This window comes from Papio anubis, chromosome 13, assembly GCF_008728515.1.
Source record: "Papio anubis isolate 15944 chromosome 13, Panubis1.0, whole genome shotgun sequence".
Lineage (NCBI taxonomy): Eukaryota > Metazoa > Chordata > Mammalia > Primates > Cercopithecidae > Papio > Papio anubis.
This window is the reverse complement of record NC_044988.1, coordinates 91,024,288-91,168,466: the sequence shown is the minus strand read 5'-3', so window position 1 is coordinate 91,168,466 and position 144,179 is coordinate 91,024,288. Positions and strand designations below refer to the sequence as shown.

At 42.2% G+C, this 144,179-nt stretch overlaps 2 protein-coding genes, 1 long non-coding RNA gene and 1 pseudogene across 3 annotated transcripts in view; 2 read left to right on the top strand and 2 right to left on the bottom strand.

Moving 5' to 3' along the window:
• LOC101001960 (cysteine and histidine-rich domain-containing protein 1) overlaps positions 1-3,493 on the bottom strand; it is a 5,620-nt gene extending 2,127 nt beyond the window's left edge. The window contains exon 1 of the mRNA XM_021927200.2: positions 3,314-3,493. Within this exon, the coding sequence (XP_021782892.2) occupies positions 3,314-3,493 (180 nt within the window). The remainder of the gene's footprint in view (positions 1-3,313) is intronic.
• A 21,568-nt stretch (positions 3,494-25,061) lies between these two features.
• LOC101002310 lies at positions 25,062-48,271 on the top strand (annotated as a pseudogene).
• Positions 46,431-107,767, bottom strand: LOC110741363. Its single transcript, XR_002517435.2, has 3 exons — positions 107,028-107,767; positions 84,459-84,576; positions 46,431-46,502 (listed from the first exon to the last, which is right to left on the bottom strand). It is a non-coding gene; the product is annotated as an uncharacterized LOC110741363 (long non-coding RNA).
• Positions 107,768-111,683: 3,916 nt separating this feature from the next.
• Positions 111,684-143,455, top strand: STOM (stomatin). The gene is made up of 7 exons (XM_003911290.4): positions 111,684-111,856; positions 125,870-125,973; positions 127,369-127,441; positions 128,732-128,814; positions 132,981-133,184; positions 134,134-134,268; positions 141,134-143,455. The coding sequence occupies exons 1-7, from the start codon at positions 111,796-111,798 to the stop codon at positions 141,338-141,340; spliced, it is 867 nt and encodes a 288-aa protein (XP_003911339.1). The 5' UTR covers positions 111,684-111,795; the 3' UTR covers positions 141,341-143,455.
• The last annotated feature ends 724 nt before the right edge of the window (positions 143,456-144,179 follow it).

Genomic DNA, 144,179 nt, shown 5'->3' with positions numbered 1-144,179 from the left:
GTCAGTGCCCAGGCCTGTCACTCTAATGCAGGTTCTAGATCCTGCCCCATGCAGAGGTGGAAAAAATGCTTGTTTCTTAGGCATCAGTAATAATACAAGTTCCCCTTTCCCAAGTACCTACTAGGTACCAGAAACTATAGATGTTATGGTTGATCCTTTTGACTACTCAAGAAGTACCAGATTATTATATCTTTTTTTTTTTTTTTTTTTGAGATGGAGTCTCACTTTGTCACCCAGGCTGGAGTACAGTGGTGTGCTCTCGGCTCACTGTAACCTCTGCCTACTGGGTTCAAGCGAGTCTCCTGCCTCAGCCTGCAGATTAGCTGGGATTACAGGTGTGTGCCACCATACCCAGCTAATTTTTTATATTTTCAGAAGAGACGAGGTTTCACCATGTTGGCCAGGCTGGTCTCGAACTCCTAATCTCCACCCACCTTGGCCTCTCAAAGTGCTGGGATTACAGGAGTTAGCCACCGCGCCCAGCCTATTACATCTATTTTATAGATGAGTAACTGAGGCTCAGAGAGGGTGAAGTGATTTAACCTAGTGTCACACAGCAAGAAATTAGGTTGGAGAGTTGGGACTTGAATCCAGGGCTGTCTCATTCCAAGAATAAGTGAAGAAAAAGCCATCTCCACAGTGCCTGAATTAAGAGGGTATTTTGTTTATTTGTTTTAACTTCCTGCTAGAGTTTCTGGTATCTCATCTTTAGAAATTAGTTCTTGGGAGGCCTTTTATGTTCAAGTCAGTTTATTACAAGAGACCCAGGAAAATCTAATGGAGGAAAAAAAAAAAAAAGACAAAACCACCACATAGTTTTCCAGTAAATTCTCAGACTTTGAATACCCCCAGCCATGCAACAGCTTGCTTTGAGTTTATCACTCTTTCTGAGCAATGAATCAGGCAGAAAGCCAATTTAGAGAGGTTGCAACCTGGACAAGCAAGAGATGAGCAAGAAACCCTCACAGAGCTGCTTAGGGGTGGGTGGGAGCCGCAGGATGGATCCTGCAGGGGAGGTTAGGAGGGCTGAGCTCCCAGCCACAGGGACCATGGTGAAGTAAGGGCAGGAGGGCTTAAGTAGGAACTGGGCTGACGCCATCTCTGAGCAGTCACAGGGACTTTGGGTTCTGGAGACGGGTAACCTAAAGGAAAAGGAGAATAAAAATAAGGGGTCCTAGAAGGCCCCAGCTGGGAAGGTTCTTCAAGAGAGCCGGGCGTGGTGGCTCAAGCCTGTAATCCCAGCACTTTGGGAGGCCGAGACGGTCGGATCACGAGGTCAGGAGATCGAGACCATCCTGGCTAACCCGATGAAACCCCGTCTCTACTAAAAAAATACAAAAAACTAGCCAGGCGAGGTGGCGGGCACCTGTAGACCCAGCTACTCGGGAGGCTGAGGCAGGAGAATGGCATAAACCCAGGAGGCAGAGCTTGCAGTGAGCCGAGATCTGGCCACTGCACTCCAGCCTGGGCGACAGAACAAGACTCCGTCTCAAAAAAAAAAGAGGATTTCATTGAACTCGATTTCATTGACCATTTTTATGTAGGGTGACCCTTTCCTCCAGATGAGTGCACTTTTGAGAGTAAAGGGGGCAGCTACAAGAATTCACCTGTTAACTGATCCACAGCAGGGGTAAACTACAGAACTGTCCTAGGGAAAGCAGTTCATAGGGTCACCCTGATTTCACAGGAGTTTCCCTGAGGCCCACTTTCCAGGTAGAGTTGGAGAAGAAACTACGGCCATCAGAGGTGGAAGAGAAAAAGTACAAAAAGCAAAAATAGGAGAATGGTGAAAAAACCACAAGAGATGGGATCCAGAGGCAGGGAGGTGTGGTGACTTCCTTCAGTGGCATCTATGGAGGGCCGCCTTGTACCAAGCCAGCCTGGGTGCCCGTCGGCAGGCACTGAGGGATGCAGATGCATCTGTCGTCTGTGAGCACATGTGTCCCTGGCACCAGACTGGACTGGCAAGGCACGGGAGTGAGCCTGACTCATTTCTGTACCTGTCCCATTCCCAGGCACAGGCCTAGGTAATGAGTGAATGCCCTCCAGATGTTCACTGATGGAGTCAACGCCGGTGAGCAGCTTTCCCAAAGTGTTACAAGGATGATGCTTTGCCTGTAGAGGAGACAGTCAGGGAGCCCTATTTCCAAAGAGCTGTGATATTCAATGGGAAAGGCAATGTGAATACAGACAGAGCTTATTGACTCTCTGATATTGTCTGTGTTACTGAAGCTCTAAGCCTTGGTTTCCCCATCTGGGAAGTGGGGAGGGTGTTCATTGACTGCAGAAAGGATTAAATTAGACCTTGTATAGAGATTTGTGGTAAACTTTATTATTATTGATAATGTTCTGGGAGGCTGAGCTCAGTTCCACACTGAAAAGATGTGTTTTACAATCTCAATAGTCCAGAGATGAAACAGGCTGCCTGGGAAGGTGGTGAGTTCCCTGTCACTAGACGGCTCCAAGCAGAGGCTGTCTGGCATGGATACTGTAAATGGGGTGAGCACCTTTGGGAGGGAGGCTGGGCTGGCTAGACACTGGGAGAATTGACGGTTCCCACTGGTGCAACAGACTGAAGGACTTGGACCCGCATGAATGGCAGTGACTTTATTTATTCCTTCGATCACCTGGAAGATGGTGCCGGTGCCCAGCCAGGAGAAGCATACGGGAACAACAAGGCTGAGACTGAGAGTTGGCCCCTTGAGAGATGGTATCTGCCTCTGGGAGGGAGAACAGGAAACAGGCAGAGGCCACTTCTTCCCATGCAAAACGCCCCTTTGCTGCTGCTGGGGCCTCCCAGTTTGACAGAGGGAGGGAGAAGCCTTCTTTAGAACGCAGCAGTTCTGATGGTGGCCAGATAAAGCAGAGGATCAGGCACACCTGCTGGTGTCTGCCTCCCCAGCGCGGCATGTGTCTCCTCCACCCAAAGACCCAGAGGCTGCGGACCTGCCCTCCCGATGGTCTCTGGAGCTGTATCACGTGCCCGCAGCTCTGAAAGCACCAACCACACCAATGCAAGGGATCTTCACCTGGAATCCAACTAGGCATCAGGGGTGCCATGAACCCCTGAAGCTGGGATGCAAGTGCAGAGTGAGACAAACTAGGCCACTCTTTCGCAGAGAGTGGGTGGAATGAGCCAGGCGCATGCAAGGAGCTGCCTGGAGCTGGAGGCAGGGCTGAAAACAGTTGGAGTTCCTGGTTCCCAGACCTGCCTGGGCCCTTGCCTGCGTGGCACAGGATTTATTCTGCACCCCCGTTTGCCTGGCACCCGTTGGGATTTGCAGACAGCTGTGTGGCTCCCTGTCATCCCCACCTCAGGCATTCTTGTGTGGCTTTCTTCCCCTTTCCAGAGGTAAATGGGGCCAGAGGTGGCCAGGGGAGAGCACTGAGAGGAAAGCTGGGGCTCCAAACTAGTCTTCACATGCGGCTTTCGCTGCAGCTTCCCCTGCTCTAACTCGATGCCTTGCAGCACTTGGCAACTTCTGGCATCCATGGCGCCTTTGCTCCTGATTCTCCTCCCGCCTCTTTGGTTGTGTCCCTCAGGTTTCAGGGTGGTGCCCGTGAAGGATGCCCCACTCTGTCTTCCATTCTTCTCCGCCACACATCACACCTGCTGGCTCCCGCCCACCTTGGTTTCCCCTTTGCCTGTATGCTGGTACCTCCCAAATCGGACTCCAGCTGGGCTCTCTCTCCTGGGTCCCACTGCCAAGGTGTCTGCAGCAGGTTCCTCAAATACAACACATCGAGAACCAAACTCACCAACTGACCGTGGAACAGGGGGAGCAAAGCGGAGCTTTGCAAACTTCAGTGGTCTTCCAGATCATCTGGAGAACTGGTTCATGCAGAGATTCCCGGGTCCCACCAGGGACTTTCTGACTCCATCAGGCTGCAGCCGTGGCCTGGTGGTCTGCATTTCTATTAGCTCCAGGTGATGCTAACCCTGCTGGCTGCTTGCCGCCCATATTTTGAGGAGCGGACTAGATTCACTTGGCTGACCTCTGTATCCCATTGCTTACTATTATTGTTATTCTTACCATCCATTTTTATTTTTATTTTACTTTTTGAGACAGGGTCTCACTCTGTCACCTAGACTGAAGTGCAGTGGTGTGATCACAGCTCACTGCAGTCTCAACCTTCCAGGCTAAAGCAATCTTCCTGCCTCAGGCTCCCAAACAGCTGGGATTACAGGCACATACCACCATGCCTGGCTAATTTTTATGTTTTTGTTTGTTTGTTTTTGTGGAGACGGGGTCTCACTATGTTGCCCAGGCTGGTCTTGAACTCCTGGACTTAAGCGATCCTCCAACCTGGGCCTCCCAAAGTGCTAGGGCTTACAGGCAGGAACCACCTTGCCTGGCCACCATCCATTTTTAAAGTAGTTAGCATTTATTGAACGTTTAGGTGCCAAGCCCTGCAAAAGGCATGCTTTTTAATTTACAAATATGTAATGAGTGCAAGATGTTTTTTCATTGGTGCAAAACATACAAAAGTGTCTGTCCCCAAGTCTGACACTCCGGTAGAGGAAGAAAGAAATCTAAAAGATCAATAAGTAAACTACAAAAGGTTAGAAAGTAATTTTAAGTGAGGGAAGGTATTGCCAGGAAGGTGACATTAAAGCAAAGTTTGAAAGAGAATTTGTTTCATGTAACCTGAGGTCACAAGATGGTACTTCCTTCATTTTTCTCAAACCACTGCTGTTTTTCTAAAACCAAACAAACAAAAAAGCAGAGTCTTGCTCTCCAGGCTGGCATGCAGTGGTGCACTCATGGCTCACTGAAGCCTCGATGCTCTGGGCTCAAGCCATCCTCCCACCTCAGCCTCCCTAGTAGCTGAGACTACAGGCATATGCCACTGTGCCTTGCTAATTTTTGTATTTTTTGTAGAGATGGGGTTTCACCATGTTGCCCAGCCTGGTCTCGAATTCCTGGGCTCAAGGTATCCATCTGCCTCCCTCTCCCAAAGTGCTGAGATTACAGGAATGAGCCACCACACCTGGCCCACTGCTGCTCTCTTATCTTCCAGCACATTCCACTGGTTTAGGTGTTTACTCTTTCACTTGGACATCAGCTGGTAGCTCCCTGGCCGCTCTCCCTGGGTGGAGAATTTCCTTCTTCCCTCCACCCTCACCCGGCAGCCAAGTGAGCCTTCTGAAAAGAAAATCAGGTAACGCCCTTTGCTGATGTCACTCAAGGACTCCCCAGGACCTTCAGACTGAGAGGCAGATTCCTGCTAAGCTTCCGGGTGACCTTGCCCCCCACTGTGCTCTCCACCCTTCAACTGCTCTGGATGAGAATTTCTCAATTTCCTGTCCTCACCAAACCACCCATCCTTGGCTCCTTCCCTTTTGTGCAAGTGGGGTAAGCACCTTCTGCCTGTCACAGGGGCACCCCACTCTGGCCCCCACGGGGACGCTCTTCAACTCTTCAACAACTGTCCTCTCCTCTGAATCTTCACACTTTCTCCTTGGCTTGGCCTCATCCAGGGTCCCCCATAGCCTGTGGCACACCCGGGAGCATTTCCCTTTCTCTAGCTGACAGCCTGTCCCCAGTCCTTCCCAGACAAGCTTCTTGAAAGCAGCTCTGATGTGGACTGACGTCACTTCCTCACCTGACATTCCCTCCTCCACCCACTGCAATCTCGGCTCTGTACTTCCATGAGTCCCCCTGTTGCCAGCTATCCCGGGGGCCCGCCCTCTCTCCACACCCTACCCCATGTAGAATGCTGTCTTCCACTCCCTCTTGGTAATTCCCAGAGCTGAGTCTCAACAGAGTGGCAGCCTCTCTCCTGGACAGCCCACAGGCTCCCTAAACCCAGCAGGTGCCTGGTGCAGAGCCTGTCCCAGGGAGGCATTTCTCCCCTTCCCTTCCTATGTGCACTCTCCCCTCCTCTTTAATCCCTCTCTAGAAAATCCTGGTCAAATTCAGATGCTGTAAGGAGCCTATCCACTTTCCTCTTTCTCAGGAACAACCTCTTTCCTTCTTTTTTTTTTTTTTTTTTGTGACGGAGTCTCACTCTGTTGCCCAGGTTGGAGTGCAGTGGCACCATCTCGGCTCACTGCAACCTCCACCTCCTGGACTCAAGTGATTCTCCCGCCTCAGCCTCCTGAGTAGCTGGGATTACAGGCCTCTGCCACCACGCCCAGCTAATTTTTTTTTTTTTAATATATTTTTAATAGAGACGGGGTTTTACCGTGTTGGCCAGGCTGGTCTCGAACTCCTGACCTCAAGTGATCCACCTGCCTTGGCCTCCCAGAGTGCTGGGATTACAGGCATGAGCCACTGTGCCTAGTCTGCTTTTAACTCTATAATTGAATGTACTCAGTTTGGGGCAATTTGTCAAGGCAGCGTTAGGAAACTAATCCACTATCCATCTGTCCGTCCACCCTCCTGTCCATTCCTCAGCTCCCCCTCCACACCATGCTCCGTGTGAGGATCCCCGGGCACCCCACTGCTGCCCTTGAGAACTTCCATGGGGAGGGCATGCTGGGTCCTGGCATCCTGAGACAAGCGCCGCACAGGGGCTGTGGGACTTTAAGGGGAGAACTAGTTCCAGCTAGGAAGGGGATCTCTGAGGAGCTGGTGTTTGGATTTTGAAGGCTGCGCATTCACCAGGCAGGTTTGCTGAGCAAGAGATAACAGGCTCTCCACAGCCACCAAGCCCTGCGGGTCCCCACCAAGTCCTCGCCACCCTGAAAACAACAAATCAAAGAGCCACAAGGAGTCCTGGGGATGCTGGGAATGAATGTCAGCTTCAACCTCCTTCATGCCGGGATGGGAGCTGTGAGGCTCAGACAGGGAAAAGCCCTTGCCTGAGGCCACATGGCCCATGGAACTGTGTCATTGGACTTAGAAAGCATTTTGAAGACCTTTTTTTTTGAGACAGAGTCTCGATTTGTCACCCAGGCTGGAGTGCAGTGGTGCAATCTCAGCTCACTGCAACCTCTGCCTCCCAGGTTCAAGCAATTCTCCCACCTCAGCCTCCCAAGTACCTGGGATTACAGGCGTCTGCCACCACGACTGGCTCATTTTTGTATTTTTAGTAGAGATGGGGTTTCACCATGTGGGCCAGGCTGGTATTGAACTCCTGATCTCAGATGATCCACCCGTCTCAGTCTCTCAAATGCTGGGATTACAAGTGTGAGCCACTGCGCCTGGCCCAGACAATTATCTTAATTTAAGGCTGTAAAAAAATTTGACTTCAATCTGATTTTGGCAGAAGTTCCCCAGTTTACCACAGACCCCACCACTCCTGATTGCCTTACATCTGGTCAAATTCACACACTCCTACTGCCTGCCTGGCCCCTGAAGCCTTTCACTCAGTATTCATTCAACAACTATCTGTTGAGGCTAGCGCAGTGGCTCACGCCTGTAATCTCAATACTTTGGGAGGCTGAGGCAGGTGGATCACTTGAGGTCAGGAGTTCAAGACCAGTCTGGCCAACATGGCAAAACCTCGTCTCTACTAAAAATACAAAAATTAGCCAAGTGTGATGGCGCAGGCCTGTAATGTCAGCTACTCAGGAGGCTGAGGCAGGAGAATTGTTTGAACCCGGAAGGCGGAGGTTGCAGTGAGCCAAGATTGCGCTACTACACTCCAGCCTGGGCAATGGAGAAACTCAATCTCAAAATGAGGAGAAAAAAAAAAAAAAGAGCAAAAACACACGTATCTATTGAGCATCTAATGGGTGTCAGGTACTGTTCTAGGTACTGGGAAAACCCAGCAGTGAATGAGAAGGTAAGACTGCATTTCTAGTGACAAGCCCCTGCCTTGTACCACATCCATTAGCATCCCAGTTTGGTCTGGCTTCACCACCAGGGGTAGAAGAGGTTAAGGTGAGATAGAATCGTGGAAAAATCCCGCCTTTGTCTTCCACTGGATTTGTGGCTGAAAACATACAACTCTGCAAGGTTCTTGCCTGATCTTCAATTTCTTTCTTGTAACTTGGAACTATAATATTTGCCCTATTTACCTTCTAGGGTTATATGAAAGTCAGGTAGGGTTTTGTAGACGGCAATAGTCAGGGCCTGACTGTGACATTGAGGGAAATGAGATCTTACCTGTTTAAGACACAGCTCTGCCCTGAGGCAGGGGGCTGTCTTGTGTGGCTTCTGGAGACTCTCTCAACCCAGGGGAGTGGTGAGGTCTCCCAGAAGGGCGAGAGCAGCCTTCTGGATCAGATTGTGATCAGAGAAACCAGGTGCCTCTTTCTCACCTCCATCTGGGGCCATCAGCTCAGGAGGTGGTAGGAGGAACTCAGGGCAGGAGGAGAGCAGAGGTTCCTTGGTTCGGAAATCCTCCACCCAGCTGTGTCTGGTGCTCAAGCGCAGGCTGCTATCGGTGCCTGGAACCTTGCCCCTCGTGTGGGAGCTCCTCATACCTCTTAGAAGGTAAGACTTACAGTACAAACCCTTCTGACTGCAGTTGTTTATTTGATAGGCCTTCACCAAGATCATGGCAGCTGAGACTCATGGGTCTGTGGCAACCCTCAACAATCATGGATACCTGTTAGAAACCTCCCCTTTCTCCCTTCCCCCTCGTCCAGGACCGATATGGTCAAAAGGTATATTTGATACACAAATGTAAAACTGAGTGAATGACAACATTGGATTAATTGAACACCAGACACTAACAATTAGTTATTGAACAACTTGAGACACTGCTGATACTTTTGAAGGACTATCCCCTTTAATTCTTGCAGTAATCAGTTTCATGTAATAGCATTTACCATGTGCTAGCTGCCCTCCAAGTGCTATGACTGTCATTTTACAGATGTAGAAATGGAGGCACAGAGAAGTCAGTTGCCCAGAACTGCACAGCATAAGGGGCAGAACCAAGACTCACATCCAGGCAGCCAGGCCCAAGTCTATGCTTATAACCACTACGTTCTGCAGCCCCTCAACCGCCCTGAGACGTGGGGATTATGATTATCCCCTTTACACAGATCAGGAAATCAACAAATTGCTCTCTTACTTGCAAGCATCATCAAGCACGACTTTTTCGACCGCTCTAAACATGTTTAGGATTAAATGAATAGTGACAACTTGCAACCTTTGTGTCTGTAGCATTCTTTGCAGCATTCTTTGCCAAGAACACTTAATCCTCACACCTCCACAGAGGTAAGCAGGGTGGAGATCGTGACCTTCAAGTTTCCCAGCAGGAAGTGACCTGGGACATGAAGCCAGGGCTCTTTACATTTGGGCTGTAGCTGCCTCTACAACACTGAGGCCGTACAATTCTCTGACTCAGGATGTGGGAGATGGACAGATATTGAATGCTGGCTGCTATCTGATAGATCTATGGGCTGTTTGGGCTGTAATGATGAGATTAGTCAACTCAGGGCTAGGCATGGTGCCAAGCTCTTACCTGGGCAGCCTCTGGACAGCTTGGATCAGCAAGACTCCAGCCCGAGGCTTGTTTGCTACAGTTCTCTGCCTTTCAATTAAGGAATGACCCTAAATGTGTGCTCCTTTGTTTTGAGAGTTTGAGGATGAAAGTGTATCAGGGAAGGCGGAGGGCTGTGTTTGAATTTTCTAGAAGCTGAATTGCCTGCCTTCCAGGTTTGCACACTCTCTGCCGAGCTGCGGCTGACCACCCACAAGCCTTATTCATCTGATCAGTAGTGTTCCCTGGAGGCACCTGGGTAGGAAGAACAGCACTGGCTGCAAGGAAAAGAGGTCCGAGCTGGTGACCTCGAATGAGTCACTGAGACTCTCAGAGCCTCTGTTGACCTTTGAAAATAGTGAAGGGCCCTGTTCTACCACTTCATGGGTCATTTTGCAGATCTATTGAGATAAAAGAAAGAGGCTGTTCTGTAAATTGCAAAGTGGGAGGCACATGAGACCTGGGATCAGCGCTTCCTCATGGAGAGGACCAGTTTATCTCATCCTAGCGCTTTAGGTTTCATAATCAAGTTTTCTTTCCTTCCCCACTGACCATAGGTCCATGAATGGCTTTTAAAATTATTTTTATTTTCTTTCTTTTTTTTTTTTTTTTTGAGATGGAGTCTCGCTCTGTCACCCAGGCTGGAGTGCAGTTGCGTGATCTTGGCTCACTGCAACCTCCACTCCCCCTCCGTGGGTTCAAATGATTCTCCTGCCTCAGCCTCCCGAATAACTGGGACTACAGGCACGTGCCACCACACCCAGCTAATCTGGTAAATTTTTCAAATTTGTTTTTTTGAGATGGAGTTTTGCTCTGTTGCCCAGGCTGGAGTGCAGTGGCACAATCTCGCCTCACTGCATCCTCCACCTCCCAGGTTTAAGCAATTCTCTTGTCTTTGCCTCCCGAGTAGCTAGGATTACAGGCACACACTACCATGCCCGGCTGATTTTTGTATTTTTGTAGAGACGAAGTTTCACCATGTTGGCCAGGCTGGTCTTGAACTCCCAACCTCAGGAGATCCACCCGCCTAAACCTCTCAAAGTGCTGGAATTACAGGCATGAGCCACCATGCCCAGTGATTTTTTAATTATTTTTTTGAGACGGGGTCTCATTCTGTCTCCCAAGCTGGAATGCAGTGGTGCAATTTGGTTCCCTGCAACCTCCGCCTCCTAGGCTCAAGCGATCCTCTCACCTCAGTGTCCTGAGTACCTGGGACTACAGGCACATGCCACCATGCCCAGCTCATTTTTACAATTTTTGTGGAGATGGGCTGTCACTGTATTGCCTAGGCTGGTCTCCATCTCCTGGGTTCAATTGATCCTACCACCTCAGCCTCCCAAAGTCCTGGGATTACAGGCCTGAGCCACCGTGCCCAGCCTTCTAGATGGTTTTAACACAACAGATTGTCCCTGAGCCCCTCCTGAGGTATTTGTGGTGCCTAGGATTGGGGATGCAGGGCCCACCCATGGTCCTGTGGCCCTAGCAGGGAAAGACAGTGCCCAAGAGAGCTCAGCTCCCAGAAGGAAGATTTCTGTTACTTTTTATTCTTTTTTTTGTTTTGTTTTGTTTTGAGACAGAGTTTCACTCTTGTTGTCCAGGCTGGAGTGCAATGGTGCGATCTCAGTTCTCCGCAACCTCTGCCTCGTGGGTTCAAGCGATTCTCCTGCCTCAGCCTCCCGAGTAGCTGGGATTACAGGCATGTGCCACCATGCCCGGCTAATTTTGTATTTTTAGTAGAGACGGGGTTTCTCCATGTTGATCACGCTGGTCTCAAACTCCCGACCTCAGGTGATCCACCCACCTTGGCCTCCCACAGTGCTGGGATTACAGGCGTGAGCCACTGTGCCCAACCACTTTTTATTCTTTTTTTTTTTTTTTTTTTTTTTTTTTTGAGATGGAGTCTTGCTCTGTCACCAGGCTGGAGTGCAGTGGTGCAATCTCGGCTCACTGTAACCTCCGCTTCCCAGGTTCAAGTGATTCTCCTGCCTCAGCCTCCCGAGCAGCTGGGACTATAGGCATGTGCCATCACACCTGGCTGATTTTTTTGTATTTTTAATAGAGATGGGGTTTCACCATGTTGGCCAGAATGGTCTCGATCTCTTGAACTCATGATCCACCTGCCTCAGCCTCCCAAAGTGCTGGGATTACAGGCCTGAGCCACCGCGCTCGGCCCATTTTTTATTCTTAACGTTCATACAAAACGGGCACATTTGTGATGCATTTTCACAAAGTGGACACATGTGTGTAACCACTACCTGAAACAGCACATGACCAGCCCCCCCAGAACTTCCCTGGGCTGGCCCCAGTCAGCACCGCCCCTAAGGAAGCCGTCTTGACTTCTACTACCACAAGTTAGTTTTGCCTTTTTGTTTGTTTGTTTTTCATTTGTTTGTTTTCAGACAGAGTCTCGCTCTGTAGCTCAGGCTGGAGTGCAGTGGCGCAATCTCGGCTCACTGCAACCTCCGCCTCCGGGTTCAAGCGATTCTCCTGTCTTAGCCTCCTGAGTAGCTGGGATTACAGGCACACGCCACCACACTCAGCTAATTTTTGTATTTTTAGTAGAGACGGGGTTTCACCATGTTGGTCAGGCTGGTCTCAAACTGCTGACCTCAGGTGATCCACCCGCCTCAGCCTCCCAAAGTGCTGGGATTACAGGCATGAGCCGCCACCACCGCCTGCCAGTTTTGCCTATTTTTGAACTTTAAATAAATGGAATCATCCAGTGTGTACCTTTGATGCCAGGTTTCTTTCACTCAGCGCTGTGCGTATGAGATTTTCCTTGTTGCCGTGAGTAGCTGTCGCTCGCTCATTCTCTTTGCTCTAGATAGAATCCCACTGTGGGACTAGGTGACAATTTACCTGTTCTGATGATAGGCCTTGGGGGAGCATCCAGTTTGGGGTGTGCTGTGAGTATTCTAATGCATGTGTCTTGGTGAACATCCACACACTTTCTTTTGAGTGTGGAACTGGGAGCAGAACGACAGGATAGGAAAGTGTGCATCTGTCTGGCTTAAACAGATATCCACAGGAAGGATTTAAGCAAGGTATTAGGAAGAACTTCTGGACCCTAAAGGTTGTAGCCAACTAACTCATGCCCTTAAGAGGTGGAAGCTGTAAAATTTCCTTCTGGGGAATGGGAAGAGGCTGGATTAGGCACTACTGAGCGACCAGGGGGCCAGTCCTTGACTCCTTCCTGTCCGGCTTTGGTCCCCTGTCTTTCATCTGGGGTTTCCAGACTGTGCTCCCTGGAGGTGTCTCAGCCATGTGGGAGGATGAAGAAGGGGCTTTGAGTGTCATTTCCCTGCTTTAGCCAAAGGGTTCCATGTGTTCTTTTTCAGGTCATGGGGGTTCTGAGAATGACTTTATTTACTTGTTGAAAAAGTTTAAGCTGTTTCGACGCTGGAAAATCTACTGCCCGTAGCTCCCTTCCAGCTGCAAGATTCTATTTTGGGAGCAGGAGGAGGGTATGGGAAGGGTTAAGCATTATTCAGCCGAAGAGCAGAGTTGAGCCTCGGTGACCTTTCACAGTTCTTGTAGTGTGCTTTGCGATGTGGGAGATTCCGTAACATTCTATAAAAATGTAGTGTTCAAACCAAACAGCGACTTCCGAAGCCTAAAAGATGAAGAGGAAGGACTTAACTTTGAGGAACATTTAGGTAGAATTTCCACGAGTCTTGAGGACTCTCAAGATAGCCCTTTATCCACTCCCCTCTGGTGTGTGTGTGTTTGCATGTGTGTTTTAATGTCTCCATTGGCTGTTCCTAGCAGTCACTTGAGGTTGTTTGGGTTCAGAATGGTTCCCATTTTAACCCAGGAGTGTGTGATGTGGGCCCCCTGGCTGCCCCTCTCAAGGGTGGGTGGTGGCCTTTCCTCCTCCCATACTAGGCCCAGTTTGGACCATGGTTTTGCTTGGCAAGGAGGCTGGGCCGCTCATGGATCCAGAGAGGGACATTGCTGCCTTGGTACACAGCTCTGAGTCAACAGGCATGATAAACAGCCCATTTCCCAAGGCCTGCAAGGAACAAAGGCCCTGGCCACTGAGGGCTCTGTCTACCCCCTATCTGCTGAGGCAGCTGTTTATTCTTTCAACAGGTGTTGAAACCAGCATCTTCCCTTCATCTGAGTCCTGCCTCCTTCTGCAGAAGGGAGCTCAAAAGAACTTTGTTGTTTTGCCTTTTACTCTGGGGTGAAAGCAGCAGACAATAAGGTATGTGAGATGGTGAAATGATTTACTTCTGCCACGCTGGGGTCACCGGTGAATCCCCCTAACTCTCTCGGTGGCCCCCTCAGTAGTTTTGGAAGAGGACCAAGTCCTTGTCTCTCCAGCAGTGGATCTGGAAGCAGGATGCTGGCTCAGGGACTTCACTGTAAGTTTAGCTTTATTTTGCTCTCCCGGCAGGACCTCACAGGGCTGCAGCTGCAGCCTGGAGTTTTTCCTGAAGGATTTGAGGTGTTAATGCAGGAGCAGGGGACACGTCTTGGGGCCCAGGGGTGAAGTTATGGATGGAGGCAGAGCCCTCTCAGGATTGTGTAGCATCTTTCATTTATCTTACTTTGGTTCTCTGGGAAAAACCCTTGCAGTGATTTCTAGACCAGGATCCAGCCTTTAGATTTCCCAAAGGGGATTCGAGAGAAAGCACTGTAAGATATACTTCAGAGAACAGGTCATTCCATTTGAGATGGCTGGAGCGACAGTGGGCCGTGTATTTAGTCTGAGACCTGTTTCTTATTTTCCTATGTCTGTTTCCTCTGACCCTTATAATGAAAACATAACCAGAGACAACCTTCCATGCACCTCCCCTGCTTCCCCGTGAGTTGTACCATAGAAGCATTTCCTTGTAAGACCCACCAGCTCACTGAGGTTTTAGGAAAATACAGCACTCTTCCTCCTTACACCCAGCACCATCCGTATGCCAAGGGCTGGGCCTGGGAGGCAGGCATTTTAAATCTGGCACCAAGACTTCTGGGCATGCCCAGTGATCTCCGGCAAGCTATGCCCCTTTGCTAAAGCTCAGTTTCCTCAGCTAAAAAACCACACTAAGGCCACCGCACTGACCATCATGAGGAATAAACAAGATGCTGTGTGTGAGGACACCCCACACCAGGCATACAGAAGGTGCCTGGAAATGCTAGGAGAGTTGAGCCGATGCTCACCAGCTTGTCCAAGGAAGAGCTGGCCCCACAGCGATTAACCCATGCAGAAGTCTTCATGTTTCCTAGAGCCACAGAGTGGTTAAAAGAGAGGGCACTGGGGCCTGGCTCCCTGGATTTGAACCCCAACTCCACCACTTTGTGCTATGTGACAACGGGGCAAGTTACTTCACTTTTCTGAGCCTCTGTTTTTATGTCTGTAAAATGGGGATAATAATAGAGTAACTTCACTGGGTTGTCATGGGGCTTAACTAAGAGACTCCTGAAAAGGGGTTTAGCCCAGGGCCTGACCTGGCCTGGCTCGATCGGGGAAAATCCAGGTGTTGCAGGACTTGAAGCTGATTCCATCTGGGGAGACCTCTTTAAGGAAAAGAATGGGCCGGGCGCGGTGGCTCACACCTGTAATCCCAGCACTTTGGGAGGCTGAGGCAGGCAGATCACGAGGTGAGGAAATTGAGACCATCCTGGCTAACACGGTGAAACCCCGTCTCTACTAAAAATACAAAAAAAAAAAAAAATCGCTTCTCGGCCTTTTGGCTAAGATCAAGTGTAAAAATACAAAAAAAAATTTGCCGGGCATGGTGGCGGGCACCTGTAATCCCAGTTACTCGGGAGGCTGAGGCATGAGAACGGCATGAAGCCAGGAGGCAGAGCTTGCAGTGAGCCAAGATCGCACCACTGCACTCCAGCCTGGGCAACAGAGCCAGACTCCAACTCAAAAAAGAAAAGAAAAGAAAAGAATGCAAAGTTGCAAATACAATGTTAGGTGTGGAAGTTAATGTCTGAAATATGAGAAGCAATATCACAACAAATAACAAAAACTGACAAACATTCCAAATGTAACAAAATCCAGAAAACAATGACATAAAACGATGTAAAAGTAATACAAAAATGATTAGTATTACTTAACTGCCTGTTGCATCTGTCATGTTTGGGCTACATACTCTTTGCCACATTATCTGACAACAGTTTTCTAGAATCATTTCCAATAAAAGAGAAAAGACAGATAAATCGGTTTCGCCTGTGGCATGGTTAATCAATGGGTGCTTTTTATTACTGAGAGTTTAGAGTTTCTTTTAGCTTCCCAACTTGTTATTGGCGATGCCACATCTGTAAAGTCTTTTGACAGTTTCTCAGGTGGCTCCAGCCAGATCATGAGAAAACTCAACCCTGGATCCTTGCTGGGCACAGTGAGGCAGCTGAACCTGGGTAGAGCATGAGGTGGCTGTGAGACCTGGATCATAGTGACTCCTGAGCAGGGAGCAGAGAGAGCAGTGTGTAGTTCATCTCCTTCTCCTTGAGGCCAAAGGAGGAGGGGCCCAGGTGCTCAACAAAGTCCACCTGGGACAGGTTGTTCCTGGGACCTAGGTGGGTGTACAGGTAATGGGTCAGCATCCCAGCTCAGCCTGCAGCCCCTGGACAGGCACTGAGGCTAGAGAGTGACTCTTCCAGGCAGGGCAGCACTCTTTCCTTCTGGGAAGCATTTGGGGCTTTCTCATGCTCACCCTAATGGGAAAACAGGCCCAGTCTTGCAAGGGGTCCTGCGCACGTGAGGACCTGACACCTAAGCTTCGTTCGCTCCTGGTAAGTCAGCCTCTGCACTCAGTGCATGTTGGTTGGTGGTTCCTATGCATGATCTGAGCCAAAAGGCTGAGAAGTGATAGTTGATGAATCCTATCATTTGCTCATCACACCAAGGAGCCAGTGTAGGTCACTGCAGCAGGGTGAGCTCTATGTGGCTAAAAGAATAACCCTCTTAAAAAATGCAGTTTCCAGCCCTGAGGTTGATTTCTCACGCATGTCCTGGGTCCATCAGAGAAGCCTAATGGGGCATCTTAGCTCCAAAGGACTTGTTTCAGGGACAAGGAGTCTGAGGCCAGAGAAACTCATGACCCCAGTTTAGAAAGCTGGCCTTGTGTTGGCGCTGGGGCTGTCCTGCAGGACTATGACAAGGCTGGGGACAGGGGGCAGGCAGGGGTGGAGCAGGGAGGTGGGGTGGGGTGCGAATGGAGGAGCAGCCGGTCTGGTCAAAGCTGTGTTCCCGGGATAGAGCGGGGCGTGGAGCTGACTTTATCACAACATGCAGTTGGCGTGTGGACTTGCCCCGACTGTTCTGAGAGGTGCTGCCCATCGAGATTCCTCTCTCAGATGAACTCACAGCTCTGCTTTCACATCAAGCTCTGAGCCATGCATTTCTGAATCTCTCCCATTAAAAAAGCATCATCGTTATTATAGGTACTGTGTGTGGAGCATTAACAGATCATGGGCACAGTATGCTTTCAAGAACCGTTTGAGGAGGGTGTTAGAATCTCCATCTTGTATATGTAAATAGAGGCCCAGAGCATTAAAGGAACTTGCCCAACATGTACATCTAGGACTCTGCTGATTTAAAAGTCTTTGCACTTAGCCTAATTTTCACCTGGAATGCTGGAGCTGAAACATTCTCCTTTATAATCAAGGATATGGAGGACTAAAGACTAGAGTCTTGTCCAAGGTCATCAACACCCAGTTAATTACTGCACCCTTCCCCATCCCCTTATCTGTTTTCCTTCTCTTTGAAACACTGTCACTACCTGACATTATATATCCTGTTGAGTCTCTTGTCTCCCATTGGAACAGAAGCTCTATGATAATCTTGTTCACTAAAGCATCTCTAGTTCCAAAAACCGTCTGGTGCACAGTAGCCTAGTTCCATGTTTGTTGATGAGTCCATGGCAGAGCAGAACTGAAGTGCCTCAGAACTCTCCTTACTCATTTCTTTACCCCAAACACTTGTGTTACAGGAAGGGGTTCTGGATCCAGACCCCAAGAGAGGGTTCTTGGATCTCACTCAAGAAAGAATTGAGGGCGAATCTGTAAAGTGAAAGCAAGTTTATTAGGGAAGTAGAGGAATAAAAGAATGGCTACTCCATAGGCAGAGCAGCCCTAAGGGTTGCTGGTTACCCATTTTTGTGGTTATTTCTTGATTATATGCTAAATAAGGGATGGATTATTCTTTTTTTTTTTTTTTTTTTTTTTTTTGAGACGGAGTCTCGCTCTGCCACCCAGGCTGGAGTGCAGTGGCCGGATCTCAGCTCACTGCAAGCTCCGCCTCCCGGGTTCACGCCATTCTCCTGCCTCAGCCTCCCGAGTAGCTGGGACTACAGGCGCCCGCCACCTCGCCCGGCTAGTTTTTTGTATTTTTTAGTAGAGACAGGGTTTCACCGTGTCAGCCAGGATGGTCTCGATCTCCTGACCTCGTGATCCGCCCGTCTCGGCCTCCCAAAGTGCTGGGATTACAGGCTTGAGCCACCGCGCCTGGCCTGGGATGGATTATTCTTGCCTCCCCTTTTTAGACATATAGGGTAACTTCCTGACATTGCCGTGTCAGGAAGGTATTTGTAAACTGTCATGATGCTGATGGGAGTGTAGCAGTGAGGATGACCGAGGTTACTCTCATCGCCATCTTGGTTTTGGTGGGTTTTAGCCGGCTTCTTTACTGCAGCCTATTTTACCAGCAAGGTCTCTATGACATTCATCTGGTGCTGATTTCCTGTCTCATCCTGTGACTTACAATGCCTTAACCATCTGGGAATGCAGCTCAGTGGGTTTCAGCCTTATTTTACCCAGCTCCCATTCAAGATGGAGTTGCTGTGGTTCAAAGGGCTCTGACACTTGTGGGAGCCAGGGCCCGTGCCAGTCTGGACCCATCACAATAGCCTGAAAGTGATTAGGGCTCAAGCAGAGGAGGGGTGAGCTCTAGGGGCCTGATGTAGGAATCTCAGGCTGGGAGGAGAATTCTTTAGCCTGCAGAGAGGTGGAGCCTGCGGAGAAGACTTGGTTTCTCCTGCCACCACTTTCACCCTGCCGGATTCCTGCTCTCCGTGATAATGGCTTTTCCATGGCCTCTGAGTGCATGGCATTCAGCTGAGAGGTTCACCTTTTCCTCTGACGTGAGATGGAGAAGATAGGATCTGCTATAATTCCTTTCAGAGTGGAATTCTGTTTGGAAGGAATACCTTGGCTTCGCCCAGTTGGGGTGGAACTGTGAGATTCTCAGAGGGTGTGTGTGTTGTTCTGTGTGAGAAGGATTGCAGGTGGGTGGTAGGGAAGAATTCATTTATGGGCCATATGGAAAAGTCTGTCTGACACTCCAGGGAAAGAGAAGCGGAAAAGGAGGAGGGTAAGGGTAGAGTGAAGAAGGTGGAGAAATGACAGGCTGAACAACGTGACCCTGCCTTGCAAAATGCCTCTACATTTTTAGCATAATCTGCACACGTTCCAGGAATGGGGGTGAGAGTGGTTGCATTTGGGAAGCTGTGCAGGCACTGAGTTCTGCTTAACTGAGTTCTACAAATGGTCTGGGGTCATAGAATGGATTCAAAGAGAAAGTACAAGAGTATTAATGCAGAGGGTCTGAGAGATGGCAGGAGGGCTCTGGACCATTGCAGGCTGTGCAACTGGGGCTGGCCAAGTTCACCCAGTTCTCTGAGGGGTGAGACCCAGGGGACATCAGGGTTCCACTCTCCCACTTAAGACAGGGTGTTAATACTTGACAGGTCCAAATTCTGTGCTCCACCCCTTGAAAGGAGAATTTTAAAACTTTTCTTTTTCACTCCTCTCCTCTCCACTCTTCTCCTCTCCTCTCCTCTCCTCTCTTCTCCTCTCTTCTCTCTCTCTCTCTCTCTCTCCCCTTCTCTCTTTCTCTCTTTCTTTCTTGCAGGATCTCACTCTGTCGCCCAGGCTGGAGTGCAGTGGCTTAATCACGGCTCACTGTAGCCTGGACCTTCCCAGGCTCTGGTGATCTTCCTACCTCAGCTTCCCCAGTAGCTGGACTACAGGTATGCACCTTCATACCCAGTTACTTTTTGTATTTTTTGTAGAGAGGGAGTTTCCCCACGTTGACCAGGCTGGTGTTGAACTCCTGGGCTCAAGCAATCCGCCCATCTTGGCCTCCCAAAATGCTAGGATTACAAGCATGAGCTACTGTGCCTGGCCCAAACCCATGTTTCTTACTGGTGGATAGGACAGTGAACCACCAATCTTCAGAATTACACAGTTGAAAATTCAGAGAGACAAACACACAAGGGAAGAAATTTTAGACCACGTTGGCTGCCAAATGCCTCATATTTTGGCCAGAGAGAAAAAAATGTTTTAAAGACCCACACAATTCCTGCCAACCCTCTTCCTCCTGAGGTTTGATTCCAGATTCCAGGAAGCATGTCACCGCTCTATTTTGTAATGTTTCTTGTTGGAAGGATGCAAATGGGCTCATCCTATCTGGACAGCTTCCATTTGTGTCTTTTTGAGATGGAGTCTTGCTCTGTCACTCAGGGCTGGAGTACAGTGGTGCGATCTCGGCTCACTGCAGCCTCTGCCTCCCAGGTTCAAGTGATTCTCCTGCCTCAGCCTCCCAAGCAGCTGGGATTACAGGCACGTGCCACAACACCCAGCTAATTTTTGTATTTTTAGTACAGAAGGGGTTTTGCCATGTTGGCCAGGCTGGTCTCGAACTCCTAACCTCAAGTGATTCGCCCACCTCAGCCTCCCAAAATGCTGAGATTTCAGGCGTGAGCCACTGCACCCGGCCATCCAATTGTAAGTCTTCAACAAGAGTGACGATTGACCACAGCAAAAAAGGAGGCAGATTCAAGCCATATATGAGCTCCAGAAAGAAGTGGGCTTCGAGAGTTGCTTCTGATGCTAATTTTTGGAATTAAAAAGAATCATAAACACTTGTGTATTTGGAGATGGGATTTGGAGGTATGTCTGATTTGGGCTATCCCTGATGTAAGTGCCAATGTTTCCAACCGTGAGAGTTTTCACCTTTCTCTGCCTAACATTCCTTACAACTTGCATTTGATCCTCAGCAGGTGGGGTCGGCAAGACTAGGGACACACACAGCCAGCCTCTGTTGCCTCCTCAGCACACATGGGGGGTTGTAGCAGTGCCTGGGGCTTGATCAAACAAAGAGAATCAAAGTCACGTCCCACTTCTGAGGCATCCTTAATCAGGCTGAGACACAGAACAGATGGGTAAATCTTTAGAGTTCCTCATTTGCATTTATTTGCACTTCATTGTATAACAGGTTCTTATTCCAAATTCCTCCTTTCTTTCCTTCAAATCTGTTTTGAGCATTTGCTAAGTACCAGGCACATTGCTATCTCATTGGATCCTCCGAACAGCCTGTTTTATGGATATCAGTAATAAGAACTAGTGTGCTTTTTGTGTGTGTGTGTGTGTGTGTGTGCATTTATACTATGCCAGGCACAGTGCTAAGTATTTTATGGACAACATTATCTCTTGTAATCATCACTATTAATTTAATGTGATCCAGTAGAGGTCCACAATCTCTTATCTGAAACCCAGGGGCCAAATGTGTTGGATTTCAGAATTTTTTGGACATGGATTATGTATCATATATAACATTCCTAGTGCAGCAGCACCACATAATAAAATACATCAGTATTTATGCAAAGAAATGTTTAAACAGTCTCACCCAGTGGGATAAAGATTATAAATGGCCTCATGTCAGTTATGGCCTTGATGCCAACTGAATTACAACAAAGGTGTTTGGTTTTCAGAGCTTTCTGGAGTTGTGGATGAGGGCCACTGCTCAGGGTTACCCAGCTTCATTTGTCAAAGTTGAGACTCACATCCCCACATCACTCCAAAGCCTGTGGCTACTACCATCCACACTTCTCTGGAAGTGAGGGCATCGGCACAGAGAGGTGGCCACAGCCTTAGGTTTTTGCACCCCAAACCAAGATTTTTCCAGCACTCAGTGCTAGTGCTTTGGATGCAGACTCTAGTGGCTTTTTTTTCAGCAGTGGGGATGAGTTTCCCGCAGCCATCTGCCTTTTCTGACTTTGCCATGGGCCCGGGGCTGTACGTGCTGGCTCACATGGTACTTAGGGGGAAGAGGCCTGAGACTGAACTTTATCCAGCAAACTCACCATCTCCGGTCTCTGGAACCCTGCCCATCATAGTTGTATGAAAAGCTGGAATTTGGGTTATAACATTGAATTCAGCCCGGCTTTTTTGTTTCCAAACAGAGCTCACTTTCTGAAGATCCCATTCTTTCTCTTCTTTAACTGGATTTGATAATAAAGGGTTTGTAAGATATGAGATCTGAGTCTGGAATCATCTAAGAAATCTATTTGAAAAGAGTTGGAAAATGACCTGTGTCCAGAGGGGACAAATCTAAATATCATTCTTACTTGATTTCATTCACTCAGCAAACATTAATGGAGTGACTCATGTGCTCTATGTGAGGCACTGGGGATTCAAGGTTGAATAAAACACACCTCCTGCCCTCAGGAAGCTCACAGACTAACTGATACCAGCGGCAGAGCCACCTCCAAAAACAGCAAGTACAGTAATGTGAACAGAGACGGGGGAGCCTAAGAAGAGAAGGAAGACTCAGCCGCTGGTTGGGCGGGGGTGGGAGGTGGCTTCACGAAGCAATGACATTTGGTGTGTGGCTGGCCTCTTAGCTTCCAGAGGTCCACAGTCTTGGTTTTCTTCCTCCCTCCTGGGCTTCTTCTCAATCCTACTTCAAAATGTTGACATTTTCAGGCTTCAGCCCAGGGCCAGCTTCTTTCCTTTTCCTCTCTCTACATTCTCTCACAAGGTAATCTTGTAACCGCTCAAGGGGTTCACCTTGCCCGCTGCCTAGATGGAGCTGATTTATCAAGACAAGGGAATTTCAAAAGAGAAAGAGTAATTCACACAGAGCCAGCTGTGCGGGAGACCAAAGTTTTATTATTACTCAAATCAGTCTCCCCGAAAATCTTATGACCTCTGGAATAATAGCTGGTAATATTTAGAATTCCAGCCCCTCTCATTCTAACTTGGTGGCTGGTGGCCTTTCATTCATTTTACAAGAAGAGTTTAGCTTTTAGGAAGGGCTATTATTTAAACTATAAACTAAATTCCTTCCCAAGGCTAGTTAAGCCTATGCCCAGGAATGGATGACAGGTTAGAGGTTAGGGGCAAGATGGAATTGGTTAGGTCTGATGTCTTTCACTGTCATAATTTATTTAGTTATAATTTTGCAAAGACAGTTATAGCCTCATTCATTTCTTTCACATTAACTACCTTCCATATGTGAACAACTCTTCCAGTTGCATGTCTAGCCCACATCTCTGTTGAACTTCAGACCCGAATGTCCATTTGCCTCTTGTCATCTCCATTTAGGAGTGTGTAGACACCTCAAAATTAACATGTCCAAGTGGGAACTCATTATTCTTATCCCTCAAACCGATTCCTCTTCCATCCAACCCATCTCAGAAAATGCTACAATTATCCAGCGGACAGAAACCTTGCTCCTTTCCTCTCCCTTGGTCACCTACATGACCAGCCAAATCCTATCAATTCTCTTGCCGAGTTATATTTTGAATAATCTACCACTTTCCATCTCTCCGCCTCCTTTTTAACACAGGCCACTGTTCTGTATTCTTTTATGTGATGGTCAGTCCAGTGTGATCACCAGAGGAGACACAGGAAAAGCTCAGGAAAAAACAATGTTTATTATGCTCACCGGTCCTAAAGGCAGGAGGCACAGCACACCACATGGGACCACATGGGAAAGACACGAGGGTGGTCAAGAGACAGAAGACAGGGAGCAAGGGGAAGACTGAGGCCAGAGCCCTTATTGGGGTTTCCATGGGAAAGACAGGGCAGGGTGAACAGTTTAGGATGGACTAGTTTGAGTAATTTCAGAGGGCTTTAAGCTCTAAGGATGGCCCCTAGTTGTCTGGTACCTGCCCCTGATGGGCTGATTAAGGCCAAGTCATATTGCCTCCTGGGGTGTGCAGGGCGGGTGAAGATCTACAGCTCAGCATTGGTTCGTTTGTATATCAAAGGCAAGCTTCTAGCTGAGCCCTGGCTATCTCTAAGAACCGGCTAGTTGTAGAAGAGGACATTATCCCGCCAGTCAGAGAGGTTTTCGAAGATGTGAAAGCATCATAACATATAGCCAAGAAAAAAACATGTATGCAATACAGCCACCCCTTCGTTTTGGCCATCAGAGTAGTCTGCCACCTCACTCTCCATGCTGCTGTCAGCTCTGATCCACCCTCCACACCCCAGCACACAGGCAGGCATCTCTGCATGAAGTTAAATCTGGTTATTCTCTGGCTTCTGAGGTGCTTGTGACTCCCTTCCCTCCCTCCCATGCCTTTCATGGTGTATTTGCCCTGTCCACCATCCTGTTGCCAACTAGCACCCCTCCTTGGATCCAGCCATGCTGAGGTGCGAGTATTTTTCTTCTTTAATGCTGTCTGTTTAAATACAAGAAGTTTTTCCTCCTGTCAGCCTGTTACAGATGTTGCTCCCAAAATAGTCTCATTCCTTCTTTTGGTGCTTTTCATCCTTTTCCAACCCTCTTTATCCCTTGGGACTCAACTTAACTTTTACCTACACAGTGAACCTTCCCTGATCACCCACATTAAAGTACTTCCTGGCCTGTTATTCTTTACACAGCACTCCTGCTTTTTTAGACAATTTCACACAGTGATCAGGAAATATCTATGCACCTGCTGTGCACCAATTTTTTGCTTGCCTGTGAGTGTGATGGGGCTACACTAGGGGTAGCTGGGAAGTGAATGAGGCCTAGCTTGTCAACCCAGGGTCATTTTCCCCTCTGAGCAGGGGAATGTGTTATCAGTATATCAAGAGCATGGAGCTTGGGGTTGGGGTGGCTCCTCACAGTCACGAGATGAAAGGTGGGGCGATCAGACTTGGAAGGCAACCAGAGTCCCTGGGAACCATGTACAGCTACTTCCATTGTCTCCTACATCCATGGCAGATAGGGATACCTCCTCTCTGACCCCCAGTATGGCCTTAGCACCCTTGCCAATGTAGGCAGCCTCCTCTATTAACCAAACTGACCTGATCTGCCACTGCAGGTCTATGCAATTTAAGGTAGAACAGACTCCTCGGCTCTAGTTAGACTATCCTAAATGTATTCTTTTGGAAAGAATTAGGTGGGCGTATAAATTAGTTCAACCATTGTGGAAGACAGTGTGGCGATTCCTCAAGGATCTAGAACCAGAAATACCAGTTAACTCAGCAATCCTATTACTGGGTATATACCCAAAGGATTATAAATCATTCTACTATAAAGATACATGCACATGTATGTTTATTACAGTACTATTCACAATAGCAAAGACTTGGAACCAAACCACATGCCCATCAATGATAGACTGGATAAAGAAAATGTGGCATATATACGCCATAGAATACTATGCAGCCATAAAAAAGGATGAGTTCATGTCCTTTTGCTGGGATGAACGATGGATGAAGCTGGAAACCATCATTCTCAGCAAACTAACACAGGAACAGAACACCAAGTACCACATGTTCTCACTCATAAGTGGGAGTTGAACAATGAGAACACATAGACACAGGGAGGGGAACATCACACACTGGGGCCTGTCAGGGGATGGGGGGCTAAGGGAGGGATAGCATTAGGAGAAATACCTAATGTAGATGATGGGGTTGATAGGTGCAGCAAACCACCATGGCACATGCATACCCATGTAACAAACCTGCACATTCTGCACATGTATCCCAGAACTTAAAGTATAATAATAATTTTAAAAAAGAATTAGGTAAAAGCATTTTTTGAAAACCACATCTCACTCTGAAGTTCATTGATTTAATCTGTTCTCTTTTTTCCTCCCTCTTCTTTTTTCCTAGGAGAAAATAATGAATGTCAAAGGAAAAGTAATTCTGTCAATGCTGGTTGTCTCAACTGTGATCATTGTGTTTTGGGAATATATCAATAGGTAATTATGAAACATGATGAAGTGATGTGGATGAAAATACTGCTTTCATTCTATCCTACTATTATCATCCAAGTCGCCAGGTAGAATTGAAATTAGGATTAACTAAAACCATAAATAAGGGATTCCACCCTTCCTGAATCCCTAAGCCCTGGACTGTCTTTAAAATCATTAGCTCTCCCAAGGGACTTCTGGCTAACTACTTATCTTCCTTCCTGCCTTGTTCCTAATATCATAATTTTTGTAATAGTAGGCTAGATCCAGAGAAAGAGATCAAATTAAGCCCAATGTAATTTTAAATAACTCATATAATCAAATATGGAAATTACCTTAAGAAATTTCAGACAGGAATTCCTTGAGAAATCCACCCTGAATTTTGAAATCCTAAAATATTGGCAGAGTTTAAAGGAGCAATTTAAGTTGTTGACTTTTGCTGCAAAATACGTACTGAGTTGCTGGTGATTCGTTTGTGCCTGGCTAAAATCTTTGAGTATGTGTGCCTCTGTGTGTGTGTGTGTGTGTGTGTGTGTGTGTGTGTTGTGTTTAACTTTGAAAATCAAAATGAATTAAGCATTTCTAAGTTTTCAAATTCGTCTTTGGATTCACCCCAAATATATGAGCTGCCTCTGTGCCTTTTGAAACTACAATGCCTTGGAGATTCCAGCTGGAGAGGCTTCTGACAGAAGTCTTCACAAGCAGCCACAGAAATGCCTGACGCCTTTGACTCAAAAGACTGGAAAAGCTCAGCCTTAAGGTTCAAAAAGTCTACTGTACAATTGAGTTGTACAGAGCTATTTTGGTACCATTAATATTTTCATAGCAGAGTGTTTCAGTGGCCACCAAGTTCAAGATGGTAGCCTGGATTAACATTCGAATATCTCTTTTGATTTTTTTTTTTTTTTTTTTTTTTTTTTTTTTTTTGAGACAGAGTCTCTCTCTGTCTCCTAGGCTGGAATACAGTGGCGCGATCTCGGCTCACTGCAACCTCTGCCTTCCAGGTTCAAGCAATTCTCCTGCCTCAGCCTCCCAAGTAGCTGTGATTACAGGCGTGTACCACCACACACAGCTAATTTTTGTATTTTTAGTGGAGACAGGGTTTCACCATGTTGGCCAGGCTGGTCTTGAACTCCTGACCTCAAATAATCCACCCCCCTCGGCCTCCCAAAGTGCTGAGATTACAGGTGTGAGCCACCATGCCCAGCCTCTTTTGATTCTTAAATTCTAAGATTTGATGAGCTAGGAGGACTGTCTTGGTTACTAAAAATGGAACTGTGCCTTTAGGTGCATGAGTGTCAGAGCCATTAGTCCCTGTGGTGCCGCACGGATGTAACCACTTCTGGAATGTTGCTTTGTTTCGTTCTGCACAACTCATTTTAAGAAAAACATGACAAACTAGCATATGACCAAAGTTAAAAGGGTCTGGAAACTAGGTCTTTTGAATTGAGAAAACTGAGGGGATTTAGTTCAAAGAAGAGATGACTCAGAGTTTGGTGTGGGGACCCTGGAACTCTCTTAGGCAACTGAGGGCTGAGGACATTTCCCACTCAGACTCTAGAACTAGAATGCCCCTTGGGCAAGTTACTCAGCCACTCTGTTCTTGTTTAGTTTCCCTATCTTTAAAAATTGGAGATAACAGGCTGGGCATGGTGGCTCACACCTGTAATCCCCAACACTTTGGGAGGCCAAGGAGGACAGATTGCTTGAAGCCAGGAGTTCAAGACCAGCCCTGGCAAAATAGGAAGACCCTGTCTCTACAAAAATAAAATTAAAAAATTAGCCAGGCATGGTGGCGCGCACCTGTAGTCTCAGCTACTCAGGAGGCTGAGGTGGGAGGATCACTTGAACCTGGGAGGTTGAGGCTGCAGTGAGCTGTGGTCCTGCCACTACACTCCAGCCTGGATGACAGAGTGAGGCGCTGTCTCAAAAAAAAGTTGGGGAAGGGATTATAATAGTCCCGGCCTCATAGGGTTGTTGGCAGAATTAAGTAAGTTGTTGTGTGTAAAGCACTGGGAAGCAATGCCTAGGGCTTAATAAACACTCAGTAAATGCTAGCTGTCATCCTCCTCCTCCTCTTCCTCATCATCGTTTCATTCAGGCCACTATAACAAAGTACCACAGGGTGGTTTAAGCAACAGGAATTTAATTCTCTCAGTTCTAGAGGCTGGGGAGTCCAAGATCCCCAGTGAGGGCTCTTCCTGGCTAGCAGATGGTCACCTCCTCCCTGTATCCACACATGATGGAGAGCAAGTAAACTACTGCCTCCTCCTCTTCTTGTAAGGACACTAATTCCTTCATGGGAGTCCTACTCTCATAACCTCATCTAATTACATCCCAGAAGCCCCACCTCCAAATATCATCACACTAAGGGCAGGGCCTCCACATATGAATTTTGAAGAGATACAACATTCACTTCATAACAGTCATCATCATCATGATCTGTTCCAGAGGGCAGAACAAAAAAGGGGATTTTGGCAAACAGAAGAGCTCTAGCAGCTGGGAGAGTCCAACAGAAGAACAAGTGCCCTTTGGGGTTCCTGGCTGGAGTCAGAATGTCTGCTTGGATAACCTTCAAGCTCTGAGTTTGAACACTTGATTAGATAACTTTGGTGTTTGGAATTGTAGCCAGAGTTGTACGTGCATTACTGAGCCAAAGGCTCAAACGTGCGTGTATTACACCGGCCTCTGAGAAAGAGGGTTACTTTCAGTTCTGGGCACACTTTCTCTGCACAGTGGCCACAGCAGGTTCTAGCTGCTCTTCAGGCCAATCATCTGGCACCCGGACTCTGGCCACAACATCCTCTGATGTGCAGAATCCACTTGAACATCTGCAAGAAACTTCAAGGGGAGGAGTTGTTTTTTTGTTGTTGTTTTGTTTTGTTTTGTTTTTTGCCACTTTACGAATTGGCCACACGATAGCTTGAGGTGAGCTGAGGGCACTAACCTTACACAGGTAGGCAGCACTAAACTAAAATGGATTGAAAATAACTAACTGAAACATGTCAACCAATTAGTAAATAGAAGAATTGTCAGTAAAGCGTATTGAAAGAATATCATCTAGGATAGCATTTGATTTCAGGCTGGAGGAAAAAATAATCTTTGAATTTTAGAGAATTAGAGGAAGCCTTCAAAATTATGATGAAATATCATGATGGTGGTGATCATGATAGGAGCTCCTAGTTATTGAGTGCTTGCATGTGCCAGGACCCTTGCTATGCATTACTGCCGATTCTTTTTTTTTTTTTTTTGAGATGGAGTCTCGGTACTTTGGAAGGCCAAGGCAGGCGCATCACTTGAGGTCAGGAGTTCGAGACCAGCCTGACCAACATTTAGAAACCCCGTCTCTACTAAAAATACAAAAATTAGCCAGGCATGGTGGTGTATGCCTGTAGCCCCAGCTACTCAGGAGGCTGAGGCAGGAAAATCCCTTGAACCCGGGAGGCAGAGGTTGCAGTGAGCTGAGATCGTGCCACTGCACTCCAGCCTGGGCAACAGAACGAGACTCCATCTAAAAAAATAAATAAATAAATAAATAAAAAAGCTCAAGGAGGCAAAAATTTTGTTGGAGAAGGATCCGTTGTTTTGCATCCATTCACAGATAATAATTTATTGAGTACCCACTACGTACCTGGCACTGTGCTAGGATCATATCAAGCAAGGCATTGAAAAGGTGGCATTTGAGTGGAGGCTTAAAGCATGAATACATGTTTAAAAGCCACTGCAATGTGGATATTGCTGTGACCATTGTGCTGTTGAAGGATTCTGGAGAGGAGGGTAAGGAGAGGGCTGTTGAAGAGATATGAAAAGTTGGTGAGCCTGAATCTATAAATCCATGGCCTGAGTGCTAGGTAGGGTTCTGAGTGCCAGGATGCAGCACTTGTAGGGGCTTTAAGAGTCTCACTGCCTTCACTAGTTAAAGAAATGCTTTTTGGGGCTGTTCTATTGAAGGCTCTGAGTTGGCCATGGCATTAGGCTCTGTAGTTGATGCTTTGTTTTCTGGAGGAAGATAAATCCTGGGGGAAGGATGTCTGGGCCACGGCATTTCCATCCTTTCAGGGCCTTCGTCATCACCAGATACCTGAGTAGGTGGCAGGAGAGGACCCATCTCTGCAATGGAGAGCTGTCTTCTTAAAAAACAAACAAACAAACAAACAAAAACAAAACAGAATTTGAGGCCAGGCGTGGTGACTCACACCTGTAATCTCAGCACTTTGGGAGACCAATGGGGGTGGATCTCTTGAGCTCAGGAGTCTGAGACAAGCCTGGGCAACATGACAAAACCCCGTCTCTACAATACACACATACAAACGCACAATTTGAGATTTTGCAGAAAACTGTTTCCCCTTGAGATCCTGAAGTGAAAATTTCCAGCCTCCTGATGTCATTGGTTATGTCTCAAAGGAAGGTAGAAACTGGGAAGCAGCTAAAACTCAGGCTCTCAGCTCAGCCCCGGGCTCAGTGATAATGGTTACAAACTCGCCTTTCTCAGAATTAAAAGTAACATGATATGTTTTTGTTTCTCTTTCACTTTTAGCCCAGGAGGCTCTTTCTTGTGGATATATCGCTCAAAGTAAGTGCTTTGAATTCTAGATTTCTAGCGGATGTTTTCCCCAGTCACTCTGGCACCCCCTACAGTCCATTCTTCACATGGCAGCCAGCCATGGTGCTCGGCCAAAGTGGGAGGAGTGGGTGGATTCCTGGGGTCTGGAACGTTATTTCTGCAGTCTCCCTAAACTTATCTGTATAGAACCATGGCTTCTATCTTGCCCTCAGTTCTCCTCAAAGTTCTCTTAAGTGGTGTCATTTGGGGAACATTCCTGTCTTTCTGATAAAAAGCATCTGGGGAGATATTGTCTATTACTCTCTCTTTAAACGTTATATAAAGACCCATGCAAGAAATTGCTCTAAGAATAAGAATCAGGAAAAAAAAAATTGAGCCTCTTGAGAAACTAGTGTGTATCACTAAAATTGTCTTATTTTTTGAAAAGAAAATGAGAGCCATGTAAACCTTTATATTTCCCATGGTTGGGTTGGTTGTCAGAAAGCTCAGAGCAAAGTATTGCACTTAACTGCTTGCACTTGCCCCAGCCTTCATTTCTGATATAATTTATCCCCTGGTGTGAAATCCTGGCTTTTATGCCCACATGCATGTGACCTTGGAAATTTGCTGAAATCCACCCAGCCAGTATCTCAGCTCTGAAATGAAGGTAAAGGTGAAACTTTTCTTTGGAATGACTAAGGTCAGGTGAAAATACATACCTGGGTGACTAAATCAATGTATCTCTTTCTGTTCTCTCTTGTGTTTTTTTATTCTGGCGTTGTTTTTCTGTTTATTGTACCTACGTATTGGAAGTCATCTCAAACACTTCCAAGAGTTAATGGGCTTTAAAACAGGTTTCATAATATTATGCCTGGCCGGGCGCTGTGGCTCAAGCCTGTAATCCCAGCACTTTGGGAGGCCGAGACGGCCGGATCACGAGGTCAGGAGATCGAGACCATCCTGGCTAACACGGTGAAACCCCGTCTCTACTAAAAATACGAAAAAAAACTAGCCGGGCTCGGTGGCGGGCGCCTGTAGTTCCAGCTACTCGGGAGGCTGAGGCAGGAGAATGGCGTAAACCCGGGAGGCGGAGCTTGCAGTGAGCTGAGATCCGGCCACTGCACTCCAGCCTGGGCGACAGAGCGAGACTCCGTCTCAAAAACAAAAACAAAAACATAATATTATGCCTGTTCATGAGTTACCTCACCACTGTATTTGTCCATTGGAAGGGCATTGTATCCACTGGCTTTCCTCTTTCCCCATCCTCCAGGAGGCCCCCACCTTTTCTTTCCTTTCTTTTCTTTTATTTTTTTTTTAATTTTCTGAGACGGAGTCTTGCTCTGTCACCCAGGCTGGAGTGCAGTGGTGCCATCTTGGCTCACAGCAACCTCCTTCTCCTGGGTTCAAGCAATCCTCCCGCCTCAGCCTCCCAAGTAGCTGAGATTACAGGCGCCTGCCGCCACGCCAGGCTAATTTTTTGTATTTTTAGTAGAGACGGGGTTTCACTGTGTTGGCCAGGCTGGTCTTGAATGCCTGACCCCGGGTGATCTGCTGGCCTTAGCCTCCCAAAGTGCTGGGATTACAGGCGTGAGCCACCGTGCCTACCCCCGACCTTGAAGAGACTTTCACAACGAATGAGGGTGTGGAAACTTTCTCAAATGGGTGGCTACAGTGGCTTCTAAGTAGTTTCCTGAACTTCTTGTTCAGCGACCCTCAGATTTCCTGAGGCTGTTACTGCTAACCTTTGGGCAACCTGAATTTTTCTCTAGACTTTTACAGCAAGCTGAATTCTGCTGGTTTCCGCTAAAGAAACATGGAAACATACATTGGGTTTTCATGAAGCCTGTAACTTGTTACAGTCATTTTCAACTCATAAAGCTCTCTTATGTATGCTATTTCATTCAGTCTTCAAAATTACCTTTATGGTAGGTCTATTATTAGTATTATTAACTATACTTTTTGGAGGAGAAAGTCAAAATTCAGAGAGGGAAAATGTCCTATCACAGTGACACAGCTAGTAAGTGGCAGATCTAGAACCCAGGTTAATGCATTAATACCACCACCACTCCAGCCCCCTTTTCCCTCCTCTTCCTCTAGGGCCCCCAGGATGAGCTGAGAACTGGGGGCTGCCCAAGGGAGAAGAGACTGAGGGAGCTTCAGGTCTATTCTCTCTCATTTAGCTAGAGTGTCTCATTTCTGTCTGTTTTATAAATTGGCGTTTTAAGTTTTTTTGTTTTTTTAGAGTAATTTTGGCTATGAAAAGAATTTGGAAACCCTAAGTTTGAGGACTCCACATTTTCTAAAAACATTTGTAACGTTTTTCATTTCTTAGAAGCCCAGAAGTTGGCCGGGCGCGGTGGCTCAAGCCTGTAATCCCAGCACTTTGGGAGGCCGAGACGGGCGGATCACGAGGTCAGGAGATCGAGACCATCCTGGCTAACACAGTGAAACCCCGTCTCTACTAAAAATACAAAAACTTAGCCGGGCGAGGTGGCAGGCGCCTGTAGTCCCAGCTACTCAGGAGGCTGAGGCAGGAGAATGGCGTAAACCCGGGAGGTGGAGCTTGCCGTGAGCTGAGATCCGGCCACTGCACTCCAGCCTGGGTGACAGAGCAAGACTCTGTCTCAAAAAAAAAAAAAAAAAAGAAGCCCAGAAGTTGATGACAGCAGTGCCCAGAAGAGCTGGTGGTTTCCGAGCTGGTTTAACAATGGGTAAGGTGATCAGACAGCAGTCGGTGTTTGCCCACCCACCTGGTGCTTGCAGAGGGTCCACACACAATGGTTTCATGTTCATGACCTTCTCAGTCACTCATCTTTCTTGCTTATTGAAATTATATGAAGAATATTTTGTGAGTGGGACTAGGACATTTAAGGGTTGGTTTTGTTTTTGAGACAGGGTCTCGCTGTCACTCAGGCTGGAGTGCAGTGGTGCAAACATAGCTCACTGCAGCTTCAAACTCCTGGGCTCAAGTGATTCTCCTGCCTCAGCCTCCCGAGTAGCTAGACTATAGGCATGCAGTACCACACCCAGATAAATACGTTTTTTGTTTTGTTTTGTTTTGTTTTGTTTTGTTTCAGTTAACTTGGGGGCTGAGGCTTGGGCTGAAGTTTATTTTTTTATTTATTTTTTTGAGATGGAGTTTCTCTCTTGTTGCCCAGGCTGGAGTGCAATGGCGTGGTCTCGGCTCCCTGCAACCTCCACCTCCTGGCTTCAAGTGATCCTCCTGCCTCAGCCTCCCAAGTAGCTGGGATTACAGGTGCCCACCACCACACCTGGCTAACTTTTGTATTTTTAGTAGAGACGGGGTTTCACCATGTTGGCCATGCTGGTCTCGAACTCCTGACAGGTGCTCCGTCCACCTTGGCCTCCCAAATTGCTGAGATTATAAGTGTGAGCCACCATGCCTGGCCTGGGCTGAAGTTTAGATTGCAGAAAAGACAATCATAAATGTTCTTAGAGGAATTGTCTTATCAAGTTTCCCTCACCCCACTGAAATAACCTGATGGTTGCTGGGTCATTACGTTGCTAACTGCACTGACTTGGAAGGGTAATGAGGTGAGTACTGCATCTTTTCGTCAAAAATATGTCTTTGTGAATAAACGCTTAGTGCCTAGAGCCTTCTTCTGGTCAGTTCACTTAATGCATGCATAATCTGCCTTGGACCATATTTCCACAAGATATTCACCAGTTCTCTGACCACCGCAGTCACCTTCCCTGCCTTACCTGGTTTACTTTCCCTTTGTACTTAGGATCCACAATCATCAACAAGAGGAAGAAGACATAGACAAAAAAGAGGAAGAGAGGAGACCAAAGAAAGGAAGATGACACAACAGAGCTTCGGCTATGGGACTGATTTAATCCAAAGTAAGAAAAGCGGTGTCACTCCCTGTGCAGCAAATCCATGGCCCTGCAGGAGGTGGTGTGGCAGTGGAGGCAACAGTGCCATTGAGAACATTCCTGATTTGAGAGAAAGACCCTTAGCACATTAGACCTTTAACAGTAGACATATGTGTATGTGCATCTCTTTGATTGTGATGTAAAGTATATTTCTCACTGTGAGTTATGGTCAAAAACACTGTGCTAGGCATTGTGTTAGGGAAAGGAGACAGGAGAAATCAATCAACATGGTTATATTTGAGAAGTTCATGGTTTTATAGGGGTTGTTACTGTAAAACTAGTATTTGCCTAGATTGGTAGGAGGCAGGATCAACTGGAAGGATGGGTCCTGGGAGTGAGGAGATGGGAGCTGTCCAGGGTGACTTTGAGACCTGAGAGACTGGTGGGTGGTGGTACCATTGGCCAGAAAGGGGACTGGAGGAGGAGACACAGGCCTCAGAGCTGGGGGATGTGGGGACCTCCATTAGGAACACATGTGGATGCAGGTGCTTATGGGACATCTGGACAGAGTCACAGGGTGCTCCTGAGCTTGGCAGATGGTATGTGCTGGAGATGTGCAGTGAGGTATCATCAGAGTAATCAGGAGAGAATGGCATCATTTTTTTAAAAAATTTAAATTTTTAATTTTTATTCATTTTGAGACAGGGTCTTGCTCCGTTACCCAGGCTGTAGCCCAGTGGTGCAATCATGGCTCACTGCAGCCTTGACCTTCCAGGCTTAGCCTCCTGAGTAAGGAGGCTTGGTGTGTGCCACCACGGCTAGCTCATTTTTAATTCTTTTGTAGAGACAGGGTCTTACTATGTTGTCCAGGCTGCTCTTGAACTCCTGGGCTTAAGTGATCCTCCCGCCTTGGCCTCCTAAAGTGCTGGGATTACAGGTGTGAGCCACCATGCCCAGCCTGAAAATAGCACCTATCCCATTGTGAAGGATCTTGGGCTCTGGAAAGACTGAATGTGTTCTGGCAAATTCTCTCATTGTTTGGGGATAGAGGATCCATGCCAGTGGGGAGGGATGGGACTTTTAGCTTCCCATATGTCATTTGATGATCTGCACAACAGGGTAGGCATCTCTGAAATGCTAAACCACTCATAGAAACGTGAGAAGATGGAAGCATTGTTGCTTTGATAAAGCCCCTTAGATGGGGGATTGAGACTCCCCCAGGGGCAGGCTAGATGGGCCAGAGATGGTCCCTAAAGGCCCTTCTAAGGAGAATAGGGCAATTTTACTGTGGCACTTGTGCTTTGCTGAGCAGAACTTGGGAGGTGGGGCTGGGGCTGAATGACTGGGGGCAGAGAGGAGGGACAGACCACAGTCACCAGCTTTCACCCTCTCCACTCTTCCCCTTGCATGGCTTTGTCTCCAAATGAGTAGGGAGCAGATATTTGTTTTTAATTTGTCATTTATTTATTTATTTATTTATTTATTTATTTATTTATTTGAGACAGGGTCTCACTCTGCCACCAGGCTGGAGTGCAGTGGCACAATCATGGTTCACTGTAGCCTCCACCTCCTAGGCTCAAGCAATCCTCCCGCCTCAGCCTTCCAAGCTGCTGGGACTACAGGCATGCACCACCATGCCTGGCTAATTTTTGTATTTTTTGTAGAGACGGGGTCTTGCCATGTTGCCCAGGCTGGTCTTGAACTCCTGGTCTCAAGCGATCCCCTGCCTCAGCCTCCCAAAGTGCTAGGATTACAGGCATGAGCCTCCGCTCCTGGACACAAGCAGATTATTGAAAGAATGTTGGTTTGAAGTGGCACCAAATGTAAGTCTTCTCAGGGCACCTGAGTCTATTTCTTGTGTAAATGAATGATTGGATGAAGGAATGCATGAACAAATAAATATACTTTGTATAAATGTATCCTTTTCGGCTCACGCCTGTAATCCTAGCACTTGAGAGGCCGAGACAGGTGGATTGCCTGAGCTCAGGAGTTCAAGACCAGCCTGCACAACATGGTGAAAATCTCTACTGCAAAACAAAAAATCAGCCGGGAGTGGTTGCGGGCGTCTGTAATCTCAGCTACTCTGGAGGCTGAGGCACGAGAATTGCTTGAACCCAGGAGGCAGAGGTTGCAGTGAGTCAAGATCATGCCACTGTACTCCAACCTGGGCAACAAAGCGAAACTCTGTCTCAAAAAAAAAAAAAAAAAAAGAAGTATCCTTTTCTGTAAACTACCTAAAACCACAGTATATCGTGCATATTTCCATATAAAGGTCACTTTGCTTCGATGACACCACATCCTCATTTGTAACTGTCTCCCAAGAGGGGCAGCTCCCTCTTCCCAACTGTCAGAGATTAGAGTTTGTGGGAGCTAAGTCCAGCATCCTCTTCTCTGTTCTTTAGACACCATTTTCCAATGTGCTCTCATAATTTTCATGGCATTAGGTGCCACTAGCGAGATTAGATACCATCCTATATTTAAACGTTTAGCCCAGATGTTGCCTTCGAGCTGTGACTTGTGTCTACCTGCTTGCCTGACATCTCTGCATGTCTCACATGGCCAGAACGGATTTCTCAATTCCACCCCACCCTTGCTCTCCTCACTTCCCATCCCAGTAAATGGCTCAAGACACATAGTCTGGGAGACCTTTTCCTCTGTCTACCTCACCGTTTAATTCATTAGCATGTTCTGTCAATTCCTTCTCCAAAATCCTTTCCACTTCATTCCCTTCTCTCCACTCCACAGCCGCCATGCCCTCCCTGTTCATGTTGCCATCAGCTTTTCTCTGCATCCTTGTCTAGCCAGCCTGCTGTTGCTTAGAGGGAATTCAGTCAATAATGAGTTGTGTTGGACACAGTGGCTCGTGCCTGTAATTCCAGCACTTTGGGAGGCTGAGGCAGGAGGATCGCTTGTGTCCGGAAGTTCAAGACTAGCCTGGGCAACTTAGTGAAACCCTGTCTCTACAACAAAATAAAAAATTAGCTAGACGCAGTGGCGCATGCCTCTAGTCCCAGCCACTCAGGAGGCTAAGGTGGGAGGATCACCTGTATTCCACATCTTTTTTTAACCTACTCCATGATTCATAGATTTTTAACACTTCCAGCTGGGCATGGTGGCTCATGCCTGTAATCCCAGCACTTTGGGAGGCCGAGGTGGGTGGATCACCTGAGGTCGGGAGTTCGAGACCAGCCTGACCAACATGCAAAACCCAGTCTCTACTAAAAATACAAAATTAGCCAGGTGTGGTGACCCATACCTGTGATCCCAGCTACTCAGGAGGCTGAGGCAGGAGAATCACTTGAACCCGTGAGGCAGAGGTTGCAGTGAGCTGAGATCACGCTATTGCATTCCAGCCTGGGCAACAAGAGTGAAACTCCATCTGAAAAAAAAATAGAATTTTAACTCTTCCTCTACCCACTCCTTGGGTACCAAAATGTACCATAAATAAATACATAAAATTTAAAAGCTGCCAATAACCTAGGGAGGTGTGTGCTTTGGTTAGGGGGCCTTTTATTTTGGGGGAAGCTTTTGTGGAACTCCACACACTGGCATCACACCGTTGCATGCCCTATGTGGAAGGAAAGCATCTGAGCAGCTCTTTCCTGGCACTTTTTTCTCTTTTTAGTGCCTCATCTTTGTGATCTTGGACTTCTCTGACAGTTGACATTGTCAAAGACTAGCTTTTCACATGTGTGAGCTGCCCTCCATCACTTCTTTTTTGGGGGGTTTTGTGGATTTTGATGACTAAGACTCCTTGATGCAGCGGTTCATCCAGGAAGCTGATCTTGATCTCATTCTCCCTCCTCCCCCTTCTCCCCAGCTGCCTGCATTTTCAGGCTTCTGTGTGGCTTTGTAGTCAGGGCCACTGACTTGCTGGAATTGTCAGTGGAATCAAATAATTAATAGCTGGGAAATAGAATATTTTAATTTTTAATGTTGCTACTTTTTCTTCCTGCTTGAAGGAATCCAAGTAACTAAACTGGACTCTGGTTTTCTGACTCAGTCCTTCTAGAAGACCTGGACTGAGTGATCATGTAGTTGAGGTGTGTGTAGCAGGCGGACCACCTGCTGGGACTGCGAGATTCTCAAGGGGAAGGACTGGGTCTCATTTATCCCATCTCAGTGCTTAGCAGGATGACCTGGTATAGAGCAGGGAACTGGGAAATGTGGGTCGAGGGATCAGGCACCCCAGTTGGGTCTTTTATGTAAATTAAATGGCAAAAGGCTCCATTCCCTTCTCCTTCTTTCCTACCCTCCACTTTATCTGCAAAATGGGAATGATGAGAACACTCACTTCATAGAGTGGTCATGGAGATCAAATGAGAGAATAAAAGTCAAGCACTTAGCCCCTGGTGCATAATACGTTTTAAATAAGTATACTTTTTCCTCCTTTTCCTTTTTTAAAAATAGTATTACCAAATGTCCAGCTTATACACAGTTATAAGACTTAGCTAGCGGGCTAGGTTAGAACTACTAAAAGATCTTTGACAAGCTAAAACTAAGATGCAATTAATGAGATGAAATGAACAAGATAGTTTTAAGTTCAGAAATGGTTACAGAAGTATAAGATAGCCGTGTGGGTGGTTTTCGGTTTTTGGTTTTTGGTTTGCAATCTCATCATTCAACAAAGCTGGGAGTTTTATAGAACTAAAAGCACCATGTAAGCTACTAAAAACAACAACAAAAAAGGCTCATCATTTCTCAGTGTGAATTGACAAAAATGCCAATGCAAATAAAAATAATTATTTTTTATCTTATTTTGTTTGTTTATTTATTTATTTATTTATTTCAAGATGGAGTTTCACTCTTGTTACCCTGGCTGGAGTGCAATGGCATGATCTTGGCTCACTGCAACCTCCGCCTCCTGGGTTCAAGCAATTCTCCTGCCTTAGCCTCCCAAGTAGCTGGGATTACAGGTGTGCACTACCATGCCTGGCTAATTTTGTATTTTTTTAGTAGAGACAGGATTTCACCATGTTGGCTAGGCTGGTCTTGAACTCCTGATCTCAAGTGATCCACCTGCCTTGGTCTCCTAAAGTGCTGGGATTACAGGCATGAGCCACTGCACCCGACTTATTTTTTAAATGGAAATAGTGTTACCTTTAGATCTGGACAAACCTGGGCTTTAACCCCAACTCATCAGCAGAGGAATGAAAAGTCATATAAGAAATAGTGTACATGGTGGCTCAGCTCAGAGCATGGTCTCTAGAGTCAGATGATCTTGTTTAAATCCCAGCTTTAACCCCTACTAGCTGTGCAATCTCAGGCAAGTTATTTGACTTCTCTGTGCTAGCTTCTTCATTGATAAAATGGGAATCAAAATAGCACCTACCTCAGAATGGTGAGCCCTTTGCACGGTGCCTGGTCGCAAAGGAATTGCTCAGTGTGTGTTAGCTGGCATCATTAGTGACCAGCTGCTTGGCCTTTGACAAGATAATAAGCTGCTCTGAGACTTGGTTTTCTTACCTGGACCATGGACAGGACACATTGCAGGGCTGTTGCAGAGACTAAATGAGAAAGTGTTCGTGATGGGTGCCTGGCACAGGTTGGTGCAGAGTGCATGGTAGCTTCTTTCATGATTGAAGGAAACCAAGGGCAACTGTGTCCTCCATGCAGCAGGCGTACCTGGGGTGCTGAGGGCAGAGCTAAGTCTTAGAGTTTGAGACTCCGGACAAGATGAGTCAAACCAGGAGAGCACCCTGAAAGTGTTTCCCCTGTCTGCCATCTGGACCAACCTGGGGCAATTTCAGCATTGGGGGCGAAATGTAGGAAACAGGTCACTTCGAGCTGTGATGGAATCTGGGAGGCAGACCAGATGTGATGCCTGGGGATGGGGTGGGAGGGCAGAGTCAGCTCAAGAACTGTAGGTGCAGTGTTGGGGGACAAGGGACAGGAGGCCTGAGAGGAGAGCTACTGAGGCTCCTCTTCCACTCTGAGGCTGGGGTGAGGCAGGGGAAGACCCAGCTGCACTCACCAGCCTCGCTGTGGGAAAAACCCAACTTTGCTGATGGGTGGGGGGGTTCTGTGAAAATCCAGGCCTCCACTGGCCGTGCTGGCCTGAGGTATTTGCTAACCTCACCTTTGTCAGGTGAGGCCCTGACAGCCTCACCAGGGCCACGGCAGTGCAGCCAGCAGGGATCACCAGGACTTTGCCCCAATCACTCACCTTCCTGAGGTTGAACCAAGATGCTGCCCACAGTGAATCCAGTAATAGAAGCAAATGCCAAGCAGGGTGCCAGGCCCATATTGGGGTTGAATCTAAATGAGCCTGTGCCAGTCTCTGCTTCCCAACAGGGAAAATGCAGCCACCTCCCGAGCCAAGAGGGAGTCAAAGCCTCCCCCTGCCTGGAGCTCCACCCTCACACTGGGGCCCCTGCTGCTCTGTGCTTTCTGCATTTACCCTTCAGGGCTTCAGGGTTTTGGGCTTTGTCATAGCTTCCTGCCTTTGTGTTGACCTTGCCAAGTCCCGTTCAAGCTCTCTGAGCACAGCAAAGCGCCCTCCCTCTCCTCTCGCCCCTTTTGTGTGCCTAGCAAAGAGGCTCCTGGTCTAAGGAGAAGGTCCTTGCCGGAGCGTTGGGCTCCAGTCTTGGCCTTGCTGGGCCTCTATCAAGTACGTTCCTTTCTGGTGCCTTCGTCTCCTTGTTTGTAAAGTGAGCAGTAACATCAGAATCCCTTTAATCTGGGGCCCTTTTTGGCCAATGACCAGGTTCTCACCCAGATGTCACTCCTGGCAAAAGGCAAATGGAAACAGCTTTTTCTCTTTCAAATCTAATTTCACTCTCTCATCCGCCTGTATCAAGGCTTAGGATCTCCTTAGGCTCAGATGACATCCACAGGAATAAATAACACCCAAAGTTGCTACTGGTAGCTTAGGAAGGAGTTGGGAAAGTAGGGAAAGGGATTTAGAAGTAGGAAGAGAACAAAGAAAGTAGAAGAGGAAAGAAGGTATGAGATGTAGAGATAAGAGCCTCATAAGGGACCCCCAAAACAGCCCTCAGAAGGCTGGGCGCAGTGACTCATGCCTATAATCCTGGCATTTTGGGAGGCTGAGGCTGGTGGATCACCTGAGGTCAGGAGTTCAAGAGCAGCCTGGCCAACATGGTGAAACCCCATCTCTACTAAAAATACAAAAATTAGCCAGGCGTGTTGGGATATGCTTATAATCCCAGCTACTTGGGAGGCTGAGGCAGGAGGATCACTTGCACCTGGGAGGCGGAGACTGCAGTGAGCCAAGATCCAGCCACTGCACTCCAGCCTGGGTGACAGAGGGAGATCTCTCTCAAAAAAAAAAAGATAGCCCTCAGATGCACCTGAGCCAAAGCCTCCTCTTCCTCACCCAGAAGATGCTACCTCTGCAAATGGCACACCTCCCAGCCAAGCGTTTGGCGTTAAGCTACAGTCAGGATTCAAGGACAGTCCCTGCAGATCATAGCTGACCCCCCTTTTCCTTGGATAGTCTCTGCCCCACAATGGCAAAGCTGCCCTGACTCAGGGAACTCTCTGTTTTATCACCAGGAAACGCCCAGAGGTGGTGAGAGTGACCAGATGGAAGGCGCCGGTTGTGTGGAAAGGCACTTACAACAAAGCCATCCTAGGAAATTATTATGCCAAACAGAAAATTACGGTGGGATTGACGGCTTTTGCTATTGGAAGGTAGGTGTCACTGATGAAACTGTCCTTGACTGTTTCTTGTTCCACTGTCAAGACATTTTTGTGGAGACTCCTGAACTGATGGAGGCCAGCCATGATTTTTTGATTTATTAGATAGAAGAATGTTTTCATGGAACTGTTTCAGTCTCCTTTCTGCTGAGGCCCTAAAATGCTGAGAACAAAATAATAGTAGGTAAGTCCACTCATTCCTACCTCAAAATGAGGGTCTTGGGTTGCAGGAACACATGTCTGTTCCACCCACCAAGCCCAGGGTCAGCAGCGTACCCACAACCACCTCCTCCCTGACCACCATGGCTTCCTTGAGAAATTCCACAAGTGCTAGCTGCTAGGCAGCCCAGAGTGCATCATTCTTTTTCCTATGCTCTACGTCCCAGGACCAACTACAGAGAGATTTATAGCAAGTTCTAGGTGCAGCGTGACCTAAGCACAGTGGCTTTCCATGCTGGAGCACAGCTGACCACTCTTCCATGGGTTCCTCAGATCACTTCTACTTTTTCTCTCATAGAGGATTTGGCCCTAGAAGATTTGCTGGTCAGAGCTTGCTCTTCCAAAGGTTGGATATGTTCCAGTTTCAGCTCCCTTGTTCAGAACATATGATGCAGAAAAACTACAATCATTCTTTCTTGAAAGTTCTAGCTCTAGGCCGGGTGCTGTGGCTCACGCCTGTAATCCCAGCACTTTGGGAGGCCGAGGTGGGTGGATCACAAGGTCAGGAGATCAAGACCATCCTGACTAACACAGTGAAACCCCGTCTCTACTAAAAATACAAAAAATTAGCTGGGCGTGGTGGCACATGCCTGTAGTCCCAGCTATTTGGGAGGCTGAGGCAGGAGAATCCCTTGAATCTGGGAGGTGAAGGTTGCAGTGAGCCAAGATCGTGCCACCGCACTCCAGCCTGGGTGACACAGGGAGACTCCGTCTCAAAAAAAGAAAAAAAAAAAAACCAAAAAACAAAGTTCTAGCTCTAATATTAGTTATTGAAGATAATCCATTTTGCTTTTTTTGGAGAATTTTCCTTTTTTTTTTTTTCCAAAATAAAACTGAAAGTCCAATTTTCCTATTTTTTTTTTTTCTGCCCTCTGGGCCTTTCCCTCTGTATCTCTTCTGAAGAAGCTTCATGGAAAGTTGATTCTTTGCCTTGTATAAAGAGAGTTGAAGGCTTAGGTTGATTTGAGCTTTGCCAAGGTGGGGCTTAAAGAGAGCTCCGTAAAGATCTGATAGTTCTCCAGAGATAACCTTCCCCAACCCAGAGCCCAGCAGCTGTTACTGTTCTGTCATTCACAATACCAATCAAGTTCTAATGTCGCTGAATGTGCGGATCCTAAGGACCTATGTGGTCTCTCTAGCAGAGAAAGGTGACTGTGGAGTTTTGACATGTTTACTAGAAGAATCTGTACTCATATAGGTTGGAAGCCACCTAATTAGATTAGGTGAGCCACCCAGCTCACCGAATCCTTTGGCACAAAAGGGGCTAACCCAGCCACGTTGCAGATTGATTTGATCCTGGTATTTCCAAAAAGAACAGAACATTGCCCAGTGCCCCACAACGGCTTCAGCCATCCAATTCCAGCTCTGCAGAACTAAACTGTAAATCACACATCCTGGTGAAAGCACTCTGCCCTCAGCTCTGAGACAAGAGAGGACTGCTTGTACTCAGCAGCAATAGATCTCTACAAGTGGATTTTGACTTTTAGGAGGTGTAATGTTTGGTTTGTTTTCAAGCAACAATGCATGGAGCCAACTGCAATGCTTTAATCTCTTAACAATGTAAAACCTCACAATGACTCTCCCCTGTACTTAACTCTACCCCACCCTACCCCAGTATTGTTTCCCAAGCTTCAGAGCACAATACATTTTTCTTGAAGTCCCAGAATACTGAAGGATTTCCTGGCCACTACCCACAGAGCCACACTGAAGTCCTTTTTTATATTCCTCAGATGTATTTTCCATTTAAAGAATCAGTACTATAAACCCTTGGATTACCACATGCCAACATTAAAAGCGCATTTTATTTTGGTAACAAAGAAAGGGAATCCAAGCAGCAACAAAAAGCGAAAAGAAGTGCCAGTCATTATTACTCACAAAACACCATGATTGGCCAGAAGTGTGATCAGCACATTAAATTCAGTCCACATGAGTTTAGGGTTTGGTCAAGTTGTATGAAACCATCTGGCTTATTCTTCCTCTTCCTGGTAATCTCCATAGCGTAGCTTCACAAATAGTCCATAGCTTGGGCTTACAGAAGACTCCAATAAAATGTTTTCATTTTATTTTCTTTTTCTTTTTTTTTGAGACGGAGTCTCGCTCTGTCGCCCAGGTTGGAGTGCAGTGGCCAGATCTCAGCTCACTGCAAGCTCCGCCTCCCGGGTTCACGCCATTCTCCTGCCTCAGCCTCCTGAGTAGCTGGGACTACAGGAGTCCGCCACCTCGCCTGGCTAGTTTTTTGTATTTTTTTTGGTAGAGACGGGGTTTCACCGTGTTAGCCAGGATGGTCTTGATCTCCTGACCTCATGATCCGCCTGTCTGGCCTCCCAAAGTGCTGGGATTACAGGCTTGAGCCACCGTGCCTGGCCTTTTTTTTTTTTTTTTTTTTTTTAGATGGAGTCTTGCTCTGTTGCCCAGGCTGGAGTGCAGTGGCACCATCTCAGCTCACCCCACAACCTCTGCCTCCCTGGTTCCAGCAATTCTCCTGCCTTAGCCTCCCAAGCAGCTGGGACTACAGGCATGTGCCACCACGCCCAGATAATTTTGGTATTTTTAGTAGAGACCAGGTTTCACCATATTGGCCAGGCTGGTCTCAAACTCCTGACCTTGTGATCCACCTGCCTTGGCCTCCCAAAGTGCTGGGATTACAGGCGTGAGCCACCTTGCCCAGCAATGGGGGACAGCATGCAATGTTTTTCAAAGGAATAGATAGTTAAAATACCACTAAATACCTACTAAAATGGCCAAAATTCAAAACACTGACAACACCAAATGCTGACAAGGATGTAGAGCAACAGGAACACTTATTCATTGCTGGTAGGAATGCAAAATGGTACAGCCACTTTGGAAGGCAATTTGGCAGTTTCTTACAAAACTAAATATACTCTTACCATACGATCCAGCAATCGTGCTCCTTGCTATTCACCCAAGTGAGTTAAAAACTTATGTCTACACAAAAACCTGCACATGGATATTTACGGAGGCTTTATTTCATAATTACCAAAACTTGAAAGCAACCAAGATGCCCTTTGGTAGGTGAATAGAAAAATGAACTAAGCCACATCCAGATAATGGAATATTATTCTGTGCTAAAAAGAAATGAGCTATCAAGTCATGAAAGATATAAAAGAACCTTAAATGCATCTTACTAAGTAAAAGAAGCCACGCTGAAAAGGCTACATGCTATATGCTTATATGACGTTCTGGAAAAGGTAAAACTATGGAGACAGTAAAAAGGTCAGTGATTGTTTGGGGTTGTTCGGGGAGGGAAGGATTAATAAGCAAAGCTCAGATAATTTTTAGGGCAGTGATGATATTTTGTATGATACTATAATGGTGGATACATGTCATTATACTTTTGTTAAACCCTTAGAATGTACCACACCAAGAGTGAACCCTAATGTAAACTATGGATGTTGGGTGATAGTGATATGTCTGTGTAGCTTCATTGATCGTAACAAATGCACCACTCTGGTGCAAGGATGTTGATAGTGGGGGAATGGGGGCTGTGCAAATGTGGGAGCAGGAGGTATATGGGAATTCCGTACTTTTGGCCCAATTTTTTTGTGAACCTAAAACTTCTCTAAACAACGTAGTCCTTTTTTTTCTTTTTTTTACTTTTTAAAGTTTTTTATCTTCTCTTTTCATCTATGTTTAATCAGCCACCAAACGTGGCTTATTGCTAACATAGTCCTTTTTTTAAGATAAAGAAAAAGTAGTTAAAATAAGGTTAAATCAGAAGTTGCTCATTCTAGTATTTGGATGGACTAGTATTTTGGATGATGGTGTGTGGACAATGGATTGGTGTTTTAGGTGACTAGTGGGAGGCTCATAGGATGACTATGTAACATGAAAGCAGATCTAGATCTCATAACTCATTCTCTGTATCACACAGGACAAGGGAGTTCCGCTGTTTGGGCTTAATGCATCCCCATTGGATCCAAGGGTCACATCACCCTTGTACCTGGTCTGGCAGTAGCAACATTGGGGTTTATGTTAAGGCTTTTGAACTGAGCTCAAGAACAAGTACCCCCTTTGACTGTCCAAAGTCTGAACCAATTGGTAAATTGGACAAAGGGGTAAGGAAGGCAGAGAGCGGTAAATATCACCCTCATTATAGTTAAAGCTCATATTGGAGAATGTGGCTTATATCTGCAGGCCCTGTGCCTCCTAAATATTCAACCCCCAGAGTTAGAAAGACTTGGGCATCCAGGCACCTACAGGCCTCTGGATGTGAAAATAGATCCTGTACTAAGCTTCCTGCAAAACCCAGAGCAGTTGAGAACACATGCTCTCTTGGACTGGCTGGTTCCCAAAAGCCAGAAGAGAGGAAGGATAGGGTAGTGCATGTCTAGTTCTAGCTGCTCTTCCAAAATTGGCAGTCAGGTAAGTCATTCCAGCTTCCCACGCACTGAGTGACTGAATGGTGGAGAGTAGCCAGGGGCATTACACTAACATGAAAACATACCCGGGGTGGGAAGAAATCATTCTTCTACTAACTATAAAATACAGACATGATTATAACAACATGTGATTTCTTTCAGGAATCCCAAAGGTTAAATATTTTGCTTTTCTTCTTTGTTTCAGATATATTGAGCATTACTTGGAAGAGTTCATAAGAGTTCATAACACCTGCTAATGGTCGGCCACAAAGTCATATTTTACATTATAGTGGATGATGTCTCCAAGGTGCTGTTTATAGAGCTGGGTCCTCTGCATTCCTTAAAAGTGTTTCAGGTCAAGCCAGAGAAGAGGTGGCAACACATCAGCATGATGCCTGTGAAGATCATCAGGGAGCACATCTTGGCCCACATCCAACACGAGGTTGACTTCCTCTTCTGCATGGATGTAGACCAGGTCTTCCAAGACAATTTTGGGGTGAAGACCCTAGGCCAGTCAGTGGCTCAGCTACAGCCCTGGTGGTACAAGGCAGATCCTGTTGACTTTACCTAGGAGAGGCAGAAAGAGTCAGCAGCATGCACTCCATTTGGCCAGGAGGATTTTTATTACCACACAGCCATTTTTGGAGGAACACCCATTCAGGTTCTCAACATCCCCCAGGAGTGCTTTAAGAGAATCCTCCTGGAAAAGAAAAATGACATAGAAGCTGAGTGGCATGATGAAAGCCACCTAAACCAGTATTTTCTTCTGAACAAACCCTCTAAAATCTTATCCCTAGAATACTGCTGGGATTATCATATCAGCCTGCCTTCAGATAGTAAAACTGTCAAGCGGTCGTGGCAGACAAAAGAGTATAATTTGGTTAGAAATATCATCTGACTTCAAATTGTGCCAGTAGATTTCTGAATTTGAGAGAGGAGTATTCTGGCTACTTCCTCAGAAAAGTAACACTTAATTTTAAGTTAAAAAAAAATACTAATGAAACACCAACATGGCAAACACATACCATTCCTCCTTGTAACTTGAGGCTTTGTAATGTGGGAGAATGAATCTAGGGTAATCAGATGTAAATTCCCAGTGATTTCTTATCTATTTTGGGTTTGGGGGAAATACTATCAACTGAACCAAAAAGAACTTGTCATAGGCAAAGATAAAGCCAGAAACACTCTACACATGCCACATAACATCTGGAGAAAAGGGTGCTAAGGGAAGCGTTTGGCAGCAAGATATGATTGTAAGGGGTTGTCCCTTGAGTTCAATGCCTGCCTATTTCCAATGGATCTAAAACAACATGAAGTTACTGTGCAGCAGAGCTCTCAGTAAAGACACCATTTGCCTTGGCAATCCTCAAAATGCTTCAATAGCAGATTGCTTCAGGCCATCTGTAGTCCGTCCTTTTCTCATCAGGATGTTGTTTGGCTTCTGTGCGAAAAATTGGTGGAGTGTCCTAGTAGATATCATGGTGGTGCGTGATCAGAGTCCCAAGGAACCTGAATGAGCCAAGGTGCCCAGCATGAAGTCAAAACAAAGCCTTGACATGAGTTTGCATGAAATAGCAAACAGAGAGTGGAAGAGAGGAGCCGATCACTGTGGGGCAGTGCCACCCTGGGGGCACTTAGGGTATGGGGTTGGTGCTTAAATACATCACGGATCCAGGCACTGAATGGGAGGAAGTGTGAGTGATTTCCAGCCTCGTTGATTCTATGAATGACAAGCAGCGGGGACTTGAACGGAATATGTTTCTTGTGTTGCCTAAGTGGTATTCAGTCTACCAGACTGCAACTTGCATCTTCTAATCCTCGGCAAAGAGATGTGGATGGTGTCAGAGAAGGCAAAGGCCTGCAGTGGATTGAAGAGGCTTGCAAGCAGTTCCGTTTCTAGGATGTGGGCTTCATCAGAGGACACTCAGTCATCAGCTGGTCTCACCACTTAGTTAGTCTAAACCTCAGGGTTCCTCAGCCCCTCATACCCCAACTTGGAGGGCTGAAATCCAGGAGTAGACTGCAGAAACAGCCCTCCCATCAAGTAACCTCTTGTTTTCTCCTGCTCCATCTGCACTGTGGAAGTGTAACAATTAGACATGCTTGGCAAAACGGTTAATTGATTTTGTAACAGAAGCATGAGCCATAACAATGGGAGATCTAGTTATCATGACTGAACAGTTTAACATTCAATTCCCTTCTCTAAGAGAAGCTGTGAAATCCTACATATTATTTAAAGTTAACCAAATCAATGTAAAGGAAGTTAGGAGGCAACATGTACATATGCACATATCTTTGTATTTTGCTTGTGTTCCAGTCTAGGTCATTTGTTTCTATTTTCTTTTTTTTTTTTTTTTTTTGAGACGGAGTCTCGCTCTGTCGCCCAGGCTGGAGTGCAGTGGCGCGATCTCGGCTCACTGCAAGCTCCGCCTCCCGGGTTTACGCCATTCTCCTGCCTCAGCCTCCCGAGTAGCTGGGACTACAGGCGCCGCCACCACGCCCGGCTAATTTTTTGTATTTTTAGTAGAGACGGGGTTTCACTGTGTTAGCCAGGATGGTCTCGATCTCCTGACCTCGTGATCCGCCCGTCTCGGCCTCCCAAAGTGCTGGGATTACAGGCTTGAGCCACCGCGCCCGGCCATTTGTTTCTATTTTCAAGCAATTTATTTGAAAAGCCATTGCACTAGCCTGTTGTATACTGCAATGAGCTTCTTTTATAAAATGAAACTTAGATTTTTCTTGACCATTTCACTGTGCCTCCTACTTCATTTCTTGCCAAAAAGTCTGACATCCAACAAAACAAAACAAAACAAAAACTCTGAATTAGTGGGCTTTAAAAAGGAAAAAGTAGGGCTTTGAAAAAGGAAAAGTAGATCACACATCAGTTAAGACTCCTGCTTCTCTATTAGTCAGGTTGTCTTGGATTCAGTCTGGAGTAGGGAGAGTTTAAGGGTTTTTAAGTCCTGAACCAAAGAAATGATTTAGCCTGAAAGTTTAGAGCAAAGAACTCATGTTTACTTTTAAGTGAATTCTTGATTTTTTAAAAAATTTTCATTAAAGTTTAAATCTCCAATGGACAAATTCATGATCTTGTTCATCGTTATTACTAAACTTTTAAAAAATTTTCCCAACTTACAATTAAATAAATTATTTTCTTAGTATATTCTGGTCTGGTCATGGATTGTGCATTTCCTCCCAAAGATATTCAAAATTGTCAATTAGAGAATTTTAGGTTTTCAGACTCAGAAAAGTCCTCACGCAATTCTGAAAATGTGTCCACTATTACAAAAATAGAACAGACTTGGGATTCCCAAATTTTTGTTTGTTTTTGAGACAGGGTCTCACTCTGTCACCCACGCTGGAGTGCAGTGGTGTGATCATGGTTCACTGCAGCCCCAGCCTCCTGGGCTCAAGTGATCCTCTCACCTCAGCCTCCTGAGTAGCTGGGACTACAGGCGCTGCCACTCCCCACTAATTAAGAAAAAAACTTTTTTATAGAAATGGGGTCTCACTATGTTGCTTAGGCTGGTCTCAAACTCCTGGGCTCAAGTGATCCTCCTGCCTTGGCCTCCCAAAATGCTGGGATTACAGGCATAAGCCACCATGCCCGGCCAAGGGATTCCCCAACTTTTAAGCAACAAATATTTATATAGAGCTTTCCACAGCAATGCACTGAAATAATGAACTGCCAGTGAAAGAATCATTAGGGAAAGGCTTGCCCCTGAAGCCCAGGGTGGGGCATCAGGGCAGAGGAAGAAAACAATGCCATCACCATATCTGGGGATTATTAGTCCTGACGTATGGGGAATATATCTGGTCAAGTGGGTAAAGTCTGGATTTCCAACAGGTGTACTTGTACTAAAAAATTTAAAGATGACCAGGCTAATTTAGTGAGATGCCCTGAATATACAACAGGGCATGATTACCTCATAGTGGAGAATTAATCTCATTTCATAAAAGAGGAAGATGAGGTCCAGAAGGGTTTTAGACTCAGAAAGGTCCTCATGTCCTTCTGAAAATGTGTCCACTATTACAAAAATAGAACAGACTTGGGATTCCCAGATTTTTGTTCGTTTTTGAGACAGGGTCTCACTCTGCCACCCATGCCAGAGTGTGGTGGTATAATCATGGCTCACTGCAGCCTCGACCTCCTGGGCTCAAGTGGTAAATTGTAGGTGACTGACGTGGGCTTCCTCAGAGGACAGTCGGTCATCAGTTGGTCCCACCACTTAGCTAGTCTAAACCTCAGGGTTCCTCAGCCCATCATACCCTAACTTGGAGGACTGACATCAAGGAGTAGACTGGAGAAATAGCCCTCCTATCAAGTAATCTTTTGTAAGTGGTAAGTGACTGAACTGAGGCTCAAAGCAGGGAAACTCACAAGGACAGATGTGCTGGCAGTGCATTCAGAGGGCCATGTTTCATATCATGGACAGCGCAACTATCTATCTTCCCAGGCCTCTACCATCTCCCACTTTTTATGCATTAAACCTACCCCAAATGCATTAAGTAAGTTTAAAAGCATCATGTTAAAAAAAATCGGTTAGGCATGGTGGCTTAACCCCCGTAATCCCAACACATTGGGAGGCCAAGGCAGGTGGATTGTTTAACTCCAGGAGTTCGAAATCACTCTGGCAACAGGGTGAAACCCCATCTCTATAAAAAAATACAAAAATTAGCCAGGTGTGGTGGTGTGTGCCTGTAGTCCTAGCTATTCAGGAGGTTGAGGTGGGAAGATCACTTGAACCCAGGAGGTAGAGGTTATGTGAGCCAAGATCGTGCCACCACACTCCAGCCTGGGCAACAGAGACCCTGTCTCAAAAAATAAAATATTGTTATCATTCTTATCTTTACATTATGCATGGAGGGCTGATGTAAGCACCACGGCCATGCACTGAGCAGTTATATCAGGGCAAGGCTTCGGGAGGTGTGATCAGGCAGAGGAGTAGGTGGAAGGAACAAACCATACTTCCTCCTTCCACTCCACCTCAAATCTGGGAACCACATTCAGCTAAAAGGGGAAAAATGTGTTCAAGGCCTGAAGGATTTCTCTTTGTCCCTCTTTGCTCTCTCTTAGCCAAAGCCACCACTGTTAGGAACTTCAACTATGGCAGTACTTACAAGCACTTATTTAATGTACTGTTTGTTAAATGTGCCTAATGTAAACAAATAACACTGGCATGATTGCATATTCACAAGCATGAAAAGTCATAGAAAGTGAATGTGTAACACACTACACATACCGTTTAAGGAAAGAAAAGAGTCAAGTAGGGATCCACTGGTGAATATCTGAGATCTGAAAGAGTGGCAATCCAGGATTTAAAACCGGGACTGTCTGCCTATAGATTGTCTTACTGTGCTCTTTCCACAGCTCCATACTTCTTTCTCACTCTGTTTTACACACACACACACACACACACACACATTTTAACCATCTTATTGTTGAAATTGGGGAAAACAAAGAAGTCAACATCAAAGCTCTCAATGCCTTTGTTAGGCATTAAAGAGAGGGGATTTAGGAGACCCCAAACTCTTTAAAGGTAAAATGTAAGTCTAAAATTGGAGAAGCAGGAACATGAAACCTGACTAGGTATGAGGCATAGGTAGTACCAGGGCTAAGGGAGTATGAAAGAAGGATGGCTCAGGGAGGTGGAAGAAGCCTCAGAGAATCTGACTCTGAACTGAGCTTTGAAAGGAGAGAAGGGGTCACTGTGAAGAGTGGATGGAATGAGGTTTCAGAGGGGGAAGCAGTAGGTCTGAAGGCCAGACTGCTGCAATAAGACCTTCAAGGAAACCAATAGGAATGGTGCTTTGGGACCGGATGAAATCACCCGGCAGAGCCTGTGTGAAAAGGGCTGGCTGACCACCCCACATTCACCCAGCATTTCTGGTGCTCTCTCTCCCTTCCCAGCAATCCCTGATCTCCCTCAGGAGTACTCCCTCAGCAAGTACTCTTGGCTAAATCAATCAATCAGGACTTTCCATTTCTCTGGTGACAACTATTGATTCAAGGGTGGGCAGGTGACCTAAAGTAGTCTAAACAAAGTGAATTTCAAGTCTTCTACTGGAAATTAGGACACACGTAATACTCGGGGCTGCTGGACAAGGGAAGTCCACCTTAGGATGAAATTGACAATAGGAAAGGAAGAGTAGAGACACTGAAGGAAACCCAGGCCCTGGTGACAACTTTGAGCCATTGAATCCAGCCTTCCCTAAGGTCTGCACTGTCTGTGGGCTTTTCAAATGCGTGGGCCAGTAAAGTCCCATGACTGTTTAAGCCAGCTGGAATTGGACTCTCACTTATAACTGGCAATATCTCCATTGAACCCCTCTAGGATTATTAGCTCCTTAAAGGCAGGGCCATAGTCTGCCATTGCATCAGCTCTAGCACCTACTTCGGAAGTACATCACCTATTTCGGAAGTACTCCTTAACAAATATTTACTGAACAAATGAATGAATGCACCAACATTCATTCCGATCACGCATTGAAATGTTTTGCTTTAGTTGGAAGGTTTTACATTTTTTATTATAGGCTGTGTGTCCTATTAAAATGCAAGTCTTTGGATATCTGGCACCTGGAACTTTTCCTCCTGTAGTATACAGTATGGGAACTCAGGAGTTGCAGCCTGGGCTGCAGGCTTAAGCTCCAACTTGGTGCCATAAGCTGGTGGGTTCAGTGCGACTTCAAGGTCAGTAATGTGTAGAATAAATTTGCTTCATCAGCATAGAGCAGTGGTTCTCAGCCTGGGAATCGCTCTCCTCTCCAACCCACGGGACATTTGGCAATGGCAATGTCTGGAGTTATTTTTGGTTGTCACAGTTGGTGGAGGGGTGGGTGCTATCTGCATACTGGGCAGAGGCCAGGAATGTTGCTAAACATCCTGGGCAACATGGCAAAACCCTGTCTCTACACAAAATACAAAAAGAAAAAAAAATTAGCCGGGAGTGGTGGCTCAAGCTTGTAATCCCAGCACTTTGGGAGGCCGAGACGGGCGGATCACGAGGTCAGGAGATCGAGTCCATCCTGGCTAACACGGTGAAACCCCGTCTCTACTAAAAAATACAAAAAACTAGCCGGGCGAGGTGCCGGGCGCCTGTAGTCCCAGCTACTTGGGAGGCTGAGGCAGGAGAATGGCGTAAACCCGGGAGGCGGAGCTTGCAGTGAGCCGAGATCGCGCCACTGCACTCCCGCCTGGGTGGGAGAGAGAGACACCCTCCCAAAAAAAAAAAAAAAAAAAAAAGAAAGAAAAAAAATTTAGCCAGGCATGGTGGCGTGTGCCTGTAGTCCCAGGTACTCAGGAGGCTGAGGTGAGAGGATCACCTGACCCCAGGGATTCAAGGCTGCAGTGAGCTATGATTGTACCACTGCTCTCCCACCTGGACAACAAAGTGAGACCCTGTCTTAAAAACAGAACAAAACAAAACCAGCCGAGCGCGGTGGCTCCCGCCTGTAATCACAGCACTTTGGGAGGCCGAGGCGGATGGATCACTTGAGGTCAGGAGTTCAAGACCAGTCTGGCCATCGTGGTGAAACCCTGTCTCTACTAAAAATACAAAAATTAGCCTGGTGTGGTGGTGGGCACCTATAATCTCAGCTACTCGGGAGGCTGAGGCAGGAGAATCACTTGAACCCAGGAGGCGGAGGTTGCAGTGAGCTGAGATTGTGCCACCGCACTCACTCCAGCCTGGGCGACAGAGCAAGACTCTGTCTCCAAAATCAAAACAAAACAAAAAACCATCCTACAACAAAGAATTATCTAGCTCAACATGTCATTAGTACCGAGGTTGAGAAACCCAGGTATAAAGTTTTCTTGGGCTTCATGAATAAACAAACATTAGGAACTAATAAGCATTACACTCGCCCATCTACACCTGGGAGTAGTCCCCTGATCTGCATCAAGAGTCTCTAACTCACCTCCTGGTTGTCCGCTAACATTCACAGCTTTAGAGAACACAGAAGTAGTTCTCTATACTGGACACCAGAGGGCAGGAATTTCCAAAGATAAGCCTGTTAACCTAAGTGACTGCAGTGATTAAAAATATTCTTTTCCGGAGCTGCTGAAGACTGCACATTTGTAGAAATAGATATTGATTTTGTATACAAATGAAAATGGCAATTAATACTTAAAGGATGTGGCTATAAAAAAACAGCCTTATTAGTTAAAATAAATGAGTTTAACAATTAGTTAAAATAAGCCTTAGCTGTCTAAACTCCAAAAGAAATTTACTGGGAGACTACTGGAGAGTTCTGTGAATACAAGGGAGAATTGACAGGGAAGCAGTGGCGTGCTGAAGCCAGCTCGTACTGGCTTGTGAGAGTCTATCATAGGCAATACTTCCCAACTCCCTGTTCAGTGACATCACTGTGACAGCTTGAAATAGGCCATGGTGGGAGTATTTACACCACAGGAGTCATCAAGCACTAGAAACCAGGGCTCCTTTTCCTTTCCTTAATTTCCTTCTTTCTTTCTTTTTTTTTAGAGTGTCAGTTGTTAAAAATTTACCAGTATTATCACTGTAACCAGGCCATGAGTAAGAACCAGGAAAGCTTAGGGGTCTCTGCAAATGAAAATTGTGGACTCTCCCTAGAGGTCTGCCATTAATAGGACTCAATTCCAACTATCTCCAGTCTCAGGGTTTCTTCCTTCAAAATTCTAAATTCCGAGGAAAGAAAACTCGAAAGTCACCATGCCCGGCTAAGATTTTTGTATTTTTAGAAGAGACGGGGTTTCACCATGTTGGCCAGACTGGTTTTGAACTCCTGACCTCAAGTGATTCGCCCATCTCAGCCTCCCAAAGTGCTGGGATTACAGGCGTGAGGCATTGTGCCTGGCCTGTATCCTTGCTAATACCCTTCCTCTGTCCTCACTTGGCCCCCTGGAACAGCCACCATCATGAACCCTGGTTTATCATTCTCTTGCTTTCTGTTTTAAAATATAAATTTATATCCTCTATATTCTTGGGGGGAAATTCCATTTTTAATCTTTAGTTGTTTATAACTTTATAAAGAGGATATTACACTGCATGTAATTTTCGAGGACCTATTTTTCTCCTTAATGTTAGATTGTGAAGATTCATCCAGAAAGTGTACATCATTGTAATTCATTTTGATGGCTGCATAATAATTGACTGTGGAAATACACCACAGTTTACTTATCCACGGCCTTGTTAATGAGCACTTCAATTGTTTCTAAGTTTTTGCTGTTATAAACAGTGCTGCTATAAATATTCTTATCGATGGCTCTTTGGTTAGATGAGGAGCCCCTGAGTGGTAAAATATGTTAATATTTAACCTGTGAGATAGTGCCAACATTATTTTTCAAAGAAGACACATCAGCTTAAATTTTCACCAGCAAAGGAGAACTAATCCTGTTGATGTGCATGCTCTCAGACACTCTGTATTGCCAATAGAATGGGCAGAAAAATTTATCTCTTTGTAGCCATTCGAATTTCTTTAATTACTAAAGCAGCGGAACATTTCTTCATGTGTTTGTTGGTCACACGTGCTTCCTCTTTAGTGAAATGTGTTCATATATTTTGCCCATTTCTGTTGAATTATTTGTGCTGTGTTGATTTATAGAATATATTATTGAGGCCAGGCACGGTGGCTCACACCTGTAATCCCAGCACTTTGCGAGGCCGAGGTAGGTGGATCACTTGAAGTCAGGAGTTTGAGACCAGCCTGCCCAAAACGGTGAAACCTGTCTCTACTAAAAATATAAAAATTAGCTGGGCATGGTGGCGCTTGCCTGTAATCCCAGCTGCTCAGGAGGCTGAGGCAGAAAAATCGTTTGAACCTGGGAGGCAGAGGTTGTAGTAAGCCGAGATCACACCACTGCTCTCCAGCCTGGGTGACAGAGTGAGTGAGACTTTGTCTCAAAAAAATAATAATAATAATAAAAATATATATATATATAATTGATACTAATCCTTTGCCAGCTGTATGTACCATAAATGTCTTCTCTCAATTATAAATAAAATAGCTGTCCAATATTTATCTGTGACCTCATCTTCAACTATTGTCTCCCTCACTCCACTCCAATCACACTGGCCTCCTTGATGTTCCTCAGATACGTGAAGCACGCTTCACCTCAGGGCCTTTGCACCTTCTGTTCTTTCTGCACGAACCATTCATCCTCCAAATAGCAAAATGGTTCATTCTTTCACTTCCTTCAAGACTCCTCTCAAATGTTACTTTATCAGTGAAGCCTCCTCCACCCAACCTGTATAAAATGACACAAACTCCCATTCTCTTTCTCTCTTACCCAGTTTTATCTTTCTCCACCGTACTTATCAACATCTGACATACTATATATTTGTTTATTCATTTATTATCTGTCTCTCCTCACTAGAATGTGCCTAGAAAAGTGCCTAGACACAGTAGAGGCTCAATAGTTATAGAGTAAATAAATACATGTAATCTCTTGTCTAATTGCAATGACAAGCACTCTCAGAACAATGAAATAGTGGTAGTAGCAGGTATTCTTTAATTGGAAAGCTTGTGTTTTACTATTAAGAATCATTATTAGCTTTTAATTTAAGACACATAGAGAAGAAATGAAATGACTTCTTTAATATGTGAGGTATTAGGGAAGATGCTCATTGTCGGTTCTTATTAAAAGAAAAAACTACAGGCTTAAAGTAAATATGAAAGGATAAATGTCTCAGAACAGCCAAGGGAAGTGTGAAAAACAAGAAATTTAAAGAGGATTTTGCCTTAACAAATATCAGAACATATTATAACACTACTGTAATCAAACCAACAAGGAATAGTGAATACAAAATTAGGGCACAGTATATATGAAAGTTAACATGTAACAATAGTATTTTTTAAATCGGTGAGAAAAGAATGGATTAGTTAATAAATTACACTGCTCGCACTACTGGCAATCCAAGTGGAAAAAAGTGGGCCTCCACCTTATGCCATATATAAAAATAAACTCCTGATGGATTTGTTTAATGTTAATATTTATTGAATTTTATTTACTTAATAAATTTACTTAATTTAAGACTTAAATGTAGAAAATAAAACAATAAAAATTATGTTAAAAAATCTACAACATGCAAAATCTAGGTAAGGAGGAGATCTTAGAGTTTTTTGTTTATGTTGTTTTGTTTTTGTTTGTTTTTTGAGATAGAGTCTTGCTCTGTTGCCCAGGCTTGAGTGCAGTGGCTCAATCTTGGCTCACTGCAACCTCCATCTCCCAGGTTCAAGCCATTCTCCTGCCTCAGCCTCCCGAGTAGCTGGGATTACAGGCGTGCACCACCATGCCTAGCTAATTTTTGTATTTTTTTAGTAAAGATGGGGTTTCACCATGTTGGCCAGGCTGGTTTCAAACTCCTGACCTCAGGTGATCCACCCACCTCGGCCTCCCAAACTGCTGGGATTACAGGTGTGAGCCACTGCACCTGGCCTAATTTTTTAGGGTTTTTTTTGTTTGTTTGTTTGTTTTTTGGTACAGTCAGGATCTCCCTATGTTACTGAGGCTGGTCTTGAACTGCTGGCCTCAAGCAGTCCTCCCACCTCAGCCTCCCAAAGTGCTGGGATTACAGGTGTGAGCTACCAGGCCCAGCCAAGATCTTAATGCCAGAAACCTAATAGCTGTTTAAAAAGCTATATTTGAATATACAAAAATTTCTAAATTTTTATTTGCTTAAAAAATTAATATATAAGAAAACCACCTGGTTAGAAATTATTTGTAATACAAATGAAAGAGTAATTATCTAAATACAAGGCACTTACAAATTGCTGAGAAAAATTTAACAATGCAATAAAAAATATGAAACTCATAATAGACTAAATCAAGATGACTAAAAAGCTGATGAAAAGATGCTCAGGCCAGGCACGGTGGCTCACACCTGTAATCCCAGAACTTTGGGAGACTGAGGCAGACAGATCACCTGAGGTCAAGAGTTTGAGACCAGCTTGGCCAACATGGTGAAATCCCCCTCTCTACTAAAAATACAAAAATTAGCTGGGCATGGTGGTGCGTGCTTGTAGTCCCAGCTTCCCAGGAGTCTAAGGTGGGAGAATTGCTTGAACCCGGGAGGCAGAGGCTGCAATAAGCTGAGATTGCACCACTGCACTCCAGCCTAGGTGAAAGAGCGAGACTCCATCCAAAAAAAAAAAAAGAAAAAGAAATAAGAAAGAAAAGATGCTCAAATTCACTACAAATCAGGTAATTGCAAAATAATTTAATAATGAGCTGTTATTTATACCCATCAAACTGCAAAATGCTAGATCTAAAATTTTAAAAGGTAGGAAAAGTGCTGGTGGAAATGTGAAGTACTAGAGCATTTGAAAAATAGCTGGGTACTATCTATTAAAAGTAAACAATACATATACCCTTAGGCCCAGCAATCTCACTCCTGGGATTATCCAGTAAAATAACAGCACCAATACATAAAGACATAAGATTAAGAAAGTTTATTGCATTTATTTTCCTAGTGACAAAAATTCCAGAGATAAAATGAATGTCCATTAGTAAGGAAATGGCTAAACAAAGCGTCCACATCTTGGAATATTATGTAGCCATTAAAAATAATGAATAAGAACTATTTTAGGTAACCTGGGGAGATTTCACAAAGTAGCATTGAGTGAGAAAAGCAGATACAGAAAAGTGTCTGTTATTTCTTTATTGTAAAATAAGCAAGATTTTAAGTGACTGCATATATACACATGTATGTATATATGTATATATTTGTATTGTACATGTTATCTACAGCATCACATAAATAATGCAAAAAAATGAAAGGTCACAAACTAGGCTACTAATAATGGTGATCCAGGCAGGAAGACAGGAGGTGAAGAAATTATATACTGATGGAACAGATGTGGGTAACAAATCCCCTGGACATTTTCTAGTACTATTCTATCAGTTTATGGTATAGTCCTCCTATATCACTTGTTTCTTTCTCCATTTAGATACATGCTCAGTTTCCTAGATCTAAATATAGGTCAATATAGCCTTGATTTACATGAGAAGACCCCACTCTTTCTCTAGATATACTTTTTGAACAAATTATACACTTCCACAATTATCATGAATCATATCTCATTAAATCTTAGTGATACCTTCTAGCATTGAAATTTCAAATTCATTTTAATACCTGTTATCTCTTTACCAAACATATGGATATCTTAGGTCATATATATTATTTCCCTCCTTTATGCTTCATTCTATATCATATCTATGATACTCCACAGTGTGGTACCATGAAACTTTAGCATTTTATCTGTATACTTTCTTTCTGGAAACTTTCATTGCAAATATTATACTTCATAATCAGATCACCTGTGTCCTGCTGAACATTATCTGCTCAGGCCTCATGGTGTTTTCTAACCTCCTCAGATACTGAATCTGTAGGGATATAAGAGAAACAACTCAAGTAATATGCAGTAACTTCAATTATGGGATTGTTTGCAGAGATTTGGGCAAGGTTTAGAGACTCAACAAACGATATGTAGGCACCCAGGGGTTTGCAACAGCAGGAAGCTGTGACCACTCCTAGGCCTAAAGGGGCAAGGAAAGGAATGGCATTACCAGAGACCAAAGATTGCTGGAATCATGAAAGAGGAGCCACCCAACAGAAGTTATAGTCACAGAAGGACATGGCCACCCTCAATATCTCAACAAACTGGAGAGAGAAAGCAGAAAAATAGATAATTCAACCTTTCTATCTTCCTGCCCTCTCATCTTATGCTGGTGCCTCCCTTTAGCAGAACCCACTGGAAGCCATAGATCAAGGGACCTTGGGTGATCAACCTGTTCCTAAGATATACAGCCAGGAAGAGAAAGGCTAAGGATAGGGGGAAAGTAAATGGAGAACAACTAGCACAGTCCACCCCTTTTTCCATTCAGCATCATTTCTCAACCTTCACTTAGATGAAGAATCTCATGTTACCAAAAAAGGAGAAACACAAAGTTCCATCAGCTACTGTATCATCATGAGGTGATAACAATTCAGTCATATTCCCACTGGAACTTAAACTCTAACACTAACCCTCTGGTATTCTAGATAAGGTAGCAGGGAAAGGGAAGAAAGTAATTAACATAATACATCACTACTAAGTCCCACCTCTGTTGCTGTTCAGGAGGCTGATAATAAAAGGAGGTAGTTAATTGCCACTGTTTCATGGTTTTCTTATCATATTCTTAACTGATAGTGACCCCAACCTCCATTCCTTAAGACTCATTTCCGAGTCCTTTAGTGGTCCTACCTTACTGAATGAGTTGCCACAATTTCCCACTGACCATTATTACTGGAAATGGAAGTACTAAGGGGCACCCCAGAGAATTCTTTGGGTTCTATATGCAGCTTTCTTTGCCATCACTGTGTAGTAGAAACTTAGTGTCTCCTTGATGATGAAGTTCAGTTGCCCCAGCCAGTACACTAACACTATTTCTGCCTATTAGTTCAGCAGCATGAGGAACCTCATATGATCTGCTATTAGCTTCACAGAACCACGACTTTATTCCCTAAAAGAAGATTCCTCCCTTAGAAACTAGGAACTCCAAACCCATGGAACCCGAGTTCACAACAAGAGCAAGCAAACATTCCATAAGCTGTAATCGTGAGCAGGAACATTCCCACATCCTCTTTGCTTTATGGACTGTGTATTTTAGCTTTGGAAGAAACAGTATCTTATATTGATCACTGATTCAAAGCATGATGACATATTATAGGATAGTGCCTCAACCTTTCAGGAATTGGTCTCTGAATCGGCACTGAAATTGAGACTTCTGCTGGCTGGTCCACTTTCGACCAGACCAGCTGCCTCTGAACAATGAGGCGCATAGTAAGACCAAATAATGTTATGGAAATGAGTCAACTGCCACACTACTTTCATCATAAAGTGTGTACCTTGGGTAAGGTAATGTTGCGTGTGATACCATAGTAATTAGTGAGGTATTCTGTAAGTCAACAAAGCTGGCAGGTCTGCAGACAAGGAAAGCAAATCTGTACTCAGAACATGGGACTAACAGACATGTGCCACCACACCGGGCTAATTTTTGTACTTTTAGTAAAGACGGGTTTTGCCATGTAGGCCAGGCTGGCCTCGAACTCCTAGCCTCCAGTGATCTGCCTGCCTTGGTCTCTCAAAGGGCTGGGATTACAAGTGTGAGCCACCGAGTCCAGCCTATTAAACAATTTCTTAACAGGAGTTTTTAATTGCCTTCCGCTTTCAGAGACTCTTTTCCTTTTATTTTGGCAGCAAACCTTTAATCTAATCTCGTGAGGAAAGAGGGATAATCCTCAAACCCTTTCATCTTCTCAAATAGGTATCAATTTGCATCTGTAGCATGACTAATTTATAAGCATCATCACTATCACAAGGATACATCGGGCTAGTTGTAAGATGGATTTTGAGATTTGTGAGTCAATAGAAGTGTATGACTAGAAATTCTAAAAATAGAGAGGGGTTTTGGCCGGGAGCGGTGGTTCACGCCTGTAATCCCAGCATTTTGGGCCCAAGGTGGGCAGATCACCTGAGGTCAGGAGTTCAATACCAGCCTGACCAACATGGTGAAACCCCATCTCTACTAAAAATGCAAAAAAATTAGCCAGGCATGGTGGCAGGCACCTGTAATCCCAGCTACTTGGGAGGTTGAGGCAGGAGAATCGCTTGAACCTGGGAGGCAGAGGTTGCAGTGAGCCAAGACTGTGCCATTGCACTCAAGCCTGGACAACAAAAACAAAACTCCATCTCAAAAAAAAAAAAGAGAGAGAGAGAGAGGGGTTTTAAATAACTGAATAAAAAAACAAATAAAATTGGCCAGGCACAGTGGCTCATGCCTGTAATCCCAGCACTTTGGGAGGCCAAGGCGGGCGGATCACCTGAGGTCAGAAGTTCGAGACCAGCCTGGCTAACATGGTGAAACCCCGTCTCTACTAAAAATACAAAAAATTAGCCGGGCGTGGTGGTGCGCGCCTGTAGTCCCAGCTACTCGGAGGCTGAGGCAGGAGAATGGCGTGAACCCGGGAGGCGGAGCTTGCAGTGAGCCGAGATGGTGCCACTGCACTCCAGCCTGGGAGACAGAGCGAGACTCTGTCTCAAAAAAAAAAAAAAACATAAAAATACAAAAATTAGCCAGGTGTGGTGGCACGCTACTTGAGAGGGTGAGGCAGAAGAATCACTTGAACCCAAGAAATGGAGGTTGCAGTGAGTCGAAATCGCACCACTGCACTCCAAAAACAAAACAAAACAAGTAAAATTGTATGTTAAAGAAGTACTAAAACAGTAAGAGGGAATACTTTTGAAGGATTTATTATTTATTATATTATCATGGTGATGACTACTATTAATATACTATTAAAGGTTGCCAAATCCTACTTTGTCTGGGTCTGGATTTATAATTAAAATTTGCACCCATTAAAAGCAAAACGGCATCTCACTTTGTATTTAATTCCTTTCAAAATGAAGGTCTTAATTTGCTTTAATCCTTTAATGCCTTGCCTTCAGCCAAACTATTCAGTATTATTAATGCTGCTACTTTTGCTGTCATTTTGTTATTATTAGAAACAAATCTAATGTTTTTTCTCCCTTTTGAGACTAATGTAATTTTCTTCCAGGTTGCATCAATAGGTTTAAAGCACTAGGGAAAAGGTTAAAAATGGAGTAGTAGTATAGATCTTCCAGGAAGAGAGAAAAAGAAAAAAGAGGAGGCAAAAACAAAGAACACATAAGGACACAGTGATACTGTTGGGTTTAAGCAAAAATCATAGAGCTGTTCAGACATTGAGTTACCTAAGTTTAAACTGCAGTCAGAACTCAAAGAAAATAATCCCTGGGCTCAAAAGGCAATATCATGTAACTACTAAAGTATACACTCTGAAGCCAGACTGGCTGGATCTTGAATCCTGATCTGCCATTTATCAGCTGTGTGATACTAAGAAATTTACTCTACCAATTTGTGCTCAAGTTTCCTCATGAAAAATAAGGATAATAATGTACTTACCTTATAGGACATTGCAGGAATTAAATGAGTTATGTAAACATTTAAACACATAGTAAGTACTCTATAATCATTAGCCATTATCACTTGGACAACAACTTGTGAAGTCATAATCAAGTGCTATCTGCTTTATTTGTTTCTTATTTGTTCAACAGAAAACGACCGGATGTTGTAATAAGAACTGACTGGCTTGCTCTGGTCATATGGGAAGGAACTTACAACAGACAGGTCTTGGAAAAATATTACAAGAGGCTGAACATTACCATAGGATTGACTGTATTTGATGCTGAAAAGTAGGTGCTACTAATAGTCATTCTTTTTTATTTTGGAAAAATATGGATGAGTACCCATGGATTTTCTACATCTAAAGATCTACTCATAATCCTAATCATTACTTCTGGTTGTCCTGTATAATTATTTACAGTGATTATTTTCTCCAGCCTTGGCTGAGTCCTTAAAACCACTTGAGCAGTCTTTTCATTAATATCCATTTAACTCTCTACTCCTTTTTCACAACAAACTTTATGATTTTTTTCAGGTCCCCAAACATATTACATTCTCTTTCACTAACCAATGCAATTGAAGCTACAGACCAACTTCTCTATACTTACCTTGCTTAATGTCATTGACACATACGTGAGACAGCATGTTCAAATGGCATGTTCAAATGGCACATACTCTCCTGACAGTTTTTAGCAAAATAAATTTTTTATGTTTCACAAATTTATAAATCAGTACCTGAAAGATTCATAAAATCTGCTAATAAGTACTTTATGACTGGCAACAATGTTATCCTTTATATCTTGTTGGATGACATCAACAAGCTACCTCGAATAGAGTTAGGTCCCCTTCAAACATGCAAAATATTTACTGTAGCATAATATCACACATGGCAAGACTTTAATTACATATACATGAAGAACTTAAATGAGTACATCACAGATGACATCCAGCATGAAGTCGACTTTCTCTCCACTATGTCTGTAAACCAGATCTTCAAGAATGACTTTGGAGTAGAAACCCTGGGCACATCTGTAGCTCGACTCCATGCATGGCGGTGTTTTAAAAATGCTAAAGATTTCCCTTATGAGAAAAGACTTAAATCAGCAGCTTTCATCCCCTTTGGACAAGGAGATTTGTATTGCCATAGTGCAATTTTTGGTGGCACACTCCATGAGGTTGTAATCTTCATTAAAGAATATCAGAAAGGAATTGTTCAGGACACCACAAATAAATTTAACAGCCTATATGAAAGCTACCTAAACAAATATTTTCTTGTCAATAAACCTACTAAGCTGTTATCACAAGAATATAATTGGGATACAAAGTTTAGAACCCCTCCACAAATTAAAAATGTTAAGATAGCATGACAGTCAAAAAGGTGATGGTTATACCACTAGGTTTATGAATTAACAAAGGCATCACAATAATTTCTCAAGTATAAAATTCATGAAAGTTTTTAGCTTTTTAGGAACTTACAAAAATGTACTATCTTCCAAAATAAATTATGTTTCTCTTTGCAATTTTGAACCATCTAAATCTACCTATACTGGATAAAGAATAAATGGATGATAATTTAATGTTGTTACTTATACAATGTGATATTATATATTATAATAAATAATGTGGAAATACTTTGGAGGCATAAAATTTTCTTATGAAGAAACACACCCAGACTCTAGCTCAGAAACATATATATGTGTGTGTACATATATATGAGTATATACATGTGTGTATATATGTATGTATACACATACGTGTGTATATATGTATGTATACACATACATGTGTATATATGTATGTATACACATACATGTGTATATATATGTATGTATACACATACATGTGTATATATATGTATGTATACACATACATGTGTATATATAAAACACATATATATACATATATAAGTATATATGTATATATACGTGTGTGTATATATATGTGTGTGTCTATATATACACACACACATACACATACACTCATGCACAAAAACATGCACAGAGACTATGTCAAAGGGATATATATAAAAGGAGAAAAATGAATATTCATCAACTCATTCATCAGATATTTACCACATTTTTCAGTGTTTGGACATAAATTGTTTGTGATTAATCTCCTCAATTAGTATTCAATCTGTCTAGCATCTGATTGAACTTAGGTGAACTAGAGATATCTTAATCAAATATATATCTTACTTTTATTGATACAAAGAGATGTTGAGTTCATATTTTTTAAAATGCTATGGGACTGGTTTTTTTTAAAATAGATATTTACTGAACTCCATAGTAAATGTACTCTTTTGGGTGCAGTCAGTTATAAAAAATGTTAAAAACCATAATTTGTCGGGCCGAGTGTGATGGCTTATGCCTGTAGTACTTTGGGAGGCTGAGGTGGGCAGATCACTTGAGCCCAGGAGTTGAAAACCAGCCTAGGCAACATGGTGATACCCCATCTCTACAAAATATACAACAATTAGCTGGTCATGGTGGCATGCACTTGTGGTCCCAGTTACTCAGGAGGCTGAGGTAAGATAACCGATTGAGCCCAGGAGGTCAAGGCTGCAGTAAGCCTTACTCAAGCCACTGCACTCCAGCCTGAGTGACAGAGTGAGACCCTGTCTCAAATAATAATAATAATTTATCCTCAAAGAGCCTACAGTCTAGCAAGGAAGAGAAGACTATTCACAAATACTTCTTTTGCAAGTTTAAAAGTGCTCAAAATCACAAGGAAGACATAACTAAAATGCTATGATGGTTCAGGAAAGGAAGCACTTGCCTCTATAAGAATACGTAATCATACTAACGTTTTCATAAATTTAGTGAGGCATCATAGCATAGATATAAGAAGGCTAGGCACAGTGGCTCATGCCTGTAATCCCAGCACTTTGGGAGGCTGAGATGGGAGGATCCCTTGAGCCCAGGAGTTGGAGACAAGCTGAAGCAACATAGTGAGATCCCCAATCTCTACAAAAAACAAACAAAAAAAGTAGCTGGGTGTGGTGGCATGCACCTGTAGTCCTGGCTATTCAGGAGGTTGAAGTGGGAGGATTGCTTAAGCTCAGGAGATTGAGGCTGCAGTGTGCTGTGATTATGCTACTGCACTCCAACCTGGATGACAGCGTGAGACTTTGTCTCAAAAAAAGAAAAAAGGCTCGCGCCTGTAATCCCAGCACTTTGGGAGGCTAAGGTGGGCAGATCACTTGAGATCAAGAGTTCGAGACCAACCTGACCAACATGGTGAAACCCCTTCTCTACTAAAAATACAAAAATTAACTGGGTGTGGTGGTATGTGCCTGTAATCCCAGCTACTTCAGGAGGCTGAGGCAGGAGTATAACTTGTACCTGGGAGATGGAGGTAGCAGTGAGCCGAGATCATGCCAATGCATTCCAGCCTGGGTGACAGAGAAAGGAGAGAAAAGGGAGAAAGGGGAGAAAGGGGAGGGGGGGAAAGAGAGAGAGAGAGAGAGAGAGAGAGAGAGAGAGAGGAGGGAGGGAGGGAGGAAGGGAAGAAGGGAGGGAGGGAGGGAGGGAGGGAGGAAGGAAGGAAGGAAGGAAGGAAGGAAGGAAGGAAGGAAGGAAGGAAGGAAGGAAGGAAGGAAGGAAGGAAGGAAAGAAAGAAAGAAAGAAAGAAAGAAAGAAAGAAAGAAAGAAAGAAAGAAAGAAAGAAAGAAAGAAAGAAAGAAAGAAAGAAAGAAAGAGAGAGAGAAAGAAAGAAAGAGAAAAGAAAGAGAAAGAAATTTTTTAAGAACTGGAGGTTCTAAAGTCACAATTAGTTATATTTTAACCCCCTTTAATAAGAGAAAAAATGGAAAAAACTGAGGTTTAGTAAGTATTCTACAAATGATAAGTATTATTGGCCATTAAAACACTAAAATTGTAAGGAATATTGATAATGACTGTGGCAGACTCTACTATGGTCCTTAATGATCCACTTCTGGTATTCATGTCCTTGTGTAATCTACTTCCCCCACTCTCTAACCTTGAGTGTGAGCTGAATGTAGTGATTTGCTTCCAAGCAAGAGAATATGACAGAGGTGGCTGGGCACGGTGGCTCAAGCCTGTAATCCCAGCACTTTGGGAGGCCGAGACGGGCGGATCACAAGGTCAGGAGATCGAGACCGTCCTGGCTAACATGGTGAAACCCCGTCTCTACTAAAAATACAAAAAACTAGCCGGGCGAGGTGGCAGGCGCCTGTAGTCCCAGCTACTCGGGAGGCTGAGGCAGGAGAATGGCGTAAACCCGGGAGGCGGAGCTTGCAGTGAGCTGAGATCCAGCCACTGCACTCCAGCCTGGGCGACAGAGCGAGACTCCGTCTCAAAAAAAAAAAAAAAAAAAAAAGAATATGACAGAGGTAATGAGATGTCATTTTTATTGTTAGGTTACATAAGATTGTGACTTCTGTCTTGCTACTGGACTTGCTTGCTTGCTGCTTTGGATGTAGCAAGTTGCCATGTTGGACTGCTTCAGCAAGAAACTGAGGGCAGCCTCTAGCTGACAGCCAGAAAGGAACTGAGGCTCTTAGTCCAACAACCTTCAGGAACTGAATACATCTAACAACCACATCAGGGCAGTTGAAAGCAGATCTTTCTCCAGTTGAGTATTCAGATGAGACCTCACTGGCAGCCAACATCTTGATTACGGCTTCGTGAGAGACCCAGAAGCAGAAGATCTAGCCAAGCCATGCTGATTCCTGACCCAGAGTAACCCGCACCCACCGTTCCCTGACACTCTCCCTCCAACATCAGTGGCAGAAGGCACCCACGTAGATGCTTCCCACCTCAGCAGCAGTAGCAGAGATGCAGTAAGGAAGCTCGTCAGCACCAAGTGACCTGATGAGCAGTCCCCGAGAATTACCGTCTATCCATAGCCCCAGCATCCTCCACCCACAAGCTGGCACTGGGGAGGGCAGGAAAGCACCTTCCACGCCCTAAGGTAACACCAGCAGGGATCAAGCAAGAGCCCCACTGGCACTGGCCAGCCCACAGGTCAGGTTCAGGGAAGCACTCACTGACCCATGGCCTGGCATCTCCCACACTTCACCCAGTGGAACCAGGCCTGAGAAAGTGCACTCACCCCCGCAGGAAGCATCAGCAGAATCAAGAAGGAGCTTCAGTTGTACCAAGTGAACAAAGAAGACTCAAATAGCTCTGTATTGGCTCTGAAACCTATATTGCCATTTCAACCACAGCCTCAAAAGTAGGCAAGGAATGATGCACTGTACTAGTCAGGGTGCCCTAATGAAACAGCCAATAGGATGGAGACACATATATACAGTCAGCCTTCCATATCCCCAAGTTCTAAATCTGCAGATTCAACCCACCAAGGGTCAAGAATACTCAGAAAAAAAAAATTATCCTGAATAAGTAGACTTCTTTTTCTGGTCATTATTTCCTAAAGCATACAACATAACAATTATTTACGTAGTGTTTATATTGTGTTAGGTATTATAAGTAACCTAGAGATGATTTAAAGTATACAGCAGGGTGTGTGTAGGTTACATGCAAATACTATACCATTTTATATAAGGAACTTGAACATCCGTAGATTTTGGTATCTACAGGGGTCCTCGAACAAATCCCTCACGGATACTGAGGACGACTGGGGTGTGTGTGTGTGTGTGTGTGTGTGTGTGTGTGTGTAGTGATAACACAGAAAGGAAGAGAAAATTTATTACAGGAATTGGCTCACACTGTTGAGACTGAGAAGTCCCACACTCTGCCATCTGCAAGCTGGAGAACCAGGAAAGCTGGTGGTGTAATTCAGTTCAAACACTAAGTCCTGAGCACCTGGAGTGCCAGTGTCTGAGGGCAGGGGAAGATGGATGCCCCCAGCTGAAAGAGGTAGCAAATTCACCCTCTATCTACCCTTTTGATCTACTCAGACACTCAATAAATTGGATGATGCCCACTCACATTGGTGACAGCAGATCTTCTTTACTCAGGCTCACTGATCCAAATGCTAATCTCTTCCAGAAACACCTTCATAGACACACCCATAAATAATGTTTTATCAGCTACCTAGGCATCCCTTAACTCATTCAAGTTTGTGCATAAAATTGACTATCACAGATTATGTATGATTCCATTTACATGACATTTTGGAAAAGGCAAAACTATAGAGATGGTAAACAGATCAGTGATTGCCAGGATCTTGGGGAAGAGAGGGCTAAGTGAAGCCCAGGGGATTTTTCAAGATAGTGAAACTAATCTGTATGGTTCTGTAGTGGTTGATACATATCACTATGCATATGTCAAAGCCCATAGAACTTTACAGCACCAACCACATCTTAATGTATGCAAATTTTTGAAAAATCATATAGGGGGTCAGGAGATCACAGGACAGAATATAGATTGTGACAAAAATAATCTAAATGTATTACAAATGCATGAAATGATCTCACTGAAGAGGTTGTGAGGAAAACATCCTGACCTAACTTTGGAAATGAGTGGAGACTGTAAGACTAAAAAGGAACTATACATAAGCGCTGGACTCTAGTTGGTCAAATTGTTGTTTCCATGGGGGTACAGGTTAATAATTCTGAAACCACCATACATGGACATACTGGAATTGAACAGTTAAGTAAATGGATGGTGGATGGTGGGAGCCATGTTTCTTACTGTTGGAATGTGAGGTTACAGACAAACCAGAGGAGGAGGCCAGAATGATCCATGTGGTAATGGATGAGAGTTGGAGACATCAGTATGAACTCATGTTTAGCTTAATATCAATACAAATGAATACATGTAGAAATGTTTATAAACATATGTGTATATACACAGGTTAATAGAAATATATATTTCCTTGTTCTGTCAGCTGAGAGGGGCTTAGAAACAATGACACTCCAGTAGCAACAAATAGACCTAGAACCAAAATGTTGGTTTTTAATACCATTCTCCAATAAAAGGAACCAGAGCTCCTTGGAGAAATGGCTGATTCCAGAGGATGGGTATGGCATATGTACAAAAGGGGGACATATTCTCATACCGTTTCTGTACATTTTCCCTACCCATGCCGATGATCCCAAGATTATCCTGGAGTATACTCTAGTCCCTACCCTTACTTCCAGAAGTAAGGAAGTGCTCAAAAAGAACACAATGATAAGGGTATGTCAAAGGCAAAAAGAAGCCAACTAAAAGAGCTTCCAATGGAACAATTTGAGCAACAAAATAAATAATGTAGAACTGAATTTTAACCCAAAATATTAAACAAATATCCATAAGTCCACACAGATACAAATAAATGAATGATCGCAAAAGAATTCCAAATAATTGATGTAAATACTTGCCCTCAAGGAGGTAGAGAATAATTTCCCATCCTTCTGGCTTCGTAAGTGTGGGCTGAACATAATGACTTCTGTCCAAAGAGAAGAATATAGAAGCGGGGAGGAAGAGAGTAACTTTACCGTGGAGAAACTTGACAAAAACTACCTTAGCCAAGTGATTAAGGTTAACATCAATGGTGATAAGCCATGTTGATAACTTGTGTCCTTTATATGACGTGATGAGAATGACACTGTTAATGGGTTAAATTGTGTCCCCCAAAAAAGATGTGCTGAAGTTCTTTTTTCCCCCCAATTTAGAAAGTTTATTTTCCCAAGATTAAGGATGCACTTGCGACACCGCCTCAGGAGGTCCTGTCGACATGTGTTCAAGGTAGTTGCAGCACAGCTTAGTTTTATACATTTTAGGGAGACATGAGACATTAATCAACATGTGCAAGATGTACATTGGTTCGGTCCGAAAAGGCAGGACAACTCAAAGCGGCAGGAAGGAGGGCGGCTTTCAGGTCATAGGTAGATAAGAGAGAAAAGGCTATACTCTTTTGAGCCTGATTAGCCTTTCACTGAATACACAATTTACATGTGAGAGGAGGGTAGAGGAATAACCTCTTATGCCTTAGTCTGCTTTAGTGAATCTACATTTTTACATAAACAACAGGGCAGAGGAAGCAATCAGGTAAGTGTTTGTCTCAGATGAGCAGAGGGATCACTTTAAGTTCTGTCTTTGGCCTGCACCTGTGAAGATAAGTTACCGATTTACTTTGCCAGAGTGAAATTCCACAGAACTGTTTTAGGGTAAAGATCTTGAGGTCCACAAGAAATTTCCTTGTGGATAAACTGTGAGGGAGGTATGTAGTTTTTTTTTTTGTTTTTTTTTTTTAATCTTTGCAGCTATCTTATTTAGGAATAAAATGGGAGGCAAGTTTGCCTAACACAGTTCCCAGCTTGACTTTTCCCTTTGGCTTACTGATTTTGGGGTCCTGAGACGTATTTTTCTTTCAAATTTCCACTCTTTTCTTTTTAAAATCTTTCAGAGAAAGCATTTTAGAAGAAAATGAGTCTCTGTTCTCAAGTTTCGTCCACTCCAATCCTTGTGAATGGAACCTTATTTGCAGATAGTCTTTGCAGTTACAATTAGTTAAGGTGAGGTGATTAAGGTGGGCCTTAATCCAACATGACTAGTGTCTTTTATAAGAAGAGGGAAATTTTGACAGTCACACAGAGAGGATAGCTAGGCAAAGACAGAGGCAGAAATCAGAATGATGTATTTATAAGCCCAGGAACACCAAAAATTGACAGTCATCACCAGAAGCTAGGAGAGAGGTGTGGAATAGATTCTTCCTCACAGTCGTCAGAAGAAACCAACCTGGTTAACAGTTTTGGACTTCTGGCCTCCAGAACTGTGAGAAAGAATAAATTTCTGCTATTTGAAAGTCACACATTTTGTGGCACTTTGTAATGACAGTCTCAGGAGTCTACTATAGGCAATTTATCTTTGTGGTCTTCCACCCATAACTTTAGTGTGTTCATGATAAGCACATCGGACAAATCCCAACTGAGGGACATTCCATAGGCCCTCAAAACTTTGCAGTTATTAACACTCCTCAAAACTGTCAAAGTCATCATAAACAAGGAAAGTCTGAGAAACTGTCAAAGCCAAGAGGAGTCTCAAGAGATCTGATGACTAAACATAGTGAGGAATCTTGGTTGGGAGCCTGGAACAGAAAAAGGACATTAGGTAAAAACTAAGGAAATCTAAAGTATAGATTATAGTCAATAATATGCACCAATATTGGCTCATTAATTGTGACAAATGTACTATACTAATGTAAGATGTTAATAGGGGAAACTGAGTCTGGGTCATATTGGAACTCTACTATTTTCACAAATTTTTATAAATCTGAAAGTATTCAAAAACAAGGTTACAAAATGTAAAAAAAATTATTAGCTCATGGGTCATGCAAAAAGAGGCAGACCACAAAGCCATAATTTGTCAATCTCTAGTCTAGGCAATAAGATCCAGTTCTTTTACCAATTGAGGACGTCACAGAGCTAACAAGATTATGTAGAATTCCCAACCTAGGATCTAAGAGGATAGAAGCTCAGGGAATAATGAGCCTGTGCCATCTTTACATCCTTTTCCATGGTCTTGCCCCAAATTTCATTAAAATGACAGGGGAAAATTAAAGCATCTACAAGAACAGAGAAAGCATTAGATGAGAGAGGTCATCAATCTTTTTGAAAAACTGCACTAGGAAATACAACCTATGGCTGAGGACAAAAACAAACTGAAAAAAGCATTTAAAAAAATTTTTCTTTGTGACATCAGAAATCTATCATAACTCTTTGGAATTACTTAGCCAGGAGGGTAAGTAAGCCAGAAAGACAGAGGCTCAGGAGGGTTAGCCTGGCATTTGAGATGACCTTTCCCCGGGGTCATCCGCCTATTTAATAAAAGTCCTTTAAGAGAATGAGTGGTGCTTTTGAAAACCTTGAGGGGCCAAGGGGATAAAGAAGGGAATACAGAGCTCACTGATTATTAATACTGATATGTTAGGGCTTAGGTCTGACATTTTTTCTTTTCTGTTTGTTCCCTTTGTTTTTGTTTGTTTGTTTGTTTGTTTCCTCTGTTTCTCTTTTCTTGCCTTTCTGTGGGTTACTTGAATGATTTTCAGAATTCCATTTTGATTTATTGATAGTGTTTTCAAGTGTATCTCTTCATATAGATTTTTTAAGTGGTTGCTCTAGGTATTACATTGTGCATACTTTTTATTGTACCAAGGACATTTCTTTTTTCTTTTCTTTCATTTTTGTCCTGATCTCGTTGACAGGAAATTTTCTTTCATTCTAGTATGCTAAGAATTTTTATCATGAATATTTGGTAAATTTCATTAAACTGTGTGTCCATGGAGATGATCAAATAACTTTTTCCAGTATTTCTTAATAAAGTGAATTATATTGATTGGTTTTATTAATCAAAATTAAGCTTTCATTTCTGAAATAAATTCAAATTAGCCAAGTTCTATTAGAAGAGCCAAAATATTAATAAAAAATTGTAACAATACCAAGTTCTGGCAAGATGCAGAGAAACAACATTTCTCATCCCACCATTACTGATGATGAAATGGTATAGCCACTCTGAAAAATATTCTGGCAGTTTCTTAAAAAACTAAATATATACAACCATGCAACCCAGGAATTGCACTTTTAGTATTTGTCCTAGAGAAATCTTATGTCCATATAAAACCCTGCACATCAATGCTCATGGCTCTTTATTTGTAATAGCCAGAAACTGGAAACAACCAAAATGTCCTTCAATGGGTGAATGGTTAAACAAACTGGTATACTCACACCATGGAATACAACTCAGCAAAGAAAGGAACTCAGATAGACCAAAAAGGCACTTTGTTGAGTGAAGAAAGATCGTTTCAAAAGGTTACATACTGTACGATTCCATCTATATAACATTTTTGAAATGATAAAATTAGAGAGGTGAATAGATGAATGGTTGCCAGGGGTTGATGATGGTAGAAGTGAGGGGAGTAAGGTGAACTATAAAGATATCTTTGTGTTATAACACAGCATAAGGAATATCTTTGTGAGGATGGAATAGTTGTGCATCTTTTTTTTTTTTTTTTTAACAGAGTGTGGCTCCATCACCCAGGCTGGAGTCCAGTGGCACGATCTTGGCTCACTACAACCTCCACCTCCCAGGTTCAAGCAATTCTCATTCCTCAGCCTCCCAAGTAGCTGGAACTACAAGCACGTACCACCACACCCAGCTAATTTTTGTATTTTTAGTAGAGATGGGGTTTTACCATGTTGGCCAGACTGGTCTTCAACTCCTGGCCTCAAGTGATCCGCTCGTCTCAGCCTCCCAAAGTTCTGGGATTACAAGTGTGAGCCACTGCTCCCAGCCTAGTTCAGTATCTTGACTGTGGTATTGGTACAGGAATCTATATGTGTGATCAAATGGCATTCTACTATACACACACGTTATACTAATGCTACTTTCTTGGTTTTTATACTGTACTATAGTTACACAAGAATGCAACTATTGGGGTAACTGGTGAAGGCTAATAGGACTCTCTGAATCATCTTTGTAACTTCCTGTAAACACATAATTATTTCAAACTAATTTTTAAAAAATATGCACCCTCAATGAGGTCTTGCATGTCTACCATTTTTTTTAAATTCCAGTAGTCCATTCCCTCCTTAACCTTTCCCTAGTTATTTTTCTTCATAGGCCTTAATCCCTTCTAAGGTACTAAAATATTATGTAATTTACCTATTTTATTTATTTATTATCTATCTCCCTGACCAGAATGTAAGCTTCATGAGAGCAGGATTTCCTGTCTGTTCACTGATGTATCCTCAATGCATAGTAGGTGCTCAAAATATGTATTGAATGAATGAGTAATGTTTAGCAAAAACATTAATTGAGTAATATGTAGTTGAGTAATATGTAGCAAAAACAACTGGTTATGGCTGGGCATAGTGGCTCACACCTGTAATTCCAGCACTTTGGGAGGCTGAGGCAGGAGGATCATTTGAGTCCAGAAGTTTGAGACCAGCCTGGGCAACATAGTGGGACCTTGTTTCTACCAGAAAAATGTAAAAATTAGCTGAGCGTGGTGGTGTACATCTGTAGTCCCAGCTACTCAGGAGGCTGAGGTGGGAGAATCACTTGCACCCAGGGCATCAAGACTACAGTGAGGTGCTATTGTGCACTCACTGCACTCTAGCCTGGGTGATAAAGTGAGACCCTGTCTCAAACAAACAAACAAACAAAACCCAACTAGTTATCTAGGCCAAGGTCTAGAGCATCAACAGTGCCCAGAAAAGAAGAAAGACTGACAATGTTCTATTTCTTTGCTAGCAGTGGTTTCTATTTAAAAAGACTAATAAAATTGACAAACCACTGGCAAAATTAGACAAGAAAAAAAGAAAGCACAAGTAACAGTATCATATAGAAAAGGGGAGCTACTGTTACCAATAATACAGATATTTAAAAGCTAACAAAGCATATTATAAGCAAGTTTAATAAATTTGAATATATGGATGAAATAGAAATTATTTTAGAAAAATATAAAATTACAAATGATATAAGAAGAAAATCGTCCCACAAAATAACACTAGGCCCTTACCTCAGACCGTTTACAAAAGTTAACTCAAAATGGATAAAAAAATCTAAACATAAGAGCTAAAACTATGAAACTCTTAGACTAAAATATAGGAATAAATCATTATCTTGGATTTAGCAAAGATTTATTTCTTTAAAAAGAATTTTTTTTTAGAGACAAAGTTTCACTATGCTGTTTCACTATAATACACTGTTTCACTATACTACAGTATTAAAACCTCAAACTCCTGGGCTCAAGGGATCCTCCCACCTCAGCCTCCCAAGAACTGGGACAACAGGCATGCACTACCATGCACAGCTGGCAATGGTTTCTTAGATATGACACCAAAAGCACAATCAAAAGAAAAAAATAAATTAGAATTCAACAAAATACAAAACTTTAGTGTATCAAAGAACACTATCAACAAAGTGGAAAGACAAACCATAAAATGGGAGAAAATATTTGCAAATAATTTATCTGATGAGTAAGGTATGTAGAATACATAAAGAACTCACACAACTCAACAAACTGCTTTCCACAGTACCTGAACTAATTTACTTTCCCACCAATAGTGTATAAGTTTTCCTTTTCTCTGCAGACTTGCCAGCATCTATTTATTTTTATTTTTTAATAATAGCCAGCCAGGCGCGGTGGCTCACAACTGTAATCCCAGCACTTTGGGAGGCTGAGGCGCGTGGATCACGAGGTGAAGAGATGGAGACATCCTGGCCAACAAGGTGAAACCCCATCTCTACTAAAAATACAAAAATTAGCTGAGCATGGAGGGGTGTGCCTGTAGACCCAGCTACACAAGAGGCTGAGGCAGGAGAATCTCTTGAACCGGGAGGTGGAGGTTGCAGTGAGCTACTCGGGAGGCTGAGGCAGGAGAATGGCGTGAACCCGGAAGGCGGAACTTACAGTGAGCCGAGATGGCGCCACTGCACTCCAGCCTGGCAACAGAGCAAGATTTAATCTAAAATATAATACAATAAAAATAAAATAATAATAATAATAATAGCCATTCTAACTGGTATGAGATAGTATCTCATTATGGTTTTGATTTGCATTTCTCTGACAATTAGTGATGTGGAGCATTTTTTCACGTATTTGTTGCCCTCTTGTATATCTTCTTTTGAGAAGTGTCTGTTCATGTCTTTTGCTCACTTTTTAAATGGTGTTGTTGGTTTTTTGCTTGTTGATTTGTTTAGGTTCCTTATAGCTCTAGATATTAGACTTTTGTCAGATGCAGTTTGCAAACGTTTTCTCCTATTCTGTAGGTTGTTTACTCTGTTGATAATTACTTTAATTGGTAGCTTTAATTGGAAGCTTGTTACTATAATTAGGTACCACTGGTCAATTTGTTTCTGTTGCAATTGCTTTTGAGGACTCAGTTATGAATTATTTCCCAAGGCTGATGTCCAGAATGGGTTTCTTAGGTTTTCTTCTAGGATTCTTATAGTTTGAAGTCTTACATTTAAATATTTAATTCATCTTGAGTTAATTTTTGTATTTGGTGAAAGGTAGGGGTCCAGTTTCAGTTTTCTGCATATGGCTAGCCAGTTATCCCAGCACCGTTTATTGAATAGATAGTCCTTTCCCCGTTGTTTATTTTTGCTGACTTTGTTAAAGATCAGGTAGGTGTTGGTGTGTGGCTTTACTTCTGTGTTCTCTATTCTGTTTTATTGGTCTATGCGTCTGTTTTTGTCCCAGTACCATGTTGTTTTGATACTGTAGCCTTGTAGTATAGTTTGAACTTGGTGATGTGATGCCTCCAGCTTTGTTGTTTTTGCTTAGGATTGCTTTGGCTATCCAGACTCTTTTTTGGTTCCATATGAATTTTAGAATAGTTTTTTCTAGTTCTGTGAGAAATAATATTGGTAGCTTGATAAGAATAGCATTGAATCTGTAGATTGCTTTTAGCCATTTTAATGGTATCGATTCTTCTAATCCATGAGCATGGACTGTTTTTCCATTTGTTTGGTCATGTATGGGTTTTTCAGCAGTGTTTCGTAGTTCTTGGAGAGATCTTTCACCTCCGTCATTACTTGTATTCTTAGGGGTTTTTTGTTTGTTTGTTTTTGGCTTTTTGCAGCATTGTAAATGGGATTGCATTCTTGGTTTGGCTCTCAGCTTGAATGTTACTGGTGTATAGAAATATTACTGCTTTTTGTACATTGATTTTGTATCTGGAAATTTTGTTGAAGTTGTTTATCAGTTCTAGGAGACTTTTGGCAGTCTTTAGGGTTTTCTGTATATGGATTCCTACCATCAGCAAAGAGAGATAGTTTGACTTCTTCTTTTCCTATTTGGATGTATTTTCTTTCTTTCTTTTGCCTGATTGCTCTGGCAAGGACTTTCATTACTGTGTTGAATAGGAGTGGTAAGAGTGGGCATTCTTGTCTTGCTCCAGTTCTCCAGGGGAATGCTTCCAGTTTTTGCCCCTTCAGTATGATGTTGGCTGGTTTATCATAGATGGCTCTTATTTTGAGGTATGTTCCTTTGGTGACTATTTTTTTAAAGGGCTTATATCATAAAGGGATGTTGAATTTTATAAAAAGCTTTTTCTGTGTCTATTGAGAAGATCATATGGTTTTTGTTTTTAATTCTGTTTATGCGGTGAATCACATTTATTGATTTGTGTATGTTGAACCAACCTTGCACCCCAGGAATGAAACCAACTTGATCATGATGAATTAACTTTTTAATGTGCTTCTGGATTCAGTTTGCTAGTATTTTGTTAGGATTTTTGCATATACAGTCATCAGGGATGTTGGCTTGTAGTTTTCTTTCATCATTGTGTCTTTGCCAGATTTTGGCATCCAGGTGATGCTGGCTTTATACAATGAGTTGGGGAGGCATCCTTCCTCCTCGAATTTTTTTAATAGTTTCAGTAGAATTGGTACCAGTTCTTCACCACATTAAGAGATTCAAGCAGAAAAAAAGTTATAGTATTTCTACATAGATGCAAAATTTCTAAAGCATTTGATAAAACTTAATATCCATTCATTATTTTTAAACTTTTAAAAAAAAGAAATAGAACGAAAGTTCCTAATCTAATAAAAAGCATCTGTAGAAAACCAAAGAAAATTAGTGGTTTTTTTTTTTGTTTTGTTTTGTTTTTTTTTTTTTGAGACGGAGTCTTGCTCTGTCACCCAGGCTGGAGTGCAGTGGCCAGATCTCGGCTCACTGCAAGCTCTGCCTCCCGGGTTCATGCCATTCTCCTGCCTCAGCCTCCTGAGTAGCTGGGACTACAGGCGCCCGCCACCTCGCCTGGCTAGTTTTTTGTATTTTTTAGTAGAGACGGGGTTTCACGGTGCTAGCCAGGATGGTCTCGATCTCCTGACCTCGTGATCCGCCCGTCTTGGCCTCCCAAAGTGCTGGGATTACAGGCTTGAGCCACCGCGCCTGGCTGAAAATTAGTGTTTTATGTCAATAGTTTTTCCTCTAAAGTCAGGAACAATTAAAGTCTGCTTCATATCGCCATTTCTATTCTATGTTATACTAGAGCTTCTAACTAGTACATGAAGGATAAGAAAAATAAATTAATGGTATAGTTATCTACAGACAATAAATTGTATATGTAGGAAAAAGAGATTTATTCAAATTATAAGAGCATTTAACAAAATTCCTAGATGAATAATCAGTATGACAAAAGTAGTTATATTTCTAAACACCAGTCATAAATTGTTAGCAAATAATTTTTTAAAGATGCCTTTTTAGCCTTAAAAAAAATCAAGCATCTACAAATAAATGTACCAAAAGATATATAAGACTTTTATATCTGTTGAAAGACACTAAGGAAGACTGAAGTAAATAGTGAATTGGAAGGCTCAATAGTGTAAAAACGTCAGTTCATTCTAGAATGATTTAATGATTCAGTTCAACCCCAATAAATATTCTCAATAGGGTTTTTTTGACAGAATTTGACAGACTGATTTTAAACTTTATGGAAAATTTAAAGGCCAAGAACCCAAACATTCTTTTAAAAAATAAGGTGGGAGTTCTTGTTGTACTAAATATTAATAATGATTATAAAGTAAAATCATAAAGACAATATGATATTGTCACAGAAATTGACAAATAAATCAAGGGAGCATAACCAAGATTATGCAATGACTCACACATAAATGGACACTTCATATATAACAGTAACGGCACTGCAGAGTCCTAAAGAAAAAAGGTAATCTTTTCAGTAAATGGTGCTTTGAAAAGAGAACATTCACATAGGGAAAAAAATGAAATGTACTCTTTCATCAATGAGTTCAGGGTTCTTTCAGTTTTGTTCACAGCTGTAACCCCAAGGCCTAGAAATGTAACTGGAATATAGAAGGTAAACATACTCAGGATTTGTGAAGTGAATGAATGAATGAATGAATGAATGAATAAATGACGACTTTGGAATCAGCTCAAGTTTTTAATTCACCTACCTTCTTTTAAACAGCTAACTAGGAAAAAGTACATGAGAATAACCACTAGATGGTGCAACATAACAAAGAAAGTAATCAACACATTTCCTTCTGAAAGGAATTGCTTCAAGAAAAGCCTGCTGATGTCACCTTTGCTGTAATAACTAGTATTTCACTGATTTATGCCCCACTGCACAGATGTTATTCTGCTCTGCTAAGTATTTTAGTTCTTCTTGTACCAGTACAGGTTACCAGTTCCTCCTTCTCCCTTTCTCCACCCTCTCCATCCTTTGCAACTCCCCCAGCCTGTGTTTAACTGAATTTCCCAATGCCCTCAGGTTTCCAGAGCTGTGGGGTAGTCCATGGTGAGAAAGAATCTGTCCCCTCTGAGTTACACTCTGTTAAACGGGGTCACAGATTAGTGAAACAGTTCTTTCGTATTTTACTTCCAACTCCCTTTCTCCGTGGAACCCCATATTGGATCCATTGTGGGGGTAGATTTGAATGGCAAATACCACGCATTATCAAGGACCACCATTTCTTTGCACCACTAAAGGCTCTCTTGACAAGTCATGGTTATCCCAGAAGGTGTTTCAGTGCTTATGCCGATAAGCTCCTATCACTAATCTGTCCACCCGTTCATATTAGGCTAGTGTGACCAATTTGTCCTGGTTTGCTGGGGACTTTCACAGTTTTAGCACTGGAAGCCTCACATCCCAAGAAATCGAAATCCTTTAATCTTGGATAAACCAGAACAGCTGGTCACTCTACACTAGGCCCAGATCTCTCTGAATCCCACTCAAGCTCAAACCAGATTGTGTCACACAAGTATAAAATTTTTTTTTTTTTTTTTTTTTTTTTTTTTTTTTTGAGGCAGAGTCTCGCTTAGTCGCCCAGGCTGGAGTGCAGTGGCGCGATCTCGGCTCACTGCAAGCTCCGCCTCCCGGGTTCACGCCATTCTCCTGCCTCAGCCTCCCGAGTAGCTGGGACTACAGGCGCCCGCCGCCTCGCCTGGCTAATTTTTTGCATTTTTAGTAGAGACGGGGTTTCACCGTGTTAGCCAGGATGGTCTCGATCTCCTGACCTCGTGATCCGCCCGCCTCGGCCTCCCAAAGTGCTGGGATTACAGGCGTGAGCCACCGCGCCCGGCACCACAAGTATAAAATTTTTAACCACATATATAAATTCTTGTTCTCTCTTCCCACTCCACATATAGTCAGCCACCAAGTCTGTCAATTCCACTTCCTATGTATCATTTAAATTCATTTTCTCCTCTAATTCGCACTACCTTACTTAGCTCATGTCTCATCATTTTATTCAGAATTACTAGGTAATTTTAAATAATAGTTCTACCCCTAGTATTGCTCATCTCCAATTCTCCCTCAGGGAATATCTTTCACACCAATGTGATGTGATCACATGACAGCCCTGCCAAAAAAAAAAAAAAAAACATCACTACGTTTCCCTCAGCCTAGGATTTTGTCCACCTTCTTCATATGATACATAAAGCTCCTTCCAGTATAGCCCTACCTAACATTTCCAGTTTTATCTCCCAACACTCCACTCTTCATACTCTTAACCTCTAGTGCTACTTACTACGCAACTGAACTAATTACTGCTCCCAGAACCCACCATGCCCATAGGCTTTTGCTTCCACTGAAATTATTTTCTAGAATGCCCTCTTGCTTTGCTATCTGGTAATTTACCTTTACTCATCAGAACCACCCAAATTGGGAAGGGAAGTTTGCCCAGACCAAGAGATGCTAGTTAGACCAAAAAGAAAGAAAGAAATATTCAGACAGCTTACAGGACACATATACCTGTCTTACCATAATACAAGTCCAAAAAAGTTCCTACTTAACAAAATATACTATTTTTTATACAACCACATATGAAGGGAAAACAACCAAAGTCACGTCTGGCCGCTATATCAATAGGTAATGTTATGCAGTCTTTGTTCTCCAAGTTCAGGATTATTGTGCCAGTTCTGGGCCTCTTTAGATTTTGTAGGCAACACAAACCACAAGTGGATGCTCTACTCTGATCCAGTTACACCAAGTAACTTGTAAGGCTGCTACTTCTGAATAGTGCCTGAAGCAAGAGAAGGCTCTACAGTGGGTCGAGGCAGTGCCATTCCAGTCTGTCTATCCAGTGGTGCTCCAAGTGTCTGTGGTAAGAATGCTGCACGGCTCTTTTGGCAAGTCTCAACAGGAAAATTACACAACACATAGCTAGCTTACAGAAACATACCCTCCTCTGCTCCCTTAAAGAAGCAGCTCATAGCTCACTATTATGCCCTGGAAGAAACTGTTTAACTGTGGAATTCCTATTACAAGACCTAACTATTACATGACATAACTTGCCCATTATAAACAAGACCTAGCTATAATAGTGTGCAGCAGCAATCCATTATCAAATAGACATAGTATGTGCAAGAACAGACTTGAGCAAGCTCAGAGCATAAGCAAGTTACATGAGCAGGTGGCCCAGATCCCCACAGTACCTACTTCTGATGCCTTTTGGCCTCTCCCTCAACCAGCACTTGTGGTTTCATGGGGAGTTCCTTATGACCTGTTGAAAGAGGGGGAAAAATACACTTGGGCCTTATCCCTGTCAAAATACTAATGACATTCTTCATAGAAACAAAAAAAATCCTAAAATTTATGTAGGACCACAAAAGATCTTGAATAGCCAAGGCAAACACAAGCCAAAAAACAAAGCTGGAGGCATGATACCACCTGACTTCAAAATATACCACAAAGCCACAGTAACCAAAACAGCATGGCACTGATATAAAAACAGACACATAGACCAATGAGACAGAATAGAGAATCCAGAAATTAATCTATGTATCTACAGCCCACTGATTTTTGGCAAAGGGACCAAGAACATACATTGGGGAAAGGACAGTCTCTTCAATAAACAGTGCTGGGCCAGGCACGATGGCTCATGCCTGTAATCACAACACTTTGGGAGGATGAGCAGGGAGGATTGCTTGCACCCAGAAGTTCAAGACAAGTCTGGGCAACAAAGGGAGACCCCTCTCTACAAACACACAGAATATATATTTTTTAAACAGCCAGGTGTAGTGGCATGCACCAATAGTCCTAGTGACTTGGGAAGCTGAGGTGGGAGGATCACTTGAGCCTGGGAAGTTGAGGTGCAGTAAGCCATGATTGCACCATTGTACTGCAGTCTGGGTGATAAAGCAAGACCCTGTCTCAAATAAATAAATAAATAGTGCTGGGAAAACTGAATATCTATACACAGAAGAATGAAACTAGGCCCCTATCTCTCACCATACACAAAAATCAACTCAAAATGGATCAAAGACCTAAATGTAAAACAAAAACTATAAAAGTGCTAGAAGAAAGCTTTTAGGGGAAATGCTTCAGGACATTGCTCTGGGAAAAGATTTTATGAATAAGACCTCAAAAGCACAGGCAACAAATGCAAAAATAAATGGGATTACATCAAACTAAAAAGCTTCTGCACAGCAAAGAAAACAATCAACACAGTGAAAAGACAACTTACAGAATGAGAGAAAATATCTGCAAACTACTCATCTGACCAGGGATTGATATCCAGAATATACAGGAACTCAAATATCTCAACAGCAAAAAAACAAACAAACAAACAATATGACTAAAAAATGGGCAAGTGATCTGAACATTTTTCGAAAGAAGACATACGAATGACCAACATGTATATGAAAAAATGCTCAATATCAATTATCAGGGAAATGTAAATCACAACCACAATGATATAACATCTCACCACAGTCAGGCTGGCTATTATCAAAAAGACAAAAAAAAAAAATGCTGGCAAAGATGCAGACAGAAGGGAACTCTCATACACTTGGTGGGAATGTAAACTAGTACAGCCAGTAGGGAGAACAGTATGGAGGTTCCTCAAAAAACTACAAATAGAGCCACAATATGATTCAGAAATTCCTCTACTGGGTATTTATCCAAAGGAAAGGAAATCAATGTATTGAAAAGAAACCTGCATCCCCATGTTTACTGCAGCACTATTCATGAGAGCCAAGATATGGAATCAATCTACGTGTCCAACAACAGATGGATGAATAAGAAAAATGTGATATATATATATATACACACACACACACATATATATATACACACACACACATATATACATACACACACACACACACACAAAATGGAGTACTATTGAGCCATAATAAAGAATAAAATCCTGTAATTCAGGGCAACATGGATGGAAATGGAGGACATTATGTTAAGTGAAATAAGCCAGGAACAGAAAGTCCAACACTGCATGTTCTCACTCATACGTGGAAGCTAAAAAAAAGTTGATCTCATAGAAGTAAAAAGTAGAACAAAGGATACTAAAGGCTGAGAAGAGTAGGGGGAAAAGGGAGATAGAGATTTGTTAAAGGATACAAATAGATAGGAGAAATAAGTTATAGTGTTCTATGCCACTATAGGATGACTATACTTAATAATATCTTATAGTTTCAAATAGCTAGAAAAAGGATATTGAATGTTCCCAACACAAAGAAATGATAAATGTTTGAGGTAATGGACATGCTAATTACCCTGACCTGATCACTATACATTGTATAAATCACAACATAACTATGTCATAAATATGTACAATTATTATGTGTCAATTTAAAATTTTCCAAAAAAAAATTAAAAACAAATTTAAACCAACTTGGGCCTGGTTCACAGAAGGGTGTCCACATTACACTAGTACCAGTATACTCACTCAGAGATGCCGCTGAAGAGGAATGGTGAAGGAAAACCCTCCCAGAGGGCAGAAGTTTTGGCAGTACACCTTGAAGTCCCCTCAGCCAGGAAGGAGGGATGGCCTGTGGTACACTCATCTGTGGACAGTGAATAATGCTTTGGTCACCTGGTCAGGAAATTGAAAAGAACAAGCCTGGAAGATTGATAACTAGGAAGGCTGAAGAAGAGACACATGCACAGATCTTTCAGAATGAGTGCTAAATGTGAAGGAAATTGTGTGAGTGCTTACCAAGGTACATCCACTGTAGAGGAGGCTTCAACAATAGGGGTGAACAAAGTGACTTGTTCTGGGACTATCAGTCAGCATCTTTCCTCATCTTCTGTTTTAATGGGCTTATGTACAAAATGGTCACAGTGGCAGAAATGAAGCACAGACCCAACAAAGTGGACTTCCCCTCACCAAGCTAATCTGTTGGCACTGAGTGCCCAAATTATCAAGAACAGAATCTAAACTGTGAGTCTCCAATATGGCACCATTTCCCAAGGCGATCAGCCAACTGCGTGTTGGTACATTGATTATAAAGCACCCCTTCCATCATGGAAATGAAAGCCATTTGTTTGTGCTAGAATAGACATCTATTCTGTGTATGGATTTGCCTTTCCTGCCCATTGTGTTTCTGCCAACACTACCACATAATTCCTTACTCAATATCATGGTATCCTACTCAACACAGCTTCTAAGGAACACATCTTAGAAGTGTAATTAGAGTTTGCAAATCATAGAAAGAAATAGTCTTACTGCACACCCCACCATCTAGAAATATCTGGCCCAATATAACAATGGAATGGCCTACTACAGACTCAGTTACAACCTGAGCTGAGAAACATTTTGTAAGGTTGGGCCTGTCTGCAAAGAACAATATATGCTTTGAGCCATTGACCAATGTATGGCACTATTTCTCCCAAAGCCACAGTACACAAGTCCATAGTCAAGGAGTAGAAGAGAAAGTGGCTTCTCTTACTATTACACTTCTTCACAGAATTCTTCTTCCCATAACTTGAACTCTGCTTTATTCCCAAGACAGAATGTTTCCATTGAATTTCTAACAGCTAAATGGCGGTTTTAGATTCTATATGCAACTGAACCAATGGGCAAAGAAGGGAATTACTGGATGGAGTGACTGATCCTGACAACTAAAGAAACATTGGGTTGCTGCTACAAAGTGAGGCTAGGAAGGACTATATATGGGGATGCTGTCATTCATGGTACATAGCACTCCTATATTCCCATTGCTGATAGTAAAAGTTAATGTGGTAAACTACAATAACCAAGAAAAGACAGGACCACTGAAGATTCAGACCCTTCAGGAATGACAGTTTGGAGCACACCACTTGGTAAATGCTAGTTCGGAGTACAGGAAGCATGAAATGAACTGGGGAGGAAGGGACACTAACCACAGGCTCGTGACTAGACAGAAATAAAGACTAATAACTAAGCATTATTTCTTACTTGCTTAATGTATAAATGTGTATTTATGTATTTCTGTATATATTAACATTTTTTTCTTCTCCTTTCCCACTGTAATTTTAAAAATTAATGGCAATTGTTAACTTTACAATTTCATCTTTAGGTTACAGAAGGTTCATAAGGGACTTTACTGAATTGAGGAGTAATTAACACATAATCCAGAGATTAATGTAATTTGGGATCATCTGTTTATGGGAAAGGGTGAGAGTGTCAATTTATTTATTTTTACTTATTTACTTTTTTGAGACCGAGTCTTGTTCTGTCACCCAGGCTGGAGTGCAGTGGTGTGATCTCCACTCACTGCAACCTCCACTTCCCAGGTTCAAGCTATTCTTGTGCCTCAGCCTCCTGAGTAGCTGGGATTACAGGCATGTGCCACCACACCCAGCTATTTTTTTTATTTTTTATTTTTAGTAGAGATGGGGTTTCATCATGTTGCCCAGACTGGTCTCGAACTCCTAGGCTCAAGCAATCCACCTGCCTCGACCTTCCAAAGTGCTGGGATTACAGGCATGAGTCTCTGCGCCCGGCCAAGAGTGTCAATTTCTACAAAGGATAGCAGTATCTTGCTAAAGAAAAAGCTGCCATTTTCAAATTGCTGTATGGGAAGCTCAAAAATACAGAGACAGTTGTGTGTGAATATTAAGTAAGCAAGGTAATGAGCTGTCCCAGTTGTTATGCCATTGTCTCTCAGTCCAAACTTACACATTTATACTCTTCTTTATGACCACAGGGCTGGAACTATGAGAACTATATTTCTACTTTGCCAATTGGTTTCCTGTTAGTTCTTCAAGGCAGAAGGAGTGAGATGAAATATGCTTCCTTCCTGACAAGTGGCTATCATTTATAATACTCAACTTTTTTGGCATTCCTAGAACCAGCCTCAACATATCTTATCAATGATCCAGCAAGAGTTAGGCAGTGGCCCCTCCTCAGAAGTCTGAGATGCCTCTCCTTTAAGTTTCCTTTTGTGCAAACTTCCTTTTGTGTCTTCACCTGTAGGAGTGGTAGCTTCCTCCTATAGTTACTATGTCTATGTTCAATATCTGCCTCCCGACTTTTTTTTTTTTTTTTTTTTTGCTTTTTTTGTTCCCCCAAACTCCTTAGCCAATTCCTTATGTTAAATTATTTCTGTTGAAATGCCAACTGTGGTTTCTGTTGTTCTGGCTGTATCCTGACTGATACAGTCATCCTGCAAGTAAGGAACCCAAACCATTTGCAGTCCTAGCTAAAAACAAAGGAAATATGGAATAAATGGTAGAAGAAGGAAATGATAAAAATCCACTTAATCCTTGTGACTTTTTACAGCAACAAGAATTGTAGCATTCACGTGTACTTGTTATGTATATATTAACCAATGTTTTCTATTTTGTCCCCTTTCCCTTCCCCCACAGTTTTGTATGGAAAGTGTTGGTGGTTGCTTAATTTACAATTTAGTTCGTAGGTCACCAGGCCACAAAAAGACACACCCACACCTGATGGGAAGGAATGAGGATCACCAGTAGATCCCAGACTTGAGATGGATACAATGATTGATGGGACTTGGTGTCTCTCCTCTTGTTTGTATGACGGACAGAAGTATGAAGGTATCAAACATGGGTAGAAGGGTGAACTTGAATGCTGAGTAGCAGAAGGGGTGAACAATACGGATTCTGAGTCCATTTGTCCTCAAATGCATTCCTTGCCCTTTCCTGCTCTGCTTTGTATCACAAGGGGTTGCCCCATTGATTGTGATTCCCAGACTCACTGTCAGCTGGTTTCTGAAAGATTGGAGGATGAAGAGGAAAGGAATAGGAATAAACTAGGGCATTTCTCCCCCTTCCTCTTCTAACTCAGTCACTTCTCTGGCAGTGACTGCATCTCCTCAGCGGCTCCAGTTCTCATCACACAGGTCCATAGAGACCCTAGCCTCCAATAAATGACCTCCAGCTCCAGAATTCAGTGATTCTTGTCTTCTTACTTTTGTCTTTCCAGGCTACAGGCAATGGTTTTCTGTTGTTACTAATATCTGAATTGCTCTCCTTTCTCTGTTAGGTACTCAGTTCCTCCAACACCTGGTAACCACTTTCCTGCATTAAATTTTCCCTGTTGTAAGTACTAGAAATGATTGCTATTTTCCTGATTGTCCCTATTAAAACAGATGATAGATAATCCCTGTTATATAATGTTATTATAATGTACTCTAGACACATTATAATACTAAATTGATACTCTACATCTCTACTACTTCTGAGAATGTTTATGCAAATACAGCTACAAACCTACACAATGAGGTTCATATGAAGTTATTCACTGCAGCACTGTTTGTAAAGCCAAAAACGAGAAACAAACTCAAGACATTTTCTATAGGGCATTGGTTAAATAAATATTAGTACATCTACAGAGCTGAAAAAAAGGACTCTTCCTGTGCACTAGTATATATTATGCAGCGACGAAAGCAGAGTACAGAACAGTATCTGCTGTTCTGAGTACAGTACAGAATGATATTTATAAGCCACATAGATGTATTACATAGATGTAGTAACAAATACATTATCTTTATTGAAAAAGATAATGCTGCTACAAAGAAGACATGTTTTAGACAAATACTCATGTGTATGGGCAAAAAACTCGAGGACTGTATTTGTGACTAATTGTATAACAGGTTATTTTAGTTTCTGTTCTGTGGAAAGTGTAAAGCATTCCAACAAAGGGTTTTAATGTAGATTTTTTTTTTTTTTTTGCACCCATGCTGTTGATTGCTAAATGTAATAGTCTGATCGTGACTCTGAATAAATGTCTTTTTTTTAATGTGCTGTGTAAAGTTAGTCTGCTCTGAAGCCATCTTGGTAAACTTCCCCAACAGTGTGAAGTTAGAATTCCTTCAGGGTGATACCAGGTTCTATTTGGAATTTATATACAACCTGCTTGGGTGGAGAAGCCATTGTCTTCGGAAACCTTGGTGTAGTTGAACTGATAGTTACTGTTGTGACCTGAAGTTCACCGTTAAAAGGGATTACCCAAGCAAAATCATGGAATTATTGGTTATAAAAGTGATTGTTGGCACATCCTATGCAATATATCTAAATTGAATAATGGTACCAGATAAAATTATAGATGGGAATGAAGCTTGTGTATCATCCATTATCATGTGTAATCAATAAACGATTTAATTCTCAAAAAAAAAAGAAAAAGTAATAAAAATTATAAAAATGCATAAAAAATAAAAAAGTGCAACTCAGTCAGTAAATGGTAAACATATCTGATATCAAAACACTCTATAAAAGTGTAGGAAAACAAAAGGTGGAAGAGAAAGGAGAGGGAGCAGATACACAGAGAGCTACAGTCCTCCTTTATGTAACTGGTCAAGAAGCCATAGTGGATATTGTAACTCCCCTTATCTACCCATTCAAGTTTAGGTTGCCTTTGGCTAGCTTATACCAGTTAAGGTTCTTTGCTCGGTGGACTGACTCAAACTTTGACCCCTGAGGTGTCCAATCCTGCTTTGTTTTTCAGTAACCTTAGTAACTGGGCATTGGAGTATACAGAAGCACCCCATTGTAATCCCTGCTTTATAGCAGTAACCCTAATTTACCTTTGAAAATTAGTACTAGTCACACCAGCCAATACTAGAAGACTTTCTTCTCTAGCTGTGAACTGAATTTCTGATTGTTCACAATTCTTTACAAAATGTAACAATGGTGCCCAAAAAGTATTCAGTAATTTCATGTATTATATCAATGGCAGAACTATGACAAGCAGAAATGGCAAATCTAAACACAGATTAAATATCAATTTTGATGATGATAAAATGTTTCTCTGGCTGGGCGTGGTGGCTCATGCCTGTAATCCCAGCACTTTGGGAGGCTGAAGTGGGTTGGATCACCTGAGGTCAAGAGGTCGAGACCAGCCTAACCAATATGGTGAAGCCCCATCTCTACTAAAATACAAAAATTACCCGGGTGTGATGGCATGCACCTGTAGTCCCAGCTACTCGGGAGGCTGAGACAGGAGAATTGCTTGAACCTGGGAGGTGGAGGTTTCGGTGAGCCGAGATCATGCCACTGCACCCAAGCCTGGGCAACAGAGTGAGACTCTATCTCACACACACACACACACACATACAAAAATGTTTCTCCCAGAACTTCCAAATAGAGAAGGCAGATTGAACATAAAAATCCAATTTTAATCTCTCTGAAGCCCCACTAAAGCTGCAGTAAAGGGATTAAAGAAAAAAAAAACCAAAAACTCGCAAACCTACAAATACAGAGAGAAGAAAAGAGACAATAGCAACAAAATTTTGGAGACTGGAAAACAGAAAAATGACTTAGGATACAGTAGGAGAAGCCAAAAACTAAGCTGATATATACCACAGAATCTTCTAAAGGGTCAGGAACCAAGTGAACTTTTGCAAGTAGGGGTGGGAGAGTATTAAATAAGTATTGGTCAAATGCAGTTTTAAAATGAATTCTCCACTCCTTGATTGTGGGCTGTACTTAGTGTCTTTCTTCTAAAGAATAAAGTATGGAAAAAGAGTAACAAGAGAAACCTTTCAGACACCACCTTAACCAAGTGATCAAGTTTAACATCAGCACTCATAGTCACGTGGATATCATGCACCTCTCATATGATGCAATGGAAAGGGCAGTTCACCTCTGTGGTATTCTTCCCCCAAACCCACATTCCCAGTCTAATCATGACAAATCCCAATATCAGACAAATCTAAGTTAAGGGGCATCCTACAAAATACCTGGCCATTATTCTTCAAAAATCGCCAAGGTCATGAAAGACAAGACCAAAAAAACTGGCACAGATTGGAGACTAAGGAGTCATCATGACCAAATACAACGTGATATCTTGAAACAGAAAAAAAGACGTTAGCGGAAAAACTGGTGAGAGCCTAATAAAGTCTATGGTTTACTTCATAGCATCGTACTCATGTTAATTTCTTAGTTTCAATAAATGCACCATGATTATGAAAAACGTTGGCCGGGCGCGGTGGCTCAAGCCTGTAATCCCAGCACTTTGGGAGGCCGAGACGGCCGGATCACGAGGTCAGGAGATCGAGACCATCCTGGCTAATGCGGTGAAACCCCGTCTCTACTAAAAAAAAATACAAAAAACTAGCCGGGCGAGGTGGCGGGCGCCTGTAGTCCCAGCTACTCGGGAGGCTGAGGCAGGAGAATGGCGCAAACCCATGAGGCGGAGCTTGCAGTGAGCTGAGATCCGGCCACTGCACTCCAGCCTGGGCGACAGAGCGAGACTCCGTCTCAAAAAAAAAAAAAAAAAAAAAAAAAGAAAAATGTTAATAGTGAAGCTTGATGAAGAGTACACAGGAACTCTCTGTACCATCTTTGCAACACTTTTATAAATTTAAAATTATTTCAAAATTGAAAAAAAAATTAATACAAAACTTAAAAGGAGGTAGATCTGTAGTTCCCCTCTCTTACCCATGACATTGAGCAACTACCCCTGCAGAAGACTAGAACTGGTGATCTCTGGAATACAGAATGATAGAAACAGCCGTGTGGCTGGACACGGTGGCTCAAACCTGTAATCCTAGCATGTTGGGAGTCCGAGGTGAGAGGCTTGCTTAAGCCCAGGAGTTTGATACCAGCCTGAGCAATATAATGAAACCCTGTCTCTACAAATAATTTTAAAAGAAATTAGCCAGGTATGGTAGCACGCACTGGTGGTCCCAGCTACTCAGGAGGCTGAGGCAGAAGAGTCACCTGAGTCCAGAAGGTTGAGGGTGCGGTGAGCCTTGATCACACCACTGCACTCCAGCCTGGGTGATAGAATGAGATCCTGTCTCAATAAAAACGAAAACGAAAAAGTAAAAGTAAAAGAAACAGCTGTGGGAATGATTACTGTACTGGAAAATAGAAGCATGATCTGAATATGTGCATACTTAATGCTAAGACTCAATGCCAACTTTAGAACTGGGCGCCTAGGCCCCACACATTACAGGGCTCTATGTATCATCGAGAGAAGGCTGTCAACTTATGAGAAAACACACTGGTATATGTCACTCACGATCCAGCACTCAGAGCTGCCCCAGTGCAATCTATAACCTCAAATATTCCCTTTTGTGACACTAGCTTCATTTAGGCTCCAAGTAAATGTTTCTCCACAGCTCTTGCTCAAAATAAAAGGTGACTGTCTGGGCACAGTGGCTCATGCCTATAATCCCAGCACTTTGAGAGGCCAAGGCAGTTGGATCTCTTGAGGTCAGGAGTTCGAGACCAGCCTGACCAACATGGTGAAACCCTGCCTCTACTAAAAATACAAAAATTATCCGGGTGTGGTGGTGCATGCCTATAATCCCAGCTACTCAGGAGGCTGAGGCGTGAGAATCACTTGAACCCGGGAGGCAGAGGTTACAGTGAGCCAAGATTGCACCACTGCACTCCAGCCTGGGCAACAGAGTGAGACTCCATCTCAAAAAAAAAAAACAAAAAACGGTGACTACCCTGGCATGCTATCTAGGTGTGTGAGTTGTACCTCTGCTGTCAGAGACAGACTGTGCTTTGGACAACAGAGAAAATTTGGACAAAAGCAGAAACACTTTGGAAAGAGAAAATACAAATAAATTAGTTTGACAAATCCTTCCTCTCTGAGAGCATGAATGAAATAGATACCTTACCAATGTCTCAGAGTGTCAAATGTCCCTTTTTTTTGGCTTCTCTTCAGGTTTGACTTGGAATATCCAGTGATAATCACTAATTGGTATATTATTCAGCACTGTTATACATGGTAGCTAAGAAACAGTCTGTAATATTAAACAATTAGTATTATACTTTAAAAAAATTTTTTTAAATTTTTTGTAGAGACAGGGTCTTGCTCTGTCATCCAGGCTGGAATGTAGCAGCAATGATCATATCTCACTGTAACTTCAAATTCCTGGGCTGAAGAGCTCTTCCAACCTCAGCCTCCTGACTAGCTGGAACTATAAGAGTGAGCCACCGTGTTTGGCTAATACTTTTTTTTCTTAAGTCTGCATCGCACTATGTTGCCAGTGTCAGAGGCGTTTAAGCCAGAGTGACTCCATCTTGAATAGGGGCTGGGAGCTACTGGGCTGCATTCCCAGGAGGTTAAGGCATTCTTAGTCACAGGATTAGACAGGAGGTCAGCACAAGATACAGGTCATAAAGACCTTGCCGGTGAAGTGGGTTGTGGTACAGAAGCTGGCCAAAACCAAGATGGCAACAAGGGTGACCTCTGGTCATCCTCAATACTCATTATACACTAATTAATGAGTGTCTTAGCATTAGCATGCTAACAGACCCTCCCACCAGTTTACAAAAGCCATGGCAACATCAGGAAGTTACCCTGTATGGTCCAAAAGGGGACTGATTGGGCACAGTGGCTCACATCTGTAATCCCAGCACTTTGGGAGGCTGAGGTGGGCAGATCGCGAGGTCAGGAATTCAAGACTAGCCTAGCCAATACGGTGAAACCCTGTCTCTACTAAAAATACAAAAACTAGCTGGCCGTAGTGGCACATGCCTATAGTCCCAGCTACTTGGGAGGCTGAGGCAGGAGAATCGCTTGAACCTGGCAGGTGGAGGTTGCAGTGAGCCAAGATCATGGCCCTGCACTCCAGCCTGGGTGACAGAGAGAGACTCTGTCTTGAAAATAAAAATATACATACATACATACATACATACAGGGGGAAGAACCCTCAGTTCCAGGAATTGCCTCCCTTTCCTGGATATCTCCTGAATGATCCACCCCTTGTTTAGCATATAATCAAGAATTAACCATAAAAATGGCCAACCAGCAGCTCAGGTTGTTGCTCTGCCTATGAAAGTAACCATTCTTTTATTCCTTTACTTTTGTAAAACTTGCTTTCACTTTACTCTATGGACTTGCCCTGAATTCTCTCTTGTGCAAGATCCAAGAACCCTCTCTTGGGTTCTGGCAGGAACCCTTTCTGCTAACACCAGAATTGATATTGAACTCCTGGCTTTAAATGATTCCCCCTCCTTGGCCCCTCAAAGTACTGGGATTAGAGGCATGAGCCAACCATGCCCAACTCATATTACTTACTCTTGAATCTATGTGTGTATATGTCTAGATGTAATAAGTAGGAAGTAAGTTATTCTCTTTAGCATAGTGAGTTTGGGGGTCCCAGTTTTATACTGACCTTTGGGTGTTAATTCTAAAGTCATAATTAGTTTTATTTTTATAAGATGTTTACCAGTATTTAATTAAATTTTCAAAACAAATTAGAAATTCCAGCTTTAAATATTTTATTTAAATTTTTATATTCATTTATTATAATTAGTTATAAACCAAAAATAAAATTCTAAACCCCCAGTTAGCTGATGGACCCTTCCCTCAGCCTAGGCCATTCCAAAATTAACCTGAAAAACCAGTTCAGGCCATGATGAGAAGTGGGGGTCAGACATGCCTCATTATACCCTCCTTGCTTTGGAATTCAGGTACAGCTGACCAGCATTAACACTAAAACAGAGATCTTAAGACTAACAAAACAGATTTTTTGTAGCAATAGGACATCAAATTCCAGTCTGATTCTAGTATAGCATCACATAATGGATAGCGGACCCTGAAACAAATTGAAGGATTTTACCCCAAAATGTATTTATTTGACATATTTTGAAATGGCCCTGCAAAGCTGTCTCTTGTGGGGAAAATCTGCATTCTATAGAGAATTCCCATTCCTTTCCAGGTCTTTTTCCTGATCCAGGAGAAAATTAACTAAGAGTGTAGCACCTTTTCGGGTCTGATAAGCTCGGAAGCCTGCTACCTGGAGGCTTCATCTGCATGATAAAACCTTGGTCTTCACAACCCCTTATTTTAACCTAGACATTCCTTTCTATTGATTCTAGGTCTTTAGATAATAACCCTTTCGATCAATTGCCAATCAGAAAATCTTATAACCTGGAAGTTCCCTCCTTCCCCTCCGCATCTTGAGTTGTCCCACCTTTCCGAACCAAACCAATGTATATCTCACATGTAATAATTGATGTTGTATGTCTCCATAAAACCTATAAAATCAAGCTGTAACTTAACCACCTTGGGCACATGTTCTTAGGACCTCTTGAGACTGTGCCTCAGGCCATGGTTACCCATATTTGTTTCAGAATAAATCTCTTCAAATATTTTACAAAGTTTGGTGCTTTTCACTGACACATTTAGGAATGATCATTGATAATTTTAAAATGATCCAACGACTGCATATGGAGCACAAAACTAACTGATTAACTTCCCTGGGGGGAAGAAAATAGCCTACACAACTGAACGCTTTTATTAATTACTATATTTCCACTCTGTAACTTTTATATTTTTTTAAAAGCTAAGTACCACTATAATTGAATTCTAATCACTTTGTTGAATACTAAGCATAATTTAATTATATTGCTGTTTGAGGAAATATGCATAAAATTATCCCTTAATTGTATGAAATGCAGATTATAACATATACTGTTTTCCAGATTTAGTGTCTAGTTTGTCTTTTAATTTTCCTTTCAGTCTATGTACATTTAGCCAATAAATAATAAAAATAGAACCATAGCAATAGCTGTCAAGTTCTTTTCTTCCAATTAAGAAATAATTTTCATTTCTCTACCAAGAAATCACTGTTTACAAGAAACATGAGATAACAAGAAAGTCACTTCGTTTTATCTTTCCAAAAAAAACTGTAAGTGAAAGGGAAAAAGCAATCATTCTTTTTTTTGAGACAGACAGAGTCTCGCTGTGTCACCCAGGCTGGAGTGCAGTGGTGCAATCTAGGCTCACAGTAACCTCGGCCTCCCACATTCAAGTGATTCTCATGCCTCAGCCTCCCAAGTAGTGGGAATTGCAGGTGTGCGCCACCACACCCAGCAAATTTATATATATATATTTTTAGTAGAGATGGGGTTTCACCAGGTTGGCCAAGCTGGTCTCAAACTCCTAGCTTCAAGTGATCCACCTCCCTTGGCCTCCCAAAGTGTTGAGATTACTGGTGTGAGCCACCACACCCAGCTGGCAATCATTATTTCTTTAATTCCCAAATATGGTTTGACTAATTTTTAGTAACCACAATCCCTACATTCAGTATAGATTAAAAGAATTCTGCCGGGCGCGGTGGCTCACGCCTGTAATCCCAGCACTTTGGGAGGCCGAGGCGGGCGGATCATGAGGTCAGGAGATTGAGACCATCCTGGCTAACACGGTGAAACCCCGTCTCTACTAAAAATACAAAAAATTAGCCGGGCGTAGTGGTGCGCGCCTGTAGTCCCAGCTACTTGGAGGCTGAGGCAGAATGGCGTGAACCCGGGAGGTGGAGCTTGCAGTGAGCGGAGATCGTGCACTCCAGCCTGGGCGACAAAGCGAGACTCCGTCTCAAAGTCTCAAAAAAAAAAAAAAAAAAATTCTTATTTCTAGATCATTTTAACTTTTCAGGAGCCATTAATTTTATCAAGAATAAACATTTCATTTATATTTTGTTAAATCTCAGTGTTTACCATAAAAAACATCACACGGCACTAAGAAGCACAAAAGAAGACTTGAACAAATAAAAAGATATATCATGTTTTTTGCCCTTCAACCATTCATGCAATGCTGACTTCCAACAAAGATCAGCTTATTTAAGCCCGTCATTAAATATCCAGAGATTCTCTGGTTCCCTCAACTAGTTAACTAGTATATTTGGAATTTCTCTTTCAATCTGAGCCACCTGCCATCTTTTCTCTTCTTTTCAAACTCTATCCATCACTTTCACCTATGTGTTTCCTTTACCTAGACAGGACCTTTTTGGGCTGTATGCAGTGGCTCACGCTTGTAATCCCAGCACTTTGGGAGGCCAAGGCAGGTGGATTACGAGGTCAGGAGTTCAAGACCAGCCTGGTCAAGACGGTGAAACTCCGTCTCTACTAAAAATACAAAAATTAGCCAGGCGTGATGGCAGGCGCCTGTAATCCCGGCTACTTGGGAGGCTGAGGCAGAGAATTGCTTGAACCCGGGAGGCGGAGGTTGCAGTGAGCCAAGATCATGCTGCCAAGTCTTTCTGTCCTCAGTGATAAGCCACTGCAATTTCTACACTATTTTTCACTGCGGCTACCTTGCTCTAGCATTCTGAGGGTGGGGCTGTAGAAAAATATGCACAAGCCTCTGCTATGCTCAGCTCATCTGTTCACTACAATGTAGGTCAACTGTCCTTAAACCAAACATAGGTTCCTGAAAACTGTTTCCAAATTAAAATAATGAAGCATTTATGATGTCTTTTTCGGAAAATATACTTCATCTCCAATTGATAAAGGGAAGCTCTCTTTTAATAGATGAATGTAGATAATAAATGTAGAAGAAATGATACATCAGAAGAATCACCATTTGCCAATGCCCACTCCTCAATGAAATAATTGATTCAGGTAATGATCATCAGTGGCTATAAAAATTAGCAAATAAAGCAAATATAGCAAAATGATAGCACCTGTTGAATCTAAATGGTGGGCAAATTCTTTCAACCTTCTGTATGATTAAAAATTTTTCAATTAAATGTTGGGGAAAAAAGTCTCTCAATTTAAGATGAAGTTTCTCCCAGAAGGATCCATGTTCCCTTATAAAAAGGGAACCCCGATGACTGACCCACCAGTCATCTAGGCATGCCCAGATATATCTCCCCATGGGAACTTCTAAGGTAAGTACAGCTTAAGTCTGAGCTGAGAACCCTGCCACATTTGAGTTGTAATTTCTGCCTTGTCCCTTCCTCTTTCTGATCCTTTCAGCTCGGTTTCCTCCCATCTGTCTTCAGCAAGATCCTTGAAAACACGTATCAGTTTACTACTGCATAAACACAACAGAGTGCAAGTCAGCACCATCCGAGGAGCTTTTTCAAAATGTACACGCCCAGAGCCTGACTCTCAGATATTTCAATTCATTAAGTCTTGGGTGGGGCCTGGGCACATCATTTTGGAAAATGTATCCAGATAACTCCGATGGACCTCTCTGAAAGAGAACCATTTCTATGAAGTTATCTTTAGGTTTTTACCAGATGAATCTATACACACAAGAAATTTAGAAATCAAAAAGAGAAATATCAAATTAAGAAACTCAAAAAGTTCAATTTGCTGTGGTAGTTTTTTGTTTGTTTGAGACAGAGTCTCACTCTGTCGCTCAGGCTGGAGTGCAGTGCAGTGGCACAATCTTGGCTCACTGCAAGCTCTGCCTCCCGGGTTCATGCCATTCTCCTGCCTCAGCCTCCCAAGTAGCTGGAACTACAGGCGCCCACCACCAAACCTGGCTAATTTTTTTTGTATTTTTAGTAGAGACGGGGTTTTGCCATGTTAGCCAGGATGGTCTTGATCTCCTGACCTCGTGATCTGCCCACCTTGATCACGTGGTGGGATTACAGGTGTGAGTGCTGGGATTACAGGTGTAAGTGCTGGGATTACAGGTGTGAGCCACCGCACCCGGCCGCTGTGGTAATTAATGCTGCTCACTTGTGTCTAATTCTCCTCTCTTTCCTAAAGCCCTTGAAGTTAGACCCGGTCATGCTACTGACTTTGACCAATGAAATAGCAGTGGCACATATCACTTCTAAGAAGAAATATTTAAGAACCAGTGCAGTAGTCACCATATCCCTTTTTTTTCTGCCTTGGCCATGATAAAACATATGGCAAATGGAGCATCCATCAGCATAGATTCCTGGATGACTATAATGAAAAAAGTCTCCCAGTCAAGTCACATAGGACATAAAATGGAAATGAGAAATAAACTTTTTTGTGATAAACTAAAGATATATAAAAGTTGTTCATTAATGCAGCAAAACCTAACCTATCCTGACTGATAAACAGGCAAATCCGTTTTTTCACAGAGGCAAACCCACTTACGAGAATCAGTCCTCTCTTCATCAACGACTAAAAATTTACACAGACAGAGTTGAATAAAGGAAAAGAAGGGAACTTCAAGGTCAAGGAGACTTAAGTTTAAATCCATGTTGCCACCTATTTGTAATAATAAAAAGAATATACAATGATGGTATAATATGCAATTACTTTTAATAACCACTAACATTTATGAAGAACTCACCCTGTACCAGCCACTGTGATGAGCACTTTACATGAATTATTTCACTTAGTCTTTCATTTTACAGATGAGAAAAATGACATTAAAGAAGTTAGGTAACTTGCCCAAGGTCACAGATTTAGGAAATGGTGGAACAAGAATACTAATACAGGCAATTAAGCTGCAAAGACTGTGCACTTAACCATTACTCTATATTGCCTTCCTGTGTGACTTGGACCAAATTAGTTGATCTCTTTAAACCTCAGTTCCCTCAGTTTAGAAGAGGGCTGAGAACTATCATGCAGACTTTTTGCAAAGATTACAGGAGATAATTATATAAAGCTATTAATATGATTACTGGCCTCTTGTAGACCAGGTAGTCTATTATTTTATAGACATGGTAGCTATTATTTTATAGTAGCTAATATTTCACTCATTTACCTCTTCTCTGTAAATGGAGAATAGTCAATATAAAGAAAGGTAAAACATGAATGTAACTTTAAAGGTAACTTGTCATGGTCTATGGGAATTTAGTACTGTAAAATGATAGGTAACACAAATACAATAATCAAACCTTACATTACAATGCTTGCATTACTTAATGGCCAATATTGAACTGACCATTGCTGACTTCTCAAAACAGGCTTTTTTGTTTGTTTGTTTTAGTTTTGTTTTTTTTTAATTGGAGTCTCATTCTTTCGCCCAGGCTGGAGTGCAGTGGCATGCTCTCAGCTCCCTGCAACCTCTGCAACCCTCCCGGGTTCAAGCGATTCTCCTGCCTCAGCCTTCCGAGTAGCTGGGATTACAGGCACATGCCACCATGCCTGGCTAATTTTTCATATATTTAGTAGAGATGAGGTTTCACCATGTTGGCCAGGCTGGTCTCCAACTCCTCGCCTCAAGTGATCCACCCACATCGGCCTCCCACAATGCTGGGATTACAGGCATGAGCCACTGCGCCCAGCCAAAATAGGTTTTTAAAATAAAGTTGGCTGGGCGTGGTGGCTCACGCTTGTAATCTCAGCACTTTGGGAGGCCACAGTGGGTGGATCACCTGAGGTTAGGAGTTCGAGACCAGCCTAACCAACATGGAGAAACCCTATCTCTATTAAAAAATACAAAATTAGCTGGTCGTGGTGGTGCATGCCTGTAATCCCAGCTACTCAGGAGGCTGAGGCAGGAGAATCGCTTGAACCTAGGAGGGGGAGGTTGCAGTGAGCCGAGATCATGCCATTGCACTCTAGCCTTGGCAACAAGAGCAAAACTCAAAATAAATAAATAAATAAATAAATAAATAAATAAATAAATAAATAAATAAATAAAGTTACAGTGTACAAACAAATAGCACTCGTAAAACACCCAGTGATACAGTAACTGAATCCAGTAGCTCCACAGCTATTATGTCTGAAGACCCAAGAAAAAATATTTCAAGGGTAGTAGGAGGATATTTTATGGTCAGCTAGTCCCAAATGACATTCTGGGATCAACTCATTAAATATGAAGCTATTTATTATGTATCTTTTATTTATTTAACTTCCTCCTTTCTTTTGTTTCCTAATGGCATGTATGTTTACAAGAAGCTTTTTTGTCTGGCAGGATCATCAGTGTTATATTCTAAATCTAGTTTTAAAAAATCAATTTAAAGTTATATAAAAAGGATGCCTGATGTGAATTCATTCAAGAGTGAAACAGATTGAAGTCTGGGTGGCTTATTGATAGCATGCTTTTTAAAAAAATCAACTTTATTTTTTAGAGCAGTTTTAAGTTCACAGTGAAATAGAGCAGAAAGTACAGAGAATTTCTATATGACCTTTGCTCCCTCTCTCTCTCACACACACACACACACACACACACAGCCCCCCCACAATTAACACCTCTTACCTTTGTTACAATCAAATAACCTATATTGACATTTTATTATCATCCAAAGTCCATAGTTCACTTTAGAGTTCACTTTTGGTATCATACATTCTATGGGTTTTGACAAACATATAAGGACATTCATTCACCACTATAGTACCATATAAAATAGTTTCACTGCCCTAAAAATTCCCTACATTCTTCACATTTTTTCCTCCCTCCTTCTAATCTCTCACAACCATTGACCTTTCTACTGTCCCCATAGTTTTGTCTTTTCCAGAATGTCATATGGTTGAAGTCATATAGCTATTTCAGATTGGCTCATTTCACTTATCATTTCACTTAGCAATGTGCATGTAAGGTTTCTCTATGTTTTTTCATAGCTTGATGGCTTCTTTTTCTTTTTTTCTCTCTCTCTCTCTTTCTTTTTTTTTTTTTTTTTTTTTTTAGAAACAAGGTCTCACTCTGTTGCCGAGGCTGGAATGCAGTGGCACAAACGTGGCTCACTGCAGCCTCTCCTTTCCGGGCTCAAGCAATCCTCCTGTCTCAGTCCCCCAAGCAGCTGGGACTATAGGCATGTGCCACCACGTTTGGCTAATTTTTCTATTTTTTGTAGAGACGGGCTTTCGCCATGTTGGCCAGGGTGGTGTTGAACTCTTGGGCACAAGTGATCCACCTCGGCCTCCCAAACTGCTGGGATTATAGGTGTAAACCACCACACCCGGCCGATAGCTTATTTCTTTTTAGCACTGAAAAATATTCCATTGTCTGGAGGTACTACAGTTTACTTATCCATTCACCTACCAAGAGACAATTTGGTTGCTTCCAATTTTTGACAACTATGAATAAAGCTGCTATAAACATCTGTATGCAGGTTTTATGTAGACATAACTTTTCAACTTATCTGAGTAAATACCAAGGCACATGATTACTGGATTGTATGGCAAAAGTATGTTTAGTTTTTTAAGAAATTGACAAACTGTTTTCAACAGTGGCTGGGTGTTTAGTTTTTTAAGAAATTATCAAACGGTTTTCTACAGTGGCTGGGGTTTGGGCCATACTCCTGAAAGATACAATTCCAAATGCTGTAATATCAAATATTGAATTCCAAAAGATCAAAATCCTAAAGTCTAAAATCCCCAAAATCCCAATCCTGATAGACCAAAATCACAACATAATTTTGGAAAGATAATTAAAAAACAATTTTTTAAAGACATTTACTTACATTTGTAAAGGAGGTTTGACTGAGAAACATAAAAACACAACCAAACACTTCATAGGCATTTGAGATTATGGCATTTGGGATTTTTGTCTTTCAGATTATGATTGGCACTGTGTAACGGCTCTACCATTATGCATTCCCAGCAGCAATGAATGAGACTTCTTGCTGCACCAGCATTTGGTGTTTTTAATGTTTTGCATTTGAGCCATTCTAATATGTACATAGTGGTATCTCATTTTAATTTGCAATTTGCTGATGGCACACAATGTTGACAATTTTTTCATATGCTTGTTTGCTACCTGTATGTCTTCTTTGGTGAGTTTTTAGAGTACTTTGGACACCAGTCCTTTATCAAATCTATTTTGCAAATATTTTCTCCCAGTCTGTGGTTTGTCATTTCATTCTCTTGAATGTGCTTTCACAGAGCAAACGTTTTTAATTTAATGAAGTACAGCTTATTGAAGGGGTGGCCTACCCCTCCACACCTGTGGGCGTTTCTCGTTAGGTGGAACCAGAGACTTGAGAAAAGACATGAGACACAGAGACAAAGCATAGAGAAAGAAAAAGTGGGCCCAAGGGACCAGTGCTCAGCATACAGAGGACCCACGCCGGTACCGGTCTCTGAGTTCCCTCATTATTTATTGATCATTATCTTTACCATCTTAGAAAAAGAGAGGTGGCAGGATAATAGTCTCATCATAGGGAGAAGGCCAGCAGTAAGACATATGAATAAAGATCTCTGTGACATGAATAAGCTTAAGGAAAAGTGCTGTGCCTTGATATGCATATGCAAACATCTCCATAAACCTTTTTAGTGCATAAAGAGCAGCATTGCGCTAGCACGTCCCACCTTCAGCCCTAAGGTGGTTTTCTCCTTTGTCAGTAAACAGAACATACAATTCAGTTTTACACCGAGATGTTCCATTGCCCAGGGACAGGCAGGAGACAGATGCTTTTTTCTATCTCAACTGCCAAGAGGCCTTCTTTCCTCTTACACTAGTCCTCCTCAGTACAGACCCTTCACGGGTGTCAGGCTGGGGGACGATCAGGTCTTTCCCTTCCCACGAGGTCACATGGGGAGAAACCTTGGACAATACCTAGCTTTCCTAGGCGGAGGTCCCTGTGACCTTTGGCAGTGTACGTGTCCCTGGGTACTTTAGATTAAGAGAATGGTGATGACTTTTCACAAGCATACTGCCTTCAGGCACTTGTTTAACAAAGCACACCCTGCACAGCCCAAAATCCGTTAAACTTTGAGTCACCATAGCACATGTCTCTTGCAAGGACAAGGTTGGGGGTAGGGTCACAGATTAACAGCATCTCAAATACAGAACAAACTGGAGTCTCTTACGTCTACTTCTTTCTATATAGACACAGTAACAGTCTGATCTTTCTTTTCTCCACAGCTAATCAATTATTTCTTTCATGGAGTATGCCTTTGGTGTTAGATCTAAAATATTCACCTCAAACCCAAGGTCATCTAGATTTTCTTCTAGGAGTTTCATAGTTTAGCATTTTACATTTCAGTCTAAAATCCATTTTGAGCTGATTTTGTGAAGAGCTTAAGATCTGTGTCTACATTCATCTTTTTGCATGTGAACATCTCCTTGTTCAGCACCATTTGTTGAAAACTTACCTCTTCTCCATTGTACTCCCTTTGCTCCTTTATAAAAAATCAGTTGTATGGGTCTATACCTGTGCTCTCTATTCTGTTCCATTGATCTATTTTTCTATTCTTTTGCAAATACCATGCTGTCCTTATTACTGTAGCTTTATAGTAAGTCTTGAAGTCGGGTAGTGACAGTCCTCCAACTGTGTGCTGCTTCAATATTATGTTTGCTATATTGGGTCTTTTGCCTGTCCTTATAAACTTAAAAATCTATTGATATCCAGGAAACTATTTTCTGGGATTTTGATTGGGTCTGCCTTGGATCTACACGTCAAGTTGGGAAGAAGTGATGTCTTGATAATACTGAGTCTTCCTATCCATAAACATGGAATCTCTCTCCTTTTATTTAGCTTTTTATTTCTTCATCAGAGTTTTATAACTTCCCTCATAAAGGTCTTAAATATTTTTGTTAGTTTTATGCCTAAGTATTTAACTTGGGGGTACTATTATAAATGGAATTTCATTTTTAATTTCAAATCCCATTTGTTTGTTGCTGGCATACAGGAAAGCAGTTAACTTTTGTATATCAACCTATTTTTGCCACCTTGTTATAATTGCTTATTAGCTCCAGGAGGGTTTTTCTTTTTTTTTGGTCAATTCTTTCAGATTTTCTACATAGACAATCATGTCATCTGCAAACAAAGGCAGTTCTATTTTCTTCTTCCCAATCTGCATACTTTTTACTTCTTTTTCTTGTCTTATTGCATTAGCTAGGACTTCCAATAAATATGATGTTGAAAAGGGTTGGTCAAAGGAGACGTCCTTGCCTTGCTCCTGATCTTAGTGGGAAAGCTTCAATTTCTTACCATTAAGTACAATGTTAGCTGAAAGATTTTTGCATATGTTCTTTATCAAGTTGAGTAAGTTCCCCTCTATTACTAGTTTGCGGAGAGTTCTGATCACGAATGAGAGCTGGTTTTTGTCAGATGCTTTTTCTGCATCTATTGATATGATCATGTGATTTTTCTTCTTTAGCCTGTTGATATGACAGATTACATTAATTGATTTTCAAATGGTGAACCACATTTGCATTATTAGAATAAAGTGCACTTGGTCATAATGCATAATTATCTTTATACATCATTGGATTGGATTTGCTAATATTTTGTTGAGGACTTTTGCATCTATGTTCATGAGACATATTTGTCTGTAGTCTTCTTTTTTTCTAATGTCTCTATCTGATTTTGGTATTAGGTATTAGAGTAATTATGGCCTCATAAAATGAGTTAGGAAGTGTTTCCTCTGCTTCTATCTTCTGAAAGATTATAGAGCATTGGTATAATATTTTTCTTAAATATTTGATAGGATTTGCCAATGAGCCCATCTGGGCTTGATGGTTTCTGTTCTAGAAATTATCATTATTATTAATTCAATTATTTAATATATATAAGCCTATTTAGATTGTCTATTATATGACATTTTGATGAGTCCAGTATGTTCATTCCACTCCCGCTGTTAAGCTCTTTGAGCAGCTTCATATCTAAAAAGTGCATCAGGAAAAGTTTGTGTCTTTTTGTCTCTTTTTATTTATTCTGAATGATTAAGGGTTCAAATTCAGGAATTACACAGTGTATGTAGGGCAAACAATATCTCCATCACTGACTTGTACCTGACCAAGATCTGTGAAATTCTGGGTAAATGACTAAACTCAGTCTCAGTTTCCTCATGGGATAAAAGTACATCATAGCTGGTGGTGACAGTAAATGATGGTAATGATATTTCTTGAGTTATTAAAAGTAATGTCTTATATAGACTGCTCTTTCCTCCCACATATGGTATTTGAAACAATCTTTTTTTTTTCTTCTATGAATCCATAGTGATCTGTGAGTAACAACCTGTTAAATAGAGGACCCCTTCTTCAATATAGTTTCCCCTTTATTCATTTTTAAAACTTTAACAAAAGTAGTCAAATATGGTGAACACTAGATGGAGCATCATTCCAAGTAGAATAATCCTTCTTAACCAAGAACTTTCAAGGGCCAGGTGTGGTGGCTCACACCTGTAATCCCAGCACTTTGGGAGGCCGAGATGGGTAGATCACTAGGTCAGGAGATCGAGACCAACCTGGCTTACACAGTGAAACCCTATCTCTATTAAAAATACAAAACATTAGCCAGGCGTGGTGATGGGCACCTGTAGTCCCAGCTACTTGGGAGGCTGAGGCAGGAGAATGGCGTGAACCTAGGAGGCAGAGCTTGCAGTGAGCAGAGATCGTGCCACTGTGCTCCAGCCTGGGCGACAGAGCAAAACTCCGTCTCAAAAAAAAAAAAAAGAACTTTCTAGTACAGCTTAAAAATAAATTATGTCTTGTATATTTCAAAATAGCTAAAAGAGAATAATTCAAATATTTCTAACATAAATAAAAAACAAACAAGGTGATAGACATCCCAATTATACTGATTTGACTTCTACAAATTATATGAATGTATTCAATTATCACATGTGCCCCAAAAATGTATACCTGTATTATATGTCAATTAAAAAGTAAAACTTTCAAAATAATAAGTCATACCTAGAAAAGTAATCACTCATAATTACAAGTCACTGGACACATTTTGCAAGTAAACATAAATGGCTTTGGATATCTCAGGGATGTGGATAGGAAAAAACAGACAATACAAAGACGTGGATACATAGTAGTCATATGTGGTATTATGGGCTGTGTTCCCCCAAAATTCACATGTTGAAGTCCTAACCCCATATATCTCAGCACGTGACTGTCTTGGGATACAGGATCTTTAAAGAGGTAATTAAGTTAAAATGAAGTCATTGGATGGACCCTAATTGAATATGACTGGTGTCTTTCTAAGAAGAGGAAATTTGGACACAGACACACAAACGAAAAACAATGTGAAGACACAGGAAGAAGACATTTATCTACAAGTCAAAGACAGAGGCCTGGAACAGATCCTTCCTTCATGGTCCTTAGGAGAAACCAACCATGCTAACATCTTGATCTTGGACTTCTAGCTTCTAGAACTATAAACAAAAAAAATTAATTCCAGTTGTTTAAGCTACCCAGTCTGTTGTATTTTGTTATGGAAACCCTAGGAAGCTAATGCAAGTAGAAAGGAATACTAGAATGTAAGATCCATGAGGACAGGAATTTTGGTCTTTTTTGGTCACTGATGTGGCCCAAACACCTAGAACAATGCCTGGCACATAGTTGGTATGCAATAAATATTTGCTAAGTGAACTAATAAAAAAGCAGATTAATAAGATTCTTTTCATAGATAACTCCAATAAATAGCACTAATATTATAGAAATGCTTTTTATTTTCATAAGTCCTGAGGATCCGGACTCCCATTATCTTACCTAGTGCTGTGGTGTAATTAGTCTGCTGCCACAGCCCAAGTATATAAAATCCTCTGGTTAATCTCTTGTGATGATTCAAATCCTGGAGTAATTTCCTGAAAAAGAGAAGAGCTAAGAAGACAAAAACCTTGTTGTAATGCAATAAGTGTGAGTTAATACATATTTTAAAAAAAGATCAAATTTGTTAGTCCCATCCTAGAGAAAATGTCACAGACAGATATAATTTGATGGTATTGCTATTCTCTCAAGGTATTTAGTTAGCTGACTTCCATAAAAACATCGAGAACATCCTGGATTAGCAATTTAAAGGAAAAAAAAGACTTTTCTGTTGTTCTTATTAAAGCACTGCTATGGACACAGGAAAAAGGCTAATTAAATTTCCTTCTGACTTATTCAATTATGGATTCATGGTGCATATCTGTCTTTAACCTGATCTCCACATCTTAATGTTATCACTATTACCATCAATCAATACTTAATTTGGTACCCTGAATATGCTAGGCAAATAACAGCAAAATAAAACATAAAGGAAATATGGAACATCTACTCTGATTTTCAAACTATATAAAAGTATCCTTTAAATAACAACTAGAGGAAAAATTCACTAAAATTGTAATAGCAGTTTTGTTAGAGGTGATAAGTAATTCTCTCTGCAAAGCACTCACAATTTTATATGTCTCCATTTTAAAAGCATAATGTTATTTATTTATTTTATTTTTTGAGACGGAGTCTCACTATGTTGCCTAAGCTGGAGTGCAGTGGCATGATCTCCGCTCACTGCAACCTCGACTCCCGGGTTCACGCGATTCTCCTGCCTTAGCCTCCCAAGTAGCTGGGATTACAAGCGTGCGTCACCATGCCCGGCTAATTTTTTGTATTTTCAGTAGAGACAGGGTTTTACCATGTTGCCCAGGCTGGTCTCAAACTCCTGACCTCAAGTGATCTGCCTACCTCGGCCTCCCAAAGTTCTGGGATTACAGGTGCGAGCCACTGCGCCTGGCCATAATATTCTTTAAAAAAAAAAATCATTCTAACTTCTAATCATTACTGGGAGAAAATTTAAGATTAAAAATCCTCCAAAAGGAGAAAGGGATGTGCTAATATTTATTTTTTCTAATCTTAACAGTAAGAAATTGATTTTAAAAGTACCTTTAATCGATACATTTATAACATAATATGCACAAGAAAGCCAGAATACACCAGTCTCATGGGCAAGTGAAAGTAAGCATATTTACATAAAAAATTGGAAACTCTATTCTAAAAGCAGTTTAAAAATCAAGTCAAAGCTTGTTCTTAGTTTAAGGCCAGGAATTAGTTTTAGAACTGATGCAATCTCAAACCAGAGCCAAAAAGTGTTTACCAAAGTCTTTGCCCCAAAGGGAGACACTTCTAATTCTCCAGAAGGGACACTACGCTGTTGAGATTGTCTTGAGACTTGGGGTTAGGTAACTGATAGGGGTACAGACATTAAATTCATTTTGAAATACCATTTTCCTTTGCAACAAAACTGAAACCTAAATTCTTTTTCACAATATGCAATTTGTAATCAAGGCCTCCTCTACTGAAGGGTTGAATTAGCTTCTTGTGCATTTGCTCCTGTTTCCTGGGAATGACAGGATAAATGGGAAGTTCATGTCTCCAGGGTTTATTCGTTACAGAATGGAAAAAATGAGGCTATGGACTTTCTCAAGGATGATTTAGAGAGAAGGGATCATTAAATTACTGTACTCCCCTCCTTATCTTCTGCAGAAGGCTAACAAAGTGACTGCACAAGCTGCACTCCATCCCAGGAATACAAACAGTTCTTGGCCAGTATTTGACTAGAAGTCAACTGCGAGCTCTGAGTCAGGTTTTGATCACACACTGGAGCCTGTTCCTGGAAGCAAAGATCATCTTAATGCCTCTCTTAACACCTGTTGTGTCTGCTCCAGTTTCCACCTGGATAGTTACAAAGCTCCAAAGCTATAAAATCAGAGAGAAAGTCTACCATTTCATATGACCTAAGCACCACAAGGTGTTGGGTAGTACACCGCCAAATATTGAGCACATTAAAAAAGAAGAAAAAAGTGCTCCTCCTGAGGGAGACCTTTGTGGTAATGGAATAGTTCTGTATCAATTACTGTGGTTATATCAATCTACACATGTTAAAATGGCACAGAACTATCAATACATTTTGTGCCATTGTCAATTTCCTGGTTTTGATACTCTAGTTAAGTAAGATGTAACTATTGGGGGAAACTGGGTAGAGGGGACATGTGACCTCTCTGTACTGTTGTTGCAACTTTCTGTGAATCTGTACTTACTTCAAAATCGAATGTTTTTATAAGTGCACCTTGTGTACATTAACATACTTTGAACATTGTGCAACAGAACGAGTCTAATGCAAACACAGCACACTTTCCAAATATGAGGTCTTCAGCCACAACCTGAGAGAACGCTTGAGGTTGGGAATGCCCTTGCACATGCTTTTCCCTCTACCTGGGATACCCTTTCCCACCTCCTGCACCGCTTATTCCCCTTCCCCAGGCTGGCTCCTTCTCATTTCTCAGGCGACATCTCAAAGCCCCTTCCTTACAGAGGTGTTCCCCTGTCCTAACCTTTGCTGTTCTCCGAATATTCCACTCCTTTCACAGCTCCCTTCACCATGTGTAATGATTCAATTACTTGCTTGTTGCCCATCTCCCCACTAGAGTATAAGGTAAACTCCACCAGGCCCTTAGCACACCCCCTGCCACATGGAAGATGCTCCAAGAAGATTTTGTTTGAATAAATGAACCCACCAACTGAATGGACTCCCTTGCGGCCAAGGGGACTCCAGGAAACTTTAAAACTGAGTTCCCAGAAAATGACAGGACAGAAGGTCAGACACACCTTATTATACCTTCATCCTATTAGAGTTTAGACACAACAGCTGACCAGCATTAACGTGAAAACACAGATCATAAGACTGACAGAAGAGACTCTTTGTGACAATAAGATACCAAATTATATACAAATTATACCTAAGGTCATGCCAGGTAAAGGTTAAGGCACACATCCCTTCACTTAGAGAATAAACTGTGTTCTAACTGCCACAAGGTTTTTCTCTTACTCTAGCAGCTTGACAAGCACTGGCCTCGAGATAAGCAATATTAAAACAATTTGCAGCTCCACCAGATGTGGACTAATGGAACCCCTATTCCACCAGCCATCACTACAGCTTTAATGGGACAAAAGATTTATTTCAGTAACTTTCTCCTAATAGGAAGAGCACCAGCCATGGCTAGTTTACACAGACTGCATACTTGCACACCTTCTTGTCCTGAAAAGACCTTTTGACGCATGGGGTCTAACTGTAATACATGTATTATTATTATTTTTTACAGTCTGTCAGGCTGGAGTGCAGTGATCTGATCATACATCACTGCGGCCTCCATCTCTTGGGCTCAAGTGATCCTCCTGTCCCAGCGTCCTGACTAGTTGGCACCCCAAGCGCACACCACCCCATCTGGCTATTTTTTTTTTACTTTTTGTATAGATGGGGAGGTCACCATGCAGCCCAGGCATTTAACATTTAAATGGTAACTCTTCACTCCAAAGTGAACATGGGTTGTATGTTATATGCATGTTTGCTCAATAGGCATGCGTCAGGACCACCCTCATGAATATTCATAGCTCCTCCTGTCACCTGCTGAATATGCATATTTCCCCAAGCTGTTCAACATAAAGCTGCTACTCCAACCCCTCCTGCGACGAAGTGCCTGTCTCTGGTCCTGGCCATTCCCCAGCCTGATGAATGGCCACCTTGTAGGCTGTAAGTCCTTACAAGAAATAAAGTCTCTCCTGTTTTTTGTTTTGCTTTGTTTTTTTGAGACGGAGTCTCTCTCTGTCGCCCAGGCTGGAGTACAATGGCGACATCTCGGCTCACTGCAACCTCCGCCTCCCGGGTTCAAGTGATTCAACTGCCTCAGCCTCCCGAGTAGCTGGGATTACAGGCGCGCGTCACACGCCCGGCTAATTTTCGTATTTTTAGAAGACACGGGGTTTCGCCATGTTGGCCAGGCTGGTCTCGAACTCCTGACTTCAGGTGATCTACCCGCCTCGGCCTTCCAAAGTGCTGGGATTACAGGCGTGAGCCACCGCGCCCGGCCGCCTCTCCTTTTCCAAATGTATACATTTTGATTTTCTTAACACTCCTCACTCGAGTTCGTTCACTTCGGTTGGGGGCTGATCTGCTGGCCCTCACTTCCGCCACTTCGGTGCCCCTCAGTCTTCTCCCCTCACTCGGACCTCACGCCCTCATGACAGGGCGTCATTTTCTTCCCTCTAACTCCTCAGCCCATAGGAGGCGCCTTGGTCCGGTACCTCTGCCCAGCAGGGCGACTTTTCCTCACTCGCACTTTTTCCTCGGGTCATCCTCTGCGGCCACCTCCCCACTATCCTCACCCTCCGCTCCACGTCCGTGGCTTCCGGCCTCCCTTCCGGTGCAGGGGCCCGGCCTTGTACCCACAGCCTTGGGGGCTCTCGCCCCTCAGGCCACTCCCCTCAGCCCACAGACCTAGCGGGAAGGGACTGCGAAGCTGCAGCGCTGTAGAGGGACCGGAGGGCGGGGAGTCGGAGGTGTGTCCTCCTCGATCCTGGGCTTTGATTGGCCAAGTCTCGCGGGGGCGGGACCTCGATTGGAGGCGGGGCGGCAATCTGGGTCTTGTGGCCCTGGCTCCTCGGGGTGTTCCCGGCGGCTCCGGGTTTGGCGACGAGGACTGAGAAGTGCCACTGCGTCTCGGGCAGCATGGCCGAGAAGCGGCACACAGCGGACTCCGAAGCCCAGCGGCTCCCCGACTCCTTCAAGGGTGAGCCCCACGTCCCCTGACCCTCCCGCGTGGACCGAGCCCCCGCCCGCAGGGTGCGCTCCGCGGTCTGACAGCCGGGCTCCTGGCCAGTCTCCGCTGCTTCGGGCTGGGCGAGAACTCAAAGCCGCGGCTCTTCCCTAGTAAACTGAGCATCACGAACCTTGTTTGGCAGACTGGAGTCACGATAGAGGGGTGGCGGGGTGCCAACGGCACGTTTCCCATCGCGCGGGCTCGGGTTATCTCGCGGCCGCCAGATGCCAGGCCCCATGCCAGCGCTGCACTATCTCGTGTCACGCACGCGGACGAGGACACGCAGAGGGAACTGGCAGCCAGTAAGGCGGAGACCGGGACCCCCACATCTCACCCTTTGCCTACTTCCCTTCTTTCCCGACTCACCCTCTCGAAGGCCACCTCCCCACCCAGCCCTGGCCCGGCCCCAGGGTGAACCCCTTCCTCCCCCAACCCCACCTCGTGAAACTTAGACCGATTTGCAGAAGGAAGAAGTCTGTCTGGCTTTCTTCTCACCTCTCTTTCTAGCTCCACTTTCTGCCCCATTTTTCCCCCTCCGCTTTCCTTTGCGTTTTGGAGAACTCTCCTTCCTGCCTTTTGTTCCTCGCCAGGAACCCTGAGTTCTCCCACCCTCACCCCCACCCTCCCTTCCCAGTCTTCAAGGCAGAAGTTGCAAGTGGCACAGTCTCCTTCCCCTGTGGAGAAACTGGTACTCTGGAGAGGGGGTTCTAATAAAGAGAGGTGGTGGACCTCTCAGGAGTCCTGGTATTCACTGAGGAACTCTTAGTGATCCAGAGGAATTACAGTGTTTCTAAAGACGGAATTTCAGGCAGGGTGGCAGTGAAAGCAATTTAGAGGGCTGGGTGATCCTTTCCAGGACCCCGCAAAGAACACTACATTGGAGTCATCTATTCTGATTATTTGTAAAGCCAGCTTTATCCTCGCATTTTACCTGTAAGTTCCATTTCCCTTGTCCAGGAATCCATGTGTTCAGTTCCTTCCCAGGAGCATCAAAGGAATTATAGAAATCTTTATTCCTCACCTTTTCTCTACTAAGAATGTTGCAGGATTATCTTCCCAAATGGAGAGTGTAATAGGGAGGAGTTGATGAGAATAATAGCAACCACAACAACAAAAATTGAAACTAAATAGGCCAGGCTCTGTGCCCCCCCCCCCTTTTTTTTTTTTTTTGAGATGGGGTTTTGCTTTTCTTGCCCAGGCTGGAGTGTAATCTCGGCTTACTGCAACCTCTGCCTCCCAGGTTCAAGTGATTCTCCTGCCTCAGCCTCCCAAGTGGCTGGGATTACAGGTGTGCACCACCATGTCCGGCTGATTTTGTATTTTTTGTAGAGATAGGGTTTCATCATGTTGGTCAGGCTGGTCTCAAACTCCTGACTTCAAATGATCCACACGCCTCGGCCTCCCAAAGTGCTGGGATTACAGGCATGAGCCACCGCAACCCCCCAGTGCCACATATTTTATGTATATATTACTTTATTGAATCTTCACAACAGATGATGTGGTAGGTATTCTAATCCCCGTATTATACTTGATGAAACTTGATAGTCAAAGAAATTAAATTACTTAAAGTCACATAGCTTGTATTTAAATCTAGATTTGACTGATTCTAAAACCTGAATAGGAAAAAAATGGGCGGTAACTGCCTTTTTGATAGTTGTCTTTTCCTAGATAAGAAGGTGGGTATTAGGATGCATTCCTCAATATCCTGACCTCCTGGTGGGAAACTGCAGTGGGAAATCTGCTTGGAGTTCTTTGGGAATCAACATGATCTTTGTACTTAATGTTTATTTACAGACGAGTGGTCACAGATGAGTTTTTAACTTCCAGTTTTTTTTCTTGGTTCTACACTTAACTATTTTTTAGGCAGAAATCTTTCAAGATCTAATGAAAACCACTGCTTCCTCTCAAAAATTAGACATACAAATAAAATTTTGCATAGTCTGTGTTTTTTTTAATGTAAACCTTAGATATTTGACACTACTAGCAAAGCTATTGCTGGAGTTTATTAAATAGAGGTTATTGAATGCTTTCCCTGTGCCAAAACACAGTTTAAGTGCTTTACAAACATTATCTAATTGCATTCTGTAACAGCTCCACAAGGAAAAAGTCATTATTCACCATTTCACAATAAGGATACTAAGGCTCATGTGGTAAAATCACACAGTTTCTAAAATTTTCAGCCCGGTTTCAAACCCCGGCTATCTGATTTTCTGAACCGTTTTTCCCATCCCAGAGATGGATACCAAAATGTAGAACCTTGTCTAACTTCAGTACTTTACTGAAGTTGAGAGACAATAAACAAAAAAAGCCTGGAGGGAACACAGCTTCAGTGATGACTTCCAGAGGTCTGCTTGAGAGGGAAGCAGTGGAATTATAAAAGCCTAAACTCTGCCTCTTTGTCTTTGCTGAGAATTAGTCCTAGGTAGGTAAATAGGACCAGACCTAGGGCAAGACTAGTTTTTTTTAAAGGCAGTGTATTCACTTTGTAATGAAATAATGCAAGTGAATTGCAAAGAATGTATCGTTGTAATTAAGAGCCATGTCAACCAAATAAAACCCTTTGGGAGAATGTCTGAAAATAAGAAGAATCACGAGACATTGTTTATTTCAGTTGTTATAGCCAATCAGATTGGAGAGAACTTTGTAACTTCTTCAATAATTAATCTGAGTTATTCCATCAGTGGTCATAAATTAACTTATGGAAGACCAAGTCTACAAAACTGGCATATTTATTTATGATTAAATAGATTTTTGGTGCCACTTGATGGTATAAGTTTTACATGGTAAAAGACAGTCACTGATTCCTAGTCAGCTTTGAGAAAAAAAAAATTAAAGATGTTGATAAAGTGATACAGATGGGATTCAAAATCAGTTTTTTTAAGAAGGCATGGAAAAGCAATTTCCTGGAAACTATTGTAATTACAAAAAAGTGAATACTCTTTCTCTGCGTCTGTCTGGTATCCTGTGCATATCTCTATCATAATGTTTATTACATAATACGTTTATCAGTTTGACTCATCTTCCCCTCCCCTCCTATAACTAAACACACTTTTTCTTTTTGAGACAAAGTCTTGCTCTGTCGCCCAGGCTGGAGTGCAGTGGTGCAGTCATAGCTCACTGCAGCCTCAAGTGATCCTCCCCGCTCAGCCCCTCGAGTAGCTGGGACTACAGGTGTGCACCACCACACCCAGCTAATTTTTTAATTTTTTGTAAAGACGGGGTCTTACTATGTTGCCCAGGCTGGTCTCAAAACTCCTGGACTCAAGCGATCCCACTTTAGCCTCCCAAAGTGCTGGGACAACAGGCGTGAGCTACCACGCCTGGCCTTTAGACCACACTTTTGAAAGAGATTGTGTCCTTCTTCACTGTAGTAGCCCAGTATCAAGTATGTAGTAGGTATACAAAAACATTTGTTGAAAGAAAAAGGAAGCAGGCAGGGAGATAAAAATCCCCATGGAGTAAATAACATTAAGTGTTTGCCTTAACCTTATGTTGGTGGAGCAGTTTTTCTGTTTACCATTGATTTTATTAAGTTTGTTATAACCCAAGCTGTTGATTTTAGGGCGCAGCCATTATGTTTATTATATATTATTACAGATAGACATTATATTTGTCTGGGTTTATATTATCAATAAAAGGATTATAATTGCCAAGATAATATATTGTCCCTAATAAGAAATCTCCTTTTATTTATTAAAGCATGGAAAGAGAAGTTAGAGGTCCATGGTTAGTAGAAAGAAAGAAGTGTGTGTCAACAGAAAATTATCTATTGACACACACTTCCTGCTACATTTTTTTTTAATCTTTCTCTATTTGCTGGGACTAGGAAAGAAACTTGAACTCCAAGCATTTGGCCTCACATTTCAAAGATTATCCTTGAGGACACAACCGATAAAGTCCTAAAGTCTCAGACAATGAAAACTATACCGAACTTGTGGTCCAGTTAAAGTGAGCACTATGGTGAGGTAGTAGAGTATAGTGAAATGGGAGTGGAATTTAGAATTAAAAGCTTTGGGTTGAGATCACTCTACCATCACTTAAGAGATTTGTATGAAGGATGGTCCAAGAAAATTTAGAACGCTGACTTACTGCCCCAAGTGTGGTCTGTTTCTCCTCCAGAGATACAGTCCCCAAGCAGATTGTTAGTTGATATTTTCTCCATAGTGCCCAGATCCCAAAAGGTAATTCACTTTATAAAGAGTTTCTTCTTCTAAACTTATCAATAGTGATCTTAAAGTTGTGGTAATAATAATGGCTACTGCTTGTTGAATACTTCCTAAGTGTCAAGCCCTATTCATATTTTCTCATTTTATCTTCACAACAACTGAGTGAAAGAAGTACTGTTCTTTTCCCCCATTTTACTGATAAGAAAATTTAGTGGTAGATTTGGAATCTAACACCAAAAATGCAAGCTTTTAGCCACTGCTTAGCTGTTAATCACAGTGAAGAACTGAGAACCTTGTCATCTAGTTTTCTTCTGCTTCCATTTCCCATTTTTAAATGAAAATGATGTTACCCTCCAAATACTTATATGAGAAAAACTTAATTGTGGGTAATTTTAAGACGTCCAAGTAAAAGAGCTGGGAGAAAAAAAAAACTTAAAAAGTGGAAGGTTTTTGTTCTATTTTCATGTATTTCAGGTCTAGATGAAATTTAATTAACTTAATACCCATTATGAAATTGTTTTTCTCTTCAATTTTCCTGAACATAAATGTTTTCGTGCTTCCAGACGTGAGCCATGTTCAGCCCATTCTTCTACTTTCCTGAATTCTCTAACCTCACAGTTGGAAAAGGTCTGATTTTTTTTTTTTTAAAGAAAACACTTGAGGAAAGCAGTTGACAACTACTTGGGGCAGGAGATGGTTCTGTACTGTATCCCAGGATCCTGTCTGCTGTTTCCGTTTGTCTTATGTAAGAGGCAGTCTTTTTATTTTCTCTCTTTCCCCCAAAGAAACAACACACTCAACTCATCCAGCAACTATTTAACAAATGTTTTTTGAGTACCTCTTATACACTAAGTATCTTCCATATTAGCTTATTTACTCATCACACTAACCTTCTGAGGAGGTACTCTTATTAGCCCTGTGTTTAGATGGGTAGACTGAGGCACAGTTGAGTAATAAGGTACTTTCTCAAGATCACACAGCTAGTAAGTGGCCAAGCCATCTGGGAACCCATTATGCTATACTGTTTTCATAAAACCAAAATCTCATGAAGACAGACAACTGAATATAATAATTATAAGTGTGATAAATATTGTTTTAAAAGGGTAAAGTGCTATTGCAGCGTTATTTTAGACTGAGAGGTCCAAATTTAAAATTATTGCTGTTGCTCTCACGTGTTTTTTCCTCTTGTATGGCCTGAAACATTTGAATGCAGGAAAACTACAGAAAATCCTTAAAATATTTAGGAAATAAGACATTTATGCTTATTTACTTTCCTTATTCTTTTTGAGCTGAGCAAAGAGTAACTGTTACTGCAAATCTTTCTTAGAAGTATTAGTTCTTGGCCGGGCGCGGTGGCTCAAGCCTGTAATCCCAGCACTTTGGGAGGCCGAGGCGGGCGGATCACGAGGTCAGGAGATCGAGACCATCCTGGCTAACATGGTGAAACCCCGTCTCTACTAAAAATACAAAAAACTAGCCGGGCGTGGTGGCGGGCGCCTGTAGTCCCAGCTACTCGGAGGCTGAGGCAGGAGAATGGCCTGAACCTGGGAGGCGGAGCTTGCAGTGAGCCGAGATCGCGCCACTGCACTCCAGCCTGGGTGACACAGCGCGAGACTCCGTCTCAAAAAAAAAAAAAAAAAAAAGAAGCATTAGTTCTTTTGTTTTCCTTAGTATTTCATAGTAAACACATTTTAGGCTTTATAATTCAAACCACATAGTGCTTCATCAGTATCAGTTATTTTGGTCTAGCGTTTATACCTATAGATGGATTTTAACAGGGAGGAAAAGTTACAGTCTTCACTCATGGTTTTTAACTTGATACCATCTGGCCTGTAGCTACTCTAGCCCAGAGAATAATTTCTTCTGTAGAGATTTAAGGATAAGGGCATTTGAACAGCTAAGCTGTGCCTAATTAAAATATTAATTTGAAAGGCAGGCTATAATGTGTGCTTGTTTGCTTTGAAATCGTCTGCCTTAAAGGAATTGCAAGTTGTGATCTCTAATTAAACATTACCATTTTTTAACATATATTTATCAAGACCCTGCCATGTGGTAAACTCTGCCTCTTTCTTACTTATAGCTTTTTAAATCTATCTCTCATTGTAGGATGCTGTCTTCATTTTTGTTTCTTCCGTTTTTACTCCTTCTATTTCTCTTATTTTCCTTCAGTTCTGTTATGCCCTTCCCTTCTTTGTCTTTTTCTCCTAAAATTCCAGTCATTTGAAAAACTTAGTTATAGTAAACATTTGATTAATTGAAGAGGAATTTATATTCACTTATTCTACCTGCCCTTTTGCTTATTTTCACCAGGAGTTTTTGTTTATCAGGCCTTACAAAGGCCTTGTTTCAAAATAAGCAAAAGAGAGAAACTGAGAAGCTGGGAAATGTACCCTTATTTGAATAGCTAGAAGAAAGATCAAATGCATTATTTAATTTATGCAAGTCTTCCTCCTCAAATAAATAGTTGGCTGACATAAAACAGGAACAGCGTGTAACAGCCCATTGTCCAAATCCAGCTGACTCTGTTTCTGTATGTCCCACAAGTTATGAAATAGCTCTTATATTTTTAAATGATTTTTAAATAACAAAAGAATACTTTTTCATTACACATGTAAATTATGTGAAATTTAGATTTGTGTCCATAAATTAAGTTTCGTTGGAACAGCTGTGCTGTTTATGTAGGTACTATCTATGGCTGCTTTTGCATTGCAAAAGTAGAGTTGAGTAGTTGCAACAGACTGCAAAGCCCAAAATATTTAGTTCCTGGTTCTTTACAGGAAAAGTCTGCCAATCCTGACAAAGAATCTCTGATGAAGAATCATAGTGGCCAAAAGTAACAGTTAATCCTGAATACATATATTTTTAAGAAGAAAGTTCAAAAATTGCCAAGACTTTTCAATTTGACCTACTATTACCCCTAAAAAGTGCTGCTACAACTGAATAGCATGTGTTTTTGAGACTAAACTTCCAGCCCTTCTGTCTTGCCCCACCCAGGCAGGACTGCTCTCATCAATTTACCACGTAAAGTGTTTTATTTGCACTCTGTGAAGGCAGAAGGAAAAAAGTGTCCATTAACTGTTGCAGTTTAGGTATTTCAGTAATTCCTTAGCCCATCCTTTCCTTTTTGTGTACAATAATGCTTATGACTCACAGTCAGATTCTCAGCGGAGGAAATCCAGTTATCTTTTGAACTTTACAATAATAAAGTCTCAGTAATGAATGGATTTATTACTCCACATGATTTCCAGTAGCGCTAAGGTTAATAGATCTGAAAGTAAATTCAGCTGATGGGGAACGGGAACAACTACAGCCCTCTGGACTAATCAGCCTGTGTTGTCATCTTGGAAAGAATGTTTAACTGCCTTTCCAGAAGCTTACCCAACAGAAATTACTACACAACTTGCATTTTTCATTTGTTTCATGGTTTGGTTGGTTTTCTTTTGTTTCTTCCTACAAGGTCTTTAGCCTTATTACTTTGGAAATTCAGGAGGCATATTTTACACCCTCTTCACAGATTTTTGTAAACATTATAAATACTCATGTGTGCAAGGAGGAGCTACACTGTGGCTAACATGTCATAGGAATTCACAAATGGTGGTTATCAGGAGTAGTAATAAAAGATACCTTCAGAATGAGAGAATTTTAAGAGTTGTGTAATTTCGTCTTTTTGGAAAAATTAATTTACCTAGGAAATAAGCAGGTACAGAAACATTGCTAAAAGTATATTCAATGCAGCAGTTTCTAAGTGAGAAATTTGGACACAACAAATTCCATCATATGAAACAATGGAATTAATCTTTAATAATGATAAAGAATATGTACTGATAATGAAAAAATGTTCGTAACATGGATGGGAGGGAGAATATTTTAAATCACTGTGTGTACCATTCTTTCATTATTGAAAAAATGTAGGCTAGAAAAGGTTTAAAAGACGTATATCAAGGCAAAAAACATCCAGAGATAAAGTATAGATAATTTTTCTGGTTGTTGAGCTACTATTTCTAATTTTTGTAGTAACTTTTGCTTTTAAAGTAAAAAAGCAATTTTAGAAAATGTATGTGAGTTTCCTGGAGGTAAGCCCAACTTGAATGTTCAATACAAAAATTCAAATGTATGGGCTTATGTCCATATTCAGACCCTTCTTTGATTAATTAAAAGTTTATTCTACTGCCATTTTGGTAATAAAAGAAAAAAAATACTCTAAACCGGGGGTCCCCAACTCCCAGGCCACAGATGGATCAGATCAGCAGCATTAGATTCTCATAAGAGCACGAACCCTGTTGTGAACTACACATGTGAGGGATCTAGGTTGTGTGCTCCTTATGAGAACCTAATGCCTGATGATCTGTGGTGGAACAGTTTCATCACAAAACCATGCTCGCCCACCCTTTCCCGTGGAAAAATTGTCTTCCACGAAACTGGTCCCTGGTGCCAAAAAGGTTGGGGACCATTGCTCTAAACTATGGTAAAGTAGTATTTACAACCAAGTATCATAGGATCCCTAATTTTTAGGAATGTTCTCACCCAGCAAAATATCAACAAGTGTATTAACCAAAATATCAGTTTGTCCCTTTCCCCATAAAACTGGTAGGAAGGATTCAGTCCTAAAGTAATACATGGGAAACTTGAAGTAAATGAATTTCATGAGATTTCAGTGAGTGAGAATTTCTTTTATTCCCGGAAGTGGTAGATGACTAAGGGTTCATTTATAAGCCTGCTAGAGTTTAAGCCTCACCTCTGAGCTACGCATTTATAGCACAACGTGCCATAAATAGGCACAGCTGGAATTAAGAGGGCTTCCTCTGTAAAAACATCAGATTTCATTCTCAGAACTCTAGTGATGCATTCCCAACTTAGGTACTGTGTACCTTTTTGAGGTGTAACCAGGTGGGAAAGAATTTTAAGAGCTGAAGATAGGATACTTTCATTTTAAAGGCATTAGAAAAATATGAAAGTGCCATTTTCCCAGTGTATACACTGATTATTTCTAGCCAAGCATTTGATATGTGAAAGACCAAATCCAGTTTTCAAAATATGTACATAATTCCTTGTTCCTGGTGATTTGCAATTCCATATGCACATCTGGGGTTTTCAAAAACACAATGTGACAATGGGAACTGACACAAAAAAACTGGGCTGAACTTTTTGGCTTGTCCTCATGTAGATCTCCTCATAAATGAACTTCTTGAACGTCTTTGAATGTCCCAGCCTAGCCAGACTGGGGGCAGATATGAAGCAAAGGGCAAATTAATTGTTTAAGAGGCTTTTGATCAAAAAGGGTAAGTGCTATTTTCCCATTTTTCTTCATGAAGATACAAACACTTAAGTAAAATAGAAGGATTACAGAAAACTATCATCTAAATTTACTAATCATTATCTGTATTCTACAAGGCCAGCCTACTAATCTTTACTTTTCACCGGTAAGGAAACTAAGGTTCAAAGAGGTAAAGATCATGCAACTAAGAAGTATCAGAACTGAAATTCAAACACAGTTACTCCTTGTTCTCAGGGAATCTCAGTGTAATAAGGGATATAAATGCACAAGGAATTAAAATATTAGATTAAAAAATAATAAAAGATTAAAATCCACTTTGGAAGGTCAATTGAAAATAAATAAAAAATAAAAGATTAGACAAGATATAAGTGCCATAAGATAACTTTCAAAAAATGCTATCAAGATTCAAAGGAAAGAAAAAAAACATATCTAGCTAGAAAACTTGCTGAGAAGTATTTTATTTTATATCACTCTATGCTGGATAGTGTGCTAGACACTGAGAATATAAAAGTGAATAAGCAACATCCCTGCCCTCAGGGAGTTTTTACTCTAGTATGTTATGGGAAACTTGAACAGTATTTGAAAAGGCACCAAATGGTGTCAGATAAATAGTATTTGTGGTCAATCTGTCCTTGTTTGGAATACATTTCACCCTGGAAACCTAGACCTATGTCTGTCACAGAGCCTTGAAACTGTCTTTTGCTATAAATAGGCATGGCTGGCATGAAGAGGACTTCCTCTGTAAAAATATCAGATTTCATTCTCAGAACTCCAGCCATGCTTTCCCGGTTTGGATACCATCTTGAGAAAGTGCTTCAACCATGAAAACATCCTTAATGAGGATTGTTTTATTCAGGGTTAAATTTAGAACACGGGCTTTGGAGTAAGATGACCCATATTTGAGTCCCAGGTCCTCCGTTGTGTGACTTCGGGAAAGTTAAATGTTGCGTTAGTTAACTCATTTGTAAAAGGGAGTTAAAAATGCCCTCACAGGCTGTCGTAATAGTTAAATGAGATACATGTCTAAAGTAACTTTAAAAACTGCCTGGGATGTAGAAAACCCCTCAAAACAGCCACTGTTGTTATGATCAGTTATGGTAGTACTAGATAAAGCTTTCTTCACAAACAGTACTATGGCTCTGCTTTGAATATTCTCTCGATGAGTATCTGTGTACCCCCTAAATTATAACTTAGAAACCTCCAGGATTACTTTAGATCATTTTATTTAAGTATACATGAAAACATTTACCTCACACTATGACACAGGAGCAGAAAATTACAAAGTCACATACAACCCAAGTACTCACTATATTTCTGATTTTTCATCCTATGTTTTAGAGCACTTGACCTGGGTGCCAACATGTGTTTCTCTTCTCCCATGTTCCCAGCCTGAACACTCTGCTTATTTCTTCGCCTCCGATTTATTCCAAGCCCCATCTTACTGCCATTTTGCCCTTTCTTCTGAGCAGTAACATGTGCCTGGCATACCTTTTCTCCCCTCTGTCATTAAAATAGCTCCTGAAAATGCAGCAGAAGCCTTCCAAGTGGTTGATAAGAAAACCTGTTATATCCCTTGGCCTTCTCAGTCCCTATGTCCTCTACAGAAAGGAAAAGCAAACTAAAAATGAGGATGACACTGGATACAGAAAATAGGAACACAAAGTATGGGGTGATGGGAGTTCCCAGGATGATGGTGAAAGCAATTGCAGAATGATAGCCGTGCATACCAGATGAGGGAAGTCCACACAAGGCCCTGAGAGAGAATTCTTTCAGAAGATACAATTGATAGTATACCTGACCCCTTTGAGAGGAAATTTAGGCAACTGATTTAAGCTTGGATCAATAAGTACATTGAAAACTGAACAAAGGGAAAAAATAAGACAGTAACTCCAGAAAAAACAAAAATGGTACAGGAAGAGAAAACTAGTGATGCCTCACTACTTGGCTTAGCTTTGAATTGCATTTATAAATTCATAATATAAAATCTCATATTGATCTAAATGAAGTTATGATGTAATTATATTGGAAAGATCGGTATAAGTATGTGGTGGGGGTAAGAGGGAGGAAAGAGAACTAAATCCTTTTCTGTAGTAGAAAGTTAATAATCCTCAAAACTGAAAAAGCAAGAAGTAACAAAACAAGCATTTCCTTCCTTCCTTCCTTCCTTCCTCCCTCCCTTCCTCCCTCCCTCCCCTCCCCTCCCTTTCCTCGTTTTGTTGCCCAGGCTGGGGTGCATCACAGCTCACTGCAGCCACGAACTCCCAGACTCAAACAATCCCCCTATTTCAGTCTCCTCAGTAGCTGGAACTACAGGTGTGTGCCACCACACCAAGCTAATTTTTTTTTTTAAAGTTTCAAGTAGAGATGGGAGTCTTACTAGGTTGCCCATAATGGTCTCAAACTCCTGAGCTCAAGCAATCCTCCCATCTCGGCCTCCCAAAGTGCTGGGATTACAGGTGTGAGCCACCATGCCTGGCAGAAGCATATTATTATTATTATTATTTTCTAAAGTAGAGAAAGAATCTCCCTATGTTGCCCAGGCTAGTCTTAAACTCCTGGGCTCAAGGGATCCTCCCTCCTCAGCCTTCCGAAGTACTGGGATTACAGGCGTGAGCCACTGCACCCGGCCGCAAAGCATATTGTTTAGAGACATGGAGGTAGATATCAAAATGGTCAAAGTAGCAAATGTTTTTGAGGAGGAGGAAATTGGAAGAGGTGAGCATGGGAATGCCCTTTTTTGTACTAATCTTATAGAATGGTTTGATTTTTTAAACTTTATGCAAGTGTAACTTCAAAAACACAAATGCATAGCCATGAAGGCCAAAAAAGAAGGTGAAAGAGAAATAGCTACAGGGGAGAAAAATAGGTTACACAATTTATTTATTTATTTATTTTAAAAAATATCATTTAAGGCCGGGCGCAGTGGCTTATGCCTGTAATCCCAGCACTTTGGAAGGCCATGGTGGGCAGATCATTTGATGTCAGGAGTTCGAGACCAGCGTGGCCAATGTGGTGAAACCCCGTCTCTACTAAATACAAAAAGTAGCTGGGCGTGGTGGCGGGTGGCTGTAATCCCAGCTACTCAGGAGACTGAGACAGGAGAATCGCATGAACCCGGGAGGTGGAGGTTGCAGTGAGGTGAGATTGTGCTACTGCACTCTGGGCAACAGAGCGAGACTGTCTCAAAAATAAATGAATAAATAAATAAATAAATAATTTAAAAATATGGTGTGTACACAAGGAAAGTTTTCAAAGAATATACCAAAATACCTCTGAATTTAAAGTAATTTTTCCCTCCTTTGTTATACTCTGTGAATTTCTTGCAACATTACCTTTGTAATCAGACGGAAAAGCTGTTTCATGTTACAGGAACAGGAAGCAATTAGAAATGTGAGAGGAAAACTATGTACAAAGATGTTCACTACAACACTGTTTATAGCACCAAGAAATCAACCTGTGCAATCAGGAAGTGGGCAATAAATGATGCTGCATAAACCTAAGGAAATATTTTACAGCTGTAATTTTTAAAAAGAGGCTCTAAACAACTTTATACTCATACCATATGGTTTTCACCTTTAATCATATTGTACTCCTAGCTAAAATGCTCTAATGCCTTTTCCCTCTTTCCCTTTTCTTTTCTTTTCTTCTTTGCTTTGCTTTGCTTGTCTTTGCTTTCTCACTTTCATTCTTTCTCTTTCTTCTTTTCTTTTTTCTTTTTTTTTGACAGACTCTTCCTCTGTTGCCCAGGCTGGAATGCAGTGGTGCAATCTCGGCTCACTGCAACCTCCACCTCCTGGGTTCATGCAATTCTCTGGCCTCAGCCTTCCCAGTAGCTGGGATTACAGGCACTCGCCACAACGCCTAGCTAATTTTTGTATTTTTAGTAGAGATGGGGTTTTGTCGTGTTGATCAGGCTGGTCTCAAACTCTTGACCTCAAGTGATCCACCCCTCTCGGCCTCCCAAAGTGCTGGAATTACAGGCGTGAGCCACCTCGCCCAGCCTCCACTTTCTTTTCGTTGATATTTTCTTACCATTACATCCTGCAAGAAACTCTCTGACGGCCACCATCACCTCCCCACCCCATTCCATTCTCACCTCCATCCTAACTGCATGAGTTAACTCATTATGTGTCTTCAAAATATTCTGAACAGATACTCTATATCTGTACTTACCACCTAATATTATAATTATGTGTTTGTCTGACTTTCCCACTAAACTTTAACCCTGAAAGCTGGGATTGGGTCTTACTTATTGTTATCACTTCAGTACAAAGCAGAGGGCCTAATAAATAGTAGATGCTTAATAAATGTTTGCTGAATAAAGTAGTGAGTAATGTGGAAATATACTTGTGTTATGGCATTACATAGATAAAGGAAAGTAGTACCTACACTTAAGGGCTATATGAGGATTAGAGGGGAAATTCATGTAAAACAGCTGGTGTAATGCCAAGCACATCAGTGTTCAGCAAATGGTAAGGATGAAGATGGTGGTGATTATGCTAGTGACAGTTGTAAGAGTTGTACATTTTTTGTTTTCAACAGACAGCCCCAGTAAGGGCCTTGGACCTTGCGGATGGATTTTGGTGGCATTCTCATTCTTATTCACAGTTATAACTTTCCCAATCTCAATCTGGATGTGCATAAAGGTAAAGAACATTTCCTTCACTTCTGGGAAGGGGTCAACTCCTACCTCCATAAGCCTATTCGTGTGTGCCTGTGTGTGTGTGTGAGAAAGAGACAGACTGTCTCTCTCTTATAATTCTTACTTCTTCATCCTTCCTTTGGAAAATTTCTTCTACTCACCTATTACGATGGAAACTTAAAACTTGTTTCAGCCATTTCCCTTCCACGTGGGCTAAAGTAAGGATCACCATCAAAAATTTCCTGGGGCCAGGGATGTGAGATGGTTCTGAGAGAACAAGTTCTTCAGAGTTAGGATGATGAGGTTTGACTGCTGGCTTTACTGTTGATTGTATGACCCTTGCTGTTTCCTCACCTGTAAAATGGGAGAAAGTAACAGTACCTACTTCATAGGACTGTTGCAAGGATTAAATGAATTAGTGTGTCTAAATGTATTTATCACAATGCCTGGCACGTCATAAATACCCTCAGTGCTGGTTATTTTTTTCTACAAAGTTGTTAATACTTTGATATTATGACTATCATTTACATATTTCTAAGAAGATAAAATATGTTCCAAGCATTTTCAGATCAATTTATTCTTGAGGGAATCAGAAGAAAAACTGTGAAGACTTCAGCTTTTTATTTTCTGAATTAACAGTGCGTGAGTAATTTTTTTTTTTTTTTTTTTTTGAGCCAGAGTCTCGCTCTGTCGCCCAGGCTGGAGTACAGTGGCGCGATCGCGGCTCACTGCAACCTCTGCCTCCCGGGTTCAAGTGATTCTCCTGCCTCAGCCTCCTGTGTAGCTGGGATTATTATTATTATTTTTTCTTTTTTTTGAGACGGAGTCACCCTGTTGCCCAGGCTGGAGTGCAGTGGTGCAATCTCAGCTCACTGCAACCACCACCTTCCAGGTTCAAGTGATTCTCCTGCCTCAGCCTCCCGAGTAGCTGGGATTGCAGGTGCCCGCCACCATACCCAGATAATTTTTGTATTTTTAGTAGAAATGGGGTTTCACCATGTTGGCCAGGCTGGTCTTGAACTCCTAACCTCTGTGATCTGCCCATCTGGGTTTCCCAGAATGCTGAGATTACAGGCGTGAGCCACCGTACCTGGCCTGCATGAGTAACTGAATAACAATGTTAACAGCTGAGGAGTGAGGTTATGGATTTGTTTCTGTATACTATCCTGTCCTTCCTAAATTTATACAGTGAATATCTATTGCTTTTGTAATCAGTAAGAATATAATAAATATGCTTTGAGAAGATAAACAGTGAACATATGATTTATAGATATGATCTGGATCTAAAGAAAAAAGATGAGGCATCTGATCTGTTTAGAGCACAAATATATATTTAAGAAGCATACATGTAAATATTTGTACTCTTCATGTTAAATTATCATTCATGTTTTTATTCTAGATTATAAAAGAATATGAAAGAGCCATCATCTTTAGATTGGGTCGCATTTTACAAGGAGGAGCCAAAGGACCTGGTCAGTACTGGGATTCTAGATTGTTGATCTGAAACCTGAGGTTCTTTTTTTTTATTTTTATTTAGTTGTTTTTTTAAAGACAGGGTATCATTCTGTCACCCAGGCTGGAGTGCAGTGGCATGCTTATGTCTCACTGCAGCCTTGAACTCCTGACCTCAAGCCATCTTCCCACCCCAGCCTCCCAAAGCTCTAGGATTACAGACGTGAGCCACCGTGCCCACGTGATTTCCCTTTCAAATTTCACATATTGATGTGATTTCCCTTATGAGGGCCTCTTCTACTCTGTCTTAGAAAATAGTTCATGCAGCAGAAGTTGTATAACAATAGCAGTGGCCCTAGCCAATCTTTTGTTACCCTTTCCTTCCTACCCTTCCCCTCCCCTTCCCATTTGAGCTGGTAAGATTACCACTTAGGCCAAGAATAGTACAGCTATACAAATTTGAGCATTAGAATCTCTACCAAAGAAAGACTTTCAGTCATTTATTTGGCAAACTTCAATTAAGCTCCTACTGTGTTCCAGGCTCTGAGAATTCAAGGGAAACTAAAACACAGTTCCTACCCTCAACGATCTCCCTATTTAGTGGTAGGGACCAACAAGGAAACAGATAGCTACAATCCTATGTGGTAAGTATTATGATCAGGTACTCACAGAGAGCTGTGAGAAAAGAGAAAACCCGAGAAGTGTTACTGATCCAAACTAGTAGTAGGCTGAGGCAAGTCTTTCTGAAAGTTACATCTTGACTGAGTCTTGAGGTCTGAAAGGCGTTAACCAACAGGAGGTGTTTGCAATGGAAATAGCAACATACACAAAGCAACAAAGAGGAGAGTATTGCAGAGCAAGTAGATCGGCCAGCAAGAGGGCAGGGTGTGAAGAGAGGGGAAGTGGCTGAAGAGGGGAACAAAGGCGAGTTATGCAGGACCATGTGTGGGGCAGGGTTTGTATTTTAGGGGGGATTGCTCTGCTTGCAGCTTAGGAAATATATTATAGGAGAGAAACTACAAAAAATAGAAGGATGGCCTGGGAAATGATTGCATTGGTCCCGGTGGGGCGGTGGGGGGAAGAGTGATAGCAACAGTGGATTAAGGAAATTAACTCCACAGACTTTAGTGGGGACAGTCAAATATGGGAAGTAAGCAAGAGGAATCAATGTTATCGTACCTGGCTTCTGGTTCATTCACGAAGATGAACTGATGACTTTTCTGTTCATTAGGTTGATCTTCTTAAAAATGAATGGAGAAGTGAACTGATTAGGTTGCTGTGTCTGTATAATGTGTGTATCTTTGTTGCAGGTTTGTTTTTTATTCTGCCATGTACTGACAGCTTCATCAAAGTGGACATGAGAACTATTTCATTTGATATTCCTCCTCAGGAGGTAAGGTTTTCTTTGAATAACTGAGATATCACATGTGAAAGTGCTTTTTTTTTTTTTTTTTTTTTTTTGAGACGGAGTCTCTCTCTGTCGCCCAGGCTGGAGTGCCGTGGCCGGATCTCAGCTCACTGCAAGCTCTGCCTCCCGGGTTCACGCCATTCTCCTGCCTCAGCCTCCCGAGTAGATCACCGCACCTGGCTAATAATTTTTTGTATTTTTAGTAGAGACGGGGTTTCACCGTGTTAGCCAGGGTGGTCTCGATCTCCTGACCTTGTGATCCGCCCGTCTCGGCCTCCCAAAGTGCTGGGATTACAGGCTTGAGCCACCGCGCCTGGCGTGAAAGTGCTTTACAATGAGGGACAGCATAGTTAGAACATAAGCTTTATTCATTTTAAATTTTTTTTTTTTTTAAATTGAGATAGAGTCTTGTTCTGTTGCCCAGGCTGGAGTGCAGTAGTGTGATCTTGGCTCACTGCAACCTCCGCCGCCTGGGTTCAAGTGATTCTCATGCCTCAGCCTCCCAAGTAACAGACTATAGACATGCACCACCACGCCCAGCTACTTTTTTTCTATTTTTAGTAGAGACGGGGTTTTGCCATGTTGGCCAGGCTGATCTCAAACTCCTGACCTCAGGTGATCTGCCCTGGTTTCCTAAAGTGCTGGGATTACAGGCATGAGCCACCGTGCCTGGCTAGAGAATAGGCTTTAGATCTTGACTGCCTTCAGCATTTCTAGCTCAGTGACCTTAAGCAAGTCCTTTAACTTATCTGTGCTTCAGTTTCCTCATCCAGAAAATAGAGATTGTAATAGTAAGAACTACTGTATAGGGTGGTTCTGAGAAGTGCTTAGAGCAATGACTGATAAATAGTAAGTGCTGTATAAGTTCTTACTGTTAGTATTACAGTTGGCCCTTTGCATGCATAGGTTTTGCATACAGGGATTCAGCCAACCACAGACTGAAAAGATTAGGAAAAAAATTCCATAAAGATCCAAAAAGCAAAATTTGAATTTATCATACAACAAGTATGGCACTGAATCCACATGAATGAAGTGATGTGTAGGTATTGTGTTAGATAATATAAGTAATCTACAGATGATTTAAAGTATACAGGAAAATGTACATAGATTATATGGTTGGCTCCATGAATCAAAAATATTTGGGGAAAAAAGCAATAGACAATGATACAATAATATAAATTTTAAAAAACAGTATAGTATAGCAACTATTTACATAGTATTTATATTGTGTTAAGTATTATAAGTACTTTAGAAAGGATTTAATGTATAAAGGAGGATGTGCATAAATTGTATGCGAATATTGTGCCACTGTATATAAGTGACTTGAACATCTTGGATTTTGGTATCCTCTGGGAGTCCTAGAATCAATCTCCCACAGATACCGAGGGATGATTGTTAGAAAATATAGTGTAATGCTAATGAAAGTATAATAATATCATCATTGTTATTACTATCACCATTTTTATTACCACGTTTCTCTTCTATGGGTTTCTGATAGAAAACCCTATTTAGTATAATATTTTTTTCTTCTTAAGGTTTTATTCTAGATAAATTGGTTAGAAACCAAAGAATTAGAAGCTGCTTGTTGGGCATTTTAGATAAAACATAATATTTTATACTAGTGATTATTTTGTGCCTTTTCAAACTACTTCACAAATGTTATCATAGATGAAACTCACGGCAGAATCCCTAGAAAGTATATAGTTGCAGTGAAACAAAGGAATTCCTCTAAATTACAGTGGCAGAGCCAAGACTAAAATTGAGCTCTTCGGATTCCCTGTATAGTGCTGCTTTTTCCACAGCTCCATGCTAAATGCATTGTACAGAGCTCCCTTATAGCCCCTGAAAAAGTGATGGCCATCCTGGCAACCATGTCCTTAGGAGGCATAATAACCGTTGCATACAGAAAACCTAAAAACATGAAGTGGGAAGGACAGAAGAATGCTGTCAGGGTTTCCTGGCCAAAGGCCAGATACTCAGCATGGTGATGGAGCCTGGCCATGTTGCCTTCTCATGTCACAAATACCAGAAACCAGCCTAGGAACTTCCTTGTTGGTACTGATCCAAGAAGTGGGTGAGGTCAGACTTTATAATCCACCCAAAGTTAATGATGCCAGAAGTGATTTTGCCCACATTTTACTCATAAGAACAAGACTTAGAGTATCACCGTATTCTCTGTATGTTTTCCCATCGTCCAGGGAAGATCGAGTCTCAGAAGGAGCCGCTTTCAGGGTAGCTGGGCATTCTGGCATTTTCCACTGTAAACGTTACAGACATCTGGCAGAGTTGCTGTTTAAGCTTCTGCTTTCCAGTGGCTCTTTCCTCTTCTGCAAGCTGCTGAATGCAAAGCAGATTAGAACTTGGCAAGCAATCCTTTTTCTGATTCCCCTGTGAAGTTTCTGTGAAGGGAGATAAACCCTTGCCGATGATAAACAGGAGGCAGAGAAGCTGTAGCTTTAGAAAGAAGCTGTGGCAAAGTCAAAGTGGCAAGAATTTGGAATTGACACATTTTCCCATCATGTCATGGGAAATAATTAGTTTTCATACAAGATGGTAATACACTGTACATTTATTTATAAATCCTCTACTTCTCTTCCATGTTAGAAGTATTTTGAGATTACTAAAAAAGGATCACTGCTTTGATGTCTGGCAGGGCTAAACAGCCATCTAACAACATTGTTGTTATTACCTTCCATTTACATAGCTGCTTACTCTTTCAAAAGGGCTTCATTCACAAGTATGTTCTTATTTCATCTTCACAGAAAATTGAGTAGAATTAGGCAGGATTATTAGTGCCATCTCACAAATGAGGAATCTGTAGGTCAAATCTGTTAAAAGCCTTGCTAGAGGCCATCCAGGGACCTGAAGGCAGAGCTGGAACTACAGTTCAGGTCTCCTAACTCTCACTCCTTTGTTCCTCATCATTCACTGTTCTCAGGACCACATTTCAGTTCAGTTCATCTCTCATCTATTGACTACCCGCTATGTTTCAAACACTCTGTCAGTGCTAGAGTTACCAAGAATTGCCCTTAAGAAATTCATACTCAGAGAAGCAGAAATGTGAATAAATAATGTCACTACAGTAAGGTGCAGTGGAAGTGCAAGGGAAGAGTGCTTAACTCTGCCAAGTAAATCAAGAAAGTTTCACAGAGAGAAGGACATTTAAATGATCAGTAGAAAGGTGCCAGCCTGATGTTGTCCGTGAGAGAGGCTGGAATTCCCAGGCTGGAGCACTCTTCCTGCCTCAGCCTCCTGAGTAGCTGGAACTACAGGTGTATGCCATCATGCCCAGCTGGCTTATTTATTGTCTAAATTAACTTATTACAGTTAATCAAGTTAAGGTTTTATTCGGTAAAGTTACCACCATTATCCAAGATGAAATAATAAGACAGCTTTTATGTGCCAGGAACTTTTCTGACCACTTGAATGTATTTAGCGCACTAATTCTAGCAACAATGCAAAGTAGGTACTATAATTAATCTCTACTTTACAAATAAGATAACTGAGTCTCAGTAAGTTTAAGTGATTGATGTAACTGTTTTCCTGGAGCCTCTTACTCAGATAACTTTTTAGCTTAAAACAAAATTAGGTCGTGTTTAGCATTTTTATGTAGCATGCTGTAAAATATGTTTTTGTGCTGACCTTGCCCTTTAAAAACATTCCTCTTGCACTTTTTGTTCGGGTAATATTTTGCAACTTGTAGTTTATCAAACCTTGACTCTCTAGTGCCTCTCTCTTAAATGTTCTTCCACTCCACCCAACACCCCAGAAAAATTGTATTCCTTTCTTCAAGATTCAATTCAGTATCACCCCTGCCACGCACAGCTGCCCCTAAAAGCTTCCTTTGATTCCCTAACCTCCTTCAAAGTAGGAACCAAGTTTTTTCCTACCTTAATCCCTGGTACCTAGTACAGTGCCTGCTGTTGAGTGATATCTCAATATTATTTGTATGATTGAATGAATTAATGGACTTGAATAAATACATTTATTTTATTAAATTTTGAAAGATATAATTAACTTTCTGATGTCTTACTAAAGAAAATCAGCTAGTATTATAAGATATTCTGTAGAATAACATTCCTTACAGTTATGTTAAAAAAAAAAAAAAAACAACCATTGACAGATGTAAAATTGCTTCCTTCATCTTGTAGATCCTCACTAAGGATTCAGTGACAATTAGCGTGGATGGTGTGGTCTATTACCGCGTTCAGAATGCAACCCTGGCTGTAGCAAATATCACCAATGCTGACTCAGCCACCCGTCTTTTGGCACAAACTACTCTGAGGAATGTTCTGGGCACCAAGAACCTTTCTCAGATCCTCTCTGACAGAGAAGAAATCGCACACAACATGCAGGTGGGGAGTGCGTCGATGCTGTTACCTCCCAAAAGTTGAAAAATGAAGCAAAGGGTCAATGGTTTTTTGAGAACCTTTTATTAATTCAAATTGTGGGGAGTCTGTGGCCTTTTATTTTCCTTCATCGTAAAATTTTTCAAATTTGGTGGGAGGGGAGATTTTTCACATTAGCGGTTCATGAGTTAATAACACTCATGCGTACAGTTTTTAAAAATTTTCTTCAGTGTGTATTTTTTTCCAGAATCAATAATAACCTTTTTGTTTAGAACAGAAGCTATTCTACAAGATAGTGTAGGTATTCCTAAAGCTTTATTCTGTGTGTGAGTCCCATGAATGATAACTGTTGTGCTTTCCAGTCTTTCTTGAGTTACAGATACTCAGTTAAGCATAGCTTGTTCAGAAAAGACAGAGTGCTGTAAGTCTGGATTCTTGTTATTTGTATATACTTCGTTGTGGGTAAAATCTATGATCGTATTTGATATCCACAACAACCTATAAAATAGATGTGTGATTTCATTCGCGTGACATTCTAAAGGGAGGAAGTTGAAGCACAAAGGAGTAATATGGCTTACACAGAGTCACATTAGCTCAGGAGTTGGCAAACTGTAGCCTACAGGCCGTAGTTTTTGTAAGTAAAGTTTGACTGGAGTGTAGCCACAGCCATTTATTTATATATTATCCATGGCTGCTTTTGACTACAACAGCTGGGTTAAATAGTTGAGACAGAGACTACAAATAAACAATCACTATATGGCCCTTTTAGAAGAAGCTTGCTAACCCCTGCATTAGCTTGCAAGCAACAGAATCAGGATCAGTGAGCTAGCCCCCCTGCATCACCATTCTTTCCACTACTCTCCCCAGCACCTTATCTCCTCCGAATCCCAGTGAATACAGCCTCTGTCGGCATCTGGGCTGAGCAGATTTAGCTTGTCTTCTCTCTTCCTAACAGTCTACTCTGGATGATGCCACTGATGCCTGGGGAATAAAGGTGGAGCGTGTGGAAATCAAGGATGTGAAACTACCTGTGCAGCTCCAGAGAGCTATGGCTGCAGAAGCAGAAGCGTCCCGTGAGGCCCGCGCCAAGGTAACATTTTCTTAAAACTTGTTTGTCTTACTGAGTTTTCTCTTTTATTAATAATTATAAAAAAGTGAAACATGTTTGTTATAAAAGATTGAAATAATCTTGAAGTGGTAAAGTTAGTAGAAGTGAAAGCCCTCCCTGTAACTTCAAATCATATTCCCCCAGAGGTCACCACTCTTAACAGTTGAGTGTATTTGGATTTTATTTGACCAGGTTTTTGGATTACTGGCTTGTTTGTTTTACAAAAGTAGGGTTATACTGCACATGTTGTTCTGTGCTCTGCTTTTTTCATTTAATATCAATATCTATGGGCATATCACTACATATAGACTTACCTCATTCTTTTATGACTGTGTGTACCATACTTTATTCTCCCAATTCATCATTAAGGATAAATTAACAATTCCAGCTTCGGAGCAAGTGGGTCATCATTCCATCCATACCACCGATCTCTTACTTATTTTTGGCTTCTTTTTTGTTCTTTTTCTTTTCTCTGGATTCCTCATTCTCTCTTTTCCTCTTGTTTATATTCTCTCTCTTTGACACCTGCCTTTTTTCTTCCTTCTTTTCATCATCATCTGCCAATGTCTTAGCCCTGCATGGGTGGCATGGCCCCTCTGGGAGGCACTGAGGAAATATTTGTTAATCTAACCTAGAAAAGAGTATCTTTAAAGATGATAATGTGTAAAAGTTCAGGGATATCTCACCAAACCCAAGGGTAGGAAGTAGGGGCGAGTCTCACCAAAACAGGAACCAGAAGGCAGTTCAGGGAACTAGTCATTCCCTTTCCTGTGCTACATGTCACTGTAGATAGCTTGTGGTGGAGAATGTCTAGCTCCCAGGTTTACGTGTCTGCCAGGTGAACACTAAAGAACACAGACCAGCCCTAATTCTACATTCACGGAAGAGAGATTCTTTTTGGTCCAACTTTGGTCAAAGTGCAAAGATAGCATAATAATATGGTTCCACAGCCCTATGCCTGTGAATGGGTTGAAGAAGAGAAGCAGTTTTCATAGGAGGAGTTGCTGTGGACTTGACAAATCTCCCAAGACACAAGGAGCAAACCAATTTGTTATTGTTAGAAAATAGTAGTAGCTGGTGGTAACTGGCTGACCACAGAACCCTGTTCTTTTGTTAGGATGCCCTTTAAGCCACAAACTGGTCACTATAATTTCTTAGCCAGCATCAAATAGGATAGTAGCTCATTTGGCATGTGACTTCAGAATTTTCTATTAACCAGAATGTTTAGGTTTGCCTAATAGGATCATTGTTGCTTTGTGATGATAACCTGACAGTACTGCAGAACCCTCAAGTGCCTTCTTTCAAAACCATTACATTTAGAAGATTAAATTATGTTTACGACGTTATTAAATGTGCCCTATCATCTAATTGTTTTGAAAATTAGGAATTGCTTTTAACTAGAATATGTTATTAGCCAAAAGCCTCATTTCCAAACCAGATTGAATAGTAGAATGTACCATACATATGCTATATAGAATGTCAGAGCCCAAAGGATCCTCAGAGATTATCTTCCATAGGTGGCAAATACCTAGCCCAGATGCTACCACTCCATCCTGCTATTGCCATGCTAGTAATTAACCATGGCACTGTTTTCCACTGAGCTTAGACTTGGCCTCAGAACCCTTCTACAGCACTCCAGGTAACAACCCTCAACTGCTTAGAGTTAGCTCTAAAAAACAAAACTTGAGGCCGAGCTCACATCTATAATCCCAGCACTTTGGGAGGCTGAGGTGGGTAGATCACCTGAGGTGAGGAGTTCAAGACCAGCCTGGCCAACGTGGTGAAACTCCGTCTTTACTAAAAATACAAAAAGTAGCCTGGCGTGGTGGCAGGCACCTGTAATCCCAGCTACTTGGGAGGCTGAGACAGGAGAATTGCTTGAACCCTGGGGGTGGAGGTTGCAGTGAGCTGAGATTGTGCCACTGCACTTTAGCCTGGGTGATAGAGCAAGACTCCTCAACAAAATTAAATTAAATTAAAAATTAAATAGTAAAGACATTAAAAAAAAATGAAACTTGTTTGCCATTCCACTATTCAAAGGAAAAATTGAAGCCCAGAAAAGTTAAGTGACATCTGCAAGGTCACACAGTTGATTAGTGGCAGTGGAAATTAGAATTCCCCTCTGCTCCTCACTGCCTCCTCTAGGACTGACTTCCCAGGATGGGCTATGAGCCTTTTCCGTAGCATTCTTAAGAGTTTGGAAAGAAAGTTTCTATCTTCCCTTTATAACAGTAAGAAAAGAGAGAAGAAACAGCTTAGAATTGTGAATTGCCATACTCCCATTTGGACGGGGCTGTAGGGTTAGTCTAGAAGCAGGCTCATGAACCCGGGTAGCGACTGCCTTGGAGTTCACACATAGAATCACAATGAGCCTAGCCCTTCTGTAAAACACAGTAACCCTGCAACAACCATAGGCTTATTGTCTTGAAATTCTCATGGAAAATAGGGCGGTCACAGTTTCTTCAACAAATAAATTGCACAGGAAAGGTGAGATAGAGTGGAAGAAACTAAAGATTAAGAGACTTTACAGAAAAATTCCTTAGGTTCATTAGCCATCTGGGAAATGCAAATTCACATTATAAGCAGATGTCACACTAGACAGCTATCAGAATGGCCTGAAAAGAACGGAAAAGAACCCAGTGTGGGTGAGAGAGGAACTTGAACTCTCATATTCTGCTGGTGGCAGTGTAACTTAATACAACCACTTTGGAAAACAGTCTGGCAACGTCTGTTCAAACTGAACATTTGTGTACGCTATGAGCCAGCAGCTCCAACTCCTAATTATAAATCTAACAGAAATGCACTCATATGTTTACCAAGGCATGTACTAGAATGTTCATGCACATTGAGCCAAACTATAGAATATCCAAATGTCCATTCCTAGCTGAATGGATGAAGTCTGGTTTATTCACACGTAGGCATACTACGTAGCAAAGAGAATGAATGTAAGTGCTCACACATATAATTTGAGTGAAAGAAACCAGTCACAGAAGAAGACAGATTCTCCCATGTGTTTCTCTGTATGTTAGGTTTGGTTTTTAAAGTGTTTAGACCAGCTTTTAGTGGCTTGAAATGTAATCTCTTTTGTGTTTGCATCATCTTTTGTTTCCTTTTCATAACTCTCAGAAAAACACCTGGCACATGCTTTTGGGCTCATGTTTCTGGGTGTAGAAGTCTATCAATTGAGAGGGTGGAGTGCAGAAATACAGATCACCTTTCTCTGCCCTTTCCTCTGCCCAGACCACCTGGTCTACAGAAGGGACAGGTAGCACCAATTTCACATACATGAAAATGCCAGACTTTAAAATGATATTCTGTAAATATAAAATGTTGATTGCTATGAGATTACTACACATTGGACAAAAACTGTGCACACCCACAAATAGCTTGCTTTGCTCTCTAAGATCCTATCAACAGAGTGTACTTGGCCTGTATTTAGACAAAGCCGGTGGTGTTGTTTACATCTTTGGCAGCTTGCTCAGTGTGGCTTTTCTATGAACAAAATGTATGCCCAGCCCGTTGGGTCTGGCTTCTCAGCCAAGCAATTATGTATTGATTGGTGGTGGGAAATGAGGTATCTTTCCAGCTGGTCCATGTCCAAAGAAAAAAGTGCCTAATTGGACATCTGAGATGATATGGAAAAAATCAGAGCCTACTGCTGTCATAGCAGGGGATTTCTGATGTATTCTCTCTAGTGCCTACCTTGGAATACAGTTCTGTGGTTTTCTTTGAGCAGAGCTGACCCTTGTTCCTGCAGGACGTGATGGGTGGCTTTGATAAATTAGGTTTTTACCCTATAAACTAGATGCTTTCTCTCAGTGAGTACCGTATTCTGTATCCTATCTCCATTAATGGCACTAACCTATGCAACCAAAACCTAGAAACCTGGGTCTCAGCCTCTGTCCCCCTTTCCTCCGCCTACCTAGTTTCCAAATTCCATTGATTCGCCCTCCTTCAGGGAGGCAGAATAGCTCCCCAAACCATTTCATTCTGTGTCCCCACCACCTGTGAATCACACCACCCACTCTAAAGCGGTTCCACTAGCAGCTTTCACTGCCTTCTCTTCTAGCCTCAGACATCCATCAGAGAGTTTTTTCAAACTAGATCTGATGGAGGTTATTATCTGCTTAAAATCGTTCTGCAGTTTCCCATTGCCCACAGAATGAAGACAAAACACCCTGGCCCGTCACTGCCCTTCAGAACCCGGCCCCATTTATCCCTCACCTTTCCCCTCTTCCTGCCATAGCATTCAGCCATTGACAGTTTTCTGGAATATACCATTTTTATACCGCTTTACCATTTCATGTGTTCTGCCTAAAATATTCTTCCTCATCTTTTTCTAATCAGCAAACATTTTATCATTTAATATTCAACTTCTATAACCTCACCACGTCACCCTCTGGAAAAGCTTCTTTCTTCTGTGTGCTGGCACTGTGCCTTGTACATACATCTGTCAGCATTTATCACACCAGAATGAAATGAGCTACTTCCATGTCTGCCTTCCCCACCTGACCAGGAGCTGAAGAAGGCTAGGGATTCCACTCTATCCCTAGCTTCTCCTACACAGGGCTTAAGGCCCCCAAATTTTGCTGTGTAAGTGAATGAAATTTCACTGGGCATAAGACCATTGCCTCCAATTCTGATATTCGTGGAGTATTATGGACCACTAATTTTTCAAGATTCAAGTGAGGATAATAACCTGGAGAAACTGTACTTTAAATCTGGATAATTATGGTATCTTAATACCTTTCCTTCTCCTAGGATTATGAATTAAAGTAACTACTTTGAATCTTTTGTGCATTAAAGCACAGTTGGACCCGAAAGTCAGGTCTTGCCATTCCTCTGTAATAACCCCCTTTATTCCTTTAACACTTTATATACTTTCTCTGTCTTTCTCACAAGTGGTCCTCTGAAGTACATGTTAGTCTGCTTTAAGAATGGGACACTGAGGTTCAGGATGTTCAGTAACCTCTCTGAGGACATTCGGCTGGTAAATGTTAGATTTGGGATTTGAACTCAAGTCCATTTGACTCCAGAGCTCCTGTTCTCTCCACTGCTCGAGTGATCTTCAAACTTTTTTGCCTGTGAAACCCCTTACAGAATTTAGAAAAACTATAAAGCCCATCAAACGTTTTAAATTGGCATGTAAAAAATTTTCATCTTGAATTTATGTACTTGCCAAGAATATAATTCATGGCATGTTGTAAATATTGACATTTTAAAATAAAACTGTTAACATCATTCTTTTAAATGTACCCAATGAGAAATAATAATGATGTAGTTATCCATTAAAAATATGTAAGTAAACTCTTAACGGTCAGGAGCTTTTTATTGTTTTTTTTTTTCTTCTTCTTCTTAAACCTAAGTTTGTTATTGCACCTTCACTTCCCCCAGATTCTTTTCCTAATGTATATTTTGTCATGAATTATTTTATTAACCTACTGCAACACATTTAGTCCATAAATTAGACTTAATTTTTAAAAATTTCCTGTAACTAAAAACAAGGTTCTACAAACATTTCAGAATTTCTCCTAAATAAGAAGTCAATTTTTTTTTTTTTTTTTTTTTTTTTGAGACAGAGTCTCATTCTGTCACCCAAGCTGGAGTGCAGTTGCATGATCTTGGCTCACTGCAACCTCCCGGGTTCAAGCAATTCTCCTGTCTCAGCCTCTCAGGTAGCTGGATTTATAGATGCTTGCCCCAATGCCTGGCTAATTTTTGTACTTTTAGTGGAGACGGGGTTTTGCCATGTTGGCCAGGCTGGTCTCAAACTCCTGACCTCAAGTGATCTGCCCACCTTGGCCTCCCAAAGTTTTGGGATTACAGGTGTGAGCCACTGCACCCAGTACAAGAAGTTGATGTTTACTAGAAATGCTTGTCTTCATAAGACGAATGAGAATTAAATCGTACATGTATAGATGGCTGTTGTTTAATGCTAGAATGAGACAGGATTCGGCATCAGTTTTATTCCTATTTTTCATTTTTATAGCTATAAGGACTTTGAAACCTTATTTACATAAATAAGTAGATGGAAATGGAAGTTTTGTTCAAAGTAGTATCATACAGTTCTTAGCACTCCCTTTGAATTTATGTGCTAAAAAAATCACATCACAGTCTTTCATCAAAAAATATTTATAACGACCTGTCAGCTTTCAGTTTAGTAAGGTACTCATCAGAGAATTGGAAATCCTCCTGACTTGCAAAAGGATTTGCATGCAGTCATTAAAGTTACTTGCTTTCTCAATCCTGCTCAGTATTTTGAATTATCCCTTTGTTACCTTGGAAAATGGGAGAAAGGCTGTAGTAAAAGAGTATGTCTTGGCTGGGCGTGGTGGCTCACGCTTGTAATCCTAGCACTTTGGGAGTCCGAGGCAGGCGGATCACTAGGTCAGGAGATCGAGACCATCCTGACCAACACGGTGAAACCCCGTCTCTACTAAAAATACAAAAAATTAGCCGGGCGAGGTGGCGGGCGCCTGTAGTCCCAGCTACTTGGGAGGCTGAGGCAGGAGAATGGTGTGAACCCGGCAGTCGGAGCTTGCAGTGAGCCAAGATTTTGCCACTGCACTCCAGCCTGGGCGACAGAGTGGGACTCCGTCTCAAAAAATAAATAAATAAAAATAAAAAAAGAGAATGTCTTGATCCAGGCACTACTCAGGCAAGTCAGTTTTAGAAAAAGAAGCGTATGGAAACTGAGTATGTAGAAACTGATTTCCTTAAAACTCTTCTGGTGTACACCCTGGAAAGTTTTGTGGACCACCTGAGGTATACGCACCCCAGGTTAAAGAGTGCTGCGTGTCACCATGTGGTTTTCTCCAGTTCAACCTCTCCTTTCACCTCTCCATAGGTTATTGCAGCCGAAGGAGAAATGAATGCATCCAGGGCTCTGAAAGAAGCCTCCATGGTCATCACTGAATCTCCTGCAGCCCTTCAGCTCCGGTACCTGCAGACACTGACCACCATTGCTGCTGAGAAAAACTCAACAATTGTCTTCCCTCTGCCCATAGATATGCTGCAAGGAATCATAGGGGCAAAACACGGCCATCTAGGCTAGCATAGAAATGAGCGCTACCCTTCCAAGGATGAAGTGGGGGACCAAATGAGCCTTTAACTCATAAAAAGAGGGTAGGGCTTTTCCTTTTCCATATGTCAACTATGGTGTTCCCAGAATGCATAGCAGTTATAAAAATAGGTGAAAGAATTGTTAGCTTGTCAATACTGAGAAATTGGTGATTATAGAAGGTAATCTGTTAGTCTTACAATAGTTAAAAGTTTGTATGTTTAGATTATTATGTAGTAGGTTAGATCCCTCTTGTTTTGACTTCCACTGACTCATTCTGAACCCCCTAAGCACCCAGGCCAGAGGCAACCTGGGCTGTAACTGCCACCTGACACTGCTGACTGGATAAATGCTTTGTAGAAAGGGATGACCTTACACCACAGCCAGCTTCTCTAGGTCAAACGTGCCTTACTCCGGAGCCGGAGAGTCTTTTTTTTTTGAAATGAAGTTTCACTCTTGTTGCACAGGCTGGTGTGCAATAGCATGATCTCAGCTCACTGCAACCTCCACCTCCCAGGTTCGGGAGATTCTCCTGCCTCAGCCTCTCCAGTAGCTGGGATTACAGGCTCATGCCACCACGCCCAGCTAATTTTTGTATTTTTTTTTTTTTTTAGTAGAGATGGGGTTTCACCATGTTGATCAGACTAGTCACGAACTCCTAACCTCGGGTGATCCACCCACCTCTGCCTCTCAAAGTGCTGGGATTACAGGCATGAGCTACCGCGCCTGGCACAGAGTCTTAATTAAGAAAATTCGCCTAATGTTCATTTATTTTCTAAATCTAGACCATGTTTCAGAATAATCCTTATTTGAGAGTAGCCATTTCTTGCCTATACTTGTCAGAACCAGCAATAGTCAAGACTAATGAAAAAGATTACTCTAACCCTTCAAAGACTTTTAAATTCACTACTATAGTGGTCATTTAAAAAATACATCCATGTTTTAACTTCTTTGAGCCTTCTTTGTGAGTAAATGATTCCTCTGTGTTCTGCCTTTCAAACTAGCTAAATATTTGTCACAAAAGTGCTTTTTTCTCACTGTTGCCTATTTTCATATATCAGGTTTTAAATAGTTTTAATTTTGTAATAAAATTTTCTCTACGTTCTATATGCAATTGTTATCTATCCATTTGAATAGCTTAAGGACTAAAATACTTTTTTAAGAGATAACTTCAGGAAACCATTATATTTTACTATCTGCATGCTGTTAACTGTGGTACACTGTGAAATATCTTGATTACAAACCCATTCATTACATAGTATAAGGAATTCACAATGTATTGACTATATAATGTCTAATTATCTTGGGCAGATACTGTCAAACTTTACGATATCTATATAGACGTAGATCTTTTTAAACTTACCTAGTCATTCTTCTGTCATGTATATTGATGCTGAAAGAGGAACTGGTCAGCTTCTCTGGACAGCAATTTCTTAGTCTATAATATTAGGAGACAGCTTCTGTTTTGCAAATGTCTATGAATCTGAGCAACCTGGCATTCTATTTACTGGCAAGAAAGCTGGCAGGTGACATTTGTAACATTTCCTCTTTGAGACTCTGAGTTCACCTAGAGAAGTCTAAGAATAACAGCTTTTTTTCCCAGCACGAGCCTTTATAGCTATCCTTAGCTGAACCACTGTGTCCATCCAGCCAGTGGATGTCCCTTCCCCTGTACCCCAATTTCAAGCTTATTTTAGGAAGCCTTGAACTACCATGTATCCTGGCTCCTAGCTGAGTTTATTAGAGGTATGGAGCAGTGCAACTTAAACTCAAGTTGCACTTATATATTGAATTTTAAAATGATGGTTTTATCCGTTGTGTGAGGTGGCTTACCCTTGAGGACCAGGAGGCTCCATATCCTGGCTGAAAAATCTCTTCTGCAACTTAAGAGTAACAGTGCTTTTGGATCCTTGAGTTCTCCTGTCTCCAGATAGCAAATGACCTTGACTTTTCTGCCTTGTGAATTCATAGTCCAATAGGTTGAAGTTAAATCACTTGGGAGGGACGCATAGCAGGAGCTCTAGGAACACAGTGCCAGTGCAGGAGTTTTTCCAGGTGGCCTCCCTTTCCAACAATGTACATAATAAAGTGTATGCACTTTCACTAATATTTTTGGGGTGAGAGTCTGTTTCGTTCTGCATTGAGTGTATATGGATTTCCATTTGCAGAAGTAGTACGTTAGATCTTCCGCTTCTGAGCTGGCTGGTTGGCTTCTCGTGTGCTTTGTGGGCCAGGGGAAGGGGACAGGCTGCTGTGGGCCATCTGCTGTCTCCCAGGTTCAGGCACCCTCTGGTGCACCAGCCCACACATTTTCCCTGGGGAGTTAGAGATCCACGCACACCCCCCACCACCACAAAGCTTTAACTGGCTTCATTTCCGTTTGCCTTCCTCCAAACGGGACAGGAACCCACTTCTTGCTGTCATCCAGTTAATCACATAGACATAACTTTTACTTAAAAAGAAAAAAAGAAAGAAAGAATGATAAAAAAACCAATGTGTTTTACCTGCAACATCTGACCTTTGAAGAACTGTCTTGAATTAGTGGCTACCATTTGGAAGCACCAGTTGCTTAGCTCTGTGCACAAATACGTGTACGTACATTCTGTCATTTTATCCCAAAATAGCTTCATAGACACTTTATTGTCACCATTTTGTAGATGAGGACACTGAGGCTCAAAGGTTAAAACAACCAAAGTCACAAGGTTGGAAAGGAAGAGAGCTAGAATTCAAACCCAGATCTGTCTAATGCCAAAGATGTGTGAAGTGTATCAGTGTATCTTCATGTGACACTGCCTCTAGTGTCCCCATCCACACACCACCACACCATTTTGTA

What these genes read in the sequence shown, in the direction of transcription:
- STOM (XM_003911290.4), top strand. Translation starts at nt 111,796, where the DNA reads ATGGCCGAGAAGCGGCACACAGCGGACTCCGAAGCCCAGCGGCTCCCC. An exon ending in GCTCCCCGACTCCTTCAAGG is followed by an intron (nt 111,857 to 125,869) that starts GTGAGCCCCACG and finishes TGTTTTCAACAG; the next exon opens with ACAGCCCCAGTAAGGGCCTT. An exon ending in AAATCGCACACAACATGCAG is followed by an intron (nt 133,185 to 134,133) that starts GTGGGGAGTGCG and finishes TCTTCCTAACAG; the next exon opens with TCTACTCTGGATGATGCCAC.